This window comes from Armigeres subalbatus, chromosome 2, assembly GCF_024139115.2.
Source record: "Armigeres subalbatus isolate Guangzhou_Male chromosome 2, GZ_Asu_2, whole genome shotgun sequence".
NCBI lineage: Eukaryota > Metazoa > Arthropoda > Insecta > Diptera > Culicidae > Armigeres > Armigeres subalbatus.
In genome coordinates this window covers 336877509-337021687 of record NC_085140.1, presented here as the reverse complement: position 1 = coordinate 337021687, position 144179 = coordinate 336877509, and the positions used below count along the sequence as shown (strand labels likewise).

General features: G+C 41.7%; 5 protein-coding genes and 1 long non-coding RNA gene across 11 annotated transcripts; 2 read left to right on the top strand and 4 right to left on the bottom strand.

Annotated features, from left to right (window-relative positions):
- Positions 1-12784: 12784 nt before the first annotated feature.
- Positions 12785-14414, bottom strand: LOC134216980 (rab3 GTPase-activating protein catalytic subunit-like). Its single transcript, XM_062695735.1, has one exon. The coding sequence runs from the start codon at positions 14261-14263 to the stop codon at positions 12785-12787; it is 1479 nt and encodes a 492-aa protein (XP_062551719.1). The 5' UTR covers positions 14264-14414.
- A 7431-nt stretch (positions 14415-21845) lies between these two features.
- On the top strand, positions 21846-24442 carry LOC134212813 (methylcrotonoyl-CoA carboxylase subunit alpha, mitochondrial). The gene is made up of 3 exons (XM_062691008.1): positions 21846-22057; positions 22120-23890; positions 23951-24442. The coding sequence occupies exons 1-3, from the start codon at positions 22026-22028 to the stop codon at positions 24239-24241; spliced, it is 2094 nt and encodes a 697-aa protein (XP_062546992.1). The 5' UTR covers positions 21846-22025; the 3' UTR covers positions 24242-24442.
- A 337-nt stretch (positions 24443-24779) lies between these two features.
- LOC134212814 (zinc finger protein 3 homolog) lies at positions 24780-26363 on the bottom strand. Of its 2 annotated transcripts, none has more exons than XM_062691009.1 (2): positions 26101-26363; positions 24780-26039 (listed from the first exon to the last, which is right to left on the bottom strand). In XM_062691009.1, exon 2 carries the CDS (start codon positions 26029-26031, stop codon positions 24811-24813), a length of 1221 nt encoding a protein of 406 aa, XP_062546993.1. In that variant the 5' UTR covers positions 26032-26039; positions 26101-26363; the 3' UTR covers positions 24780-24810. The 2 variants fall into 2 exon arrangements, with proteins under 2 accessions (XP_062546993.1, XP_062546994.1); XM_062691010.1 differs by having other exon boundaries at positions 26105-26143.
- Positions 26364-34019: 7656 nt separating this feature from the next.
- Positions 34020-34493, bottom strand: LOC134216979 (uncharacterized). The gene is made up of 3 exons (XR_009980891.1): positions 34373-34493; positions 34223-34294; positions 34020-34157 (listed from the first exon to the last, which is right to left on the bottom strand). It is a non-coding gene; the product is annotated as an uncharacterized LOC134216979 (long non-coding RNA).
- Positions 34494-47802: 13309 nt separating this feature from the next.
- On the top strand, positions 47803-61378 carry LOC134212812 (beta-ureidopropionase). The gene is made up of 4 exons (XM_062691007.1): positions 47803-48198; positions 58719-58981; positions 59043-59455; positions 59508-61378. The coding sequence occupies exons 1-4, from the start codon at positions 48095-48097 to the stop codon at positions 59886-59888; spliced, it is 1161 nt and encodes a 386-aa protein (XP_062546991.1). The 5' UTR covers positions 47803-48094; the 3' UTR covers positions 59889-61378.
- Positions 61379-73567: 12189 nt separating this feature from the next.
- On the bottom strand, positions 73568-140997 carry LOC134212811 (MAGUK p55 subfamily member 7). 5 transcript variants are annotated; one of them, XM_062691003.1, is made up of 12 exons: positions 140412-140997; positions 114429-114768; positions 95126-95307; positions 94960-95055; positions 93291-93422; positions 76818-76850; positions 76264-76431; positions 76018-76200; positions 75596-75731; positions 75067-75345; positions 74661-75004; positions 73568-74599 (listed from the first exon to the last, which is right to left on the bottom strand). In XM_062691003.1, exons 2-12 carry the CDS (start codon positions 114472-114474, stop codon positions 74423-74425), a joined length of 1776 nt encoding a protein of 591 aa, XP_062546987.1. In that variant the 5' UTR covers positions 114475-114768; positions 140412-140997; the 3' UTR covers positions 73568-74422. The 5 variants fall into 5 exon arrangements, with proteins under 5 accessions (XP_062546987.1, XP_062546986.1, XP_062546989.1 ...); XM_062691002.1 differs by having other exon boundaries at positions 140491-140997; XM_062691005.1 differs by having other exon boundaries at positions 75067-75246; positions 140491-140995.
- Between the last annotated feature and the right edge of the window lie 3182 nt (positions 140998-144179).

Genomic DNA, 144179 nt, shown 5'->3' with positions numbered 1-144179 from the left:
CGCAAAGGCAATCTATGTTTATATGGGAATTTATATGGAAAAAACTTTAAATTTGTTTAAAGTGTCCTACAAATGTCAAATCGTTATGAATTCAAATGTACAACCCCAACCTTCATTTTTGGAGTCTATATAAACGAAACCTGGGGATAACGAATTGATTTTGAGATCATTTTCCTATGCTAAGTTGAGGAAAATTACACCATTCTATCCATTTATCTCTGTCCAAAAACCTGTAAATCAACTCAAAACGATCGAGTTAACCGCAGGTCTCGTTTATATAGATTTCAAAAGTAGAGATTGAAGATGTATATTTGAATTCATAACGATTTGACATTTGTAGAATGCTTTAAACAAATTAAAAGCTTTTTCCATATAAATTCCCATATATAACAAAAATTGCCTTTCCCCACCCATAAATCACCTACAAATCACCTGAAATTCTGCCAAGACCAAGACTGAATTTTGTTGCCCAAGCAACGGTCATTGAAATTTACACGAAAGTATTGCACATAAAGGGAATGCCAAAAAGAGGCTAAATTTAAACGATGTTATCGCCTGAATGTATGCAATTTTCATTGCATTATGCCACTTTTTATACACCCCCCTGAAATGAGATGTAGTTCTTGAAGCCGTCTACCGATTGGGAGGCGCTAGTGTTGCCTTTCCAATTTTAAGCTCCGTTCATATTGCCGCGAGAGAATTAGCGATTGGTGCTTTGATGTTGCATGAAGTCTCGCTTAACTTTTCAAAAGGACCTAAGTAACATTTTTTCATGAATTAATTTGAATAGCGCAATCAACAGAACAACATGAAAGCTATTGATTGCGCTATTCAAATTAATTCATGAAAAAATGTTACTTAGGTCCTTTTGAAAAGTTAAGCGAGAAGTAGAAGAAGCAGAAAGATGATAATCAAAAATATTCGCACGGGAAAACTTACGAAGAAATTTTTGAAACTCTTCTTTAAAATTCTAGAAGCAATTTGATTAAAAACGGTAAGCAGTACGGGGTTAGACTTGTTTTCTACTGCACAATAAAAACAATATTTCAATTTCAATTTTTATTCTGTGATATCATACTTAATACATAGTATAAGAAAAGTCCAACCCCGTACTGTTTACCGTTTGTAATTAAATTGCCTCTAGAATTTCAGAGATATCTTCGTATGTTTTCCCGTGCGAAATTTTTTAAATATCATCTTTCTGCTCTTCCTCTTCTTCATGCAACATCAAAGCGCCAATGATTCACGTCGAAAATCACGCAACAATGCAATACATCTCGTTGAATATAATTTAACAATACAACACATGCCGCTTACGCATCCGACTTCGACATTCTGACTTCGTGTGTTTATTGCTTAACCGGCAATGTTTACATCTAGCACCATGTTGCAGCACCATGTTTTTGGCTTCAGGCGAGTTGTTCGTGGATGACAGCCGTTTCATGGGGGTGTTTTTATATGATGTATGCAATAGAAACTGACATAATGCTATAGAAATTGCATACATTTGGGGTGTACTTATTGGAAAAAAAACCATGTACGCCCAAAATAGTGTAATTTTCTGTGTCTTTATTTTTTACGCGCTTAGGCCGATACAAATATTTAATATCTATTTTGTCTCCCCCCCCTCGGATTTTTTTTGCCAAAAAATAATATTTTGGATCGATAGACCAATCGATAGACATCCATATTGCATGGTTTTATATAACTTTTGTTGCCCAAGCGGCGGTATATCAAATTTTTGGTCCGCCATTTTGAAATTCAAAATGGCGTCAAACATCAATTTTCATGTTCTACTCATCGAGCCCAATTGATAAATACCCATATTGCATGGTTAAAGATCAATGTGATTAAATATTTAAAACAGATTTCTCCTTCAACCACCGTCCGCATCCATAGGGTAACGATACCAATAGCGGAGGTATTATAGATCAACAAAAGAAAATATTATTTTTAAATTGATAATTATGGAAAATTTACAGCTTCAATATCGTAGCCAATAAATAAACTAATAAATTTGCTAACAAAAATGAGATAGATGTCATTTAACATCAACAATTACCAAATATTGCTTGCACCACTATGGGTACACTGTTCCTTTAGTGGCGGTAAAAATTAATTTTGGTTCCCATAGTGGTGCTATCCATTGGTTTCTTATGAGACTCGCCACTATTGGTACAGTTGCACCACTATAGGTGCAAGGGAGTCAATTTTGTTAAGGAAAATGATTGTTTTCAATAGTTTTTCAAGCGAAATCTTAAGATAAGTTGCATTTAACAGGATGTTTAAAGCACGCCGCATCAACTAAAACCATCGTAAAATGTTTAAATATGATAAATCTCATTAAAACCCCACTACCTCCACTATTGGTGCTACCTCCACTAAGGGTACGGTTACCCTATATGCTCTCAATTTTTTGAATTTTAATGAATTTGATTTAAAAGACGCGAGTTGAGTTTAGGCGTTCATGCGTGTTGTGCGAATGTGAACGGTATTTATACCAGTTAAAATAGGCTTTGATTTGGCCGAATGTCGTCGCGGCAATTGTCGGTTACTGGAAGTTATTCTCAAGAAAGGTACAGAAGGGCGAACCCCTAGTGAAAAAGTATTTCAAGTGAGAAGTTGTGATAACGGAAGAAGACGGGTTTTTTTTCTCTCGCTCGCTTTTCGTCCTGTGTTTTTTTTTCGCTCTAAGGTCTGTCTCAATTGGATAATTAAACTGAAATTAAACTTAAAAGTGACATTTGAATAATTATCGAATAACCCTGCTCGCAGAGCAAGATTACCTGACAGATATAGAATCATTTTCCATCGATGTCTTATTGGAATTGCTGGGTAGCACCAGCCATTCTTATAACAGGGTGTTTTTAATTTTCGAACTGTCACTTTGAAGTTTAATTCTCCAAATGAGACAGACCCTAAGTGATAAATAAGAATAGTGTTTCGCGTCCGGAAGGAGCTGACATGCTGATTCCACACCGCCGAATAGAGCCCTTATTCCAATAAATGCCAAAAAGGACAAATCATTGAAACGAACTCCTTAGGGTCTGTCTCATTTGGAGAATTAAACTTAAAAGTGACAGTTCGAAAATTAAAAATCACCCCGTTATAAGAAGAATGGCTGGTGCTACCCAGCAATTCCAATAGGACATCGATGGAAAATGATTCGATATCTGTCAGTAATCTTGCTCTGCGAGCAGGGTTATTTGATAATTATTGTGTAATGAGACTCTTGCTTGAACTTTACGACCTCAGGGCAAATCGGGGATCAATGAATAAATTGGCACTTACCTGTATACTTAAAACCTCACAATCGTAGTCACTAGTCTTCCTTTTTTAATAAAAGTTATTCAGCTGATGATGCAAGCTTAGTTTATTAGGAAGATCAAAAAATATGAAACGATAAAAACTTGGTTTGTACTTTTCTATTTAAACTCAAACTAATAATCAACCATGCGCAGAAAAAAATCGTTGGCTAGCATAGATGCGGCCGATCGTTGGGCGCCTTCGCAGGTCCCTCGTCGACTGGTCGGCCGTCAGGAGATTTCAAGGGAATAGAGCGTTGGGCTATATAGCTATCCACGTACCTGTGTGGTGTTCTCGTATGTACAGAACCAGAGAGGCACCGTTCGGCTTTCTGATATGGATGTGGAGAGTCGCTCGTTGTCTGGTAGCACTGGCAGCAGGATAATCCGTTCGGTGGATGAGGGGATAGTAGCGGCGATCCGCGGCCGAGGTAGGTCGAGAGTCTACCACAGCACACACGGTGAGATATGCCACTTTGTTGAGGTACCGGAGGCTGCTCCAGTGTGGGTGAGGCTGGTTTCACTGCACTGTATCGCAGCGGTGGGGTATCGCCCGAGACGAGTGGACAGCGGCGATCCGCGGCCGAGATAGTATGGGAATCACCACGGCACACACGGGGAGAAATTCCGCTTCACGTTCCTTGTGTATTCGGGAGAGCGATGTTGGACGTATCTGAGCAATCCCGAAAACTATCGACGAAGCGAGATGGTAGATACACTTGGTGCCAGATCACGCGGTTTCATCCACCAAAACGGGGTGGGTATCGTTCTTCGAAATAACTATTCGCCGAAGGGTGCTTATCCGGGGGCGACAATTCGACCCTCGGGTGACTAGGCCGTATGGAGACGGACGGCTTGGAATCCGGAAGTCTTTTTCCCGTTTTTTAGGTCACTTTCACCACTTCAAGTGTGCCGTTTGGTATATCGGCTCTTCTATCCAAAATGGATAACTTCACATGCAAAAAAACTTGACTTTTCTCGATCTTGCTCTCATCCTGCGATTACGATGTTGTTGTGCTATCAGAAACTTGGCTCAAATCCGATATTTGTAATTCGGAGCTTTCATCGGACTACTCCATTTTTCGTTGCGACCGTAACGAGTTTACCAGTGGTCTTTCTAGAGGCGGTGGCGTATTGGTTGCAGTCAAACGTGAATTGCAATGTACTGAAGTGTCCCTATCTGACTGCTGTGCGCTTGAACAAGTCGCAGTCACATTGAAACTCCCTCATAACTCTCTGCATATTTTCGGTATCTATCTTCGCCCGAATTCCGATTGCGAGCTTTATGCTACCCACTGTACGGCAGTGCAAAGCTTAATTGATAAATCATCCGTTAATGACGTTTTCCTGCTGCTTGGGGATTATAATCTCCCTCATCTTCAATGGATCTTCGATGACGACATCAACGGCTATCTGACAACAAACGCATCTAGCGAGCAAGAAATTTCCCTTAGCGAAGCCATTTCGACATGTGGTTTGGTGCAAATCAACCCCTTCGTTAACCGTAACAATAGGCTGCTCGACTTGGTTTTCACAAATGCTTCTGACAACATGGACATCTCTCAGCCCGTTCTGCCGCTCATACCAATCGACGAGCACCATCCACCGGTAGTGTTACATATCGACACCTGCTGCCTAATACCACGTTATTCTGACCAGGAACCGGATCCCATGGATTACGACTTTCGGCGGTGCGATTTTACTTCACTTAATACAGAGCTTTCTGCGGTTGATTGGAGTCATCATTTCCATGGGCACTCAGTAGATGCTAACGTACTGCTGTTTTACGACAAGCTGTACGAAATATTGCACCTTATAGCTCCTCGCCGTCGTCGCATTAATCGAGGTGTTAATAACAAGCCTTGGTGGAATGCTCAACTCAGAAACCTGCGAAACAGATTGAGGAAGCTACGCAAACAGTACATCGCTAACAAAACTGACGGGAACAGAGTTTCCCTCCATCAGGTAGAAACTTCTTACAACGACCTCCTCGATGCCAGTTACCGAAGATATATGGACGACCTACAATCAAATCTTAAAAATAATCCGTCCAGGTTTTGGAGCTTTATCAAATCGCAAAAGACGGCTAATCAAGTTCCGAACAATGTTGTTTATGGCGACACTACAGCTACCACATCTGATGAAGCTGCGAACCTCTTCGCCGACTTTTTTCAGAGTGTGTTCAGTGTGAACCCTCCGCAAACTCACCCAGGTAGTTTTTCGAATGTTCTACCGCACGATATTGACCTCGCGCCCTTCCTGTTCTCCGACCTAGAAGTGTTGAAAGCTCTTCGCGATTTAGATGCTTCAAAAAGGTGCCGGAGTGGATGGCCTAACACCTTTCCTGCTGAAAGCCTGTGCTGAATCACTAGCGGCTCCACTAACACTACTTTTCAACAGATCGTTGAGTGAAAAAACGTTTCCTGGACTATGGAAAACAGCAACGATGATTCCAATTCACAAATCTGGAAGTTTGCGCAAAGTTAATAACTACCGTGGAGTTTCCATTCTTTGTTGTGTTGGAAAACTTCTTGAATCATTAGTTCATAAAGTTTTGTTATCTGCTGTTAAACCACTCATTTCAATTCATCAGCACGGTTTTCTTCCTCAACGCTCTAGTACAACGAATCTGCTATGTTATTCTAATGCGCTCTTCCGTGAAGTCGAGAAGCGCAATCAGGTGGACTCCGTATACGTAGATTTTTCGAAAGCTTTCGACACCGTGCCTCACCAACATGCCGTTGCAAAGTTACGGCACTTGGGTTTCCTGAATGGATAGCAGATTGGATAATGTCATACCTGACTGGCAGAAAGGCTTTCGTTCGTGTTGATGCCTCCCGGTCTAGGACTTTCAGCATTACCTCGGGTGTGCCCCAGGGCAGCGTGCTGGGACCTTTACTGTTTATCCTGTATATCAATGACTTGACCAACTGCCTTACCTCTGCAAAGCTTCTGTACGCTGACGACCTCAAAATTTTCAGAGTAATACACTCTTTGCTGGATTGTGTTGCTCTTCAATCTGATATTGACGTACTCCGCCGTTGGTGCGATGAAAACGGAATGAGCGTGAATGTGGCGAAATGTAAAGTCATCACCTTCTGCCGAATCATATCCCCAATAATGTACAGCTATACTTTTGCCGATGCTGCACTAGAGCGTGTTTCGTCGATTCGTGACTTGGGCGTTACAATGGACTCGAAATTGCGGTTCAACGAACATATTTCTGCAATAACGGCGAAGGCATTCGCAGTTTTTGGATTTATTCGTAGGAATGCAGCTCATTTCACCGATGTTTACACCTTGAAAGCTCTGTACTGTGCACTTGTGAGGAGTATTTTAGAATATGCTGCCCCTATTTGGACGCCGTACCATACGACCCAAGTGATTCGCATTGAACGAGTTCAAAAGCAGTTCATCCGTTTTGCACTTCGGCACCTACCGTGGAACGATCCAATGCACTTACCTGACTATAGAGCCCGATGTCAGCTAATTAACCTGGAACTACTCTCAACAAGACGACTCACCTTCAGAAGACTTGTAGTGTATGACATCATCAGTAGTAACATAGACTGTCCGGACTTGCTCGTGGATGTACAGTTGAGCATACCTAGTCATAGCCTGCGTCACGCTGATTTACTCGCTGTCCCAACCCACCGAACAACGTACGGATACAATAATCCCTTTAGCTCCTGCCTTAGAGCTTTTAATAATGTTTGTAATTTGTTTGATTTTAATGTGTCCAAGTATTGTTTCAAATCTAGAATAAGGAACTTAGAATAAGAGTAGTCTGTACGATCCAATCGAAGACGAATAAACAATTAATCTTTGATTACCGGCGAACAATCCCCAATCCACATGTTCCCAAGCCTTTTATACTCCGCTTGCTCCAGATTTTACGGTACTCATTCTCCTTGGACTCTAGCCGTTTGCCCATTTCCGCCGTGAACTCAGATGCCATGTTTCAGCACTCCCAATACCGCAGCCGTTTGTAGATCGCTGATGACTTCGAATTGACGGTTGGAGTTAGAAGCTAACCTATCTAGAGGATTCGTTTTAGAAACTTGAGAGTGGGTCCGCACTTTTGTTAGTAATCCTAACTAGAACATAAATTAATAGAAAATTTACAATGTGGCCTTCATCGCCATCTTTTCTTTGAACAGCTATTAATTTCTGTTTAATATTTATTTTAGATTTCACTGTATTACTTATAAATTCAGTTTTATAATATGGGTGAATGTAATGATAAGAAAACCAAAAGCACTACTCTCACTTCCATGCACGGTAGTCTAACCATATCTTGACTGAGATCCGAACCCTCCACCATCGTACATCCAGTAAGAGACCGGGAACGAATCGCATGAACAAGCCGGCAACATCACATGCCTGTGTTAGAGTAGCGTACATGGGTAGGACTATAAATGAAATTAAAAAAAAAATTCAACATTTCATAGTTATTTTGGGCTTCAGGTATACAGATTGTGACCCATTGGTTACAGGATTGAAATGTCACTTTTAAGTTTAATTTCTGTTTAATTATCAAATTGAGACAGACCCTTAACTTATACTACCATCCATTGAAAATCGCCGGAAAATCGTTTCTGTGATCGTCGTTGTTGAAGTATCCTGCTGAATTGCGCAGCTGGTTGATGGAGAAGAATACAACGGACACTTGAATCTGGCGACAAAGTTCCAATTATTTCCTTTAACCCTCTAAGACCCAAATGCCCGTATTCGCTCAAAACCATTTTTTTACTTCCTTTTTTTGTCAAATTAATTGAATTTTAAGAATTTTGCTGCAATAGTTTTTCATACTTGGACATAATTTCTATCATACCAAAAGTATTACGTATCTTTTTAGCTCTTTATGATATCGGATTAATTGTAGAAGAATACTAACCACAAATATTTCACTAATCAAAGTAATACGAATTTACACTAAAATATAAAAATAAAACCAACTCACGAAATAAAGATTTCATAAAAATTGCTATGATTTTTGCCTTTCTCGTACAACTAAGTTGTACCGAAAGGCTATCATTTCACTCCGATAACGAACTTTTTATAGAAGTCTCTGAGACCCATAGTATTATATACCAATCGACTCAGCTCGACGAGCTGAGCACATGTCTGTCTGTCCGAGTGTATGTGTGTGCACAAAAGCTATAAAAAACAATAGACAACTTTTTGTATAGTAATCCTAAACCGATTTTCTCGCAGGGGACAAAGCCTTGTTGATCACTATTGAATTTTATAACGATCGGTCATTGCGTTTAAAAGTTATGAAGAAAATGGAACATCGAACCATATAAGCTCCATATAAGGTTGGTGTCTCAACTAAATGCGAGAAAGGCACCACCAACGCTAGGTGGATTAATCTAGGTTTTAATTAAGCTTCAAGTTACTTTTAAGTACACATTGATTGACTTCAATGTCAACTAAATGAATTATGGATTAAAGTTATTTGAAAACTAAAACATAAGTCTAAAGGCGATCTTGGGAATTAGAGTGTTAATTGAATTATATGTTTGATACCTCATTTGTATTTCGTTTCTTCATATATTGCAAAGTAAATACGTATAGAGCACCGTTTGCTACTATTGCCGTGGATATTGTGGGAGTCCCAGGTATCCGGTTAACGCTTTAGTTGGCAACGGTGGCTCTTCTCGGCCTTCCACTCCCTGAGTAGTCAGTACGAATAAGAGCGTCCTTGTGATGTTTTTCTGTACCTGTCATGGCTAGCTTGTGCATCCCCATCCCCTACACTCCCTGGAGACAACCTTCTTGCTTCAGCAGTGATTTCTTTTTACAGCACTAGTCTTCATAACGAAAAGGGCACCATTACGGAGCATGAGATATGATCAAATTATTCGTAGTACACTACTTGACCAACATCCCCAGCTGGGTGAGGGATCCGTCCGCATCCGTATATCTCTGTCTGAATTTCCAGCAGCACTGCATTGAATTGGGCTGTTTTTTGCCCAAACCTGAAAACCTGGTTTGTAAAATACCGTGTTCGGTTTGCTAAAACCGAACCGAGCACACGGTTCAAATTGCGTGTACACCCAGGTTTTTTTTTACACGGTTTGGTTTTAGTCGTTTAAAAGCTTCTGTGTCAATGAAACAATGAGTTAACCCCACAAAAGAAAATTCAGGTGGTATTAAAAAAGCTGTGAAAATTCGGTTTGACCGAGAAATTAATTAATTCCAACCGTGTAAAAAAACGTGGGTGTACTCGAAACCAAACTTGAGCACTGGTATGAACTGTGTTGACACTTGACAACCTCGGTTCGGTTTTCAAGAGCAGCACCCGTGTTGTGGTTTTGGTTTCGGGAACCGTGTGCAGGAAACCAAAACCGAACACGGGCTGCACCGCACACGAAGAATTTTGAACCAAACCAGCACATGTACGCACCGGTTGGTTCAGTTGCCCATCTCTGAGGGCCAGTGTGGTGTGTCGAGGGCTATGTCCTTGCAGCGTGGATGACAGGCTATTCGTCGTCGGCAGAGATGGGGGAAGCGACATGGCAAAAACTGTGGCGTGCTCCCGCCCCAGAGCTCTTCCGAAAGCAAGTCCCTTACCGTGGTCAGTTGCAGCTCTCTTTGGTGGCTTGACTTTGAGGCCAGAGGATCATGGTAAGATAAGTGCGTTTGCACCCTATCTTTGTATCCGTGATCTGAGTAACTGGTAGTCTTATGAAAGGCTCAATTTGCACATTTCTATATTGTTGGGTTTGTTGGTAGGGTAGTGATTGAAGGGAATAATAGGGAGGGTCTTGTAGATTAACAGACATCAGAAGTCGAAACTGAGCCTGTAATTGGCTCCTTTCGGTATCGCACAACGTTTCGTCTTTGGGTAGCTTGTTGATCTCCTCGGTAAGTTTGGAAACTTTATAGACGAGATCCCTAGCAACATTTTGGTTTTATGCCGGTTTTATAACACTCTTGGAGAGTAAATAATGGCCTCCAAGAGCGTTATAAAACTTAAAACGTTACTTGGGACTGTTCCATTTTTTGTGGACCGGCTACTTACTCCGGATTGTCGTGGTTGGTTAGCTTGTTGCTTTTCTTCCTGAAGCTTGGCTTGGCGATGATCTTTTTCAGCTTGTCGATTGCTTGATCTTTACCAGCGCTGGTGATCTTGGCGAAAATACTTGCTTGTCCTGCGCCGCAGTGGGCCTCAAAATCCTTGCGTGCTTGCATGTAGGGGATTCCCTGGTCAACAAGGATCCTCTGAATTTCTACCTATTTGAAGTATTCCGGACATTTTCTGCTCGATTGTGGGTGCTCGTTAATCTTGCAGAAGTTGCAAAACTGTGACTCGGAGCATCGTGAGCGATTGGTCGGAGTGTTGCTGCAGATTTGTTCGTTGCTTGGGCATTGCTTACTGGTATGTCCAAAGTTCCAGCACTTGTAACACCTTATCGGATTTGGATAATAGTGTTTGGCATCAAGACCATCCAAAATTAACGAACTCCGGGATGACAGTGCCGAAAATCGTCAATACAATGGTAGGGGTGTTCCCATGTTACCATTGGGAAGCCTTTTCGTGATCCGGTGGATGTCGCGCACACCGTGGTCCTGCAACTGGCTAAGGAGCAGTCACCACAGAGTCGAGGTTTAAAACCACACACTTAACCGAGTTGAGGAATGCATGCTCTACGATGGACACGGGTGTACCGCTACTTAATTTGTCCATTGTTAGCAGGCGTGCGATTTCTTACATTCAGGTAGTAGGTAGCACCACGGTTTTATTTGCTGGCGCTATGGACTGATCCCCAAGAAAGGCTTCAACGGTGCAGCGCAGCAAGAACGGATTGGCTTGGAGAAGTCCGTTTATTCCCTGTAGGACCTGCAGAGGTCCGCACGTGTTGTCTGGATTTATGAAACGCGGGAGTCTGCATTCGGTGAATTGTCCTTCGATTCTGGCCCGCGCGCACCACCAAACGGCACGGGCGGAAATTGACGTTTGCTTTGCGTAACGATGCTTCCGGGATTGGTCCCGAAACTCTAAAGAAATGGTAGTCAAAATTTGTTCCGAGAAAATCTTATGAAAAAAGTTCGTCACACTACTACCACGCAAGCACCCGCAAATCACTGTGTTACCGACGAAAAAAGTTCTTCTCACTCCCTCCACATAAGTCACTGATTGGTCGCACGGGCAACCATGCGTCTCCAACACGCCGATGGGGTGGTTTCCACCCTTCGTTCTTACTATCGAAACAGCCACTATGCGTCACCACCTGACCGAACAGGAAAAAACACAATGCGTCTCCACCACTTTTTTCCAGACCAAACGGTTGAAAAAATAACGTCACTGGGCCTCTTCACTCTTCAATGGCAAAAAAACACAGGTTCGTCGCGTGTGCCTTCCTACAGAGAGTGTACTTTAGCAGCCGACTTAGATTTGGCAAAGTCAAAACTGAGGCTTCCGAGCCTCTTGAAAGGAGGCTTCCGAGCCTCTTGAAAGGAGGCTTCCGAGCCTCTTGAAAGGAGGCTTCCGAGCCTCTTGAAAGGAGGCTTCCGAGCCTCTTGAAAGGAGGCTTCCGAGCCTCTTGAAAGGAGGCTTCCGCGCCTCTTGAAAGGAGGCTACCGAGCCTCTTGAAAGGAGGCTTCCGAGCCTCTTGAAAGGAGGCTTCCGAGCCTCTTGAAAGGAGGCTTCCGAGCCTCTTGAAAGGAGGCTTCCGAGCCTCTTGAAAGAAGACTTCCGAGCCTCTTGAAAGAAGACTTCCGAGCCTCTTGAAAGGAGGCTTCCGAGCCTCTTGAAAGGAGGCCGGAGCGATTGTACTACTGGAGAGTGGAAAAAGTCAAAACACCAGTCACCAAACACCACAAAGTCTGACCACCAATTCCACCTCTTGGCGAGAGGAAAAACCGACCTAAATGACCGAAAAGGAAAACGCCGTATCTCAGAATCCCGTGATCGGATCGGTTCGCGATTCGTAACAGGTCCTGACCGCACTGACCAAATTTTTATGCGCCAAAGTCCAAATAATAGCACGCCTCTTTTCACCGAAAATATCCAAATGTTTCGATTGACTCAATTCGTAGTGGAAAAAAACGTCCGCTTACGAAGCTAGTTCGAACTAAACTGATAATAATTCTACCAAAAAAATACATTTTCAAGTGTATTTCCATGTTATAGAATTGAATTTTGATCCGGTTTTCACGTTGAGGCTTACATGGAACATTCTCTTGAAGATCATACAACTTTGACACGATAGAACTTGTTAAAAAGCTCAAATTGAGGGTGGGTCATATTACCCCGTATGTTTATATTAACCCGACAGCTCCTAAGTGGCAAAGAATGAAACGTCCCATTTATTCCCGCTTAATTTCATCGAGACGAATAAATAGCAAGCGAAATTTTGGCTACAACTTAATTAGAAATTACAAAGTTGTCTCAAAACGCTGAAATATTGGTACTGTGAAATACAATAAAAAGCATCTCGAACTATTGAAGATAAACGTTTGAAGAAGACTCACCCTGGTATCTGAATGCACCTTTCCACTCGGTACCGCATCTCCTGGGAAAATTCGGCCCACAACTGGGCCACCGCTCGTTTTCCCCCGTAATAGGAATTACAAACGGCCAACAGCGTCGCCATGCGATGAACCAATGAATCCAGATGGGCCGATTTTATCTTCAGAGGATCAAACTCCGTTTGTCCGGGCTGCGGTGTCTGGTACTCCTGGGACGCATCCTTCTGCGCATCAGGGAACATGTAGTACAACATGTCTTTCAACAGTTCATCATTCAAGGGCCCTTCCAATTTAACGTTCTCTTTTTTCGATCCACCCGACACCATTCCCGGCAAAACCGAAGCCAACGTTGGAATTTTCGACTCGGTCAAGCGTTCCAATGCTTTCGTGTTGTCCAGGTTCTGTGTGACCCCAAAGGCAAGTTCCGGAAAATACTCAGTGATGGCACGACGCGACTCGGATATTTGCAAGAATTCCTGAATACAATCGGACATGTAGCAAACCGGCGTATCTTCGAAGCGGACCCTTACGCTCCAAACCGGAGCCGTCATCGGATCGAAATCGGAATACGTCTGGGAATCAATGACCACATTGTCGGCAACATGTGGCCACGTACAATATAGAATCAACTCCGATACCGGATCAATAGCCACTCCAAACGGAAGCATGATTCTAGGATCGCAAACGTTTTCGTCATTACCAACCTCGCTAAATGGAACTTTTTTACCGACAGCATACGACGCGCTCAAAAACTTCGACAACGAATAAGTGAACCGAACCGATACCGCAACCGGATCCATGTACGACACTCCGATCTTTCCCTTGAAAACATCCAACAATCCCGAAAGATACTTGCATGTGGGCGGCGTAACATTCAAATGCACGATATCAAACGACAGCCGCGTTGATCCGGACTCACAAACTCCCAGAAACACATTCTGAACTTTGTCCATCACTTGCACAAACACCGGAACATCGCAGCTACTCTCCGACACCGCAATATGGATCGAACTCATCAGAATTCGAATCTGGCTCTCGTTGGTGATGGAGTTCTTCACCGGAACCACCACGACGAATTCCCTCAATCCGTACCACTGGGCCAGTGGGTGCAACTCTCCGTCCACCCTCGTATCGACGAGGCAGTAATCGTTCTCGTTGGCCATCAGATCCACAAACGCTTGACAGTTGCCGGACTCATCGTCCTTCACCACTGTTGAATTCTCCTCTTCGGGGATATTGGCCTTGTACCGAACCACGTCCAACTCAACGTCGGCAAATTTTATCTTCTCCTTCGAAACGGTCCACTCGCAAAGCGACAGTTGGTTGCGCTCCAGCGGGGCTCGGTATCCGGTCGCCCCGTAGGACAGTTTCCACTCGTGGAAAATTTCCTCCAACCGTGCGTTGAAAATTTCCCATTCCGAAGCGGTGGTGAAATCCTGCTGGAAGAACTCGGTGTCGTCCACTTCCTCGTTCAACATTTTGCCACACTAGAAAACTTTTAAAACAAAGAGATACGCGATACAAAATAAAATATTGGAACACGATACGTAATTGGAGTAACAAAACTACCGAAAACCCTCGATTCACGATTGTTTTTGTTTAGAATAGAGGAATGAAAACAGATGACGACGCTGTTATCAGTACGTAAACACGGACACGCAAAGCAAAACAAAACCAACGATTTTCCACATGTGTAGGTGACGGGGTTCCATCTATTACACCGTCAGTTGAACTAAATAAAAATTGTGTAATAGGATTTAATGATAATGGTTCACTAAAGTTACTTTGATGAAAAAGTAAAAAAGTAGAGGGTTGTATCAAACATACGGCCCCAAATTGAACGTACACTCTGGTAAATTAAATATGGAAAGTCATAAATTTTGCCTTATGAAATGCCAAAAGTTCATTTCATGACCGTTTCATAAGGCTCGTATGACAATCATGTTCATTCGTAATGATAACGCACATTTCCCTTATGAATCGCAATATGTTTCCTTATGAATAAAAATCATAGGGCAATCTTATGAAACAACTTGTGTGCATCTAAGCGAAAAACGTGCTTGGTTATTCTTGTTTTTTTTTCATCTTGGTAGACTAGGAATTTATATTTGCAAATAATTATTCAAATATTTTTCAATAAGTACTACAATCGTAAGAGCCATAGCTACAACTAAGTCCCGATCATTTTGGTTAGAATTCGGATGGGAGGTGATATAAATTTGACTGTCTGCTTCCGGTTCCTTGGAATATTTTCACCACTGCAGTATGACGATCTGGTGAAAACCACTCATCCGGACCAAAACACTACTAAAATCCACACATATTTATTGGCAAAAATCCATAGATTCAACTTAAGGTCACTCCTGACGGAATCCAAGTTTCAAAGTGCTCGCGTTTTCGGGAGCACACCACTCGATACGGAGGCGGCGCACAACTGTCATTTTTTGTTGATTTAGCTTTGCTGCGTCGCAGCATGCGTGAAACAATAAAAATGACAGTTGTGCGTTGCTTCCGTATCGAGTGGTGTGCCTCCGAAAACGCGAGCATTTTGAAACTTGGATTCCGTCAGGAGCGACCTTAATATGATGTATATCAACGCACACATAACCATTAGGGTGGGTCAAAAATCGATTTTGCTCCACAGTGCTCACCTGATTCTTTACCATGTTCTAAGTGTCCTTTGAAAATTTGAGCTCATTTGTATTAAAACTGATTTAGCACAAGCCGTTGCAAGTTTGCATGCAAATTAGTATGGGGAAATATATTTTTTCATTATACTGTTAATGACGCTTCCCCATCAAGCGCATTTTAAAAGAAAACCTACATAGCTAAAAGGAATACTCAACAGCTTTCACTCAGTGAAAACCGCGTCTCAATTAATCGTTCCAATAATTAGTAATCGAATTTAATCTATACCGTGGTTTTCTAGAGCTAATTGCATAACTCATCAACAGGCAACATTGCTGCTCGTGGCGCGAAAGATAGCACACACAAATTCAGGCTACTATGTTGCACTGCACATTTCAGTGATGCCCTCAAAGAAGTTTAACGATCATGACTAAAGATTCGCAACCTGTCTTAAAATCGATTACTAATTATTGGGACGATTAATCAACATGCGATTTTCGTTGGGTGAAAGCTGTTGAGTATCCCTATTAGCTATGTAGGTTTTCTTTTAACCTGCGCTTAATGGGGAAGCGTCATTAACAGTACAATGAAAAAATAAATTTCCCCATACTAATTTGCATGCAAACTTGCAACGGCTTGTGCTAAATCAGTTTAAATCCAAATGAGCTCAAATTTTCACAGGACACTCAGAACATGGTAAAGAATCAGATGAGCACTGTGGAGCAAAATCGATTTTTGAACCCCCCTAATAACCATTCTCCACGCGAACTAGTAATAAAATGTATGTCCAAATAAATTTTATGTGTAGTCTCGAATTAGCAATTATTTAATTTATTTGTGGTTCTATATCGATTATATTAGGGTGGAGCTATTGCAAAAAATTATAACGGCGACACATATCAAGCTTTATCTGGTAAAAGGGCGAATGTCGCAAGAGAGAATTCTCTTCGTCGACTTCCCCTCATTTGAATAAAAGTGACAAGCAGAGAATTTCATTGCAGTTTATAACCTCAGAATGCAAGTTCGCATTGTTTTCTATCGTTCTGAGGTGATAAACCACAAAGAAACCAGCTGCTTGTCACTTTTATTTAAAAGAGGGGAAGTCGACGAAGAGAATCCTCTCTTGCGACATTCGCCCTTATTCCAGATAGAGCTTGATATATCTTATATAGATATTTTTGGCAGTAAATGGTAAGTGTTAAATAGGCAAATAATTCTAACAAAAGATAACTGTTTCAGCTTGTTCAAACAAAATCTCAAATTTACATTTTTTAAGCGAAAATGACTAATTATTGGTTGTGTTTTTTCTTTCGTTTTTTTTTTGTTGTTCCAGACGAAAAAGCGCCAGACGGAAGCGCTTCGCCACATCACCGAAAAAACTTGCCAGATTGTTGTGAAACTAAATCCACCGGCCGCAGTGCTAACGTTGGCTCACGCAAAACTTGTTTTTCTGGAAGTTATGTGCAAAAGTCCTGATATCAAGATCCTTCAACCGTCTAAGACGAATTAAGTACTCTCCATTTAATTCCACCAGTTAATTTTCGTTAAAATTCGTCTTAGACGGTTGAATACATTCCACTAAAAGAGCTAATATATTTTTCTGAAGATCCTTCCTTTTCAGATCCGTGTCTTGTCACTTAGGCCGGGTAATTCACCGTTATGGTTCACTGAGGAAAATGGACGTATGATTTTCAATCAAACGCCTTATGAAAATTTGCCACAAGGAATCGGTATGAATTTCAATATGTTGCCTTATGAATGATGATTTTCATTCGAAAAAAAGTGAAGTGCGGCAGACTGGGTTCGAACCATGGACGTCGGGGTCGGGAGGCCGGTATGTAGACCACACGCCCATCGACGCTTGATTACTCGGGAAGGTAACTGCGTATAAGAAGCACTGTTGGTGGGATAATCAGTCGAAGATTCATAAGGCGCCAGTTATGAATTTCGATAGTCTAGTTCGCTGAGTGTTGGATTCCTGGTCATACTCGAGTATATTCAAATAGTTTTTCTTCCGGGTAACCGTCAAATTGAAATAATAATCTATTTTTGACACTTGGCAAAATATGGACCAACAGGTCTGTGCCATAGATAAGGAGAAAAAAAAAGAGAGCAGCCAGAAACCAGTTTTTCTGATGCTTATAGAGCAACTAGAATTGAAAATGAACCCCGTTAATTTGAATGAGGTACCGTTCAAATTATCGGGGGTCCACGGTATTGTCATCGTCGTTGTCATCATTGATCCAACCAGAGTCTATTATATTGAGTTGCGCAAAGAGGATCTTTTTACACTTATTCTGAATGATCTTCTTGTTATTCTGTTTGCAACTTTCATTTTTGTTCAACCCTTAAAGTGACTTCACGGGATTGTTCACTGTTACAGCTATTTTTAATTCGATATCCAAGTCACTCACAGAGTGCAAACACGTGAGTTTCTTGTTGCTACTTTATTGGGGGGGTGTATTGAAGTTTTTTGAAGCTGATTCTAGAACAAATCCAATACATTTCAATTCATGCGTTTTAATTTGCCATAATAATCTTTAGGCGATAACAATACTTCCGACTTACCAACAAGCATTTGTTTACTTTGCTCGATAGGTAGACGGTTTGACAGTTCAATAGGTAGATTTGGCTTCACTCTTTGCGTAACTCTATATATAATAGACTCTGGATCCAACCTTGTCGGAAATTCAAAACGTCGTGTCCATCCAGCTGCTCATATTGCGAGCGCCATCCGGTGATTTCATGTTTTTGAAAAGTGCGGTGAAATTTCCTCATAGATGTACAGCGCCTCTGCAGCGTGATTCCGTGGCGTGCTTCACAACATTCAACGTAATCGGAAATGCAGAAGTTCCTTCTCCATCGATTAGAATTCTACGGTCAACATCAACGTTACTCTCTCGTAGTATAATAATTTGAATACGCTTCCAAGAGACTTCCAATCGGAATGGATTCATTCAATATCGTCTACAATATTACAGCTTCCGCTAAGACAGCCAATGCCGATGTCGTAATGTTTCTAATATTCGTCGATCAATTCGTTCTCGATCATTCCTACCATCGAATTCAAATGCGGCAAAACAGTACATCCCATCAAAATGGTAATCGGCTGAAGGATCTTCAGAAAAATATATTAGCTCTTTTAGTGGAATGTATTCAACCGTCTAAGACGAATTAAGTACTCTCCATTTAATTCCACCAGTTAATTTTCGTTATCTTTGCATCTATGCATATAGGCTTATTTTTGCGTTACATAATCAATGGATCTTTCCTGCGGTTCTTTTCTTTGTTCAAATCGGTTTTTGGAGGACACTCGGAGCATGGGACGGAATCGAGTGAGCGTGGTGGAGCTGGGTCGTTTTTTGAACCACCCTACTAATATTCTTTGTTTTTTTTATAAATACGACACCAATACTACTACAGTATATGACAGTTTTTATTGTACCAATACTTTCAAAGCTTTGTTTTGGTACTCAACCCACCTTCACCTTAAATGCTGATTTGAGGCCTGAAACTATTGCCTGATTTTCTCAAAATTGCACGCGGCGTACCCTTCAGGAAAGGTACCGCCGCGCTTTCTGCACCCCGTTTACTTGATTCTTATGGGTGAATAGCATTGCGGTGTATCGTTTGGCGCGGCCGTACCTTTCGACAGTCATTCGCCGCGTGAAGTTTTTGTTGACTTTGGGCCAGTCTATTATATGTTGTCGATGTTTATAATCCGTGACCAGCCCTGTGAATGTATGTAAATAATAGTAATAAATTGACCACCGCGTAGAGAGTAACCGCTTGTGTTTACTTCCACTGATCGCGTCCGAAATACCCCGCCGGGAGTGTAGATCGGTTCCGCTGTGTACCGTGGGAAGCCTCCGTGACAACTTCCCACAGGTTATCGGCCCAGTTTAGGTGGAAGAAACCGTTAAAATCGTCGTGAAAGTTCCTCGTAAATCGGCCGCGGAGTGTGAAAAAGTTTTCTTTGAAAACCCTCCGTGTGTGCCGTTCGGCAGAAGCAAATTTGTTTTGCTCGTTTTCTGCCTGGGGGTGGACTTTTTCTGAGTGGTGCTGCAGTAGTGATTCGCGACAATCGTTTGGATCTGTGTGAAACCATTCTGGTTGGACTCTGGTGGGCTGTTAGTTCAGTTTTTTTATGTTCTGTGAACTAATTATCAGAGTGCCATTTTGTGTCGCGATTGTTGTAGCTGTAGCCTATTGGTAGTGGTGATCGATAGTGTCTCTGCCGTTCTTGTGCCTGCCGTCGGTGTGTAGGTACGTGCTGTACTTTCGATTGTGTTTTTGATCGAGTACAGGGTGCGCTAAAATTAGCGAAAAGAAATAGAAATGGCAGAGAAAGTTCTGATCGCACGTTTGAACAACAAGAACTATCAAACGTGGAAAATAAAGATCGAGATGATGCTAATTAGTGTCGATCTGTGGCATACAGTGAGTGATCCGAAACCGGAGCCAGTGACGGCAAAGTGGTCGAAAGAGGATCAAAAGGCCAAGGCAACAATAATTTTGTATGTCGAGGACAATCAGTTGCCTTTGGTGAAAGATGCCAAATCGGCGATCGATGTGTGGAGAAAGTTGAAAAACTACCACGAGAAGGCTACAGTTACGTCGCGAGTGTCACTACTGAAGAAATTGTGTAGCCTGAACTATGACGAAGGTGCTGATATGGAACAGCACCTGTTCCGGATCGAAGAGTTATTCGACCGACTTTCGTGCGCGGGACAGAAGATAGAAGCTTCGTTGCAAGTGGCAATGATTTACCGAAGCCTACCAGAGTCGTACAATGGATTGGTGACTGCTCTGGAGAGCCGACCAGACGCAGACCAGACGGTTGAATTCGCGAAGCAGCGGCTGATGGATGAGTACCACCGGAGGACCGAGAAACAAAAGGAAGGGTACAGTGAGCGTGAAGACCGTGCGCTTAAAGCGCAGAAGAGAGGCTGGCGGAGAGTAAAGGACCGCATTTGCTATGGATGCCGAAAACCGGGACACATCCGGATAAATTGCCCGGTACTGCAAAGGGAGAATGTGCTGGAGGCGAAGACGGCAGCAAAGAAGAATTTCCGAATATGTTTTGGCGTAGGAGGAGACCGGCAGCAGGGGAGCTGGTACGTGGACAGTGGCTGCTCCAGCCACATGACCAGCGACCGGAAGTTCTTTAGCGAGATTGACGAGAGCGTAAAGCTGGATGTTACGTTGGCGGATGGTTCCGCCGTGAAATCCGCCGGTGTTGGTGAAGGCTCGCTAAAATGTGTGGATGGTAACGGCAGATTGAACGAAGTGTTAGTGCGAGATGTGCTGTATGTCCCGGAATTGGACAGTGGACTTATTTCTGTCCGGATGTTAGCACAGAATGGACATAAAGTGAACTTTGTGGAGTCTAAGTGCGAAATTATTAATAACAGAGGAAAAGTAGAAGCCGTAGCAGAACTTCGTGGTGACCTGTATGCTGTGCAAATAGCGAAGAGCTTGAAGACAAGTGCCAAGGGAGAAGAAAAGCGAGAGTTTCCAGTAGGACTGGATCGGGTCCGAGCTCCACGCTGGAACTCCGAGCGCTGCTGTGGAAAATGGCAAGAGAGCAAGGAAGTGCATAACCAAGCTGGTGACATGCGTTTCGTTGAGGAGGAGATGAAGGACGTAAGCAAATTGTATGACTGTGTGGAAAACTAAGAAGAAATCCGATGCTGAGTGCCGGATAAATCGCTTGACAAAGCCGAAGCGGTGAATAAGACGACACAGGAGCTGGTAAAGGCTACCTTACACCTCGAGAAAATTTTCCGCCGGATTTTGGTCCCCGTGCATTTTAAATAGGGCAGGGATTTTGATTTTCCGTGTCCAAATCCCGAAAACATCGCATATGTAAAAATGCATGGGGAAAAAATCCATGAACCAAATTCCCGAGGTGTGAGGCTACCTTAATGTAGATAGTACATCGATAAGTGCCCATCTAGAACTATGTGTTGACTTTGTGTTTGTAAAACTTTGTGAGAACTACGTGATGATAAACCTCGAGGAGGAGTGTTGACTTTGGGCCAGTCTATTATATGTTGTCGATGTTTATAATCCGTGACCAGCCCTGTGAATGTATGTAAATAATAGTAATAAATTGACCACCGCGTAGACAGTAACCGCTTGTGTTTACTTCCACTGATCGCGTCCGAAATACCCCGCCGGGAGTGTAGATCGGTTCCGCTGCGTACCGTGGGAAGCCTCCGTGACAACTTCCCACAGTTTTGTGCAAGTACCCATTTGGGAACATTACAAACGCCGCGCAGTGTATCATATCCAGAAAATCTGACAATAATGCTTATGGTTACTTGGGGATGCTCTTAATACTCGATTTCTTAGCGATATTTTTCATGAACCAATCGCGGCGGAGGCCCCTTAGCAACTGTTTTACAAACTGCGTCAAAAAATAATGACAGCTCTGGTTCTGCTTGCGGCGCATAACAACGAAGCAACTTTATTCTTTATTCCGAGCCTTGCGAGCAGGAAGCAGTTTCTATATTATTTGGAACGGGACAGTGTGGTGATTGACAAGTTCTCTGTTTCTAAATTGCCCAACATTCCATCCCGCATTTTGTATTCTAAATAAATTCAAAAATGTTATTTAAAATAAGAAACGCTTTAGCTGGGTAAGTCCCTCAATGATTTCGTTATGTAATTCTGTTGCTTACGTATGTTGGATCTGTTGCAGGTGTAGGTTCCTATCTACCGGTGCTCGGCATGACTCGAAGAATGTGCCCACGCGTCAGATCAACAAGCTACTAATTGCCAATCGTGGCGAGATTGCGTGCCGCGTGATGCGTACTGCAAGTCGGCTTGGCATCCAAACGGTGGCGGTTTTCTCCGATGCTGACGAGAGATCCCTGCATACCAAAATGGCCAATGAGGCATACAATATTGGGCCGCCAGCGTCGCAACAATCCTATCTGCGTGGGGAGAAAATTCTAGAAGTAGCCAAGAAGACCGGTTGCCAGGCCATTCATCCTGGATATGGGTTCCTGTCGGAAAATGTCGAGTTTGCTGAACTGTGCCAGCAGGAGGGAGTGATCTTCATTGGTCCACCAGCTAGTGCCATCCGAGATATGGGCATCAAGAGCACATCGAAGCATATCATGAGCGAGGCGGGTGTTCCAATTATTAATGGATATCACGGAGAGGATCAGTCGGACGAGCGGTTGTTGCAAGAAGCGAAAATAATTGGATTCCCGCTGATGATCAAGGCAGTACGCGGCGGCGGCGGAAAGGGCATGAGAATTGCTGAAACTGAAGAGGACTTTTTCCCAGCGCTGCAATCAGCGAGGACCGAATCAGATAAAGCTTTTGGAGATAGCTCTATGTTGTTGGAAAGGTACGTGCGGTCGCCACGCCATGTGGAAGTGCAGGTTTTTGCCGACCACCACGGAAATGCAGTTTACCTTTATGAGCGAGATTGTTCAGTTCAGAGACGTCATCAGAAAATCATTGAAGAGGCTCCTGCTCCGGGATTATCGGAAGAGCTGCGAGTTCAGCTTGGCGAGGCAGCAGTTCGTGCAGCCAAGGCCGTAAATTATGTCGGTGCTGGGACGGTGGAGTTTATTCTGGACAAGGAAGATCTGTCTTTCCATTTTATGGAGATGAACACCCGCCTGCAGGTCGAGCATCCAATCACCGAAATGATTACCGGAACCGATCTGGTTGAGTGGCAGATCAAAGTTGCCTCCGGAGAGCCAATTCCGTTGACGCAGACGCAAATCCGTAAGACAGGTCATGCATTTGAAGCTAGAATCTACGCAGAAGATCCAGCAGGAGGTTTTTTGCCCGGGGCTGGCCCTTTAAACTATCTGTCGACGCCGGTGCCTTCTAGCACTACCAGAGTGGAAACCGGTGTCCGCCAGGGAGATGAAGTGTCGATTCATTATGATCCGATGATTGCAAAATTGGTCGTGTGGGGAGAGAATCGACCGAGTGCTCTTCAGTTGTTAGTTGAGCAGTTGCGCAACTACCAAATCGCTGGACTGCAGACGAATATCAATTTCCTGATCGATCTTGCCAGGCATGGTCACTTCCAATTGGCCGATGTGCACACTGGGTTCATCGATCAGCACATGTCGACTTTGTTCCCGGTGAAGACCGTCACGAACGAGAAGCTGGCACAAATGGCTTTGGCTTACGTTTTGAACGAGAATGCCAGCACCCGCAAGTCGTTGAATCGGTTGAATCCGTTTGACCTGGAACTGAACTTCCGTCCGAATTATACTCCGACTAGAAAGTTCAGTCTGAAAGTTGGCGAAAAGGAGCACCAGGTTGAAGTAAAATCAAAGGGAGGTGATTTTGAAATTCGCATCGATGGAGGCGCATGGCTGAATGTGAAGGCAACCAGAAAGGCACACGAAAATCGCTTCCTGCTGCAGACCAACATCAATGGACATGTTTCGTGTTTTAATACAGTAATTGAAAACGGGTCAATCGCATTGTACGATGATGTAAGTTCGAAACATTTTTTACGCTTTTTTTTGTAATGAAATGCTTGATTCTTTTCACAGAGTGGCCTTACTTCTGCTGAGTTGGTTCAACCTAAGTTCGTGACTGCCGATAGTGCCATAGAGGGAGCAAATGTCGGTTCCGTCATTGCGCCAATGCCGGGAGTATTGGACAAGGTGTTCGTTAAGCCAGGTGACTCTGTTAAAGCAGGTACGCCACTCGCCGTTCTCATTGCCATGAAAATGGAGCACGTTCTGAAGGCTGCCAAGGAAGGAGTCGTCAAGGCGGTTCCCAATGCCGAGGGTTCAAACGTTCAAAAAGGTGCTGTTTTGATTGCATTCGAAACAAGCTAGATGGTGGACGTCAAGAAATTCGGAAGACCAGTTGTGCATTTACTACAAGCAAATACTGACCAATTGTGCATTTATTAGAAATAAATTGTGACTTTCTTTTGTAGGACAAGAGTTGGGTAGAATTAGGAATCATATTAAACGCCAAGCGTTGTAAAATGTTATGAATTTTAATAAAAAAAATTTATAGTGCCTTGAAAAGAATTTATTTTTCAAAGTCAAGATTTTGCAATGAGTTAACAGTAAATGTGAAACTCTAATAGCCTATACAGATTATGAGGCTTTTACCTGATTTTATATGAAATGAAATGAGATGAGAATAAGATGAGTGAGCTTTGACATCAGGATACTATATCATGACATAGAGCTCGTAATCTGAATAGGCTGATCCCAATTTTCCTTGCTTGGGGCGACTACTAAACTAAATTGGAAAAATCTATAATACATCACGGTTTTTTAACGAACAATACATTCATACGAACAGTAGTCAAAAATAAGGAAATTTCACGACTAAATTAAAATACATGAAGTACACTTACGGTTTGAATTTTTCTAAGATTTATTGATGTCTATCATTCCATTGATTTCAGGTGCCTCTTCTGATGTCTCCTCAGATCGCCTGCCAAATAGAACGCAGCTGGACACTCATCGCATGTTTGCGTCTTCACCCCAATGTGCGTCAACGCATGGGCTTTCAAATGATTTGCCAGCTTGAACCGTTTACCGCAGTCCACACACTCGAACGGTCTTCCCTCGCCATGCCGCAGCAGTACGTGCTCCTTACGTTCGTTTCCATTTCTGAACATTTCCTTACACTGTCGGCAAGGGAATTCTCCCACTACAGAGTCGTCGATGCCCTGCTCTGCGTCAAGATGCTTCCGCTTGTGCCGATAGAACAGCGACGAACTGTAGAACGTTGCGGGGCACTGTGCACAAATAAATGACGGACTTTTCGTGTGTTTAAACTTCTTGTGCTTATTGAGATCCCCCGATCGAGCGAACTCCATGGGGCATTCCGTGCACTTGAAAGGCTTATCACCCGTATGGCCTCGCCGGTGCTCTCCCACATGCTGTAAAGTTTTGAAGACCTTGGGACAAAAATCACACGCAAACGGATTTTGCCCTAAATGTACTCTTTTGTGGAGCATCATGTAAGTCGAATCTTGAAATATCTTGTAGCAAATATCACAAAATTTACCGGCATGGTGCACCTCTAGGTGAGCAACAAATTCCTCCATACTGCCTGTTTTCACATCGCAATGAACGCAAGTTGTCTTCTGCAATAAGAGTGCTTCCTCAAGAAGCTTCTTTCTTCGCTTTGGTTGGTTTTCCTCAGCGCTGGAGCTAGGATTAGCGTGTTCCCGCTCATTGTGTCGCAGCAGTTGACTACGAGCCTGGAATTCCAGCTCACAGAATTTGCACTTGAACAATGATTTCCCCGTTCGCTTGATGAGCGAACCAGGGATTGCGTGATACCCGTCCATATGGCGAAGCATGTGCTTCAGGGTGCTAAACGTTTGACCACAAACTTCGCAAATGCACTCCGTCTCATTATTTGCACTACCCAATTCTGGATCTGGGAGTTTCGAGGAACTGCTGAGAATCTCCACATTTTGTTTTTGCTCTAACGATTCAAGATAGCGGTTTTTAAGAAGTTCGAATGCATTTACCGTTTGAAGCTGCTTCTTAAGGTCACATAGTCGCTGGATGCGGTTCTGCTCTCCAATGTTGATCTCCGACACCGATGGCTCCTCTTCAAATGTTTGAACTTCAACTTTGATAAACTCTATCATTCCGGAGCCTGAAATTCACGAATTTAGATACACGTTTGAGTGGGTAAAAGCTTTTGTGAATCAAATTACTTGCAGCTTTAAAATACAAAATACCCAGCAAAAGTAGTTTCCAATTATTAATGTACAATAGACCAGTGCAAGATGACGTAGGTTGACAGTTCACAGAGCTTGTTTACAGGGACATAGTCTCTGGAGCAGTTTCGGAAAAACTGCTTTGCGATTAATTAAGAATATTGATGGCTTTCATGATTGATTTATGGTAGGAATATAAGCATATCACTAGAATATTCGGATCAAAATGATTTTGAGGGAAATTTACGGATTTTTATTTCCCGCTGATCGATTTTAATTTCAACACCCTGTAAATAAGCTCTGTGAACTGTCAAATAAGTGAGGTTAAGTGAAGATCTTGCATTGGTCTATTCCAATAAAATTTTCACGTCAAAACGAAAGCAGCTCGAATAACAATATCAAAACAAAAGATGAAAAGTGGAATTGGACAGAAAGGTCATCAAACCATTGCACCGTGAAGCTCATTGCACGTTACACCGAATGTCAACAGTGCAGCCAAATGAGTTTTTTGTAAAATCTTTCTAGGAATTTCGAATGCTAATTCAAAAAGAAGATTATAAACTAGAGCCCCGTATAATAGCCTATTCCTGGAAGATTCTTAGGGTCTGTCTCATTTTGAGAATTAAACTTAAAAGTGACAGTTCGAAAATTAAAAAATCACCCCGTTATAAGAATGGCTGGTGCTACCCAGCAATTCCAATAGAACATCGATGGAAAATGATTCGATATCTGTCAAAAGTAATCTTGCTCTGCGAGCAGGGTTATTTGATAATTATTGAAATGTCACTTTTAAGTTTAATTTCAGTTTAATTATCCAATTGAGACAGACCCTCAGCAAGCAAATTTCATGTCGTTTGTCATCATAAATCAAGACAAAATTTTCAAAACGACTTATCTGCTTTAGTAAACAAAGATTGAAACGACGATTTGACGAATCTGATAGCTCTCCCACGCAAACCAACACCATCAATGGGTAGGTGTGTAACGTTGTGTTGCTATGCGTGAATCAATTTCTCTTTATTACTGGTCATGAGCTGTCATGAGAATACAAATGTCAAGATACAAGGTATACAAGGAATATATAAAGGCAGCAGATACATGTTAGGCTATTACGTCACATCTTCCCCTTTTAGTAGTATTCATATTCATTACATCTCTTTGGTTTTACTTTGCGACCAGAACGTGTCATCTGCGGTGCCGCGGTTACGTCTTCTCTGTAGGCCTCGATTGTTGAATGGTGTCTTCTGTTGATACTAGTCTCAGCCACTGATGCACTCAGATTATCTTCAGGCTGTAGATTTTCTTGCAAAGGTTCTTCAACTTGACCACCGCCGCGTAACTTGCGCAAGTGATGGGCATTCCTCCTCACTGTTCTATCGCCATCGGATACCAGATATGAACGATGCTGATCAAGTTGTTTCACTACAGTCCCTGGCGTCCATTTCTGCGACGATTGATCCTGCACGAGAATCTGTTCTTGTTCGGCGAACTGCGATGGTTCCTGAGTTCCTCTATCTGCGTAATTCTTCTGGATCATTCTTTCGCGTTCCATTAATTGCTGAACGTTCACTGCTACTCTAGGCCTTAGTGCTTCCAACGTCATCGGCATGTTCGATCGTACCAAACGACCCATAAGCCTTTCATTGGGTGATGGTATGAGACTACTACGAGGTGTGTTCCGCATGTGAAGTAATGCCAAACGTATATCCGACTGATCATCACTACACTTTTTCAGCATCGATTTGGCTACTTGCACGCTTCGTTCAGCTAATCCGTTTGCTCTTGTAAAGTGAGGACTTGATGTCTGGTCCGAAACGCCATTGACGGCTAAATTGGCGAAACGCTTCAGAAGCATATTGAGGACGATTGTCCGTCTCCAAAATTTGAGTAATTCCGTGAACGCAGAACCATTCTTTCAATTGTTGGATTACTTGGTTAGATGTTGTTTCAGATAGTTGTTTGAAATCGAAGTATCCAGAAAAGCTATCGACGAGAAGAACTTTTGCTCTTAACTACTTTACTCTTTTCCTTTCAAGTGGAACAGGTCGGAAGCGACTCTCTCGAGAGGAAGGCCTGGAATGTCCTTTAGGATAATGGTGCTTTTCGTGTTGTTACGTTGATCACACTGGCATATCGCGCAATTTTCTACCATTTCCCGAATGTCACTAGCCATACCTATCCAAAACAACACTTGCCTTGCCCTGCGAATACAGCTTTGAAAGCCGGAATGTCCACTATGTATCTTCACCAGCATAGCGTTCCTCGTCGAATGTGGAATGAGCACCTGATTCGACTTGAATATTAACCCGTCATAAACAGTCAGCTCATCTCGACAACCCCAGTATTTTCGTAATTCTGGCAATAGGTCGTTTCTTGATTCCGGCCAACCTAGCATAATCACCGCCTTTAGTGACTGCATCTCCAAATCCGCATCCGAGTGCTGCTTTAGGTCCGTGCTAGCGCTTTTGGTCATCTGCAATACAATATGTACCTCTATTTGGTTATCTTCTTCAGTTGTTGAGGTGTTATCGACATCACGACTCAATATGTCTGGGATCGGAATGTTGGATCCTTTGACGTACACGACTGTGGGATTATAAGGGCTACTTCTAGTCTTATTCTGCGTAGACGGGGGAGCTCTATCAAGTGGTTTCTTAAATATGGATTCAAGGGGTTTATGATCGGTTTCGATCGTTAGTTTATTTTCCATATATATATTGGTGAAACTTTGAACAAGCAAAGCGTATGGCAGTGGCTTCTTTCTCTATTTGGGGGTAATTAATCTCAGAAGGCGTCAACGCTTTGGATGCGTACGCTACTGGGCAACCCTGTTGTAGTAAAACAGCTCCGAGAGCGTGCGAGCTTGCATCCACTGACAGGGTTACCGGTAAATTCAGATCGTAGTATCGAAGTATTGGAGGCGATTGCATGAGAGATTTGATTTTCTGAAACGAATCCTCTTGATCACAACCCCATTCCCAATCAACCCCTTTGGACAAAAGACTTCTTAGTGGTGCTGTTACGTCCGATAAATTGGGAACAAACTTTCCCATGTAGGTTATCATTCCCAATGCCCTTTGAAGTTCTGTTCTGTTGGTTGGTGTTCTGAGTTTAACAATAGCATCCAATTTTTCTGGATCTGCTTTCAACCCGCCGTCAGTTACTATGTGACCAAGAAATTTGACGCTTGTCTGATTGAACAAACATTTGTCTCTGTTGAGTTTGAGCCCTGCTGCCTGTAGCCTTTTTACCACCTTTTCAGTTATTTTAGCTAGCTCCTCTGAGTTTTTCGCATGAATCAAGATATCATCCATAGCAAACTGCACCCCTTCAATGCCCTCCAGAGTATCGTACATAACTTTTTGAAACACTTCTGGAGCTGAAGCCAGCCCAAAAGGTAACCGCTTGCAAACATATCTTCCCCATGATGCTACAAAAGCTAGATACTTAGTCGTCTTTTCCGAGACCATGATCTGCCAAAACCCCTTTTTGCAGTCAAGAATTGTAAAGTATTTAGAATTTTTGAGTCGAGTTGCTATTTCTTCTATCGTTGTGAGAGGATAGTACCGTCGTAATAAATTGTTATTTGCCTGTGATGGGTCGATGCATATGCGAAGCTTGTCGTTTCGTTTAACCAGGACCATTGCGTTGACCATCGGGGTTGCTGTGTGAATCTTTTCTATAACATCGAGACGTTCCATGGAATTCAGTTCTTTCTTTACTGCTGCTCGGATGCTATGCGGGGCGTGACCCGCGCGCCGGTCTTGTTTCCCACTTAGTATTCGGGATCAGATCTATATCGTACACGTAATCCTTTAGATACCCAAGTCCGTCGAACACTGTGTCATCCAGCACTTGAACGGTATCCACTCGCGCTATCAGTCGTTGAGCAATACACGTATCCTTACCCAGCACTGGCACTACGGACTCTTCAACCACTTTGAACGTGATGTTGCAGTCTCTGTTCTTAATGCGGCACACCGGGTAGATTTCTCCAAGCACTTTCATTCGATGATTTGAGAACGAAACCAGCCATTTCGTTTTCGATTGATGCAGCTGCTTTACCAACCACAATGATACCACATTACAGTGGGCACCCGAGTCAAGCTTCACCGAGAACTTTTGTTGTGTACTTTCACTACCTCAAACCAGTCACTCTCATTTCTTGTGCTTTCCACTGTACCAATGAACAGTTCTTCTGAGTCATCATCGGACTCCGTTTCATTCTCCTCTGATACTCCAACGGCGTGTACGACATTCTTGGATTTACACATAGCGGCGAAATGGTTTGGCACTCCACATTTTCGACATGTTTTACCAAAGGCAGGACAGGATCGCTTCACGTGTTTCCTTCCGCACTTTTTGCATTGAAACACTTCTCGCTCTTCGTATCGACCACTAACATGTTTCTTCATTGACGAATTCACTGCGTCCACTTTTGCTTCCCCTGCCAACGCTTTGGTTTGAATGGTTGTTAATTCGAAATTACGGCACAACTCTATTGTCTTCTGCAGCGTTAAATCATCGTTCAGTAACTGTGGCACTAGACTAGTATATTTTACCCCGATTATGATTCGATCTTTAACAAGAGAATCATTAAGCACACTAAATGAGCATTTTTTGGCCTGCTCTTTCACTCTAGTGACGAAACTGTCAAACTGTTCATCCTCCCGCTGAACGATTTGATTGAAATTATATCGTTCGAAGGTTATGCAAGATTTGGGAGTGAAATATTCATCAAACTTAGCTTTTATCACGTCAACGTCATTTTCTTCTTCTGGGCGCAAGCCGAACGTGTCGTAAAGTCGTACTCATAAATGTTGCCGCTTGCACCTCGTCCGCATTTTCCGACAGCTGCGTTGCTGTGGCGAACCAAGAATATTGCCGAGCCCAACTCTTCCACTGAGCGGCCATGTTCTCTCCCAACACGATCGGCATAGGTGGCTTCAGACTTGCAGCCGACGCCATTTTATCGGAACCCGGTAGAACTCGATTTTGACTTCCTATCTAAACCGTAATAGACCTCGCCTACACACTTAATTTTTTTTGCCGAGGCCGGCAAAATATATTACCGAGAATCCAACAGCTGAGATGTCGGTAAAAATCTCGGTAAAAGTTCGAATTACCGACTGGTCGTAAAATGTGTGAAAACATCCAGCTGTCAAAATTTGCCGTGCTGTTCGGCAATAGGTTGCCGAAGTGTTCGGCAAAGTGCTTTACCGAAATCTTGTAAATTATTGCATTCTTGTTGGTTTTTAATGAAACATAATAAAAAAACCAAAGCGTAATGCAGCAGGAAATCAAAAAAAATATTTATTCACGAATAATATGGACATAAAACGAATTTATAAAAAAAAATATTTTTTTACACAAAATACGAGCTTCAACGATGGCGAGCTGGAAACCTCTTCCATGTCACGAAAATCGTTGAAAATTCGTTCAATCATTTCGATGGTATGTCCTAAAAAAACAAATATTTAAGCCCGACATAAAGTAAATTTAGATTTTAAGACTTACTTGGAGATATTTTTAGCAGCCGTTGTCGGAAAACCATTCAGGTTGTTTTTTTTTGTTTAACACGTGCTTTTGCGGCGTTTTGACGTTTGACAAATCTATTTCTCCGAAAATCGGTAAAGTGGATGGTTTACCGACGATGATCGCAAAATATTCTGCCGAATTTCAGTAGTACATTTAACTAGCTGATTTTCGGTAATTAACTTTAAAATATTTCGGTAAAACAATATGTTTTGACGATATTCGTTAAATGATTTTACCGAAATAAAATCTGGCTTTTAAGTGTGTAGACGCCAAATAACAGCGTTAGGAACATAAATAGGCACACGATGTGCATTCTCTGCACTTTGCCAGATATTTCCACTAACGATCGCACCGGATTCACGAATATTTAAAGAATATTCAGTAACTTTTTTCTGACACCATTGTAACGTTGTTGTGCGTGAATCAATGTCTCTTTATTACAGGTCATGAGAATACAAATGTCAAGATACAAGGTAATATATATAAAGGTAGCAGATACATGCTAGGCTATTACGTCACAGGTGAAGGATTCCGCTACCTGTTGATGGTGTTGGTTTGCGTGGGAAAGCTATCAGATTCGTCAAATCGTCGTTTGAATCTTTGTTTACAAAAGCACATAAGTCGTTTTGAAAATTTTGTCTTGAAATATCAACAATAACACGCCCAAACAAAATTAAGTCGTTTCAGGTGGCGCCTACGTTGATTTACGCTTTGATGTTGTTGTATGAAAAAGAAGAAGAAGCAGAAAGATGATAATAAAAAAAATCTCCACGAGCAACCATACGACGAAGTTTTTAAAACTCTTCCCAAAAATTCTAGAAGCAATTTAATTAAAAACGGTAAGCAGTACGGGGTTGGACTTTCGTGAGAATCCGAAATGAACCGGAAAGGAACCTCCTATGCAGATGCCACGTGTCTTACCTGTATGCTGGTTCGGAGTCGAAACGAAAGTGACAGGTTGACTTGCTGCTTGGACGAGCCTGCTGTGATGGCACTCGAGATGAGTTCCGAACACGCAGTAGTGAGTAGCAAATATTAATCTCGTTGTACACTAGATTGTAAGAGCTATTTCACACCCACACAGACTTTAAAGAAGTACCATAGATAGATATTCGATCCGCCATTCGTAGCAAGGGTAAACGGAAATCTGCATCCAGACACCTGAGGAGGTTAACTCAGGTAGTGTGGGGATGGGTATATTACCCGACCCACTAAAACCAAAACCCTTTCGCCAGTCCGTACCCCTGGCCCGGAATTAAGCAATACATCAGGGGGGGACTATTGAGATCGCTCACGCTTATATGCTAACGCACTTGACGTTAATACACATCGACTTCAAGGGTGGTCACCTCACCACCCGTCGATCGCAAGCTATGATAGTAACCTAGCGGTCCGTATCATAATCTCATGTAGGAGACGAGCACCCCGACAACAACCACCGCGCATGAACCGCAATGACCTCTATATCTACATACGGAGGTCCCCGCAGCCCAACCGCGAAATGTTGGTTGTCGGGGTGAGCAAAGTGTTCACTGCATCACAGGTGCCCTTAGGGTCTGTTCACAAATTACGTAACGCAAAAATCCGAGTTTTCGACACCCTTCCTCCCCTTCGTAACAAAAAGTAACATTTTTGATACTCCCTCCCCCCCCATGTAACGCGTAACTGTGAAAATTTTAAAGGCAGATTCTTTTACTTTGCTGAAGCATTTGGGTTAGGGACTGTTAGGGACGGCACATGAACAAAAATGCAGAATGCAGCTAGTACAAACGAAAATAGAATTTGCGATCATAACCATTTACATAGTTTACTGGAACTGTGGTGTCGAGAAATACAATATTCGTTTGGTCAGCATGCTTGATTTCGATAATGACTAATATTCGATAACGATAAACAGCAATTACTTCAATCAGTGATTTTAAAAAAGACATTCAAATAAATTTTTATTCGCATTATGCGTAACATTAGGTAGTACCCCTTACCTTTTAGTGTAACAAAGTATAACGCAAGTTGGACCTCCCCCTCCCCCCAAAAGCGTTACGTAATTTGTGGACAGACCCTTACTGCATTCGTTGGTTTTGTTCAAGACGCCACCACCGCTGCAGTTTCGACATAATCTGTTGAGATGCTGTGTTCACCGCATTCTATATAACTTCCTCCCGGCACATCCTCTCGACGAAGTTGTCCGGGGTTGAATCCATACCGCTAACAAGCAGCATGACATTGCGTTCTACCTCGAATCGAGGGCATGCGAACATCACATGCTCTGCCGACTCTACCTCTCCTACACATTCTGGACACTCCGCAGAATCTGCGAAGCCAAACCTGTTGTTCGGATTTGAACCAAATTTCTCGAAGCAGCCCAGATTTTGCGGCAGCTCAAACTAGAATTTATATTTAATTAGCAACTCACAGTTTTATCTTTAGTGTCTACTTACAATAATTGGTCTTATTGTACTCTTGCACACCACACCTTTCTACTCGATCCTGGTTTCTTTTTGTATCGGATACTTTCCCTGCGTACAAATAACAATCTCTAATTCAGTGTCAATTTCTTTTCAGGTCACTTTCTATAACTTACAAGCCGCAATTAATTATGATTTCTTTTCTTTTCAGTTACGATATAAGGCGATCACCGAGATGAACAGTTGGACTATTTGAAGGGAATTTGAAAGCACTTATTAATAAATAATCCATTTTCCTGAATAGTATAATTTGTACAATTACTTACTGCAAATATTCCACAATCCTAAGCACAAGATAGTTTACTGGCACTTATAATTCACAGTATAAGATTTTATAAATTCAACGCATCTAATTCAATCCTAATGGCAGATTTGTTTACATTTCTTCATCTTTTCTTCTATCAATTCATTCTTCATCCTCCTTTCTAAGCAGACGATGTAAATCGGCAACGAAACTCAGGCAGGCTTGTTCCGTTTGTATGTAGCAGTGTTGGTGGACACGGTGGGTACGATAGCGGTGTTAACACCTGTGTAGGATTTTTTTAAAGCAACCATGTTCAGACAACACCTGTGTTAGGTGGAAGTTGACCTGACCATGTTTTCTATCGACCCAGTTGGACACATCCGGAATCAGTCTGTGGGTCCAACGACCTTTGACTGCGGTGTCCCATGCTATTTGCCATTTGAGCAGCGAGGCTGCTCTCTTGACACGTCGCACTTGCACCGAGTCCCTTCCGTTGTAGCACTCCACATCTTCCTCTAGGAGTATGTCTATCGGCATCATCCCAGCTATAACGCACACCGCCTCATATGATATGGTGCGATATGCGCTCGCAACACGTAGGCACATCAGCCGGTGTACTCTGATCAATTTCTTTACATTGTACTCGGCCTTTAGTGCTACGGCCCATGCCGGTACGCCATAGCGGATGATAGACAATGCTACGCCCGCTATCAACCTACGCACTTGACTAAGCACCGCCGATCTGTTGGACATCATTCGTGATAAAGATTGTATCGCCAATGAAGCCCGCTGACATGCATAATCGACGTGGCTCGTTAAATTGAGCTTATCGTCGATCATCACGCCCAGATGCTTGAGAGACCTCACGGAGTTAACTGTGCAGGTCCCTACTCTTATCCTCGCTTGCTGCAACCCATGGCGGTTATGCACTACCACTACTTCCGTCTTGTGGTATGCAAGGGACAACCGTCTCGAGTTGAGCCATTCCTCCACTCTGCCAATCGCGTATGAAACCTTCAGTTCGACTTCGTCGAGAGTGTCTCCTGTTACCTCTAGCATTACGTCATCCGCGAAGCCTTCGAATGTCACACCGGGCGGGTGACTTAAGCGTAATACTCCGTCGTACATAATATTCCACCGAACCGGTCCGAGGATCGATTCCTGTGGAACACCCGCTGACACTTCGATCGACTTTTGCCCAGCATCCGTGTCGTATATCAACACCCTATTCTGAAACTAACTTTTCAGTATCCTGCACAGGTAATCCGGAACTCTCAATCGTTGCAGGGAGTCAGCAATAGCTGCCCAGCTAGCATTGTTAAACGCATTTTTTACATCAAGTGTAATCAATGCGCAGTATCTAATACCTCGCCTGTTAAAATCTCTCGCTATCTTGGCCGTATCCGTTACCGAGCGAATTGCTTCGACGCTGGAACGACCTTTACGGAAGCCATACTGGTTGTTTGACAGCCCACCAATACGCTCGGTATAGGTCGACAATTTGTTCAGTATAACCCTCTCAAGCAGCTTACCAGATCCATCGAGGAGGCAAATCGGTCTGTATGCCGAAGGTTCTCCCGGGGATTTCCCAGGCTTGGGCAATAACACCAATTTCTGTCGTTTCCCACGATCTGGAAAGTTTCCTTTATCCAGACAACGTTGGAGGCAGCTCCTGAACATATCTGGAGCGGCAAGAATCGCGTGTTTGAGGGCCAGGTTCGGAATACCATCCGAACCCGGCGCCTTATTGAGCTTAAAACCTCTTGCGGTTTCGATAAGCTCTTCGATAGTCACTAACGGGACCACGTCAACCGACCCATACGGTGTATCAGGCCAGTCTGGCGAATCATGCTTCGGGAACAGCCCTTCAACGATCCTAGCTTACATCTCCGGAAATCTCTCAGGAGGTGTGCTATTTGTTTTAGCCATCACTATCCTGTAAGCATCTCCCCATGGAGTGTTGTTTGCCATACTGCACAGCCTTTCAAAGCATGCTCTTTTACTACACTTTATATCGTAGTTTAGAGCTCTGCTTGCTGTCTGGAATGTCCGGCGTCTATCAAGTCGATCAACCTCGTTTCTTGCACGTCGTAGTCTTCTTTTGGCTTTAAGGCAAGATCTACGAAGTTCAGCGGTTCCCATATGGCTTACACTTCCTTGGCATAGCCATGTTGCAAGCTCGTGTCAAGACATCGGTCAACTCGTCACCATTAAGGTTCAAGGTCCGATCTTCCCACTGTAGTGATTCAATCAGCAGTTCTCGATCGAACTGTGAGGTGCGCCATCCTTGATCAGCACCTCTGACCTTTCTCGTAGCTCTAGATCCAGTGGGGGTATAGCTAACCATAAAACGAAGTTCCTGATGGTCACTAGCTGTATACCCTTCATGTACTCTCCAATCCGGATTCAACGTCCATCCCGCGCTGCAGAAGGTCACGTCGATGCATGATTCACCGTTTGGTCCTCTGAATGTTGACACTTGGCCTTCATTCAGCAGGACTACATTAAGTCCCGCTAGAGACTCTAGCAGAATATGACCTCTAGCGTTGGTGAACCGGGATCCCCAGTCCACCGCCCACGCGTTGAAGTCCCCTGCTACTACTAACGGTTTTAGACCAGTTAGTTTGACCGCAAGAGTGCACTACGCTAGTATACTGCCCTATACTCCATCTAGGAGGATAGTAACAGCTACAAAAGTAAACTCCGTTTACCTTTGCTATAACGAAACCCTCATCGTTAGGAGATGATATTATCTCCTGAATGGGGAACCGCCCGCAAGTCCAGATTGCCACCGATCCGGACTTGTCAGCAACCCAACTGCCGTTTCCAGCAGGGATGCGATATGGGTCGGACAGCAAGGCAACATCAGCTTTACACTCGGTAACCGACTGTTGTAGCAGCGCTTGCGCTGCCTCGCAGTGGTTTAAGTTTAGCTGTGTTCCTTGCATGTCTGGACCTTTCTAGAGGCCGGACAGGCCTGTACACCGGTGAGGTGTCTGTTGTCTGTATTAGGGGGACAGATCAGACACCTTGGTGCGGCCTGACAGGTGCGAGCGGCCACACCTTTACTACGATCGGGACCCTGACAGTCAAAGGATTTATGACCGTAGCCGAGGCACCTATAGCAGGACTGAGGTGGCTGGATTATACTCAACGAGCATACCGACCAGCCCACCTTCAACTTAGCCTTATATAGTACCTTCTTGGCATCAGCCAGAGGCACTCGGAATGTGGCAATCTGGATCCCAGTATAGCTATTACGTAACCGAATCTCGGATTCCTGGAGTTGGACATTGCACTGATCTCTCAGCGCGTCCACCAGGTCCGCAGCTTCGGTTATTTCATCCAGGCCGCGGCACTGGATGACCGATACTGGGCATAGGGCTCTCACTTGAACCCCATTACCCAGTACCTCCTCTGTCAACTTTTTATACTCAGCACTCTTCTGAGCAGCATCCCGCTTTAGGACGAGAATTATCTTGCCTTTCCGCGTTCGACGGATGCAGTTGACGTCGCCTCCTAGGCCAGTAAGCTTATCGTCGCTCCTCATGGCCTTCAGGACATCGGCATAGCTTTTATTATCAGACTTGACAATGATCGCTTCGCCTCTGTCTTTCCGCTTACCGTTGTCATTGGAAGGCGCACCCTTTGCAACACGGGCTCTACCCTTCTTAGCAGATGTAAGCTGCGTTCCACCTGCCTCCTTGCCTGCGGCTTCTTTCGCTCGTCGCTTCGTCTTCTTGGGATTTACAACCACAGTCCAGGGTTGTTCATCGTTCCGGCGAACTTCAGTTGCCCTCCTAGCTGGAGGCACTGACTTCCTCTGTTCCTTAGGATCGGCAATTTGCACGACCCTCTCTCGGCGTGATACAGTTTCCTTCCTTGGTGGAGGAACTGGTTTCGATTTAGCTTCATTCAGGTCGGCCTGCACGACCTTACTTAGCTTCGGAGTTGCTCCGCTAACGGCCATGCGTTTTCGAAGTTCTGCGGTATGGCTCTCGGCCAACCGCTTCTCATCAGTGAGGCGGCGAATCTTTGATTCAGTCACCTCATTGACCTTCGCCGCCTGGCTTATCGCTAACTCCTTTTCTTCAGTAAGAAGGCGAATCTTTCGTTCTGCCTCCTTACTGGCCTCTAGTAGGGACCTCCACTCCGACTTCGCCTCTACCACCACCGAGCAGAGGGTTTTTTTTCTTTTTTTTTTACAAGGGAGAATGCATTTACACACTAACCCAGTACACGTGCATTGTAGTTGCCAAACTACCACACGGAAGTGTACTGGAGTGTCGGACTCGACCATACCGGTAATACCGACTAAACTCCCTTGGGCTCCAACATCGTTTCCCCCAGGAACTACCTCCCAGTACTACTTCTGGGGGACGGCAGTACTAAGCGTACTCGCTCATTATCGCTCACACAGGCACTCGTCCCACGCGAGACTGACTTGGGTGCTCGCACACCATTCACTCCATTTGAGTCTTACTTGGATGCTCTCCCGGACGCTCCGCTGCCATGCCTCGAGGTGTCAATAGCGGTAACTGCCTGGGCCTACAGATATTGCGCTACGACACTCCTGCCTCAGCACGAGCAGATCAATCACACCACTGCCGAAGCAGACCACACGCTACCCTGCCGAAGCAGGGACACTCCCCATGCACACCGAGCAGAGGGTTAGTACGGCCTGTTTGAAGTCCCTACTATATCTGCAACGGTTGTCCAGAAAAGACTTAACATCAAGACATCAACCGGCACATCCTTAGACCCACCCCTAGCCTCCCCGTCGCCTTCCCCCGGCGATCTTTGGGGTGACCTATTAAGGCCACTTCGTCTGGTGAAAGGATTCTCCTTTTCGCCAGACCCACCATCAACATCCTCAACGGTATTTTTGTAGGAATTTGAAAAAATCATTGCTATTGGGTAAGGGGGTTACGGCTGCTGTAGAATCCTGCTGGAGTAGTCGCCTATTGTGATCCCATGGATATCTATACATGTTTTGCGGCATGCAGGGAGGCCATGCGAGGGTTAACACTTGCGTGTTCAGAGCCAGATCAGCGCAAGTCAGGAATGTGCATCTGAGCCTACTCCCACGCAGTTTGTCAGACTGGTGGCAGAATTGTACCGCGTGCTATAAGTCCCGCCACGGTTTTACGGTACGGATGACAGCCCTAGTAACATTTTGGTTTTAGGCTGGTTTTATAACACTCTTGAAGAGTAAATTATGGTCTTCAAGAGCGTTATAAAACTTAAAATGTTACTTGGGAGCTTGGCCATTAGCCCATTCGCCGTTTCAGGTCAGTGTCACCCGGCCTTACTAAGAGAATAGAATGACCCGACTACCAGCCCTCGCTTCACAGTATTACAATATCCAAAGACAAAGCCAGTAGACATGCAGCCAGTATGCCATAATCAGGATATCACTGGCGTTAATCCTGATGTGCCCATTGGCACTCCCTGGGCTATTGCGTGCTTTGAGCGGCACACGGTCGCTTTGATAGGGCCTGCTTACGGACTCATGCAGCTTTTTATAGAGATTTGGCAGAGCCCACTGCCAAACCCCACCACTACCTGGCAGGCCCCCTGACTCACAGATACCTAGGGGAGGGGTCGTCAGGCCCTTGGACATAGTCCCTGTTGCCCCCTAACACGGGACACTGTACTGTTCGAAAGAATCACTGTCAACGATATGCGTTTCAGATAAAGCCAAATGGCGTCAGACGTTGGTACCAAGATCGACATAGGCGCACGGATCAAGAAAGCAAGGGCTGCCTTTGCGAGTTTAAGAAATATCTGGAAAAACAGGCAGATAAGTGAACGCATTAAAATCCGAATTTTCAACTCTAAAGTGAAATCTGTGCTGTTATAGGGGCGGAAACGAAATCTGTAAACAAGCATTAGACTGGAACCCAGCGGGACATCGCAGCAGAGGCAGACCCAGAGGCTCATGGCGGCGAAGCCTCAATAAAGAAATAAAAGAAGTCGACCGAAATCTAACCTGGCAACAGGTTAAAGCGATAGCCGGGCAACGCTCAGGATGGAGATCTTTCAAGTCGGCCCTTTGCACCACCGGAGGTGTACAGGATCCATAAGTAAGTAAAAAGAAACATCATGCCAGGAAATTGTACGTACTTTGGACTCCGCTAGACGCTCCGATCGAATAGAGTTCGCCGCCGTACCAAACTGACTAGCTACAAAACGCTCATTAGATCGGTAGTTCAATACGGACACGAGACCTGGACGATGCTCGTGGAGGACCAACGCGCACTGAGAGTTTTCGAAAGGAAACTGCTGCGTACCATCTATGGTGGGGTGCAGATGGCGGACGGTACGTGGAGGAATGAACCACGAGTTACATCAGCTGTTGGGACAACCATCCATCGTTCACACCGCGAAATCGGAAGACTGTGGTGGGCCGGGCACGTGGCCAGTATGTCGGACAGTAACCCGGTGAAAAAGGTTCTCGACAACGATTCGAAGGGAACAAGAAAGCGAGGTGCACAGCAATCAAGGTTGATTGAACAGGTGGACTACGATTTGCGGACCCCCACAGATTGCGTGGTTGGCAACGTGCAGCCATGAACCGAGCCAAATGGAGAAGACTTTTATGTACTGCCTTGGCTACTCCGGCCTTATTCTGAAAAAAATCGTGTATCTCCTTCTTCTTCAATGGTCCTACATAGAGGTGTGCGCCGGTCCAATATTCGTCGGCGGCGGCGTTTGTCAGAATTTTGGTCGGCGGCGGCGGCGTTTTCGGCGTCACGCCGAAACCCATTTTACCCGGCGGCGGCGGCGGCGTGAATCGGCGTGGCGACTTTTCATTACGTTTTTCTAAGATTTTTTTTGCATTTTTTCAGGATATTTTCAAGACATTAAAAGAAGATTTCTTTTTATTTTCGCATGAACAATCTAATGAACTTCTCCAGAAAAATCTGGAGGAAAACCAAAATTTGGAAAATATTTTAGGATTGTTTGAAGTTTCGAGAAATCTTTGAAATTAGACCAAGAGAGGCTCTTTTGAATTCCCAAATAAACTTGTTTGGAATTTCAGCAGAAAATTTGCATGATTTACATGAGAAACTTCAGAATTTTCACACAAAAAATGTTATTAACTTCTACAGGAAAAACTTCGGAAATTTATGAAAAGTTCTTCAGTTCAATCAAAGTTAATTGCCTATTTCCGGGGATAAAACCACCCGACTTGGACATTAATTTACAATGTTGTGAAAACTCATATGTGAATATGTACGTTATGTAAAAGATATTGATTTGGAAAGTGTATTGGAAGTAACCACTTTCCCTTCGATGGGACTCGAACCCATGACTCTACGGTACGCTAGACTGGTGATTTAACCAACTAAACTACGAAGGAACTCCGTCGGCCTTCGCAACCTAGCGGCTTCTGAACGAGTTCGAGATTCCCAAGTTGGACGCATAGTCAAATCACTCGCAATCCATTTCTCAAGCCAACACTTCCACATGTGTGTAGTACACAGAGAAGCGTGAGTATTTAGCATGTCTGGCGGCTATACACATTCTTCATCAGCAACTGTACTGATCAAGTGAGGTTGTGTAAGCTATTTGCCAGTCGGTCGTCAAGCTCAGACCCGACCGCATTGCGTAGGCAAAAGCACGCAACTCAGGTTCAGTTGCGTGCTCTTGATGTGTGATGTTTGAAATGTGAATATTATCAATATGATTGAGATTTTTTACAATTTTTGAATGGCATCAACTAGCTATCTTGATATCTGAAAAAGTCGTTTCCCCTAACAGGTCGTTTGGCCGAATAGGTCATCAGCCCAAAAATGCCGTTTAGGCCAACAGGTCATACGGCCAAATGTCAATAACTGAATGGGTAATTTAGTCTAAAATATCCATCCGTTTGGCCTAATGACAATCCTTTTTGTCAAACGACTGTTGAACGGAATTTTGTAACCTCTCTACTTTGAAGTCGATACTGGCATTTAAGCCAAAAACCAGCTAACCAAATCCCATCGATCGAATCGATCGTTTATCCGAAACTGCTATCAGGTCAAAAATGGTTTGACCAAAAATGTATTTTTATCGAAAACGACATACAATGGTAATTTGGCCCGAAAATGTCCGAACGGCCGAACGGCATTATCTGTCAAATGAACTATTCGAATAAACGTCTTTTTGGCTTTCTCGCACAACAAAGTTGTACCGAAAGGCTATAGGACTACTCCAAAAAACAACTTTTGATAGAAAGCCCGGAGACCCATAGTGTTGTATACCGATCGACTCAGTTCGACGAATCAAGGTGATGTCTGTATGTGTGTATGTGTGTATGTGTACAAATTTTGTAGACACACTTTTTGGAACTTAGCATTACCCAATTTACTCGCAACAAGTTGCATCCGACGGGGAATGCAGTCCCATTGTTTGCTATTGAAAATTGGCCCGATCGGACATTTTTTTTTATTTATTATCAGACTAAGGCCGGAGTGGCCTGTGATGCACATAAAAGTCTTCTCCATTCAGCTCGGTCCATGGCTGCACTTCGCCAACCACGCAGTCTGCGGAGGGTCCGCAAATCGTCCTCCACCTGATCGATCCACCTTGCCCGCTGTGCACCTCGCCTTCTTGTTCCCGTCGGATCATTGTCGAGAACCATTTTCATCGGATTACTGTCCGACATTCTGGCTACGTGCCCGGCCCACCGCAGTCTTCCGATTTTCGCGGTGTGAACGATGGATGGTTCTCCCAACAGCTGATGCAACTCGTGGTTCATTCGCCTCCTCCACGTACCGTCCGCCATCTGCACTCCACCATAGATAATACGCAACACTTTCCTTTCAAAAACTCCCAGTGCGCGTTGGTCCTCCACGAGCATCGTCCAGGTCTCGTGTCCGTAGAGAACTACCGGTCTTATAAGCGTTTTGTAGATAGTCAGTTTGGTACGCGGGCGAACTCTATGAGATCGAAGCGTCTTGCGGAGTCCAAAGTACGTACGATTTCCAGCCACTATGGGCCTCCGAATTTCTCTGCTGGTATCGTTATCGGCGGTCGCCAGTGAGCCCAAGTACACCAATTCTTCTACCACCTCGATTTCGTCACCACCGATAGAAGTTCGTGGTGGGTGGCTTACAATGACCTCTCTTGAGCCTCTTCCTATCATGTACTTCGTCTTCGACGTGTTTATGACTAGTCTAATCCGTTTAGCTTCGCTTTTCAGTCTGATGTAGGCTTCCTCCATCCTCTCAAAGTTACGTGCCATGATATCAATGTCGTCGGCGAAACCAAATAACTGGACGGACTTCGTGAAAATCGTACCACTCGTGTCAATCCCTGCCCTTCGTATTACCCCCTCCAAAGCGATGTTGAATAGCAGACACGAGAGACCATCACCTTGCCGTAACCTTCTATGCGTTTCGAAGGGACTCGAGAATGCCCCTGAAACTCGAACTACGCACATCACCCGATCCATCGTCGCCCGGAATTTGTCCGGAAATCCGTTTTCGTGCATTAGCTGCCATAGCTGGTCCCGATCGATTGTATCATATGCGGCTTTGAAGTCGATAAATAGATGATGTGTGGGCACGTTGTATTCGCGGCATTTCTGCAATACCTGACATATGGCGAACACCTGGTCTGTGGTAGAGCGTTCACCCATAAATCCCGCCTGGTACTGCCCCACGAACTCTCTTGGAATTGGTGTTAGTCGGCGGCATAAAATTTGGGAGTGTACCTTGTAGGCGGCGTTCAGCAATGTGATTGCGCGGTACTTGCTACAACCCAGCTTATCGCCCTTTTTGTAGATGGGACACACGACACCTTCCATCCACTCCTGCGGCAGAACCTCATCCTCCCAAACCTTGGTAATCACCCAGTGCAGCGCTCTAGCCAGTGCTTCACCACCGTGTTTAAACAGCTCTCCTGGTAGTTGGTCAACTCCAGGGGCTTTGTTGTTTTTCAGCCGGCCGATCTCCTCCTGGAATTCCTGGAGATTCGGAGCCGGAAGTCGCATGTCCTGCGCGCGTGCTCCTAGGTTCATTACCATACCGCCACCGTTGTCTGACATATCACCATTCAGGTGCTCTTCGTAGTGCTGCCTTTGGATCACCTCACGCTCGTTTGTAAGAAGGTTCCCGTTTATGTCCTTGCACATATCGGGCTGTGGCACGTGGCCCTTACGTGAACGGTTCAACTTCTCATAGAACTTTCGTGCGTTATTAGCGCGGTACAGTTCCTCCGTCTCTTCACGGTCTCGATCTTCCTGCTGACGCTTTTTCCTCCGGAAAATCGAGTTTTCCGCGCCCGTTTGTATCGTGCCTCGTTCGCCCTCGTGCGGTGTTGTAGCAATCTCGCACATGCTGCATTCTCCGATCGGACATTGCATTTCGGAATTATTGAAAAATCGATTTTTTTTTCAAGAATGCATAGTAACTAATGCAAAAACATGCAAAATGATAGAAAATATGCGATCTATTCCCCTGAAGTGCTTTTTTGACTTTTCTTATGTGATTTTGTCAATTGACAAAAATACCATTTCGCCAAGCAAGTGGCCATTTCTTACCATATTACCCGTTCAGTAAGAGGTTCAGTCATTGAAATTTTGCCGATGACCCGTTGAACCAAATGACATTTTTGGCCAAATGGCCCATTCTGTCAAAAAACTATTTCTGCTAAATTGGCATTTTTAGGCGATGATCTCGGCCAGACGACCTGTTAGGGCAAACGGCTTTTTCGGCTGAATTACCAGCTTGATCGTCTGTCACTTTCGGTCCTATTGGAATGGAATAGAACTTGCCAAGAATTTTTAATCGAAAATAGAAAGAATTTTCTGAAGAAATCCAAAACAATCCTCAAAAATTCCGAGCATTTTTCCGATGTTTTAAAGTTGGCTATGCCAAACTAGCCGTTTAATGATGAACTTCGCCCTGCGAAAAAAATCGCTCTAATAAAGGATAAAAAACTAACCGTCTTGATTAATTTAGATTGGAGAAGTACTCTTTCAGTACTCACATTTTTGTGTGTCAATTTTAAAGAATACTCAAAAGAGACTCAATAGGAACTTTCCTTGAATATTCCGAATATTTTCTTGTAGAAATTTGGAACAACTTCCCGTAAAAACTCGGAAAAGATTCTCATGTAAATCCCAAACAATTTTCCTTGGTAATTCCAAAGAGTCCTTGAAACTTGAAAGTAGTTCCCGTGGAAAATCTGAAAATAATTTTTAAATGAATATTCTGGAAAAACTTGAAGAATTTCTGGGAAAGTTCATCCATTTTTTGAGGCGAAATTCAAAAGATTCTCCCGTTATTGTCGTGAAAATATCTAGTATGACCAATTTACCCGAACGACACTTTCGACCGAATGTCCTTTTGACCAAATTGCCCCTTCGCCCAAACGACTATTTCGGCCGAAGGACAAGTTCACGATTTTTTCAACCAAAGGAACTGTTCGACCAAATGACATTCTCGGCCAAATATCTGTAGGCTAGATATCCTACCTCCTGGGCCCTCCTTAGCCGTGTGGTAAGATGCGCGGCTACAAAGCAAGACCATGCTGAGGGTGGCTGGGTTCGATTCCCGGTGCCGGTCTAGGCAATTTTCGGATTGGAAATTGTCTCGACTTCCCTGGGCATAAAAGTATCATCGTGTTAGCCTCATGATATACGAATGCAAAAATGGTAACCTGGCTTAGAAACCTCGCAGTTAATAACTGTGGAAGTGCTTAATGAACACTAAGCTGCGAGGCGGCTCTGTCCCAGTGTGTGGACGTAATGCCAATAAGAAGAAGAAGAAGAAGAAGATATCCTACCAAAGTCTGAAAACATAATGAGAGCATATAGAATATTTTGATTTTGACTTCAAATTGATTCATTATTGTTTTTTTAAATATGTATAAATCATCATGATTGATTACATATTTTGATATCATGTTGCTGTAAATTATATAATTGAATGATATGACATCAAACTGTGTACATATTTTGCTATCGGAAACCAATATCAAATTTAGTTTTCGATTTGCTCTCATCGACAACAGAAATAGTTTTTGATTTGATGTCAATGTCACAGTAAGATAGTAAGATGAACCGTCAAAACGACCAAAAAGATATCAAATTAAGTAAACATAATCGATGATTGCACAACATTAAAACAAGTGATCGATTTGCTCTTAAGCTTTGTCGGGTAGGCTTCTACCAAATAGTCTTTTCGGTTAAACGATTCGGCCTAACAACTTTCAGACTTGTGATTTTCTGCCGTTGCCGTCAATTTCAAACAAATTTTTTTTTTTATTTCAACGGGAACTCCTTTGCAATTTTCACGCTTAGTTTTTATGGAGAACTCTTCAAAATTTTAACAAGATGTTGTATGGAATTTTCATGGAAATAATTGGTATCTTCACGAAAAATTCTCTGGAGTTTCAACGTAATGTTGTAGAGATCAATCAGGAAATTATACAGAAATTGCGCTGAATCTTTGGAGTTTACAGAAAATTTTAATCGGCGTGAAAAATTATAGATCAGCGGCGTGACAAATTTTAAACGGCGGCGCGCCGATACAAAAATGTCGGCGGCGGCGGCGTGCCAAAAACTGTCGGCGGCGGCGGCGTGGCGCGGCGGCGCACACCTCTAGTCCTACATTCTAATTGAAATTTGGCACAAAGACCGCAAGTTGAAAATTTTCAACTTAGTATTCTATCTTCCCATGCACGTAGACTGCATTGGAAAAAGTTCGATATATTATATTAAAAAATGGGATGACATAATTTTAGAAAAATAGGTAATGTAAAAACAGTATTTGTTCACTTGTCATAAGACGAGTTAATACAATCCCATTGAATTCCACCACTTAATTGTATCTTGACAGATACGTATTTCGACCTCAACAGTAAGTCGGAAGTCGAGTCAAGTACGAGACACTGAAGACGGCCTTACTGTTGAGGTCGAAATACGTATCTGTCAAGATACAATTAAGTGGTGGAATTCAATGGGATTGTATTAACTCGTCTTATGACAAGTGAAGACATTCCACTAAAAAGCTCAAAATAATTTTCTTTTCAGTATTTGTTGTCAACATATGTATTTTGATATGTTATCATATTCTAGTAAATATTTATAAAAGACAATTTGAATATATGTTTTAAATATTTTCGAGATCTTCTGAAAGTTTGAAAAAAAAATTGGGCCATCCATATATAGCTCGCTGTACTGTTAGTCGTAAATCATTCTTACTTATCAGACACAATTCAACTGCATTATTATCGTTTGAGCCAAACCACCTTTTACTAATCAACATTACTTTACCACACTGCCTCTATCTTGATGTGTATTCGACGCCGCCGATAGATTCATTCACAGACGCTCTGCGCTCTACCAAGACTAGAAAGCTGCGGTTCAAGTTTATCAGCTCAAACCTCACGCCTGTGATCAAACATTTACTGCGATTAAATTTCGACGACCACGACGAAGACTGTACGTCGACTACATACAGATAGTAAAGTCCGGTGCGGAGGTTCACTCGTTTACTGACTGTTGACCAATCCGGCTCGCGTTGTGCATCGTCCGGTGTCGCTACATATCCTACCTACTCAGAACATCGTTGGAGGCACATATTTCGCGGTCGTCAGAAGCGTCTATTTAGCACACGCAAGCTAAGTAGAGCCGTAGACGTAATCGATTCCATTTACTGCAACGATTCGAAGGCGCGTCAATAAGTCAGCTGTGTAGCCGCTCGAAATATTATAAAGTTGTTTAGCTGGTTGACGAAACACAGTCGGCATGTCGGACAGCAAGTTTGTGAGTTTAGAAGATTCGCTTCAAAGGCATATTCCACCGGAAGAGTTGAAGGAAGTGAGAAGGATTCTGTATGGACGAGAGGATGAGTAAGTATAGAAATATAGGTCATGGATAATGAAGGTTTTCTATGAATAAAAGCGAAGATTGACGGTTGTCGACAGATCAGAACAGACATTTGTATATTGAATCATATTTCAAACTATACTTTAAATTTTTCGAAGCGTCACCACCCATCCGCTAGTTATTTTGCCATCCAAATAAAACTGTTTTAGGTTGGATGACCATCACAGTGATTAGCACCCCCAAGCGCCAAAAAAACATTTCCATCAAAATACACACTGCTTGCATATTTTTAGTCGCGCGTGTGGCGTCACATGATGGTATATTTTTTCAGAAAAGCAAATAAAAGCTTTGAAACAAAAAATCCCATTGCCCCATAAAAAGTGAAATTAACTGTGTGATCGTTGCGTTCGTAGACTCATTTCAAATATTTTGGTAGTAAACTTGCGCCCGGCGAATATAATAATAACAAAAGTATAGGGTTACTGCTCCTTGAGTTAATAACAGGCATACCTATATTTAAAAAATCGAAAACAAAGAATTGGTACGCTAATTGTCACACGTACATATGATAAAAAGGCAATAAAAAAGTACCCAAATTAGGCCAAAATCGTCCCTTTGGCGAATAGTTTCAATATAGGAGTATGTTATGAATAATGGAACAAATGCCCTATTTTTAATCACAATCACACGCGTTCCGTTACCCACAGGCGTGACCGGCACCGACTGCTGGTAAATAATCTTATTGCTGACTTAATCACCTTCTTCGGATAACGAGTTGAAGATAACGAACCACCACCACCAGGTGGAACGATGAATCTGGATTGAAGGAAAAGATTATAATACATAATCAAATTGTAAATCATATTACTTTGTTGAACAATCGTTGCGGGTTCTTTTTTTCAAACTTTATTATGCAACATTGTAGGAAAGCTATTTCAGTTGTCTTTATCGTCGAAGTCGTGAGATAATAATTAGAATTAATTCGCTACAGTATCTACATCGTAAATATTTGAGTTTCATTTCAGTCTAGACAATTTGTGTGAATCTGTGATCGTATTTTGAGTTGGGTTAGTTGATGAACATAATGCAACTGGAAACGCGAAAGGATCGAAATTTTTATCTTGTCAAATTTAATGTTCAACGTCTCCGTTAAACAGAAGTTTGCTCTAAAGAACAAGCTCGCTGAGGCTCGTACGTCATCATAGCAGGGATTTTGGACGTTCAGAGAGTCGTATTTGGCTGCTCTGGTGCTTGCCCACTCCATATCGTAGCTTATGCTTCTCTACTCTGCTGCGGAATACCGCTGCCAGAGTTCTAAATACTTCAATAAATAGTTTCTTGGCTGCAGGATCTTCTAGTTGACGTGTGTTCGTTGAATCGCTGCCCGAGCCTCTCCATCCGTCGCTGAATCCGAGTAATGTGCAGCCGGATCGTGGCGTCTTTTCAACTTTAGGGCGGATGCCAACGTAGCGTTTTTTCAAGCTGCTGACTTCTGATAAACATTCGACCTTTTTTTTAGATTGCTAATTTTATTTTAATTTGTTTTACAATTTTACATGGGACTAGGTTTTTAGTAACTTTATTCCAAAGGGAAGATCCAAAAAGTACGTCACGCAAAAATCGATGATTTTCTACCAAACCCCCTCCCCTCCCCAAATTTTTGTATGAGTCGTCACGCTGATCGGAACCCCCCACCCCCCTAGGAGCGTGACGTACTTTGTGGATGGCCCCAAAGGTTTTATGATTTTTTTTAAATTCAATTGTAGCTCTATTGAATGTATACAAGTTTTGGATCTAAAGTTAACATGGTTTTCATATTCTTCAATTCATGTACACCATCCAGTGAGCAAATAGCTCTTTGCAGGAGGTGTTTAGACCCTATGCTTATATATTCCAAGGACAACACAAACATTAAGTATTCTTACTCAAAGTATTTGTAACACTATGCCTTCACTATAATATAATCCAATAAAAAAAATCATAATTTGATTCGTTAATCAATTTAAGTATACAGTCAAACCTCCACGAGACGATGTTCTATGATTCGATATCGACTCATGGAAGCAAAATTTGCCATATGAAAAAATACTTTTTGGCTACTGTGATGGTCCCTTCAAACAGCTTTCCAATGATTTTATATTCCACATCTCGATATTTCCATGAGTCGTTGGTCCTTTCAATATCGACTCATGGAGGTTTGACTGTAATATAAATGGAGGATGTTATTCGTCGAGCTCGATGATCTCTATGATGCTATGCGAGGCATCGCCGCCGATTGATGTTGATAGATTCCACGTATTATTGTGTGATGAAAGAAAAAATAGGGTAAACAGATTAATTGAGTATTTTACCTATATGAGAAAGTGATTAATTTTATCTTTAAAGTATTCGTTTAATTTATGTTTGAACAAATTGCAGGCTCGAAATCTTTTTATCGTTAAAGGAAAGGTTGTATGTTATTCTTTTTCGACCAAGTTCTGATCGAGGTCGTGAAAGAATGAAGTTTCCCCGCTGCGGAGACGCTCTAATTGTCTGCAGTATTGGTAGGGCTGATTAGTTGCAATTTTATGCATCTGCATCATTATTTGAAACATATACAAAGCCTTAATTGGTAAAACAGAATGTGATTTGTCACTGTACAATATATTTGTGGGATACGAAATAGTAGTTTGTGCAACAAGTTGCAAAAAGATGATTTTTTCAGCACGAGTTGTACGTTTATCCAACGAGGCTTGCCGAGTTGGATAAATACTACGAGTGCAGAAAAAATCGAGTTTTGCAACGAGTTGCACACGCTATTTTTTGCAATGACGAAAAATGAACTTTAATTTGATAAATCTGTACCAAAATTGTACAGTCTAATTTACTCCACATGATCATTCTTGCCAATAAATTATGTTGCTGTGGAGAACAATCAGATTCCATGTTACCGTGCCACATTACTTAGCTCGATAAGCCGTTAAGCGATAGATGTACTTGCCTTAGGAAATTGTTGGTGTCATGTCCTCCAGACTATTTAATTTATTACGGGGCGCATAGAATACATTATTTGAGCACTTACCCAAGCTAATTCAGCAAAATGTAGTCATGTAACTACTGTTCTGATGGGCTCATTCACAAATTACATAACGCAAAAAAACACAGATTTGAACCCCCACCCACCCCTCCGTGACTTGTTTGTAACATTTCCGTCATACCCACCCACCCCGACCTGTGACGCATCACGTCTTATTACAATTTCACAAAAATGATAAATTGGTATTTTTAGTGAACTCTTCCTTAACTTCCTTCATAGTACATAATAATACTGTCAAATTGGAATTTAATTAAAAATTTCTTTTTATATTATTTTATTATCATAAATGTTACCTGTAACAGAACTAAACAAACCCACCCACCCCCTAGACAAACCGTAACATTTTGTAACACAATATTGTGTACCCACCCACCCCTTAATGCGTTATGTAATTTGTGAATGAGCCCTGATGTTGGTTTTTCATTATAGCACCCAAACGAGTGTTATAATGAATATTATGCAACCCATTTGAGTTGCATAATGTTCATTAAAGCACCCATTTCATTGGTATGGAAAAGTAGGCCGTTTTATCACTCAAAGACGAACTGTAAACCAGATATTATGATCAGGAATTGCAAAAAAGGTTTTTTAAGAACTAATTTGAGATATCTGTTTTGAATAACCTGTAATTCTCTCAGTTGTGATTTATTTGAATTTCCCCAGTTTGAGACGGGATACGAGAGTCAGTGAACCAATGAAAAATAGATATTTTTTAGGCAAACAGGTGACAAGAAAACGGAAATTTTCTTCATAATCCCACATGGAGAGCCGGTTTTATTTTTGAGCATCTCAACATGAGGTTTCCAACTCATTGTGGAGTCAATTATAATGCAACGTACACACCAGTCAAGCAGTTTGACGACCATTGACTCTGCCCCCAAGAAAACGCTTCGGTTGCTGCTTTGTTTAAACGTGTGTGAAGTTGTTCGAACAACCATTTGACAGTTGGCGACTCGGTTGGAAAAAAGTAAAACGGTTTGATTTTGGTTTGAGTTGTCGGGGTGGAGTCAAGGTTCGCCGAACATGTTTGAACAATTGTTGTGAAGTTGCATAAACCCCATATATTTATTGATGGTTGGTGCTCGAGTTGGTGCTTCGGGCGTTCGTGTGTGATATTGTTGGTCGAATAAATTGATTATTCGTGTCGCTGTTGGTAAAACTTAATGGATGTTTGAATAAACGAGAGGTGGAGTCAATGTTAGTCAAACTGCTTGACCGTGTGTACGTTCCATAAGACCTAGGAAAGTGTACTCTGATACTTCATCTAATACTTGCCCTTGTGTTATTACAGGATCGTGAGCTGGAATTTGGTTCCTCGAAGAATGAATCAACATGTACTTAGTTTTCTTCAAATTCATTGGTAGAACGTTCGGATTGAAGTAATCAAGAAGTATCGAGGCAAATATCTTGCAATATTGCGCCTTACTTCGATCCTTTGTAGAAAATGCTGGTATCATCGGCAAACAGTCGTAGTTTTCCGGACAAGGGTAGCTTTGCCAAATCGTTAATAACTTAAATGTCAGCACGACATTATTATGTTAGAGAAATGGATGTAGAAAACATGTGGTGAATTTCATATTCACCACGGGATTCATTGTATTCGCTTTGACGCAGCCGCGCTGTTGCCATCTAGCGGCGACGGACGTGTGCGTGAAATCACTGTTTTTCAACATGGTGAAATATAGGAAGTATATTTTAAAATGCTTTTAAAATGTTGTTAACAGGGATATGTTGAAAACTTTTAAATACGTAGGGTTAGAATTTTGAAAAACTACATGTTAGGCTCCTCATCTACACATGTTTTTTTAATCAAAATAATTCAACTTTCGTGTTACCTATATGAAAGTAAATTAAATTTCTAACCCAAAAAAATGAACAATTTTAGGCTAAAATGTGTTTTAACGCTTTAATAAGCATTTTAAAATTGTCGTCTTATATCCCTTGCTGGGTGAAATAAAAAAGCATCAGCCGGCCCCCATTTTGTTTTCTCGCTTTCGTCAGGGCCAATATCCACCTCAAAAGTTCAATAAGAGCTAGATTACCGGTGGTGAATATAAGCCGTTTGGCACCGCAGTATCATCACTTGACAGTTTACCGGTCGCTACTAAACGCGCTGTTAAACCAGTAGCGCGACTGACAGGTTATCAAATTTGGTAGCGCGGTAAGAGCGCTGCTATTTGATAAACTGTCAACTGTCAAACGTCACCGGTACGGAATACAGCAACCAGATTGAGAGCCGAAAATAGTGGCCGATACGGAAACGAGTGACGAAACTAAAATGACAGCGCTGCACGGGTGATTAAAATGCTTGCGACCGATAATGATGCTCTAAGAGAGGACAAGAACCTCATTAGGATTGTATTCATAATCATAATAATTCATACGTGAAGCTTTAATTCATCTTTTATTGTGGATTCATAGTTAGCCTAGGCTACAAATGCCCCTTAAACATGCAGTTCGTTGGACTTCAGACTCATAGTTATTAACTAATCTTCACATCGAAGTTGTCCATGTCGATCCTGATGACTCCCTTCGAAACTATATCCACGACGTCATTGAGATTATTGTGAAAATTCTCCTTGTCCTGTAACTCGGCAATATCGGTCGGTGCATAACATTGGATTCTCCTAAAATGTTTGAAAACCAATTGATCATAGGCAGGCGTAGTAGATATGACTTATGAAGCTCCGTTTATCTTTGAGCATCAAGCCGCAAACCCTAACTGATGCCTTCTGCGCTGACTTCCAGTTGTTGACGAATACCATCTCCATTTTATAAAGCGCCAACTGTAGCTTCCTTGACGAGACTGATCGAACAGGCAGCAGACAATTGGGCCTCCTGGATGGACTCTCCGTACACGGTCATCGATACGCCATCGGCGAATCCCACTAGCTTGACTCATGGCGGGAGCAATCCTTGCGCCTCCTCCATATACGGCAATAGTATGTGATCCAGCAGCTTCCCTATACAGTATCTATTAGACAGATTCGCCTGTACGCTGAGGGGTCTCCTGGTGACATGCCAGGTTTTGTTGACAGAACAAAAGGCTATTTCTTCCATATATCGGGGAATATCCGCTTGTCCAGGCTTCTCTGTTTGACTGACTGTCCTGATGATGTTAAAATTTGTCATCATGGCTGCCTTTAACGTTTTGTTCGAGATCCCGTCCGCACAAGGCGCTTCGCCATCATCTGTAGCTCCTTTAACGTCATCCTTGTCATCTCTGCGTCGGCTGCTCCTACGCTCGCTATTGCTACTGGTGGACAATGGGTTGGGTCGTGATGTGGGACTGGTACTTAAATTATCGTCTTCAGCCTCGTTGGACATCGCAACGCTCTTCTTGCTTTCGCCATCAACATCTGATAGGTATTTCCCCATGAGTTTGAGTTAGCGCTCAGGCAAGTCTGTCGAAGCAGACTTTCTGGCTCTCTCTCAAGGTCTTGTTTACTGCCAGCATCGCCGCTTTCAATAACTCGATGCGTTTCTTCATCACTTTCGCCGAGCGAGCCCTTCGCAATCTTCTTCTCAGACTTCCCATGTTTTCCTCCAGACCTATAGGCAATATCACCATATGCACCACTGTTGTAACGGGCGACCATTTACGCTCGGGTTGTAGCACCTCGGCTCTCTCTCCTTGCCTCGCTGCTTATCCTGTATTGGATAGCTAAATTGTCACTTTTGGTGTAACCGTTCTCAACCTTCCCACGCAGGTCACCGGCCAAGCAACTATAAATTGCGGTGAAATGGCCATTTTCTCAAACGGATTTTTTGGCCAATTAATTTTTCCGGAAAAACTACTTCTGATACAATGACCTTCTGCCAAATAGTTTCAACCGTATAACTTTTGAAAAGAAAAACTCTTCCCCGGATATCCAACAAGATGATTTTTTGAAATGTCGATGGGTGTGTGTGAAAACCATGTGCGGACATTATCTGCCACAGCTCATTTCTCTTCACTTAATCGTACGCTGGCTGCTTTGAAATCAATGAACAGATGGTGAGTCTGCAAGTTGTACTCCCGGAATTTATCAAGGATCATCCGCAGGCTAAACATCTGATCCGTCGTTGATCAGCCCTCACGACAACCTGCCTGGTATTCGCTGACGAAGGACTCATCAAGCGGTCTCAGTCTGTTGGACAGGATACGCGACAGGATTTTGTACGACGAGTTCAGAAGGGTGATCCCTCTGTAATTGGCACACTATAGTCTGTGCCCAGCCGGCAGACAGTTCTTCATCATCCCATATTTTCTGGATAATGTGGTGGATTGATTGATGCAACTGCTCACTTCCGTGTTTGAGAAGCTCAACCGGGATCACTCTCTTCGTGTTGCCTTTTTTAATTCTGCGGTGGATTCGTTTCTCTTCTGCCCTTGCTACACTGTACCGCTCTCTGTTGGAAAGGGTACGAGCCACTAGCATTCAACTCCTAGCAACATTTTTCTCGTCCGTCACTCGCTGGTACTCCTCATCAAACCAACCATTTCGTTGGCGTCGCTGTGCAGTGCCCAACACTTCCTGCGTTGTTGTAGTCACAGCCTCGTGGATATGTTCCCACAATCTGTTGACGTCGTCAGATCCGGTGGCATATCCTATCCGCTCGTCCAGCTTCTGGTGGTACTGTTCAGCAACTCCTTCAACTGACAAGCGTTGGATATTGAAATGCATCGTTCTGTTGTTTCGTGAATTCGTGACGCTGGAGAGTCGCGCCCGAATTTTTGCAACTACAAGGTAGTGATCCGAGTCGATGTTCGGACCTCTGAAGGACCTTACATCTATAACATCCGAGAAATATCGTCCGTCGACCAGCACGTGGTCTATCTGTGAGCAAGTGTCTCCACTCGGATGTTGCCAGGTGTGTTTGCGGATATTCTTACGTGCGAAGTAGGTACTGCTTATTGCCATCCCTCTAGCAGCAGCAAAGGTTACAAGTCGCAGACCATTATCGTTGGTAGCGGAATGAAGGCTTTCCGTACCAATGACAGGGCGAAAGAAACTTTCTCTTCCGATCTGCACATTTGCATCCCCGATGACAATCTTTACATCGTGTGTTGGGCACTCTCCGTAGGCCTTATCAAGGCTCTCATAGAACTCATCCTTCACGTCATCAGGCTTATCGTTCGTTGGGGCATAGATGCTGATCAGGCTATAGTTGAAGAATTTGCCCTTCATTCTCAACACGCAAATGCGGTCGCTTATCGGCTTCCACCGGATAACACGCTTCATCTGCTTCCCGATCACCATGAAGTCAACTCCTCGTTCTGCTCTGTCACCGCCGCTATAGTAGATGTGGTACTTGAATGAAGTGTTCGCGATGGGATCCACCGCCCGGAATTCACGTTCTCCAGTTCTGGGCCACCGTATTTCCTGGATTGCTGCCACACTCACGCCGACCTTCTGCAGCTCATGAGCCAGGAGCCCAACACGTGCGGGCTTATTCAAAGTTCTCACGCTCCCAAGATCGACAATCGTTGTTCTTTATTTGTTGCCGGGTCTGTTGCCGTTGAATCAATCCGTTTGCTCTACTTTTGACTTTCTTGGTAATTGTAGAATCTTCGGTAGGCTACCTTACCAGGGTTGCGCTACCTACATCGCGTTAAAGGGGCTGCCTTCTCGATGCTGACACGATGCAACATGGTGTGCACAGTTTAGTTTAGAATCCCTCGCTGGTACTCGGACGATGATCAGCCGCCCCTAACATGGAGAGCAGACGCTGTTGTGAGCCGATCCTGACATGGAGAACAGACGCTCAGTAAGATTTGCACCTCCGGAGAGGAGCAAACCCCCCTTCCCTGTCAGCATACGACCATAGTTCCCACCGGGGTTGGTTACTCCATTTTTCCTATGGTTGCTCGTATCCCGGCCAGCACCACGAGGATGTAGCGATAGGAGTTGTTGGGTAAGAGGCTAAGGACCGCGAGATGGGGTCTATTTTATTCCTTCAGGTACGTGAAGTACCAATGGTACGCTTGACCCAGCATTTGCCGTGAAGTAATGAAATGCAATTAAAATGTCATAATATTTGAAACTGTCTGATTTTTTTTTATTGATTTATTGCTTGACTGTGACATGATCACGATTTATGTTGGTGGTTGATAGAGGCTGACTGGACATACTGACCAGCCAACTTTCAGCTCAACCATCTTGATCATCTTGTTGGCGTCGGTGACCGGTAACTTCATCGTAACAATCTGTGTCCCTTACTGGCCGAGGCAATCTCTTCCGCTGTCGTGACCCCGCCGTGTTGAGCACTCACTTCTACAACCCCATCCAGAACTTCGAGCCATTCCTCTAAACGAGGATCATCTGCCGTATGCCAAAAACATCTTCACCAAGGTCGGTCAGCTTCTCAGCGCTGTGCATCGCCTTGAGAACGTCGGCGTAGTGCTATTTCTCCGTTTTTATAAGTAGCGCTTCTCGCTTCTCCCTGGCTCTCGCCAGGTGTATAGATGCCGCATTCTCTTTTTCAGATTTCCTAGCTACCGTTCACCCGCTGGTTCTCTTCGTCCTGTTGACTTCCCGCCTCCGATGGCCGTCTGGATTGTATCGCCCTTATCTTACGCCATTCGCCCTTGTTTTCGATCTTCATTTGGCCTGCTCTCCTGGTCTGCACGCTTCCGCCGCCTTTAGCGTTCTGTGGGTAGCGCTTATTGCAAAGCGAATCCCCGGCGCGCTTGTCTGCCTTCTTTTCAACCGCTCTATCGCTGAGTGTGGAATCTAACGCATCCTGCGTCATATTTGTGATACTATCAAAAGAGAAGGAAGTAGTTTGTTTGCTCTTCTTCGCCTTGCCACATCCATCCAGCCTAGCCGCTAGCACTGCCTGCTCCTGCTCTGCAACAAAAACCAACTTGCGAAGCTTAAGCAAAGAAGGCAGCTGTGACTTTAGTAATAGAGGTAATAAACTATAGAGGAAGATTGTCGATTGTCGAAACATCTTTTGCTGGCGAGGATAGGGCACTAAATGTCAACCAAGGAAAAATCAGTACGTTTTGACAGATAGGTACCCAACATGTTTGAGGACGATAACAAAGGGAACTGCAGCGACAATCGTCCTCTATAGTTTATTACCTCTATTACATTAGTCTACCCGCCATTTCAAGACGGCGTCTCCAGGCTTTACTCAAGAAGTGGAATGATACAACTGATCAGCCCTTGATCCATTTTATCCATCTCGATTTCCGCTCGTATCCGTTGACGTTGCCGAAGCTTTTGGGTTGGGATAGTGTGCTTTGAGCGGCACGTGGTCGCTTTGATAGGACCTGGCTATGGATACATGCAGCTTTTTGTAGAGGTCTAAAAGAACACAATGTCAAACCTCACCACATCCTAGGCCGGCCCCCATACTCGTGGTGGCCATGGGAAGGTTCATTAAGCCCGTGATCATAGTCACTGCTTTTTATTAAATAGGAAGTTTTTTCTCTAATATACATTGACATAACGATCTCCATCTTTACGCCTTTTTCAGGAACCCACTAACATTCTCAGATGAGGCCACTTCGCTGGCCAAGGAAGTTGGCGTCGAACTCAAGGGCTACGTATTCACTGCCCGCAAGGAAGACCTCCGCCGCCCGCGAGTCGTCCGCGTGGGTCTCATCCAGAACTCGGTCGACATTCCAACCACCGCTCCCATCCACGTTCAGCGAGACGCCCTGCACGAGAAGGTTTCCAACATTCTACGGGTGGCGTCCACCGCCGGGGTAAATGTCATCTGCTTCCAGGAAGCTTGGAGTAAGTTTTTCTAATGCAGTTTGAAATAAAGTTCGGTATTAAACATATGAATAATCTCCAGCGATGCCATTTGCCTTCTGCACCCGGGAGAAGTTCCCTTGGTGCGAGTTTGCCGAGGATGCTGAGAGTGGTCCCACCACCAAACTGATGAAGGAATTGGCGAAGCAGTACAATATGGTTATCATTTCGCCGATTTTGGAACGAGATCCCAATCACAACGATACTCTGTGGAACACAGCGGTGGTGATTTCCAACAATGGTAACTACATGGGAAAGCACCGTAAGAATCACATTCCTCGGGTGGGGGATTTCAATGAATCGACCTACTACTATGAGGGCGACACCGGTCATCCGGTGTTCGAGACACAATTTGGACGCATTGCCATCAACATCTGCTATGGTCGTCACCATCCGCAGAACTGGATGATGTTCGGATTGAATGGGGCAGAAATTGTGTTCAATCCCTCGGCTACGGTGAGTTTTTGGTAGGAAGCAGTGAACAAGACTTATCATTTCTAAATTTCAGATTGGTGCACTAAGTGAACCACTGTGGGGTATCGAAGCCCGTAACGCCGCCATCGCCAACGGATACTTTACGGTGGCCATCAACCGCGTGGGAACGGAAGTGTTCCCGAACGAGTTCACTTCGGCCAACGGTAAACCGGCACACAAGGACTTTGGACCATTCTACGGATCGTCGTATGTAGCCGCTCCGGATGGTTCGCGGACTCCGTCCCTGTCCCGGGACAAGGATGGTCTGCTGGTGGCCGAAATGGACCTGAACCTTTGCCGGCAGGTCAAGGACTTCTGGGGATTCCCGATGACTCAGCGGCTGCCGATGTATGCCGAAAGTTTAGCCAAAGTCGTCCGATCGGATTACAAGCCGCAGCTTGTTAGGGAAAATTAAAAACATTGTGGCATTTTTTTTTGTATTTCAAAGAATGTTTATTTCAATGAACTGGTTTCAATGTATAATAATGTTTAGCTTTTTATTTCTCTTCGGTTGGTGTAAAATTTACAGTTGCTTCTCCTGTTTTCATGGTTGGTATTAGTCGCAAAAAAGTGGATCAAATTTGTCACGTCGCTGGATCACGTCGTTTCTTCTCTATTAGGGTTTTCTAAAACTAATTAACAAACAACATCTTTTTATACTTTTTTGTTTTGTTTTAAAGGTTAAGCTTTGTCACAGTGATCGTCTTGTAAGTAAATTTTTAAACGTTTGGGTTGATTTCACTAAATTCTGGCATTCGTTTTGGTTGGTTTTGTTTCGTGGCTTCAGGTTCCTCTGGCATTCGGGCATTCGACGTTTTCGGAGTACAATTTAAGAAGCGTACACATGGAATAGGATAGGGTTGAAAATTGTTTTACGATTCAATTCACAAAGCTGGAAACACCGACATAAGCTGATGAAGCCGATTCGTGATTTCTAAGCATAAACAGTCGTTCGCGTTCATTGCTCCACTTTTACCGTACGTTTTGTTTTGTGTGTACAAGAGTTTGATAATATTGTCTTTTACATACGTGCCTCGCTACTTTTGCCTACTCTTTATAATTCCTTTCATGTGTGTCCATGTTTCAATAAGTGCGATTGTAGTTTTCTCTATTCAACTTCTTCCGTGCTCTGTCCGTTTTTTAAAAAGAAAAGCAGATTTTTATGATCTGGTATGTACGGGTTCTGATCATTATCCTGTATGTGGAGCTATCTCCGAATATTTTGAGCCAATTATTGAGAATTCGAATCATGACAGAAGACTATTCAAATATTTTTTTCTTACTGGATCAGAACAAGTTTAGCTATTTAGTAATGCGATTTCTAGTAGCAAGTAAATACTGATCGTTGAAGCAATGTACAATTTGAAGTTTTTCTAAGACGTTTGAGATGTTTTAAATCTGTCGGAAAATATACAGCTCTGTTTCCGTGAGCAGGTTTTTGTTCTATTTTTGTTTGTAGTTCTATAGTTAGTATGCTTTGTTTGCTACAGAGTTTAGATTTGCTTAGTTGTAGTTACAAGTGAATTTACAGTGATTATCTGTTAATGTTTGTCAACGATAGGTTTGCAAGTCTACATCTAGTTCAGAGGCAAGCAGTTTTTGTCTGTTTTTAGTTGAGAAAGATGTTTGTTCGAATTTGGTCTAGAAATTTACAACTTGTTCAGAAAGTTTTCTTGAAAAAGTGATAACCTGGATGAAGATTATCTATAAATCCTCCTGGAATTTTGGGCATCTTATGAAAACACCAAACAATAAATATTACTTCTCTACAGCCCCACAATACACTTCTTATCAGAAACAACCGTGGCTTACTCAATTGCGCAATAAAACAATTCCAACTGGGGGCAAAGTGGCCCAACCCAACTAATAAAATGACTCATATAATCGTTTGTAGTCCATTTCTAAGAGAGTATTAATATCACAATGAAATATGAGATATTTATTTTCCAGGTGTAGATTGTAGATTGTAAAAAAATTCTTTGATTTTCACTTATTTTAACTCATGCGTAAGATTTTCGTTCAACTAAATAAGGTTTACAAATAACCATGCGTTCACCTTTTATTTCTCATGCAAGTGTGCTTTGCTCCACCTATAATGCGTTTTGCCACAGGTGCGGATTTTAAACTAAAGCCTGTCAACGTTAAATTTCGGACACCCATCATCCAATGCTATTTTTTTTAAATTTTTACAGACCACTGAGAAGATTAATTTACATGACAGCTGAATCTCTCCAATTTATGTGATATTTCAGCGTGGTTTCATTCTTGTCAAAGTGATAACATGGCTACAAATCAATTGTATATTGTCTCAGTGTCCGAAATTTAACGTGGACAGGCTTTAATTTTAATGAAAACCTGATTATTTTGAGTAAGAGATTACCTATTATGATATGATACTAGTTTTGCAAATTTTGTGATTCGATAGTTCGGTTAATATTGTCAGCGTAGCACCAAATTAGAATTAGGAAGTAGTGACATCCGAACCGAACTTTCTTCCATCAAATTAAAGGATGCTTTGTTTAACGCATCTTTATGTGAATTCAGCCAACTACTTCTTATGTTGGGAGTTTTGCCCGTATCTAGAGAAAAAATCCATCCTCGGTAGGAAATGTCATCTCACTTTGTATACTTTGTCTCACATCGAATATGTTTAAGGGGGCATTTTGGACCATTCTGCCTTACATATTTTTACGTTCCCGTTCGCATAGTGTTGTGATAATTTTAAAAGCAGAGTTTCCATTTCCTGGCCTTTTTCGTTGTCCCGGGATTCGGGATGAACTTGTTCGTATATCCCGGGAAATCCCGGGATTTTTCGATGATTCCTTAGAAAACTAATTTTTTGATTTAAAAACGATTTTATTCAATGTTCAGGGGTGAAGTTCATATTTTAAAAATGATAATGATGATGATGATGTAGCAAGGCACCTGCCGATAGCACTGGCCATATCTGACAAACTATTTGATCATGATTATACTACTGTTTGTATTTTATCAGACTCCTGTATGAAGGGCCAAAAATGGGTGGGGTGGTTTCATAAGCAGAGACACTTATGCGAATCCACGGGATGAATAGAGAATCTCCTTCCAGAAGGAAGTTCGTACATACAATATTATAATCTAGCCCTCGTTTCCCAGATTGACCCAATAGATGGGGAGAAGAGCCCGCCCTTTATCCACGAGATGTTAACAGTAGGAAGTTGGCGATTCCACTCTTCCTACCCAAATCGCTTCAATCGGGTGCCCTGAAGGTTTTTTTTTATGGTATATGATCATATAGTTTCAACATAATTTGGTAAATATATAATGGAATTCTCTCACCAAATTTCAATTCCATGTCATGGACGACGAGAAAGGAGCTCTCTTCAACGCCAGCTAGTTTTAGATTTATACCTTCAGAGATAGAAAACCAATAGCTCTTCAAGAGATGTTCTGGTATAGATCGGGGAATATGCTTCAGTCTGGGACAAAGTTCGAGAAATAGACTTCTTGAAGTTCATATTTTAAAAAGGCCAGATAATACAGATTTCAAATTTGAACTCAATTCAATTCTAATTTGATTCTTTCGAAAAAAACTACTTCACGAAGCAAATAATATTCACGTTTTTCTCGGAAGGTAGAGTACCCTTTAGGAATATATGATCGCCGAGTCCGAGAAGAAGGGTTCGCTGTTTTATTGTATTGTGTATTGTTTTGAATATGCATTGGGTTTAGACAGTTGCTGGGATTGCATCCAATACCCTAGTGACGAAAGATGGAAGATGCGCAGTAGAATCGTACTGGGCCCATAACCTGTTGGATATATGGGAAACGCCTCACAAAGAAAACACAATACTAGAGTATCCTCCAACCCATGGCAGGCTACTAATTGATACTTGGACCAAGAGCACCAGCTCTTCCTAATCTTGAACAGATCGCTTCCTAATCTTGATGTTAATCGTTAATTTATCGTTATGGCCGATAAAGTTAATTGTGTTCAACGTAATCGCTTGCTGCGATAAAGATGAATCAACTCAAGCTCTGATAATAAGAGTTTGATAATTTAACGTAAGTTAACTTGATAATTTAACGATAATGGGGTTAACAGGTTACACGATTAAAGTTGGTCTACAATTTTGACGGGTCACTTGTACTTGCGCATGTGCTGGAAAGTTTGTTGTACGAACGTCGATTGGAAGGACATGAATTGTTTTGGAGTCAAGAAGCTCAGGAAGACTGACTCAATGTTGGGCGGCGCGAGGAGATGAGTGAGGCGAATATCAGCTAGTGTACACAAACTCGCTGTAGACGGGAGATGGGTAGGAAGCATACTTGTCGTTTAATTAATAGAGAGCTGTAGCTGCTGGAAAAAGTATCAGTCAGTAGCTCTCCATTGAGTGGTAAAGGGGAATCTAATATTTTTTGTGAAGGTGTTCTATTAACTATTTCCGATATTTTCATGTCTGTTCCTCTCTTACTAATTTAATAATAAGATGATATCGATTGTGCATCACAAAGAACCTTGGCTCCGTATACATGCCTGAGGCTACCAAATAAACGAAGTTGAAAAAAAAACATGTCTGATGGGAGGTATAAAAATATGATATGAGTTTATCACCAAGTTATCAAGTTGGGTTTCGCGTTCAAAACAAATAACTTTTGTAAGAAGAAAAATTACACTGTTTGCGTTCCGGAAATGAGTGTCCCGGGGATTTTCGGGATTTCAAAAATAATATCCCGGGAATCGGGAAATCCCGATTTTTTCTAAATCCCGGGATTTTTAACTCTATTTAAAAGGCAACCATATCAATATCAATAAGCCACCCTCCAAAACAGGAGTGATGCTCAAAAGTATTTTAAAAGGGTTGGTGCTGAGTTTCCGTTTGAAATTTATCCAGAATTTTAAAATTATTTCTGCCGCAGCTCCTTTGCACAAGAATAGAGATTTAAGCCTATGATTTCCTTTTCTGTGTGGCATCTAACATACCAAAACATTCCTAAAATAGGTCAACCATATCATACCACCGTTTGTCGAAGATGCAGAAGGCTCGACTGCGTTACGGTGCTCCGAGGTGGGAGAAATGGCATGGATGGACGTAGATGACCACGAAGAAAAATTTAAATCCTTAATGTTGTTCGGTGGTCCGGATGTCAAAAATTCAAATCAATGAAGACCATGTTTTGGGAATCCGATATCAAGTGCGACGCAAATGCTCGACGAATATTTCGTCCCACGAATGTCGAAAGCGTATGAAAGGCAGAAGTTTCGTCAAATGTTACCGGGTTCAAACGAGAACACTTTCATTATTCGACTAAAAACACAAGCGATCTACTGCGATTTTGGCGACCAAACAGATAATATGCTAGTGTACCAGGTGATTGCTACAACAAAAAATGTTCAAGTGCGACGAAAATTCCTGGACAAATATACGCTCGGTCAAGTGTTGACCTTAGGGTGCACACACGAGTCTGTTGATCTGCAAGTGGCTGCCTGGGATACCTTAACAAAACCGAAAATAGATCATACTGAACTGAACTCAAAACTTATCTAATTAATGAATCGATTCTAAAAGTCAACACCGGAAGGAAGTTCCATGATCGTACAAGATGCACCCGTTGTGACAACCAACACTTATCAAGCGATCCGAACTGTGCGGCAAAGATGGAGAAATGTCAAAGTTGTGGAGTAGTAGGACAATTTGCATTAAACTGTTCCAGAAAATAAAGAAGATGAAGTTTTCGACCTATTCCATCTTGGCGGAAAACGAACAGCTAAAATCGATGTTGGAGGAGTATCGTTGGCGTTTGTAATCGACACTGGTGCCGATGAAGATATACTAAGTGAAGACGATTGGCGCATCCTGAAACACATGAGAATCGGAGCATATACGATCAAAAAGGGTAGCAGCAAAACCTTCAACAGTTGTGGCTCAGACAAACCACTTACAGTGCTAGGATAAGCTGAAAGCGATGTAAAGTAGTTTACGGACGTCTCCGTCAATATAACATTTTGTTAAATTCGGATAAAGTTGAGTCCTGCGTGGGAGAAACTGATTCTTAGGGTACCACATAACTGGTCAAGATATTTCAGTTTCACGTTCAAAATTAAAAGCAGTTGAGAAAATGGAAAGACCAAAAACAGCTGAAGAATTGCGAAGTTTTTTGGGATTGATTAATTTTGTTCAGCGCTATATTCCGAACTTAGCCACCATAACACACTCTCTCAATTTATTGACACGAAAAGGCACACCATTGCATTGGCTTGGGAAACAATAGACCAAGAATTCAATCTGATAAAGAATATCTTACTCAAGGAAGACATATTCGGTTTCTATGACCCAAAGAACGATAGGTACATTAATGCAGATGTTAGTCCAGTAAGACTCGGTGTCGTATTAGTACAAAAAAGATCATCTGGGGAAAATTGTATTATTTGCTTTGCATCCAAAACTTTAACAACCACTGAAGAAAAGTATGCGCTAACCGAACGTGCAGGTCTTGCTCTTGTATGGGCATGAAAATAGATTCATTATTATCTATACGGACAATATTGTTGGTTGGTGTCCGACAATAAGCAATTGGTCATGTATCGTCCTGATAAAAACTATAAAGTTGATCCATTCTCTCGGATGTGTCAGAGCTGCACTGCCGTTCTACGCATAATTGTCCCATGTTACCTTTGATGAAAAATCTCAAACTCGAGTCAATTTGTCCCACTGAAAAAATTAAGTTGTTGTTTGATGATAATAGAGACTAAAAACCGGTTAAATAAATAGAGATTCGGTTTATGTCCTGGAAAAGTGTTGCCTACGCTTATAATATCCCAAAAATATTTGTTAAATTTTAAGATCCAATCGATTCAGAAATCAGTGGGACAATTTGACTTGAGTTTGGTTTTTTTCATCAAAGGTAACATGGGACAATTATGCGTAGAACGGCAGTGCAGGAACTATAATCAAATGGTTACCTTTTCCACAGCGACGATGGCCTAAAATATTACATTGATACAGCTGTATCTTCCTAAGAAGATAAGTGAGGGTCTGACTAGCGACGGTAGCTTACATCTGAAGGACCAAAGAATCGTGCTAGTAAGGATTTTGCAGAACCGTATTCTACAACATGCACATTGCACATAACCCTCAGATGCATCATCTATGTAACGAATATTAAGAACAAAAGTATGGTGAACTCGCAAGGATTCAATGGTAGATAGCTTTGTTCAAGACTGTGCGGAATGTATGTTAGTGTCTGAGCCAAAATACTGAGCCAATATCAAGGATAGAAGTACCTAACAGGCCATGGCAAAAGGTGGCAATCGATTTCACTGAAGTTACGAACGGACTGCATCTTCTCGTAATTACGGATTATTTTTTATGATATCTTGAAACTGTAATCGTAACATTAATGACAGCAAAGAATACAGTGACCGATCTGTGAAAATTTTTTGCCAGATCAGATACCGCTCAACTTCTGAGACGAGCAGACGTGTTTTCGATTGCGCTCTCCGAAAGTCAAGCGATTAATAACGGTGGTTTACTTTTCATCTGTCCGAGCCGCGTCGCGCGCTTTTAGTGTATCGCGATGAGGCGAGAAAACACTTTTCGAATCGATTACTCGCGCTTCCCAGTGAAGCCGTCATTCGAGAAGGTGCATGGCTTTTGCCGCACAGTGCTAGGACTGAAGAAAGAAGACGTAGAGAGACTCCAGTGCCATCGCGGTGAACAATGTGCGTTCGTCAAGGTCAAAGACCTGACGTTTGTACAGAAAATCGTGGACGATCACTATGAAAAACATGAAGTGGACATTTCAGGGAAGAAGCACAAGAATAACTGCGAATAACCATCGAAGATGGAAATGTGGAAGTGAAAGTGCACGATTTGCCGGAAAACATTTCCGAAGAGAAGATAGTTGAGTTCCTCAGTGCGTTCGGAGAAGTGATTTCGCTGCGCGAATTTACATGGGGTGATGGTTTCAAGTTCCCGCTCGGCATATGGTCGGCTCGTATGCTTATACAACGAAACAACGATTCGTGGGTCACGATCGATGGCCAGCAGGCGTACATCGTCTACAAGGGGCAGATTTCCTCTTGCAAACACTACAAAAAGCAGGCCCACACCGGTATTTCTTGTGTGCAAAACAAGAAACTACTGGTCCAAAAGAGCTACGCCAACGTGACGAAGCAAGCTGGACCACGACAAGCACCGAAAAAGGCAGACGGTGCGAAAACCCCGATCGCTAAACCGGTCGGTCAGCGCTCTGTCGCTCCTCCACCAGCATCGCTGGAAGCCTTTCCCGAGCTACCGAAGCCGGCGAGTCAGACCGAACTATCTGGCTTCAAAAATCTACCAGCAAGTCAGCCAGCTTCAGGCACCGCTCGAACGGTACCCCCCACCCACTGTTGCAAACACAACAGGCACGCAGCTCTTCATCGTCGTCGATGCGAACAACCACATAACCACAATGCGCCGAAGTGGTATTAGAGTATATTTTCAGGAAGCCTGTAAGCGTGATCCGGTCGCAAAGCCGAATAGCCGGCAACGAAACGGATGATTCGTCAACATCGACAAGAAGTAGCCGGAGCCGAAGTTGTCTTCCCGGCAAGAAACAACGATGTGACGACGGAGACGACGAGCGGGACGAGAAATAAAAATCATAAATGGCTCTCACGTCCTACAACTTTGCGTCGATAAACATCGGAACCATCACGAATCAAACGAAAATGGACGCACTCCGAACATTCATCAGAAGCCAAAGTCTCGATATCGTGTGTCTGCAGGAAGTCGAGAACGAACAGCTTTCCTTGCCTGGCTTTGCCGTTTTCGCGAATGTAGCCCACACGAGGAGAGGCACAGCTGTTGCGGTGAAGGAGCACATCCAGGTCACTCACATGGAGAAGAGTCTGGATAGCCGATTGATCGCACTGCGAGTGCACGACACGACCATCTGCAACGTTTATGCTGCCTCTGGCACTGCGCAGCGAGCGGCCAGAGAAGATTTTTTCAACGGCACGCTGGCATACTACCTCCGTCACCATACCGCAAACGTCTTCCTCGCTGGCGATTTCAACTGCGTACTGCGTGTTTGCGACTCGTCCAGCTCAAACACAAGTCCGTCTCTCAAAACAGCCATCCAGCTGCATGACGCGTGGGAAAAGCTGTGTCCGCGAGGTCCCGGGTTCACGTACGTCAGTTGCAACGCACAATTCCAACTGGACCGCATGTACATAAGTACAGGTCTACGAAATAATCTGCAGTCTGCCTACACCCTCGTCTGTTGCTTCACAGACCACAAAGCGCTAACGGTAAGACTATGTCTCTCCCCACTGGGAAATGAGCCCGGATGCGGGTTTTGGGCCCTGCGGCCGTATCTTCTGACGGAATAAAACGTTGCCGAATTCCATTATAATTGGCAATATTGCACTCGCCAGCGCAGAAACTACGGGTAGTGGATTGAATGGTGGCTGTCGTACGCTAAGACCAAAATCAAAACGTTTTTCAAGTGGAAATCTTGAGCCGTCGTTGAGGATTTCCGCGATGCGCACCAGCGTCTCTGGCGCTTCAATGAAACTTTTCCCATGCGTTCATGCGTATAAACGAATCGCATCTCGAGGGAGAGCCAAAATTTTTTAGCTGTGGGAAAGACGACGCAAAAAAAATCAAACATCACGCAGCTGCAAACGGCTGAAAACCAAATGTTAAATGAACCTCAAGCAATCGAAGCAAATCTGTTTGATTTTTTCTCCAGCCTCTATACGGAAGAAATAGCAGATACCAACGAGGACGGGTTTGTTCGCGAACGGGTTATTCCACCAGACGACCCACTGAACAAAGCTATCAAAACAAGCGCAGCAAAACGATCGCTCGGAACCGATGGGATCCCACGAGAGTTCTACCTTCACATGTTCAACGTAATCCATCGTGAGTTGAACCTGTTTCTCAATGCAGCACTCGCCGGTAATCTGCTCCATGCCTTCATGGAGGGTATCATCGTGCTGGTGAAGAAGAAAGGTGGAGACGCAACGGCCCATATCGCTTCTCAACAGCGACTATAAACTTCTTTCCCGAATTTTGAAAAACCGGCTAAAGCGCGTCATGCAAGCCAAACGTGTTTTGAGCGGACAGAAATGAATCAGAGCACAACATCTTCCAAGCCACTCTCGCTTTGAAAGATCGGATCGCCAGTCTCCGTCACCACCGACGCGCCGGTATGCTCATCACGCGCCTGTAAGCTCATCAAGAACGCCTTCGATCGGGTACGCCATTCATTCCTTTTCGACACCATGCGGTTGCTCGGGGTCAACGAGGAACTCATCGCTCTTCGCGCGCAGATTGCCAGTCGGCCCATCTCCCGGCTGCTCGTCAATGGGCGCCTCTCTCGTTCGTTCGAGATTACTCGCACGCTTAAAATGACTTACATATTTTTGTGTTCCGTTCACACAAAACGGGCCTCTCCTGGAACAACTCATATTATGAGTAACTACGATGTTACTCATTTTTGTGTAACCGATGGCCGATGATTTTCGGTGAGTTCATTTTACACAGCGAGAGAGCAGTCGGAAATCGAACCTAACCTCAATTGTATGTTTTCAAATTAATGTTTAAGTAAGCCAACTTTTCCATACTTATTCGGAGGCTTCTCCAATCGTTTCGATCAACAAAACAAAGTGCGATGATTGTATTCGCACTTTTTTTTTGTTTCGCCATCAAAACAAAATGAAAAACCTCCGAAAAAGTACGATTACTTGCAGCACATTCTGCACACGTTCGCCATCATAGCGACCCGAAGGGACTTTGACAGTTCGAGGCAAACTCACTTACACATATCATGCACATGTGAGACAGTACACAGCGACTGCTTATGTTTCACACAAAATTTTCACTCATAGTGAGAGTTGGCCAAGGCGTCGCCGTGATGTGTGAAAGCTATTCATGCGATGTGTACTTGACTTTAAGCGTGCGTTCGGTGCGGCAAGGGGACCCACTGTCCATGCATCTCTTCGTTTTAGATATCCACCCTCTCGTATGCCGGCTTGAGCAAGTGTGCGGTGTGTGTGTTTTCGCTTCCAGATAGTATGGTTTTGGCCTCTTGAACAAAGTTGTAGAAGACGGCAGCTTTCTAAATCTTTCGGATTCCGAAATATATGAACCAACTAGCTTTCTCATATACACTAGCGCCGCCAAGCGGAGGAGTTCCGAAATAATATGATCTGCGACAGTATGGTTTTGTCCTCCTGGACAAAATTGTAGAAGACGGCAACTTACTAAATCTCACGAATTTCAAAATATCTTGCTAATATTAGCATGAACATCAAGCTGGTGAGCACCAACCACGCAATTTGTATGAAAATCACGACTTGCTCCGACGATTGGAGGTCCACAGAGGTCATTTTAGTCCGATCGGAGGTTCCAACGTTTAGACAAATCTTGATGGACGGGAAAATTTGTGAGTCTCAAAATTGTTCAAATCGGTTCACTAACGGCTGAGATATAGCGATTTGAAAATAGTATCTTTCGAGGCATGGTGGTTCGTGTAAGTAAAACCTATCGCGGTCGGAGGAGTGTTAATGGACTTCGACGTTAAACTTCTACCTTAAACTTCGACGTAAATTTCGATTAGTGGAACTTCGTTCAGCTACTTGGTTTCGCTGACGACACTTATATTTATGACATGCAGCTTTGAGAAGATGGAGTAAGCCTACATCAGACTGAAAAGGGTAGCGAGTCGGACCAAGATTTTTCTGTGCACAGATTATTCGATTTCGTTAGTAGATGGGCGCGTAAACAAACGTAAAACGGAAACAAACGAGCATAAATTCCATACAAAAATCCAAGATGGCTGAGTTGGGGATATTGACAAGTCAGAACACCCCCCAATAAATGCATCCTGGGTCGGACCAGTCACCAACACGTTGAAGTACATGATAGAAAGAGGGGTCAAGCTTGACAGAAGACAACGTTAGCGATACATCACCAGTTTGTATCGGTGGTGACGTCATCGGGTTGAGTTCGTATACTGTTCACCGTTTGTCCCCGAAAACGATACCAGCAAAGAAATTTGGAGACACATCGTTAATGAAAATCGTACGTACTTTGGATACGCAATACATTTCGATCGAATGAAGTTCCACATTCTACCAAACTGACAGTCTACAAAACGCTCCTCTGACACAAGACCTGGACGACGCTCGTAGAGAATCAACGCGCACTTTCAGTCTTAAATAGAAGTGCTGCGTAACATCTTTGGCAGGTCACAGATGCAGGGCGGTACATGGAGGAGGTGAATAAATTACAATTGCATCAGCTGTTGAGAGAACAATTCATCAATCACTCCGCGGAATACGACAGTGATGGGCTGGGCAGGTAGCCAGAATGTCGGACAACAACCCAGGGAAATTGTTCTCGATATTCTCAATAGCGATCCGACGGGTCCAAGAAGGCAAGGTGTGCAGCGAGCAAGATGAATCGATCAGGTGAAGTAAGATTTGCGGTTCCTTAGTAGATTTCGTGGTTGGCAACGTGCAGTCAGGGCCCGAGTGGAATGGAAAAATCTACCATTTTGGCCTCAGTTTGAAAATAAATAAATTAAATTTTGGGGTGATAGATTGTCTCGGTCCATACAAATTTATGCAATCTTTCGTGAAAAAAACTTTACGAGGAGATTGCACTCTCAATTTTGGGGAAGGGTCGTTTGGCCGAAACCCATTTGGCCGAATGTCACTAGGCCGAAACCCATCTGGCCAAAACCCATTTGGCCGAAAGGGTCATCTGGCCAAATACGTCATTTGGCCAAAAGGGTCATTTGGCCGAATACAACATTTGGCCAAATAAGACATTTGGTTGCTTAGGACATTCGGCTGAATAGGACATTTGGTCGAATAGGACATTGAACTACATAGGGCATTTGACTGAATAGGACATTTGGCAGAATAGATCATTTGAAAAGTGGAAAATGAGGAGTGAGAAGTGAGACGTCTCACTACCTACTCCTCATGTCTCACTTCTCACTGTAAAAAGTGAGAAGCGAGAAGTGAGTAGTGAGACATCTTACTATTAACTTTGCGCTTCTCACTTTTTTCAGTGTGAAGTGAGAAATGAGGTGTGAGTAGTGAGACGTCTCACTTCTTATTTCTCACTGTGATAAGTGAGTAGGAAGACGTCTCACTACTTACTTCTTACATCTTATTTTTTACTTTTTACCAAATCAGCTACTCACTTTTCACAGTGAGAAGTGGGAAATAAGTTGTGAAAAGGGTGACGTTTCACTTTTCACACCCTATTTTTCACAGTAAGAAGTGAAAAATGAAGAGTAAGAAGTGAGACGTCTCATTACTTACTTTGTGCTTCTCACTTTTTTCAGTGTGAAGTGAGAAATGAGAAGTGAGTAGTGAGACGTCTCACTTCTCATTTCTCACTGTGACAAGTGAGTAGGAAGACGTCTCACTACTTACTTCTTACTTCTCATTTTTTACAGTGAGAAGTGAGACGTCTCACTTCTCACTGCTTATTTCTCACTTCCTACTGTAAAAAGTGAGAAGTGAGACGTCTCACTTCTTACTTCGCACTACTCACTTTTCACAGTGAGAAGTGGGAAATAAGTTGTGAGAAGAGTGACGTTTCACTTTTCACACCCTATTTCTCACTTTTCAAATAACCTATTCGGCCAAATGACCCTTTTGGCCAAATGACCCTTTCGGCCAAATCAGCCTTTCGGCCAAATTACCCTTTCGGCCAAATGACTTTCGGCCTACTGGTCTGTTCGGACAAATGGTATATTCGGCCAAACAACTTTCGGCCTAGTTGCCTTCGGCCAAACGGCCCTTCCCCCTCAATTTTAGCCCTAAAAACACTGTGAAAATAAATTCCAAGCTTTTTCAAATAGTATCGTCATTCTTATGGTTCATTGTATCATTGAAATGATTAAATTGGAAGATTATTAGCGATGAACTGTTTTTCTGCCTCTGATTCACTATCGTTAGTAAGGCCTGTGAAGCTACGATGCATGAAATAAGGCAACCGTGCAAAGATATAATATATAATATATAATAAGTAAATAAGAAACCAGATTATTGCTACTTCAAGAAAACTTTCTCTTCCTAGTTTTAAAACAAAACAAAAGTGGTTCACAAATAACACAGGAGCTTTATTCTCTAGAACTCGATCAACGACTTTTCGAACGTTTTACTCGGATAACCTCCCTATACCAAACTTACTCTGAATTAAAGGGCAGTGTAACGTATTTTTTACTTTACTGTTCATGTTTCGTTTAATCTAAAACCTAAACGCAATCTACCAGATAATGTCCAATTCAGTTTCATCTTTATATTTACTTTGCTTCCCAGTAGAACATATAGTTATTGAAATTAGGCACTAATCTTTTTCGGAAAATATTAAACCGTTTAGAAGCACTTTCAACAATTCTCTTATTGCCAGCTGCACATTATTGTTTTTTTTTTGTTTTTCTTCTAGTAATGAGAACATATCAAACCAAAAACTTCAAACTTAAATTCAGTTTAAGTAATTAATAAAAAAGTTTGAAAAACCTATACTAAAACTGGACGTTTGGTTCTCTGAGGGTTTTTGAGAAATTGAATTCTCATCGCGGAAAACTTTTAAACTATAAACCTATGATACACAAACGAAACAATATTTTAACTAAAACCATTTTATCGCCTTTTCGCTAACTCTGACCCGCCCGCTAATGGCCTTGCTCAGCTCATTTCGGCTCATGACGCATATATCCCATAGCCATAAATCGACGGTATTTGAAGTACATAGAAGCCCTGTCCATGTCAACTTTCACGGTAACAAGAAAAATATCTATTCAATTGGTTTAAATTTACGAACACCTTATGATCGGTCCTCATGTAAGCTCAACAAACTCCGGCTCGGCAGCAGCGGTATCATTCACAGTGGTGGTAGTAGCAGCAGCAGCAGCAGCAGCGACAGCACTAGCGGCGGCAGAGCAGATGTGCCTTCATTGCACCCAACTGGCCGGAGCCCACAGCGGTTCCGTCTCGGACTTGTTGGCCAGGTTCACAAGCTTCTCGAAAGCCTCCGTCAGATCACCGTTGACGATTTCGTCATCGCAGAAGTGACCGTACAGGAAGTTGATCCGTTCGTCTGATTTGATCATCTCGTGGAACTCTTCCTCCTGGTGGGATGGTAAATGGTTGTCAAGGGTTGAAAGCTCGTCAAATGAACAATCTACTCACCGTGAATCCCCTCGAGTTACTCTCGTCGAACGTCGATCGAGCACGAGCCTTGGTTCGAGTTTGCTTGAGCTGATCAAAAGGCGGTGGTCGAATATGCACAATGTACGGCTTCAATTGAGCCGTCCTCAACGATTTCAGTGCCTGATAGTGTGGACTGAGAACACAAACGCTACTTGCATTAACGATACTCTTTACGCTTTCACCCGAAGTACCGTACAGGTGACCTTTGTATTCGCCATACTCGATGAACTTTCCGTTGGCAATATCGCTCTCCATTTTTTCCCGGGATACGAAGAGATACTCCCGTCCGGCCACTTCCCCCGGACGCATGGGTCGAGTTGTGTCTGTTAGAGAAGAATGTCATGAGAAAAAACGTTCAATTTTATCCGCCCATCATCATACTAACATGGCACACAGCTCTTGTACTTCTCGGGGTCCCGGGCAACCAAACGCCGCTTCAGCTCATTCCTTCCGACACCGGGTGCCCCGATCAAGACGATCGGTCGGTAGACGCTTGGTCGGGGGTACAGCTTGGCCACCTCCTCATACGTGGCAATCATTTCCCGATCGAAGTCATCGTTCTCCGCTGTATCGTACATAATCTTTTTAGTTTTCGGTCCACGGCAGGGAATATTAGGATTGGGAGAACCGGGAGGTGTCGAACAGATGGAGGCACATGAACCTTCTAATGCGCACGACATTCAAAACACAATGGTTATGAGTTGAGATGGAATACACAGTGGTACAATCAATCCGATCAGTTTTGGGAATGGTAATGCACAGATGAACGAGTGTGGGAAAGCGGAAAAGACATTCGGGTTAGTGAAAAATTTTGCCATTAGATCGATCGTCAATCAGTGGAATGAAATAGTTAGATAATGTTAGAGATTATGTACAGAAGAACAACATTCTGACAAGGAAAGAGGACTACGTACTTTTAGCTTCCCCATTGGTTTCTTTTTGGGTGCGATCGTGTAGAATTCGCCTTTCCTGCAGTGCACGGCTCGGAATAAGTCCGGCTCTCGTCGTTTTTTCGCCTTCTTTTCGAGCTTGCCACCAATACGAATCGTCCTGGAAATATTTTAGAATGGTTTTGTTTTCGTTATAAAGATTATTGCTCAGATATCTAAAAGTATAAATGTAGAGATATTAAAAGGTTAAGGGCGTATGGTTTCGAATTCCATTGTTGTACAGGCATTTTCAGAATTTCGAGGAGAAATTTGCTTAAAAAGCTCTTCGGAATTTCTACGGGAAATTCTTTGGAAGTCCGGTTGTTGGACATGAAAAAAAAACATTCGATGTTCCAAAGAATGGTCCCGAGATCCAATCTACCCCCGCTATCCTACTCTACACTAACCTGTGAAACAATGTGCAGGATATCGCCCCGAATAAAACCCAACCCGGCCTCTTTGCATGGGATGTAAGGGTCGTTCTCCGGTTCGTAGTCGAAATACGCCCTCACGCGTACTTTGCTCTCTCGCTGGTCCAGTTTACCATCCGAAGGTACCAGCTTGAACGTGATCGTTCCTTCCGAGTTTTGCTGCATATTTATTATAGACCATCAATTTTTTGGTTACTATACAACTAACTCATGATATCTTACCAGTATCGATAGCACATCACTCGGCGTCTTGCCCTCCACGTTGATGTTGTTAACTTCGATTACCTCGTCGCCCACGTGGATCAGCCCGGATCGGTCGGCCGCTCCACCGTGCATAATTCGTGCGATAATGATTTTGCCCGTTTCCTCGTCGGTTTTGATTGTGGCGCCCTGCAAGTTTGAAAAATTAGAATCCAGCATTATCGGGCGATGATGACGAACTATGGGACAGAACCTGGAACGAACGACTTGTGAGTGCGAGAGAGGTGATTCAATTGAATGAAGCGTGAGTGTGATTGGAAAACTATCGAAATGGGGGAAAGTTTGTCACTACAACACAAGTTTCAAACGAAAGGACAACAAACCTTCGAATGAAAGTCGGCGGCATCACGATTAAAAATCTGCCATACCCAGCCGAAAACAGAATGAAATTGGAATGAACATATTCGAAAACCTAGGCAATCGTCAATACAGAGTGAACGTAAGAAAAGAAATGAAATGAACATCGAGGAAATCATACACGACATTTTCTAAACGGAGAGAACCGAAATACTTACGACGATTGGTTCCGCACTCTGTGCTCCAGCACACTGGCGCAGCAAAACAAATTTTTGGTAATATAGAATACAGTTTTCCGAAAAAGTAACATAATCACTAGCATCGTTTTTTTAAATGTAACATGGCGTTTAAATGAAAATTAGGAATTATGAAGAATGGAAAGCAAGATAGAGAAAGACCACGAAGAAGGCTGTGAAAAATGCAGAACATAGATGAATGTACACAGCTAATGGATGAAACTGAATAAAACATTTTGAAGATGAAGCAATTTTGACATTCATGAGCATTTTTTCTACCAGTTGGGATGGTTCAAATAACAGACGAATTTAACATCAATCAATATAATGAAATTCTCACAATCTATGACCAATGGACGCAATTATTGAAGAAAAAGTCTAAAATTAAGATTCTTTGTGCAATGCTCAGTGTACATAATGGGATGCGGACTCAGTAATCTCACTCCTGGGTCGCTGTCTCCCTTGATGATGGATTTATCATTCTGAACAGAAAATCGCAAACTTCTACTAATGACAGAGATTCATTTCACTAATAATTCATGCTACGCTTTATCCGTGATTATTATTCTAAATTCGAAGCTTCAAGCAGCTCTAACTGTATCTACACAAGCATAATGCTAAATAAATTGAAACATAGTGCACTAGAAAGTGCAAATATATTTCACTCTAGCAGTCACGCAAGATAAAAAACAAAATAAACTGAATGGAAGGCGAGTTGCCATTGTTCGGTGCAACTTGACTGCTCGGTAAGCACTTCAGTAGATCTCGGCCAACAACAGTAGCGTGCAACCCATCCTTTAGTTGAGATTTTCCAGGCTAATGAGCTCTCCTCACATCGAGGTATAGGACGGCTTGTTTTGTTTCTCAAGTCTCCCGCACGATTGGGATATAAGAAGAACAGAAGCATGTGGGACACCGGCGGAAACACGTAAAACTACTCATCTGAATGAGTCCCCAGAAGCGCTCCGGAGGTTGAGTGCCTCGAGGGTCGTCGAAAAAGGTTGTTCACGGTGCCTCAGTATGGGGGAACTGTTCGTGAAACTATGAATGCAAATTGTGCAGTGAGAGGATGGTTTTCAACACTCGGCGAAGCCAAATTGCCCTCGGTTTGTTTGGGAGTGGAATGTGGAAAAATGTTGTAGAGGATTAAACTACACATGAATAAGCGAAAACTAGAATGATGGTGCACGTGGTGTGAGTTGGTGCGTCGTAGAGTGCCTTCTAACGAATTAAAATTCTGTAATGGTAATAAAATTCTGCCGCTTACAATGGGTAGAAAAGCAAAATTTATGCAAAAAGAACAAAAGTTGAATACGGTTAAGAAGGGTAGTCTGTCAAATGTGTAAGTAACTATTTTTTTGAATATCTATCATCAAACCATTTATTCTATGCCTGTCATTTATTAATTTGAGCGTCAAGGATGTTGATCTATTCCGAAAAAATCTTACTCCAAAAAGACATCCACTACCAGGCATACATTTAACGCATAGGTTGGCATCATGCACTGACGAAAATTCAGACATACTTTATGACAATTGACTTTTCTCGTCAACAATCTTTATTCACTCAATCGATCCTTCAATTTATTTAAAGTCAAGTTTCGAAAATAACCCCTATTTTTTGACACCTCTAACTATTTTTAAAATTTTAAACAAAATATAGAAAGTACGGTTTTTCAAGTTTGGTTCAACATTCGCCCGGTTTTGAACAGGTTTACATGTACAGCACTTTTTCGGTTTTTATTTTTGGCTAGCTTTACGTGGCGCGTTTTGCTACGCCAGAAGGGACTCAAACCCCCACGGACAGAAACATTTATTGCTTTCAAAAGCTTCCACATGCCACATTTTGTTCAATTTACTTGATTAGTTTATGAATAATGTCGAAATTTGCGTTTCATTTGGCCAAAACGCACCGAGCGCCATCATAAAAAAACTTATTTTTCAGCCCAAGTTTTTGTTTAGCAGATTAAATTGATCACAAATCGTATCGGATATCCTTCAACTCCATAACTGAGGATTTCTTACAACAAATGTACGTATGAATTGAAATGAAATGATTTCCGTATTTGTGGGGTTTGAGTAAAATGCCTTCAGCGTGTGTTAATAGATTCACACATCAGCGTGTCAATCGGCGAGCAGCAAGCCATGACTTTGCCTCTTCTAGTCAGACCTCCGCGGCATGCACATGCATCCACGGAGAGTCGCTGTCACAACTTCGTTCCGGCCATTTAGGGTCACTCATTTTGGCGATCCTGCCAGTCTATTTTTTGGATCCTGTCGCTGATGAGGTGAGTTTAATTCAAGTGGTTAAATTGTGACGAGTGATATATTCCAGTTTGCAAAATCACAAGACTCGTCTCGAAGACCGTCGGAAAATGGTTTGTGGTTTACTAAATCACAAGACGTGTCTCAAAGACCGTCAGAAAATGGTTTGTATTTTGCTAAATTACAAGACGCGTCTAGAAGACCGAAACCGGATTGCAGGATACTGGTTTACGGAAACCGTGGTGTATAAACGGCCAAATAGACTCTGGAAACAGTGCTGGTCCGCTCCCCTACAGTTTGCTAAATCACAAGACGCGTCTCGAAGACCGTCGGAAAATGGTTTGTGGTTTGTAAAATCACAAGGCGCGTCTCGAAGACCGTCCTAAGATGGTTTGTGGTTTGCTAAATCACAAGATGCGTCTCGAAGACCGTCGGAAAATGGTTTGTGGTTTGTTAAATCACAAGACGTGTTTCGAAGACCGTCGGAAAATGGTTTGTGGTTTGCTAAATCACAAACCGCGTCTCGAAGACCGTCGGAAAATGGGTTGCTAAATCACAAGACGCGTCTCGAAGACCGTCGGTAAATGGTTTGTGGATTGCTAAATCACAAGACGCGTCTCGAAGACCGTCGGAAAATGGTTTGTGGTTTGCTAAATCACAAGACGCGTCTCGAAGACCATTGGAAAATGGTTTGTGGTTTGCTAAATCACAAGACGCGTCTCGAAGACCGTCGGAAACCACTGGAAAAATAATTTGTGGTTTGAAGAACATCAAAGCCTCGCCTGGAAGACCGTAAAAATTGGTTTGTGGTTTGCAAAATTACAATGCGCGTCTGGAAGATCGGCGGAAATGATTTGTGGCTTAGAAAACTATAAGAAAAAACGAATTGAAGTTTGTGAAATTACAAGGTACGTATGGAAGACCAACGGAAAATGGTTTACGATCTAGAAAATTTCAAAGTCCTGCGAGTGTTGATTTTGATTAAAACAAGTGCATTGTTGACAGATATGCAAATATCATTCGTATAACGGTTCGGTTGCCAACATTGACTAGTGAATAGCAGGCCATGATTTTGCCTCTTCCCTCGTCGGGCAACGAACGGAGTTACACGCTCGGTAAGACAGCACACTAGCGATCACACAAACGGATAGCTCGTTCGGCGGAATTGGGGGTTGGTGGGTTTTGGGGCTCTTTGACTAATGTCGAAGACGCTCTGGAAGAGCGTCGGATTAAATGATTTGGTCATCGGTTTCGACTTGTGATGTCGAAGACGCTCTGGAAGAGCGTCGGATTAAATGATTTGGTCATCGGTTTCGACTTGTGATGTCGAAGACGCTCTGGAAGAGCGTCGGATTGAATGATTTTTCCATCGGTTCCGATTTGTGATGTCGAAGACGCTCTGAAGGGCGTCGGATTGAATGATTTGCTCATCGGTTTCGACTTGGGATGTCGAAGACGCTCTGGAAGAGCGTCGGATTGAATGATTTGCTCATCGGTTTCGCCTGGGGATGACGAAGACGCTCTGGAAAAGCGTCGGATTGTATGATTCGCTCATCGGTTTTGGTTTGTGATGTCGAAGTGGTGGATTGAAAGATGTGTTGTTTCTCAACTGTTTTGACTTAAAAAGTCAAGCGACAGCATAAATGATTTATTTTCTCATCGGTTTCGATATGTGATGTCAAAGCTGCTGTGGTAGAGCGAGGGATTGAATTACTTGCCCATCAGTTTTGGCTTGTGACGTGATAAGTGATTTATTTTCCCATCGGCTTGACTTAATCGAGCTAAGATGTCGAAAGAACTCCGAAGCAAATGATTCGTATTCTCATCGGTTTTCACTTGTAATGTCGAAGGTTCCAGATTGAATGATTTGTTGTTCTTATCGGTTTCGAGCGTGTCAATCGGCGAGCAGCAAGACATGACTTTGCCTCTTCTAGTCAGTTTACGAACAAAATATCACGAGTCAGTCAAAAAGCCGTTTGGTGCGTTTTGGCAGAACCCCGACCATTTGTCATAAGAATTTTCCCAGGCTCCTAAAAACCTTGCATATAAATATTCATGCCAATCGGTTCACTCGATTCCGAGATGTCTGGTCACTGTAAAATAGGGCCAACTTTGTGGAAAGTTATTGACACCATTGAACATCACAAGAACGATAAAGCAGTTGGTAAGGGTGATATTGGAGATAAAATCATCAATAATCGGAATTTGGGAAGCAGCTACCGGAGGAGTGAAGGGAAGGAGACGTATACCACATCTATGTATCTTCTTCTTCTATATAAAAAAATGAGTTTGCATTCCCTTTGAGGCAATATAACTCACAAACGGATGGACCAATTTGCAAAATTTCCTCATTAATCGATTCGTCTTGGGATCGGCTGTGTTTATATATTTGAAAAGATAGTGCATTTTGTTGGGAAAGTTGAACACATGTAAAAAAGTAATGGGTAATGTTTTAAACACAGACAAACAGACATAACACATTGAACATTTACTCATCAAATTCATCGTCGTTCAAACACTAACGACATCTGTCGATTTCAGTTAGTTGGGCAAATCACGAATCAGATGGCGTTAGTGAGCAAATGTCAAACTCGAGCAAAAACGATGCGCGCGCCACGAGTGATCGATTGGCCAACTAATGATTATTTGAATTGACCAGTAAATCAGTGAACGATGGAAATTTGATGAGTGTTATGTCTGTTTGTCTGTGTTTTAAACATAACCGCGAATAGACGTAGGACTTGAACAATCGTAAAGTATTTACATTTAACTTTTGAATTTATGGGATTTGATTGGTAAAGGTATTGGTATTGGAAACGACAACGTTCATACTATGTAGAATTATTAGCTATTTGTTTTTTTTTTTAATTTCTGGAAATGAAACTAATAATTAAATACATAATTAGAATCGCATTGTTTTTAACTATAGAACCCTTATTTACTCAAGCAAATGTAGGGAATTTATAGATTTTAGAAATTATTTTTGTAATTTCTGATCATAATACCTGGTTTACAGTTCGCCTTTGAGTGATAAAAGATTTAATTTTAACAGCCTCGTTTGATAAACGTACAACTCGTGCTGAAAAAATCATTTTTTTGCAACTAGTTGCACAAAATACTATTAATGTTTTGGTTCCAAACTATGAGTTCAGTTTAATAATATAATTTCTCTGTTTAATAAAAATATTCTTCTGGAAATTATTTTTTGCGGACATTTAAAACATTTGCATGTAATACGGCAAAATTTCCTAATTTAAAATGGATATCAATACCATTGCTGAATGTGTATCATTAAATTGCCAATGCCTGCTGCGAATGAATGAGAATAAAAAAATTCTATATTTAATAGTGTAATTGATTTTTTTTTTGCTAAGGAATCAGAACTGTTATAGTTGTGGATTATTAAACCAATCACTTTCCCTGGATGAACAAACTAATTTTATTATTCTTCATGGCTCGCAGCCTCTAGTCGTGAACTCCGAGCGAGGCGATTGCATCGATCGCAACCGACACCACTGCATCTGACCATCATCAAGCATAGAACGGCAGAAAATGCGCCCTCTTCTTTCATGCACACTCGCAGACCCACCAGGAGCTCTTCCGCTGGCGACTGTCTGCTGTGTAGGTAAAAAAATGCGAGAAAAAATGCGGGAGCGAAAAGCACGTCAGTACGCGCTGCTGTCAAAAACTGTAATGACTAGCACACGGAAGGTATTGCTTCTTTTATGCACAAAGTAAATCTTGCGGTGGATCCGAAGACACGTGGCTATGCATTCTGATGTCAGTGTTAGGAATGCACGAGATTGATTATAATGAAATTTTTATTGACCCTGACAAGATTTAAAATTTTCAATCATTTTCCAGTTCGAGACAGCAACACGTACGGACGTGTTTTTTGCTCGCGCATTTTTCCAAGTGTTTTTCTCCTTCGTTCGCTGTTTACGTTTCCGCTTCGTCGCGTTGGCGTTATTTTCTCCGGAACCCGTTATGGGAGACTCGGTGGCCGATTCGGTCGCGGGAAAAGTGCCTAAGCGCACTGCTCTTGGAGGCGCGGGTAACCCTCCAAGCAGCTTTTGCAGAGCAACGTGTTCTCGCCGTTGCCGCTTGATGACGCCGGCAATCCGCCGAAAAGAGGAAGAAGCAGCAATCGCAGCTGCCGCAGGTGCAACCTGAGCGGAAGGAGAAGTGCCCGCCGGTGATTGTGAAGGGCGATTCGCCGGATTTACGCCCAAAATTCGCCAGCTGGTCGCTAAGGGGCTGAAATGTACTTTTCGGCTCTGCAGCGAGGGCGTGAAAGTGATGCCGGCCAACAGGGACCATCATCAATCCGTCGTGGAGTTCCTCGAGGTCCACAAGTATGAGTACTACACTCATGACCACCCCGGCACGAAGCCGCTCAAGGCTTTGCTGCGAGGACTTCACGACATGAAGGAGGAAGAGCTCCAAGCAGAGCTTGAAAGTTGCGGACTGAAGCCAGTAGCCGTCCACAAGATCGCTCGTCACGACAAGGCGAGGAGATATCGCGACCAGCTTTACCTGATCCATCTGGAGCACGGCTCCACTACCTGGAAGGACCTGAAGCTGGTTGGCGTTATAAATTACACCGTCGTTGACTGGGGAGCGATATCGGCCAGTGCACCGCGATGTCACGCAATGCACTAACTGCTTCAATTTCGGGCACGGCACCAGGAACTGCCGCATGAAACCGCGCTGCAACAAGTGTGGCGAACCCCATCCGACGGACGAGTGCGACAAAATGGAGGTGGCCGATCCCAAGTGCGCCAACTGTGGCGACAAACATCGCGCCACCACAAAGGGCTGCCCAAAGCGAGCCGAGTTCCTGGAAATCCGGAAGAAGGCTTCCACCAGGACTATTCCGAAGAAGAACCGTGTTCCCGTAATCAACGAGGTGAACTTTCCAGCCATCCCGGCTCCCCGTCGTGTGATTCCGTTACTCCCACCGCTACAGCCGCACAAGCGACTGACAGCGGCAGCGGCATCGGTCCAAGCTCCAACATCGTCGGCACCATCCACCAGCGAATGGCCCCCGCTCCCTCCTCCTGGGTTCCGTCGGCAGTCGGAGAACGAAGCCGTCCCATCGGAAGAATCTGCTCCGCTGTACACTCCGGAACAACTGATGCCGATCTTCGCGCAGCTCGCCACTCGACTGCGCGGCTGCAAAACCCGCTTCGACCAGGTCTTCACTCACTCAAGAGCAAAATAATTGAGCTGAAGGATTTCCTTGAGGAGAAGGAAATAGACGTGGCGTTCATCACCGAAACGCACCTAAAACCGGAGGTGAACATCAACATCCCGGACTTCCGCATCGTGCGACTCGACCGGCCGACCAGAGGAGGTGGTGTGGCCATCGCTCTTCGCTACAACATCAACTGTCGTCTGCTTCCAAGCTTCCAGCTCAGTGTCATCGAGGCCATCGGTGTCGAAATCACCACTTCGGTCGGCACAATCGCGCTCATCGCGGCGTACTGTCCAACGCAAGCCAAAGCCGGCGATGGATCATCGGCTGCCCTTCGGAGGACATCGTCAAGCTGACACGGAGGCAAGGCCAGTATATCATTGCCGGCGACTTGAATGCCAAACATCAAGCCTGGGGCAACAGTCGCGGCAATCGAAACGGCACCATCTGGAACAACGACATGGAGGAAGGCCACTACACGATCCTGAGCCCGGATTCCCCACTCGGCTGAGTCGGTCCGGTGCCCACGCAACGCTCGACCTCTACATAACAAACCTGAGTGACCACGTCTCGCAGCCGGTTGTATACCAGGAGCTCAGTTCGGATCACTATCCGGTGGTGGCGGAACTGGGCTCCTCGGTCAATCGGCACCATCAGTTACGGCGGAACTACCACCGAGTGAACTGGCAGCGGTTCCAGCAGTGCGTCGATAACACCGTCGACTACGAGATGCGTCCGGAGACGCCGGAAAGTATCGACCGCCAGCTGTGCGCTATCGAGGAGGCGATCACGGCGGCCCGAGAGCAACACGTACCGACGGCTCGGCAGGTAAGCAACTCCTTAAACATCGATACACTCACCAAAGATTTGATTCGATTGCGGAATGTCACTCGCAGGCAGTTTCAGCGTACTGGACTGCCTGAGCTTAAGGCACGCTGCAATCGAATCACAAAAATTATCAAGGCCAGAATGGTGGACCTCAAAAATAACGACTTCTCGAATAAGATCCGCACTCTCCCAGATTATGCTAAGCCGTTCTGGAAAATGACCAAAATTCTAAAATCCAAGCCTCGGCCCATTCCACCTTTGATCCCACTGGACAATAATGGCTCTAAGGATCGCTTGATAACTCCTGCAGAGAAGGTCGCTGAAATAGGTCGTCACTTCGTCAGCTCACACAATCTCGGGCAGCACATCGTCAGCCCACACAAAGCAGCCGTCAACGAGCATGCTAAAAACATCCATCTGATTCCCAACGCCATCCCGGAGCAGTTCGCGACCTCAGCCGGCGAATTCACGGCCTATAGCAAACCGTCGAAGAACATGAAGGCCCCAGGCTTCGACAGCATCCTGAATCTCGAGCTCAAACACATGAGTGCTCCGTTCTTTGAGCACCTCTCACTGATCTTTAATCAGTGTCTCCGGCTCAGCTACTTCCCAACGTCCTGGAAGACAGCGAAAGTCATCCCCATCCGGAAGGCTGGGAAGGATCCTTCCTCTCCAAAAGTTATCGAACCATCAGCCTTCTCTCAGGGATATCCAAGCTATTCGAAAAAGCTATTCATCACCGGTTACTTGAGTCTGCTGAAAATCTCAACATCTTGCTCGAGGAACAGTTTGGTTTCGACGCGGTCGGTCAACTGTTCACCAACTGACCTGAGTTACCAACGTCCTCAGACGGAACAAGTTTGTCTCGAAAACATCCGCCATGGCCTTTACTTCGATGTCGAGAAGGCATTTGACAATGTATGGCATGATGGCCTGGTGTACAAACTACAACGCTACAATCTTCCCAGCTACCTGGTGAAAATCATCAACAATTACCTGTCGGCAAGGACATTCCGGGTCTCAATCAGCGGAGCGAGTTCCAATGCGCACAACATCGTCGCAGGCGTTCCCCAGGGCAGTATCCTCGGCCCCTGCTTTTCAATCTGTTCACCTCCGACATGCCAGAACCTCCAGAAGGCGGCATTCTGTCTCTGTTCGCAGATGACACATCCATCGTCTACAACGGTAGAGTGATCAGAGCGCTAGTGGCAAAACTCCAACGAGGCCTGGATGCCCTGACAGAGTACCTCACCAGCTGGAAGATCTGTATCAACGCGGCGAAGACCCAGGTCATCATTTTCCCCCACTCCAAATCCCCTAAACTTGTTCCGCCTGGGGACTGTAAAATCATCCTCAATGGCACGACTGTGGAATGGGCCAATGAGGCCGACTACCTTGGCTTGACCCTCGACAGCAAGCTTATTTTCAGGCAACAGGTTGACAAAACGGTGACAAAGTGTAACGTCTTGTTGAAACTATTGTACCCTTTGATCAACCGCCGGTCGTCATTGTCCCTGAAAAATAAGCTTGCTGTCTACAAGCAAATCATCCTCCCTGTGATCGAATATGGCATGCCGGTCTGGGAGAGCTGCGCTAAAACCCACCACCTCAAACTTCAACGGGTCCAAAACAAATTCCTGAGGATGATCCTCAACACCCTCCCAGGAAAAGAACATCCGAGGTCCACCGTCTGGCCGGGATAAAACCTTACATGAACGCTTTGGTGAGTGTAAAGAAAGTTTAGGGTCCGTTGCTTGCACTCGGACCAAGAAGCGCTTAAGGCGCTAGTTCCAATCTAGGTTATCAAATTTTCATTGTAAATATTTGTGTACATAGTAGTTAGGTTATCAAATTACACACTAGCGCCTCCTAAAGGCCGTCATGATATATTATATTTTAAAAGTTAAGTAGAAACATAGAATAATAATAATAATAATAATTAAAATTGAAGTTGGAGGCCAAGCCGGCCGATCACTGTACATGTCAAAATAATTGTAGAACAAAAATGTGTAAATAAAGAAGAATTTTACTACTACTACTAAAATTTTCAATAGTTTATCGTTGAAAATCTTAAGTTTCATGAAGTTGGAAAATTGCTGGAGAGTGTCCGAGTCGATTGATATATGAATCTTAAAAATCCATCGAAAAATAAAGGCGCTAGTAACGTTTGAAATCTTCCCTTTCAGCGTAACGCTCTCGATCTCCAAAAATCTAAATGACACCCAGTATAGTAAAGAAAGACGTAAGTCCTACGTCAATACTAGGGTAAATTATGTATTTTGGATAAGCGCAGGACATTCATTAGAAAATATATCGAGATTGAATAGTATAAAACAATTGAAAACCACTAGTTTCATCCAAATACATAACCTATGATTAGTCATGTATCTCCATTGCCCAATTTTTGAGTAAATTACGTTTACTAGGTGTAAACTGTGATATACTGCGAACTGAAATATTTTCTTTTGGACATCAAATATATAATTTCGACATGGAAAATGCATATATTTTGGAGTCATTTTCTCCTAATTTAAAAATGGCCACCTACAGATCTCAATGGTATGACTTACCTACACGTATCCACATTCATTTAAATGCATTTATTTACTTAACTGACATAGATTAAACCAGAAATTAACATTGTTTCGTAATCTTATCGATATCATTGAAAACAGCCTGAAAGTTGGCAATTAATGGTTCATTCATGTACTGTACATGGGGTGACCAATAAATGTCTGATGCATAAAAACATAACTTCATTTTGGTCACTCCTTTTTCATCCGTCTCAAGTTCATGTTAAGCGATTGGAATTTGTTAGTAATCAATTAAAATCAAACTTTGGCCGCAAGACCTCAAGATTGCCGTTTGAACCAATTTAAACATGTTTCAGGTGCATGTTACGAAGTGTTCTATAATGCATGTTCTCCTGCATACTGGTGTCCAGCAGGCACTTCGGTAGAAAGCTTTACATTTTAGGTAATTTTAAAGATAAATAATAGTTGATTTGTGAATTCTCATTAGGAGCCACTAGAGTTGAGGTAAAAGTATGCAATGATCATACTTTCGATCAAAAATTTCCTATACATTATCTAAAATTGATCGAAGAAGCTCAGGCTTGTCCAAAATATATCATTTACCCTACGGTTTTTATGAGTTTCGAAGAAAACCATCAAGCTTGAACTGAAATCGATCTAGAGGGCGACGCTGCAATCAGCTAAACGATTGACTGTCTTAAGGACACTCCTCGCGGGATCCAAGTTTCAAAGTGCTCGCGTTTTCGGGGGCACACCACTCGGTACGGAGGCGGCGCACAACTGTCATTTTATTGATTTAGCTCTGCTGCGTTGCAGCATGCGTGAAATAATGCGTTGCTTTGAAACTTGAATTCCGTGAGGAGTGACCTTAAGGTTGAAAAACAAAACAACTCGAGCAAGGTTGAGCCTAGGATAGGATGTGCCAAGTAGTCAGTAAAAATCATACCGATTTGCTGTCACAATCGTACCAGTTGCTGATTGGTTGAAAATGACAATCGATTGCTTCGATTGGTGGCGGCGCATTTTTCGTAGGGCAGGATGTTGTTAGTTTGGCCGTGTTGCAGGTTTGTAAAGTTGATATTAAGCAAAATACGTATATGTTTGAGTTTCAGTTTTTTGTTGAAAAATAAATTTATATTGAGCTGCAAACGCCATATAAATTATTCTACAGGGTTGTAAAACTTTAAAATTGTTGATTTAAAGCATTACGATTCACCTTTCTGTCATTTTCGATCTCCAAGTCATATCAACATTGGCGGAAACTTCTCTCTGTTAGTCTTTTGCTTCTCTTACATAAATAATGGATGGAGCGGAAAGAAAAAACATCAAGTTTTGATACATGATATTTGGAAGATTTTGTACCAAATTTTTTTGGCAGCACTGGCGACCACCTCGTCAGAGCAACCGACTACAAAACAACAAGGCAGTCTCAATTGAGTTGTCTCATCCTATCCTAGGATCGGGCAGGTTCGACTAGTTTTATATAAAACTTACAGAAATCCATAATTAATTCTGGAAGTTCGTAAAGATCACTTGTCATAACTCGTATAATGACAAGTGAAGACATTTCACTAGAAGCTCAAAATATTTGTTTGAAATGTTTGAAGATCAAGTTTCTTGTAAATGTTTTATAAACTCTGGGAATGTGATGCTGCCTGAATAGTCATAGAAAGTTTCATATCTGCGGATGTCCGAAAAAATCTCTTGAAATCCAAGAGGATCTCCGGAAAGTCCACGAAATTCCCTAAAACTATTCTATAGATTTGATAATTATCACACCGGGTAAACGCCTCTTCTTCTTATTGCCATTACATACCCACACTGGGATAGAGCCGCCTCGCAGCTTAGTGTTCATTAAGCACTTCCACAGTTTTTAGCTGCGAGGTTTCTAAGCCAGGTTACCAAATGGTAACATTCGTATATCATGAGGCTATCACGATGATACTTTTATGCCCAGGGAAGCTGAGACAATTTCCAAATTCCGAAAATTGCCTAGACAGGCACCGGGAATCGAACCCAGCCATCCTCAGCATGGTCTTGCTTTGTAGCCGCGCGTCTTACCGCACGGCCAAGGAGGGTCCCTATAGTTTTGAGATATTTTGAGTAATCCAAAATGTCCTTGAGTTCGAGACATGAGATCTACATCTGCAAGAATAACTTTTTTTCAGTACTCAAAGATTCAATATGCATTCAATTATGGATACATCTTTTGAGAGATCAATAGGTATAGTCATATAGTTTTGTGATATTTTGCATTATCCAAATTGTCCTTAAGTTCAGGACTTGAGATTCACAGCTGCATGAAATTGTTTTTGCAGTACTCAACACTTCAATATGCATTCATGTACCTCCTGGGAGGTAAACAGATATCATATAATAGTTTTGAGATATTCTGAGTATTCCAAAATCTCATAGAGTTTGGGATCTACATATGCAAGAAAATCCTTTTTTCAATATTCAAATATTCAATATGTATTCATTTATATCCAATACACCTCCTGGGAGGTCAACCGTTATCGCAAGATAGCTTTGAGATATTCTGGTTAATCCAAAATGTCCTTGAGGTCGAGACTTGGGATCTATCGACTGCAAGGGAATCTTGTTTCAGTACTCAAAGCTTCAATATGCATTCAATTATATCCATTACATCTCTTAGGTCGTCAGCAGATATCGTAAGGTAGTTTTGGGATATTCTTTGGGTTCTTGCATCCAAACTATCCTTGATTAATAGACATGAAATCTACAGCTGCGAAAGTAGCTCTTTTGTCACTCGGAACTTCTAAATGTATTTAAGGTGAGTTACGGCGGCGTCCAAAAATGGCAGGCACAATGGCCGTGCTATCCCTCACCTCGCGTTTTTGCTCGCACAAATGTGAATATTTAGGCGGTTAGCACATCTGTAAACCATTTTTCGTGTATGCTGCAAGTGAGCAAAGGTGAAAAACTACTTTCCGCTTTTGCCTGTCGTTTACTTTTCGAGTTATGTGCCCTTTAAAGCGCTATGTAGATTTTTAATTGACTCCAATGCGATTCACCTTAATCATGTGAATTACAGCTTCTGGGAGGTCAATATACACCTTAAGATAGTTTTGATATTTTCTGCATTATCTAAACATTTAAGGACTACAATTGATTTGAAGGCATCTTGCGTTGCTTAAAATTTTGATGTGTGTCCAACAATGTGCATAACATCACCTGTAAGACCAAAAGATTATCCAAACTTGTTTTGAGTTCGGGACTTGCGATCAACAGTTGTGATTGTAGCGTTTTCCGCTACTCAAAGTTTTGATACGTGTTGAACCATTTCCATCACATCTCCTGTAAGTTATTTTTCTTGTATGTATCGCTTGATTGTTTGGATAGATTGTAGGTCACCAAAACTGTACTTGAGTTAGGGACTGCAGGTCTACTGCTACCAAAAGGCGTTTCTTGTCACTAGAAATATGTTCAAACCTGTTTATCACATCTATTGGAAGATAAAAAAATCTGCTACATTGTTCTGAGATAGTCTGAGTAATCCAAACTATTCTTGAGATTGTAACTTGCGATCAACAGTTGGATGTAGTTTTTTCCTTACACAAAGTTTGGTACGTGTTCAAATAAAATATGGCATAACTTGCTTTCATGAATCGATTTCAAGTCATAGAACATCGACTGGAGGTTGGAATGTATATCTATTGTGTCTATTAAAAAAAAACTTAGTATCGTTAATGTAGATCGCATATTCTAAACTCAAGGATGTCCCAGGATATATCAAAACCATCTTATTACGTATGTCTTTCGATCTTCTGGAATATATTATGGACATGGTTGAATACATATCCAATTTTCTAGAGACGAAAAAAGCTAAAGTCGTGGCTGTAGATCGCAAGTTCTGAACTCAAGGACAGTTTGGATGACCTAGGATATACCAAAACCATCTGACCATGTCTCTTGATCTTCTGGAATATGTTATGGGCATTGTTTAATACATGCTTTTAGTGACGAAAAAAGCTTGTGTCGTGGCTGTAGATCACAACTTCTGAACTCAAGGAAAATTTGGATGATCTCAAATCTATATATTGCCTTCTTGAATATGCTTTTGTTGTATGGGCACCATACCACGTCGTAGAAAATAATGGAATAGAAGCTATCCAACGGAATTTCATTAGATTAGCTCTACGTGTGCTGCCCTGGAATGACTTCACACCAGCTTGCCGCCCTATGAAGAAAGGAAGCGGCTTATTTCCCTTTAATCGTTGGCAGCTAGGAGAAAACTACTACAACGGCTCTTTGTGTTTGGACTGCTGAACGGGGATATTGAATGCAGGGCTCTTCTAAGCCAATTGAACTTCCACGCTCCCCAATGACGTCTACGACAATACTCGCTTTTTTGGCACTCCACCTGTCGCACCAACTACAGCTTCAACGAACCATGGACTATGTGCTGCCATGCATTCAACAAAACCAGTGTCGTTCATGTTTTTCGCATAAGTAAGTCCACTTACAGGCAGATGATTGTTTATTCAGTATAAGTTTTTATGTGTACAACTTAAGTTGAAGATTCAACAAATAATTTTAAAAAAATAATAAAACAAACACAGGTGATCTCACGACAAATGGATTACTGAAAAAAATGGAAATCGGTCCATCCATTCGTGAGATATATTACCTCAAAGGTAATGAAAACTATTTTTTATATACAGAAGAAAATAAATGATAAATTAACTTCATGCATGCTATTGAATGGTGACTATTATTGAAAATAATTAAAGCAAATATTTACAATAAAATAATAATAACTGTTTGTAAAAAGTTATTTGTTTGTTACTCAATTTTGTAATTTGTATTGTAAAAGTAGGACTTTTCAATACATTGTTTAATTATTGTCCGGTATTATCGAACTTAATATGCACATTTGGTTGCTCAAAGAAGTTTGGAATTCAATCTTATATACATAAATATACTTAATTCCTCTCATAGAAAACAATAGTTGATTTAGTGTTAGCTACTTAAAAATCAGTACCATCAACTGGGGGGATGATGATCATTTTTAAGACAAAACATGTAATAACAATGTGTGTTTACATTTTAAATCGAAACAAATATTTTCAAAACATGTACTGCTACACGTTGCAATAATCAACAACTTTAGTTTTCTGGAATGCATTCGCATTTATTAAAATAAATTAAAATATCACACATTTTTTGAGTAATCTGGTTTGGGGTGAAGTTGATCAAGAAAGCTCTACTAAAATCATTATGACCTAGTAGTCAAAATACACTAGGTTATTTGTATGAATGTTGAATTTACTACGTAAAGAAGTCGACTAAGTCAATATTTGAAACGAAAATAGCGTCGTTTATGACTATCTCTCTCTTTCTTCCACAAAATACATTTTCATGCTTATAAACGAAAAACTCGGATTTCTACCTAGCGGTAACATAACTTGAACGGAGAATATTGTTGACTACCGTTTCATAAAACAATTTTGCACTTTTGACTGACACATCAAATGATCATCTTCCCCCCAGTTGACGGTACTTAAGGAAGCAATGGAAAAATCTAAGCGGAAATATATTTCACGTTATAAAGAAGTGAGCAAAAATTACATTCCAATGAATGAAAGGAACAACCAAAGTACCTACTTACCAGTGGTTCGTTACTTTTAACCAGCTGCACGATTTTGATGGTTTCCTCATCTTCATCCACTTCGACTGGAATTTCCGGCAGGTGAGGGTAGAAGTCTTTTTGAGCGATGGCATCGTGTGCGAACAGGAGACTCTATCCGATCGCAATACGGGATCCGGTGCGTACGAAATGGAACGAAAGAAAAAACGTGATTCAGCATATTTTCCAAATGGGATATTCGACATGGTTCGATTTCCTGACCGGGCAAACAACCGGGCAGTATAGTTGTACACTCGGAACACGTGCCGCGGGAGATTTTCAATTAAAATTCGAGGAATGATTGCGCTGTGCAATTAAAAAACAAGACCCATCGGTATGGTCCTGCCATGGATGCGATTGATGCATGATCCGACAGTTCAATTATGTGGAAGGAATGCTGTCGGAACGGATTCGAATTTGCATGCTCGGAGGAAGGTATTTGACAGAAAAAAAATACATGCACTTTTATCCCACGGGAAGGAATGTACTCCTGTCGAACATGCAACCACGTATGTACAGTGGCAGTTGAGCTTGCCATCATGTCTGGGGCTTGTTGATCAATGTGAAAGAAATTTTAAAATATAGCTTTACAATAAAATACATTTGGTACCTATATATGAACTAAAATTGCACGAATTGGAATTGACTTAAAAGGTTCACTAAACTTGGTTATATACCTATTTGATGAGCTCTGTTAAGCCGAATGATTGATAAATATATGGCAACCTTCGTGATGTTATGTGTCCAAATATATTATCAAATAAAAGCACATGTCCCCAGTAAACATTCCTCAGTCGTACCAGTGAAATAACTCGCACGAGTAGGCAAGCATTCATCGGTCGAATAAATAAATGGCACGTAAAGGACACGCTGTAAAATAGTTCATGTCCGCATTGGGAGATCCTGTTGCTCTTTGGTCCTTCTAGGGCCGAGCATAATGGAACGATAACAAAGCGTCCGATATTGTTTTTCCAGTTTTAGGTAAGCAAGCTGCAGTTTTCACAATGGGAAGAATGCATCATGACGTTCGTTTCACCAGCATTCGAGTAGTAAATCTAGTGCGCAGCATACATGTTGAGACGAGATGCTCACACTTCACATACCATACATTGGAAGCGGAGGTTAAAAGGCATTTTTAACTTTTCTCTTATAAAAATGCTCTTCTAATTTATGATGGCTTAAAAATCGCTTCTTATAAAACTCAAGCATATCGCTATATATGTCATGCATGCATATTGCATATGTCAATTAGATTTTTATGACATTCGATGTATTCTATGGGTGTTATAAAAAGGGTAAACAAATGTTCAATAATACGTCATGATGCTTTTTTATCTCAGAGATACACTCACAAGTACCCACAAAACATCCATTTTATTTTTAAAATATCTCATATTGGTGCAATTTATCCCATTCCCCTCTACATAGTGAAAGGCACGGGAATCGAGCCAGGTCGGTGCGAGTACACAACGGTTATTTGTTTTCAGAGAAAATGTTTGGCACAGTCCTGCTTCGCATTTGCTCGTTAGAATTTACCGCCCGTGGAATATAAATATATGGAATTCACGGACATTAAGCATGTTTCTTGTTGCTTGATTTTGGTCAAATCCTAATGTACGGAAATTTTGGGGTGGCTTTTCTATGTCCGTACCTGCAAATGTGGCGTCTGCAGCAGATGGAATATTTCCTTGCACAGCGGCGAGATGTGACATCGTGGCGCTAGTAATTCCAGCACTTCCAGCAGTACCTGCAGTAGACAGATGGATATCAGAGTTTTGGTAAAATTAGAATTCCACAATCTCTGAAACGGATCGGACCTGCATGGATGCCGACAGGAGCGGTGCTATCCGGTCATCCTTGTTGATTTTGGCTACTTTGCTGTGTACGTTGACGAGTGCGTTGAGTTCCTTGGATTGGAGCAAGTTCTGCAGGAAGCCGAGATCCTGTTCGTCCGATAAACTGTCCGCTTCCTTGAGGGATGTGATAAGCTTTGATATTACTGCAAGAGAACGAGACAGATGGAAAATAAATGTGAACAATAGAGGACATTTACATTTCGTAAAATTGCATTTAATTTATCTACACGATTCGGGCTGAGAATATCCTTAGCTGTTATGTTTCAGGATTTACTGTAGTTATTGTATTTTTTAAAGTATGGATTATGCCAATTTTCGAATAGTTTTGCGTTATAAACGTTCTTTCATTCCAAGTGGTTTTCCATGATGGCTTTTCAGTTTCAAAAGTACCAACACTGAGGTCGTTTTTCACACAGTCAATTTCTCAAAATCAAAAAACGAAACGAAACTTAAATTTAAACAAACAACATATATATTGCGTTCAGTGGAGAATTGTTAAGAGCTATCAAGATTTTTATGTTTAATTTTACTTATAAAAAGCTAGATGTAAGTAGAAATCAATTGAATTGGAAACAGATTATCTAAACAATGAATTTTAGATCTTACCGAGGCACGCAGGCACCCGCCTTGAGTTGAACTGGGAAGTGAATTCCAGAACTGTATTATGTAAGTTTAGTTTATTAAGTTAAGATTAATGTCTAATAAAAACTATTTAGTTTCAAGTTGTTACAATAAAAACACTGCTGGGAAATTAAGTTTGGAACCAGTTTCAACAATGATGATGATGATGGTCTCGCCACATACCACTACAATGATTTGAGCTAGACGATTTATCTTTAAGGTAATTAATTGAATTTTATGTAATAACAATTCAATCAGATTTGCAAAAAAACAAAAACAATCACAGATATGAATTACATAACTTTCATTACTATACAGCAAAAAAAGTAAATTAGGAAAAAACTGTTGTTTACATCTACAGATTCTTATAAGAATCGGTAATGATACTTCGAGTTTATATAAAAATACAAAACATGTGATACCTTTCGCACAGATTTCCACCAAGAATCGCGTTTCATGTTTTCTCAAGACCTCTCAATATATACAAAATCCATCATCATCGCCTCGGTGACAACAAAATAGTTTTTATGTGCCTCAATAAAAAAATACAATTGTGCGAACAAAATATCCGTAGAACATGCTTCGTCAAAATACATTAATTAATGAGTTTAAAAAAGTCAACTCAGAAGCTGTTTAAAAGACAGCTTTTACTAGGCTGACCAGATCATTTCGGTGAAAAAACGGGACAAACGCACTTGCAAAACGGGACATGTGAAAAATAATTTTGATAAAATTCAAGCGCTATGGAAATTATAAAATTAATGAGCCTAATTTTAACTAACCTTCTAAGTTAGTTGTGGAAAATATTATATAAACTACAATCATTTCAAAGTCCTTTTTGATCGAAATTAATTTATTGACGCTAAAAGTAGCCTCACACCTTGGGAATCTTGTCAATTGATTTTTTCCCATGTGCTACCAAAAAAGCAGGACTCATGCAATTTCGTCGCGGAAATGTAAAACATCCAGACCAATTTATAGCCTGGTTTATAACTCGGACTCTCGGAGATTTCTGCCGGATGGTATTTTAAATCGAGCCGAATTTTAATTTTTTTTTATAACGGAATCCTATAAGTCTCGTTCACCACCATGGGAGCAAAATTTGCAGACAAGTTCCTGATGTGTGAACTAGCCTTAAAGTAACGTGGGGACCTTAAATCTAGCCTTTTTCTAATTCCGGAATAAGCAGAAAAAATCATTGATTGTATGAAAAATCTCTCTGAGAAGTACCTGTTGTCAGTAACTATTAAAAACCTTAAGAAAAGTCGATCAATATTATATACAAAACGGCAAAGGTAGCATTATTTTAAGAGCAACACTAATAACATAACATCTCACATTTTTTTAATGGTTTTCGCCGAGAACTGTAAATCTTTCCAATAAAGACGCAAAACACCCTATGTATGATCAATGTAGAATCATTGAAAAAACGGGACAAATTGAGGATTTTTCAGATTACGACAGGACAGCACGAAAAGGTCTAAAAACGGACTGTCCGTTAAATACGGTACGTATGGTCAGCCTAGCTTTTACGTGTGAAACACAAAGTGTCCTGAACTGTGATAATGTAGTTGCACGTTTGATATGTGTAGGCAACAATATTTTAGTTACATGATAAACATTGTCGCTTCGGTTTCCTTTGTTCTGCTGTCCGAAACATTTTGGGTATCGAACTGTTAAATCGTATGTATTTTTCTTCATTGATGTTTAGTACCCTATCCTCGCCAGCAAAATATGTTTCGGACAGCGACGACAGCGACAATCTTTATCTTGTAACTAAAATATCTTTTGTAGGCATCGAATTGAAATAATAATTACCCTTAAAAACAAAGAATTTTGTGAAGCTTCATACAAAAAGAAAGGTGTTCTTATATCTTCCGCGTTCCTAGTATTATATCTATGAATATCACTTCCTCTTTCAATTCGATCACACAAATCTAGGGTACATATTCAAAAAGACGTATGTGAATTTGTAAACAAAGATTCAAACGTCGATTTGTCCAGTCTGATGGTACTGGCAAACCAACACCATGAACAGGTAGCTGGAGTCTCCCTTTACATGTCTGTGGTGATGGTTTGCGTGGGAGTCATATCAGATTGAAGAAATCAACGTTTGAATCTTTGTTTACAAAATCACATACGTTCTTTTGAATAAGTATCCGAGAAATATCGAGGCAGTAATCTGTTATTTACTTTGAAAATAAACACCATTGTTAAAAATACAATTCTTAGCTTCACTGTGAGCCACTGCAAAGCACCCAACAAAAAACTCGAGGAAGGGAATCTGTTACATCTCAAAATCAAATGCATAATCTTATTCTGCAAACGCTGCAATCTCGATATTTGTTTTTTTTAGTTCTTTATTAAAGTGATTTTTTATGTGTACAGTAAAGTTCATCATTTTCTCGATATTTGTGTCTGATTTGCTAAAATCTAAAATCCAAGTGAGGAGAGATTATTGATTAGTATACAACTGTATATTTTGGCTATTTTCTTGGTGACATTGTCAATATGTTGGTTAAATTTAAATTTATTATCATCTCACTCATAAAATCACTCGTATAATATTTTGTAGGACAATTATGAACGAATACTACCATTGCAATTCAATATTAGTTATGAGCAAAATTCCTTAATTTTCATTTCAATTTAACGATTTGCTATTTTTTCACCTCACCCGTATGATTGTCATTCAATCCGGTAAGACAACCATGCGCTCACCATTATTTTACATGCAATTGAGTAATTTTACACCACCATTCGGCCTTTTTGTCATACCCCAAGTTTTGCAGAAATCGCTCTCAATAGATAACGAACTCCCGATAGACTCTCATATTGCATAGTTTCAGGTCAAATAATTGGTCCATATTGCCGCCATCTTGAATTTCGCTATCTTGGATTTCAAAATGGCGTCAAAAATCGATTTTCAAGTTCTACTCTTCAAACCCGATCGATATTCACCCATATTGCATGGTTTTAAGTCAAATACACTGGATTCTGTTTTACGCGATTTACATTTTCTCTATTTTCCGCTTATCCTAAATTTTTAACGCATGATAATCATCATGTGATTTTTCTTTGATTTATTCTGGATTTTTTGAAACATGTTGCGAAGATTTTGGAGGTAAATTGAAGTCAAACGATCAAAAATACGAGCGAAAAAAAATCGTGTAAAAACAAAATCCTGTGTAATTGATCCATATGGCTGCCATCTTGAATTTCGGTCTACCATCTTGGATTTCAAGATCACGGCAAACATTGACTTTCGAGTTCTACTCATCAAACCCGATTGATAGACTATATTGCATGATTTCAGATCAAATAATTGGTTCATATGGCCACTGTCTTGAATTTCGGTCCGCCATCTTGGATTTCAAAAAGGCGTTGAACATTGATTTCCGAGATCTACCCATCAAGCCATCGATATACACCCATTTGCATGGTTTCAGGTCAAATAATTGGTCCATATGGCCACCATCTAGAATTTCGGTAAGCCATCTTGGATTTCAAAATGGCGTCGGACATTGATTTTCGAGATCTACTCATCAAGCCCAATCGATAGACACCCATATTGCATGGTTTCAGATCAAATAATTGGTCCATATGGCCGCCATCTTGAATGTCGGTCCGCCATCTTGGATTTCAAAATGGTCTCGGACATTGATTTTCGAGTTTCTGGTCAAATAATTGGTCCATATGACCGCCAACTTGAATATCTGTCCGCCATCTTGGATTTCAAAATGGCGTCAAACATTGATTTTCGAGTTGTACTCATCAAGCCCGATCGATAGACACCCATTTGCATGGTTTCAGGTTAAATAATTGGTTCATATGACCGCCAACTTGAATATCTGTCCGCAATCTTGGATTTCAAAATGGCGTCAAAAATCGATTTTCAAGTTCTACTCTTCAAACCCGATCGATATTCACCCATATTGCATGGTTTTAAGTTAAATAATTGGTCCATATGGCCGCCATCTTGAACTTTGGTCCGCCATCTTGGATTTCAAAATGGCGTCGGACATCTTTTTTTTACGGTCTATATATGATATAACTAGCTGTATGTACCCAGTTTGATTCGCAGTTTTTTTCACAATCGGAAAATGAATAAACCAATTGGTCAACAGGATAATTGTGTTTTCTTATTGATACTTCATCATTTGATTAAAAGAAGGGAGATTTGATTTGAAAACATAGACTCATTTTAGCATTAGCATTAGCATTGTTACGGTGTTATTAGTAGATTGGACACTAGTGATACTCATGTTTTACTTTTGAGATCGTTATCTAGAATGCTATCAGAAATCAAGAAGGGGAGTGATCCTTGATTCCAGTCTTAAACAAAAATAACAAAAGCATGAGGATTACTACTCCCGGCCACGCCCATCTTCACCGTAACTAGGGAGAGGAAGGAAGTGTTGATGTGGTACTTACTTAACGAGCGGCCACCGACTTAGCGACACCCTCATAAATACCACGGAGTTGGATAACGAGAAAGGTATTCGTTGGGTCAGGATTTGCCTGTAGCTGGCAATGTAACCTTGGTAGATCTTACCCCGTAACACACCACGTAAAGGTGTCTACCCAGCGTTACGGGTCAATTTAATTTGAAAACAATGACTCATAGGGAACATCCCTAAAGTACGTCACGGAAAAATGGCGATTTTTGACCCCCTCCCCTTTGTCACACTTCTTTTGTATTAAACCTTCAAAATTTTTGTATGAGTCGTCACACTGTTCGAACCCCCTCCCCTAGGAGCGTGACGTACTTTGTGGATGGCCCCATATTGAAAAAAGGATCAAACCCAAAATCGCCTTATTCCGGGCAAACGTCTATTTCTAAAGAAGGAAAAACATCCACCGATGCGTTATTCCAGGCAAACACCTATTTTTAAAGAAGGGATCACATTCACCATCCAGAAGGAAACACATTTATCATTGCTTTTCACTGGGCAAACCATGATTTCGATGAAGGGTTGAGTATCAACTAATCAATGTCACTTCCTCACACCTTCCCTTTTCCATTCTTAACCCACAATCTTCGTCTCCTTAATATGAAGAATGTGTGTTCCAAATTTGGCTAAAATCGGCTAAGGGGAGATCAGAAATTACACTGAGGTGATTGAGAGCTGAGCAATTCCAGTCCCTCCACAACCTTCCCGCTTTACAAATATCATCCCTAACCACTATCTTCGTCTTCTTTAGAAAAAGAATGTGTGTTTTGAATTTGGTTGAAATCGGGCAAGGGGTACAGAAGTTACACTAAGTTGATCGATAACTGAACAATACTCCTCCCCACACATCCTTCCTTTTTTCCATTCCTAACACTTCTATCCTCGTATCCTTAAGATAAAGAGTTATATATATATATATATATATATATATATATATATATATATATATATATATATATATATATCAAAGCATTAGTGGTTATCCATCCATCCATCATGATAATGGTTTATTTAATCATTATTCATTAGAATTTTACATTTATTCGTTAATCACTAATCATATTCAAAATTGTTTTGGGTTTATTCATTATTCATCAATTTTGATCATTGCATACTTCGCATTTATTCATTAATCTTTAATCATAATCATATAATTTTTATACGTTTTAATAACCCAATTTGGAATAAAGGTTACTTGATTATTGATCACTATGCAAATTATTCAATTTGATCATTCATAATAATTAATCATTAATCATATCGTTCGTTAATCATTAATCATACACATATTGTGTCAACATTTAATCACGATCGGTAATCGTTAATCATACTCATACGGTTTTTTTCATTATTCATAATCGTTAATCATTGTCAAAAATGAGTTTAATCGTTAATCATTATCAGTCATCATTGTCAAAAATGAATAAAGCATTAATCATAATCTTTAATCATAGAGTTGAATTATTTTATCATAACAAATTTAATCATTCGTTATCCCTTATGCGGCCAACAAAAAAAACACACGTGGATGGCCGACAGGGTACCCGTGTTCCCATAAATTGATATTCTCATAACTTCAACAATTTTCAACCGATTTGGATAATTTTGACAGTTTTGGAAACAGAAACTCATATACTTTTTGCCCATTGTCAAGGTTTACAGCTTATGCTTATGGTTATTCAAGAAATCTTTGAAGTAAGGCTTGAGAGTCTACATGCGTAACCAAAGGCCATTCAGCCAGTTTCAAATATGCTACAAGCTCTTTGCGCTTCTTAGAATTGAAGGTGTTCACAGTATATGCTTCGGATAATGCAAAAATTCCTGAAATAAGGTCTTAGTCATCCGAGAAATCTCTGGAGTAAAGCCTAAAGATCTACTCGTGTAACCGAAGGCCTATTATGCAAATTCAAATACGGTACATGCTCTTTGTGGTACTTAGCGTAGAATGCGTTCACAGTATATGTTCCGAGTCATCCAAGAAATCTCTGGAGTAAGGCCTTAAGGTCTACACTCGTAACCATGGGTCTATGGACTTGTCTCAAAAGTGGTACATGCTCTTTGCGCATCTTGAAATCAAATGTGATCACTACATATGTTCTGCGCTATCGAAGAAATCTCTCGGATAAGTCCTCTGGCGCCTTCATTGCATATGTTCATGGTCATCCAAGAAAACCCTGGAAAAGGCCTTCAGGTCTACACGCGTAACCAGAGATCTTTTAGATTGTTTCAAAAGTGGTGCATGCCCTTTGTGGTACATAGAAAAGAGCGCTTTCATTGCATATGTTGATGGTCATCCAAGAAAATCCTGGAAAAGGCCTTAAGATCTACCGCGTAACCAGAGATCTTTTAGATCGTTTCAAAACTGGTACATGCCCTGTGTGGTACATAGAATAGAACGCCTTCATTGCATATGTTCATGGTCATCCAAGAAAACCCTGGAAAAGGCCTTAAGATCTACACGCGTAAACAAAGATCTTTCAGATTTTTTCAAAAGTGTTACATGCCCTTTGTGGCACATAGAATAGATTGCGACCATTGCATAGGTTCATGGTCATCCAAGAAAACCCTGGAATAGGCCTTTAAATTTGAATGGGTACCCAGAGATCTTTTGGTTTGTTTCAAAAGTGGTAAACGCCCTTTGTGGAACATAGAATAGAATACGTCCATTGCATATGTTTATGGTCTTCCAAGAAAATGCTAGAATAGGCCTCAGGTTCTTCACATTTAATCAGATAACTTTCGGATTGTTTCAAGTTATAGTGGCATATGCCCTTTGTGGTACATAGAATATAACGCTTTCATTGCATATGTTCATGGGTCCAAGAGAACACTTGAACAATCCTCAAGAACTTCACGCGTAACCAGAGTTTTTTCGGCCTATTTGAATAGTTATACATGCCTTTTATGGTACGTAGAATAGAATGCACCCATTTCAAATGTTCATGGTCATCCAAGCAAACCCTGAAGTAAGGCATTACGATCTACACCAGAGATATATCAGCCTGTTTTAAATTTGGTACATGCTTTTGGGGTTCATGAATAACATGCGTTCATGGCATATGCTAATGGTCATCCTAGAAATTTATGGAGTAAGACTTCTAGGCTTAAACGAATATCTAGAGGGTCTTTAAGGTCATTTCATGGAATTGTTTCAAAGTGCTCGCATTTTCAGGGCACACCACTCGATACGGAAGCAACGCACAACTGTCATTTTTATTATTTCACGCATGCTGCGACGCAGCAAAGCTAAATCAACAAAAATGACAGTTGTGCGCCGCCTCCGTATCGATTGGTGTGTCCCCGAAAACGCTAGCACTTTGAAACTTGGATTCCGTGAGGAGTGTCATTAATCTAATTTCAATATGGTACATGATCTTTGCGATATTAGCCCGTTTTTTCCCTCACGTTCTCGGCGTGAAGTTGTACCGTTCCAATTTATTTACATTTTGCATTTCCAAAGAATAGACAACTTCATATTAGTGATATGAATGAAGTTTGTATACTACCTGGAACCAACAACAAAAAGACAACAATAACTACTTGGAATGCTAATATATCAAGATGAGGTTTCACCTCTTGTTTATTCTTCAGTAACTGCCCAGAGCTAATGACAACAACTTGAACTACTTGAAATGCAAACATATACCAATAGCCTTCCGTTCGTGGGTTGATCTGCAGATCATTCCTATATGGAGTTCATAGACTACTTAGTACCATGGCAAAAACAAAAACTACAGCAGACGTTCGATAACTGCAAGTCATTTAATAACTTCGATAACTTCGATAACTACGAAGGACCTCCGTCGTCCTCCGTAGCTTAGCGGGTACTGATGAAACCAAATTCACAGCACCGGGCATGCAACCGAACTCTCGCAATACATTCTCAGAACTAACTCTCTCATATATGTTTTTGTACAATGCCAACCAAGTAAGATGAGTATTTAGTATTATCTGGCTCCTACACACTTGCTTCATCACCAACGGCGCTCGATGAAGTAGGCTTGTGTGAGATTGTGCCAGTTGGTCGTCAGATTCCAACCCGACCACATAAGCGAAGTTCAGTACACTCAAAGTTAATTGCCTATGTTCCGGGTATTGACCCAGACAACCAGAATGCATGCATAATAGAATTGTTTTTTTGTTAAGCGATGCCTATGCACACAAGGTGGTGATATATGTATTTTTCACGCGACGTTGCACGGCAGTATAAGCGATGTGTACGATTTTTATGCGAGTTCGTTCGTTATACATTGCGATGTAGTTTGTATAACAAACTCTGTTTGACAGATCATCCGATTTCATTTGAGTTTGTTTGCAGGAATATGCGATGACAACAAATGAAACTGGAATTAAGTCGTAAAATAGCCTACTATGCGGGAAAATTCATGAATAAACTGATGAGCTTCGCACCTCAATGCGATTTTGATGAAATATGGATCGGTAAACGTTTTTATTCGTACATTCTTATGCAATGTGTGGTTGTCTGGGGAAATTGGATTACTGTGTCTGAAACTCGATTATGCATATGCACAACATGTGATAGATTAAGTTCGGAAAATGTATTGGAGGAAAACCGCTACCTTCAGGGACGAAGGTTCTTCAATAAATGCATCCGTTACGGAGGTTGATCCATAGACCTTGACCCTATGGAGTTCATAGACTACCTGGAGCCCACGACAACAACAAGAACTACTTGGAATACAAACATATACCAAGAAGGGGTCACACAACTTGTTTATTTTTCAATAACTGCCTCCGTTACTGAGGTTGATCCACAGATCTTGACTCTATGGAGTTCGTAGACTACCTGGATCCCACGACAACAACAAGAACTACTTAGAATACAAACATATACCAAAAAGGGGTCACGCAACTTGTTCATTCTTCGTTAACTGCCTCCATTACGGAGATTGATCCGAAGACCTTGACTGTATGGAGTTCGTAGACTACCTGGAATCAATGACAGCAACAAGAACTACATGGAATGCAAACATGTTTTAAGAAAAGGTCATTGGATGACCCGGAATATATACTGTGATGTATGCATGTACCGTTTTTGAATTTACACGATAGACCTTTGGTTACGTTAGCAGACCATAAGATCTTATTCCAGGGATTTTTTGGATGACTTAGGCCTTACTCCAGGGGTTTTTGGAGACCCAGAATATATACTGTGAACACCGACTATTCTAAGAAGCGCAATGAGCATGTAATATATTTGAAACTGGTTGATAGTCCTTCGGTTACGTGTGTAGACTCTTAAGCCTTACTTCAAAGATTACTTGTATAACCATGACAAGAGCTGTAAACCTTGTCAATGGGCAAACAGTATATGAGTTTCTGTTTCCAAAACTGTAAAAATTATCTAAATCGGTTGAAAATTGTTCAAGTTATGAAAATATCAATTTAGTGGAACACGGGTACCCTGTCGGCCATCCACGTGGTAAAAAAAATCAGATGCCCCTCCCCACGTCCCTCCTCACTGTATCAACGTGATTTTCTCACAGATGCTACATTTTATGGAGTTCTTAGATGTCACCGAGTTTCAGCTTTCAGCTATAAAAATTCATTGAAATATCACCACTTGAATTTGAAAAAGGAACACGGGTACCCCGTCGGCCGCATAAGGGTTATTATTATTATTATTATTATTATTATTGGCATTACATCCCCACACTGGGACAGAGCCGCCTCGCAGCTTAGTGTTCATTAAGCACTTCCACAGTTATTAACTGCGAGGTTTCTAAGCCAGGTTACCATTTTTGCATTCGTATATCACGAGGCTAGCACGATGATACTTTTATGCCCAGGGAAGTCGAGACAATTTCCAATCCGAAAATTGTCTAGACCGGCACCGGGAATCGAACCCAGCCACCCTCAGCATGGTCTTGCTTTGTAGCTGCGCGTCTTACCGCACGGCTATCACGGGCCCCAATCGTTAAGCTTTATTTATTAACGCTCTGATATATAGATTTCTATGGCCCTTCTACCTTTTCAATAAACATCTTTCAAAAATAGAGAATATGTGAACCAAATCTGGATGGAATTGGTCGTGGGGGTTGGGATTTACACTGAATTGCTCGTTTTCTAAGGACAACTCCTTATCCTCCCTTTTCCCAATGACCATTCCAGCCATTTTGTTATCTTCTCCTTAGGATAGAGAATGTGTATACCAAATTTGGTTGAAATCGTTCCAGGGATTAAGAAGTTACACTGAACTGAACAATACTCCTCCCCCTTTCCCAAATTACCCTTCCATATGATCGGCTCCTCTTAGTGAATATGTGTACAAAATTTGGTTGAAATCGGTACTGGGGGTTGGGAGTTACACTGAATTGCTCGTTTTCCAAAAACAACCCTTCCCCTTTTTCGCAATGACCATTTCACCCCTTAGTTATCTTTTCTAGGGGGTCCCGTAGCGTAGTTGGCTACACGTTCGCCTTATAAGCGGACGGTAATGGGTTCGATTCCCAGCCTCTCCACCAAGCCCTTGTTAGTCACCTGAAGTGCAGCCCAAACGGTGGCGTTTTAGGGTGCGTGTCTTACCGACACGGCTGCCCGATGACGACTGACAAATTGTTCTTCTCGGAGGTATTCCTCAAGCGTACTCGGATAAACGGCAACCGAACAATGCAATGAGCAATTGGATACACGATACGGACAAGGACACAATGGACTCACGATGAGATGGACCCGGCAATGATAACAACAACGAATGTCTAAAAATAGATTCTGTGTGGATTCTGTACAGCAGAATACCACAGTAGATCACGGCACAGTAGCGGTTAAGAAACACAGAGTGCCTACCAAATAAAGAAATGAAAAATAAAGTTATCTTTTCTATAGGGTAGAGAATGTGTGTACCAAATGTGGTTCAAATCGGTCCAGAGGTTCATATTTTACTCTGAATTGCCTTTTTCCTGAACAATATCCCTCCCTCCAGAACCCTCTCCCTTTCCCAAATTATCCTCCCATATAATCGTTTCCTCATAGTGAATATGTGTACAAAATTTGGTTCAAATCGGTCCTGGGAGTTGAAAGTTATACAGAATTGTTCGTTTTCTAAACAAAATCTTCTAAACGATGACGATTTGATGATTGTTCGTGCTTCTCTAATAACTGTGGAAATGCTAAGCTGTTAGGCGGCATTGGAAGATGTAATGCCAATAAGAAGAAGCACCTACTGTTAAGAGTAACGAACTGCATATGTAACTCAATACTAAATCAGTAGTAGTTTGCTTTGAACAAAATTCGTAATTGTAATTCTTATAACCTGATTCTTAAAATTAGAACACTGGACATATCGCAAGCATCATACTTTTCAGTTATACTAATTTTCTAATATCCCAAGAAACATAATGCAGAAGAGGTTAAAAACTCATTTGCTCCATCAAAAAATCAAATGATGGAAAATCAACTTGTTTTAATGGAAAAGTGACACTCGCATGATAGCATGCAGGTTTCGCACAGCTATCTGGATATCATTTCCGAGGATATCGCCACCATCATCGTACATATAGAACCTCAGCCAGGAGGGACGTAGCCCGTACCGAGTCGAGTAGGTACTGCGTGCGGGGTGTGATAGCCTGTGGGAGTTGCAAATATTGGATGTGTGTCATTAACTCTCGTCTGTTACCCAATGTTTGACGAGATAGCTAATGGTGTGATGATGTTTGGAGAGATGTGGGTAATTAAATGTTGGACGTACATCTAATTTCCTGAATATGCGGTACTGAGGGTTTTAGAATAAATGAACAGGGACACCCGAGTGAAACATAAGCGTAATAAATATTGAAATCCTTATATGTAATAACATATTCAAAGCAGTATATTATTGTAGTGTATCTATTGTAATATCAAAACACTAATACATATTAGTAAAAACAATTTTGAAATACAATTTCATTAGATCAGAAATGGTAACTTGATATTTTGAATAATTTTCTTGAGCTATCATAACGACACCCGACTCTTTTTGGATTTTAGTCGATTATGACGAAAAAAACGAAAAAATTCAAAAAAATCAAAGAAAGTGGTATTTCAAATGCTGCAAAAGTTTAGGTTAACCGAGAAATTAATAAATACCAACCGGGAAAAAAATATTGGGTCTAATATTAACTACTCTTTATCCATCGTAAAACTGTGGTGCCCAGCGATCAAAGTATAGTCGATCTTCTGATCCTCCAAAGACATTATGACCCCAAAAATCTGGATACAAAAACCATCTATCTAGCGGTGATGCATTGATGCAAGATGGTAGTTTGGCCATAACTTCGGAACGCTTTGACTGATTTGGTAAATTTCCAATAGGAAACAATAGCTATCGAAATGTTGCGATCTAATCGGTTAACGATAAATCCCTTAAAATATTTGTCAAAATCAATTAGCATTGGTGTTCTGCTTTTTAATTTAAGGAATTAAAAACTTAATACCTTTACGGAAAATTGTGAGCTTGATTAAATTAAAATATTTTGATAGGATTATGGAATAAATCGCCGTTCCGAAAGTCAAGGTCAAGGTCGGTTATAATAAAGGCTTTGAAAGACTCTACTCTGCTCTATGTGTGGGAACATTATTCAATTCAAAGCTCCATTCTGAGCCGGAAGCTGTGATATAAGAACTGATAACATGATGGTACTTCTTCTACATAAATGAAGGGACGCATCACTTCAGATGGACGCACATCGTTGTCGACGTTACACTTTTCCGTCATAAAATTGAAACCATCCATCCGACGGATCTCACGTGGTACTATTTCCGTCGTTGCCGGTTTAACTGCCTTGGTGCAGTACTCGCAAGAAGCAACCAGCAGTGCTGGTAATAATCAAAGTCTGCTCCACTTGTACATAGGGAATATAAATTTCACACACGTCCGTCGCATAAGCGAGAGCAGTCGCGCCGCCTCGCCAATTCTCTTTTGGTCGGGTTGCTCTGGGGTTCGGACCACACCGACCGCACCAAGGAAGGCTATAGGCACTTGACCCGCCCTAAACAAACAACCCGTCAATTAACCGTTCCGGATGGAATACTAACCGGAGCAAAAGTGACCGGAACGTTTTGATTGCTCGGTACGAGTAATTGGTATTACTCGTGTGGCGAATGGCGGCAGCTTGCCTGCGAATGACCATTCTGACTGCTGGAGGGTCCTTCCAGCAGAATGATATTTTGGTCACGCTCAGGATTTGTGTTGGACAACGTTGTTCATTAGATGATAATGGGCTGCCTATGCTTTCGAGAAGCTTTGAAATACTGCAAAATTTAGTGCACAACATAAAAATCAGATTTGCTCTAAATGAATTCATTTGAGCTTTCACTTGAATTAGAGACCGATGTGTTGGTAATGTCAATTGAGAAATGGAAACAATTTGGAAGTAATCATGTCTTCATTACTCAGCCGCATGCCAACCAGATTACTTAAAACATCGCTTAAAATCTACAAATGTTAATGATGTACTTAAAATTGGGTAATCCGGTTGGAATGCGACTGACCAACAAAAGTTAAATACAGACGTGAGGCTACTGTCTCCCTCTGGCTTCATGAAATATATGAGCAGCTCGTTCAATTACATATATCAAGCGAAGGTACATGACATTGAAAAACGGAATGAAATTGAAATGGTATTAATTTGTTCATATTGCTAATAACATTGCAAATATCTTTTTGGGGTTTGGAAAATCTTCTTAAGTCTATGGAAATTATAATATATTGAAGGAAATCTCAAATTAAATAATTGCTACTACCACCATGGCGAGTTCGTCTCTCGGTTCGGGTTGGAAACATTCCCGACTCCCTGGAATAGTGTATCCATTGTACTTGCCACACAAGATACATACTCATGCAACGGAGGGCATAGAAAAGCTTCCAATTGATAACTGCAGAAATGCTAATAGAATACTAAGTTGAAAAGCCAGGCCATGTTCCAGTTGGAATGTAGAGCCATAGAAGAAGAAGAAGAAGAAGAAGAACCAATTAATCTACCAGGTAACTAAGCTTTGTACATAATCGATAGCAACCCATCATGTCCATACAAATCGTTCGGGACTATGCATGTGGTTTACAAAATGTTTCTTCAGTGCAGACCAACTGAAATATCAGATCAACTTGACCCGACGGTGCGCGTCCCAAAACAGCGGCTGAACAAGAAATACTGTGCCACGTCAGCTTTTCCTAAGACTAAATCGCACGGAAAAGGCACTCTCAAACGAATGGCAAAACGAGCAAGTCTTGCCAAAGATTATTAAGACTCCTCGGGAGTTGTACAAATGGGCAGTTACACAAACAGACAAAAATATTAGGGGAAGTGGTTCGGTTGTGGGCACCCCCACGTATCTTTTGACAGAAAGCAGATACTGTTATCTGTCATTCATTTGATATCGAAACACGATGTTTTGTGCAGAATACCAAACTAGACATCTTTACTTTGAACTATTAACAAATCAATTTTTTTCTACATAAAAATCAACACGAAAATTTTGTTTTAGCTTTTTCAAAGTGTCATAAAATGGTTTGATTGAATTGAAAAAGTGAGTTCTAATGTGTATTCATACATGAGCATGAGCATGAGCATGAGATGATCGTACAATTCGTAGTTGCTACTCCGTGATTGACCAGAACTAGCGGAATTGCACAGGGAACCAACAGATGGGACTTGGGATTAGCTCTCCATCCTCAATGTGCAAGTTCCGAAAGCTCAACTTTGAATGGGTCAATAACGGCGCCGGCCACGTCCTTACGATCATCGAGGGAAGGGAAGGAATGTTGTTGTAACAACCGTTGTTTTAGAGACCGACGAATCGTCTGCATCTCTACGGTTGTTACGGGAAGGAGTATTGTAAATAGGGAGAGGAAGTGTCATTACTTAGATCAGGATTCACCTTGGTAAGTGATGTAATCCAAGTAACTAGCATGTTAATGTTGACGCGGGAGCAAAGTAAAGATCAGTTACGACGTATTTTGTTGTGTCATTGTTCACCCAACGTAAGGGCGAACTCTATTCGATCGAAGCGTCAAGTGGAGTCCAAAGTACGTACGATTTCCAGCCACTATGCGTCTCCGAATTTCTCTGCAGGTATCATTTTCGGCAGTCACCAGTGAGCCCAAGTACACAAATTCGTCTACTACCTCGATTTCGTCACCACCGATGCAAACTCGCGGTGGGTGGCTCACATTGTCTTCTCTTGAACCTCTTCCTACCATGTACTTCGTCTTCGACGTGTTGATGACTAGACCGATCTGCTTGGCTTCCCTCTTCAGTCTGATGTAGGTTTCCTCCATCTTCTCAAAGTTACGTGCCATAATATCTATGTCGTCAGCGAAGACAAATAGCTGGACGGACTTATTGAAAATTGTACCACTCGTGTTAATCCCTGCTCTTCGTATTACCCCTTCCAAAGCGATGTTGAATAGCAGACACGAAAGACCATCACCTTGCCGTAACCCTCTGCGGGTTTCGAAGGGACTCGAGAATGCCCCTGAAACTCGAACTACGCACATCACCCGATTCATCGTCGCCTTGATCAACCGTGTCAGTTTATCCGGAAATCCGTGTTCGTGCATTAGCTGCCATAGCTGGTCCCGATCGATTGTATCATATACGGCTTTGAAGTCGATGAATAGATGATGTGTGGGCACGTTGTATTCGCGGCATTTCTGCAGTACTTGGCGAATGGCGAACACCTGGTCCGTGGTGGAGCGTTCGCCCATAAAACCCGCCTGGTTCTGCCCCACGAACTCCCTTGCAATTGGTGCTAGTCGACGGCATTAAATTTGGGAGAGTACCTTGTTGGCGGCGTTCAGCAATGTGATTGCGCGGTAGTTGCTACAATCCAGCTTATCGCCCTTTTTGTAGATGGGACACACGACACCTTCCATCCACTCCTGCGGCAAAACTTCCTCCTCCCAAATCTTGGTAATGACCCAGTGCAGCGCTCTAGCCAGTGCCTCACCACCGTGTTTAAACAGCTCTCCTGGTAGTTGGTCGACCCCAGGGGCTTTTTTGTTCTTCAGCCGGCCAATCTCCTCCTGGATTTCCTGGAGATCCGGAGCCGGTAAAATTATGTCCTGCGCGCATTGTCCCTGGTCCATCACTATACCGCCATCTTCGTCTGCCACATCGCCATTCAAGTGTTCTTCGTAGTGCTGCCGTCACCTTTGGATCACCTCACGCTAGTTCGTAAGAAGGTTCTCGTTTATGTCCTTACACATATCAGGCTGTGGCACGTGGCCTTATGTGAACGGTTCAACTTCTCATAGAACTTTCGTGTGTTATTAGCGCGGTACAGTTGCTCCGTCGCTTCACGGTCTCGATCTTCCTGCTGGCGTTTTTTCCCCCGGAAAATCGAGTTTTGTCTGTTCCGCGCCTGTTTGTATCGTGCCTCGTTCGCCCTCGTACGGTGTTGCAGCAATCGCGCCCATGCTGCATTCTTCTCTTCTACTAACTGCTCATATTCGCCGTCATACCAGTCGTTTCTCTGATCCGGGGGCACCGTGCCAAGTGTAGCGGTTGCAGTACTACCAATGGCGGATCGAATATCTCTCCAGCCATCTTCAAGAGACGCTGCGCCTAGCTGCTCTTCCGTTGGGAGTGCCACTTCCAGCTGCTGCGCGTATCATTGGGCTAGTCTACCGTCTTGTAGCCGCCCAATGTTAAGCCGCGGCGTCCGACTTCGACGCGTGTTGTACACCGTCGAGAGTTTTGAGCGCAGGCATACTGCAACGAGGTAGTGGTCGGATTCAATATTCGCACTGCGGTAAGTGCGGACATTCGTGATGTCCGAGAAGAATTTACCGTCGATTAGAACGTGGTCGATTTGATTTTTCATTTCTTTTTTAGGTGATCTCCATGTGGCCTTGTGGATATTTTTGCGGGGAAAGAAGGTGCTTCGGACTACCATTCCGCGGGAGGCTGCGAAATTTATGCATCGTTGGCCGTTGTCATTCGATACGGTGTGCAGACTCTCCGGTCCGATGACCGGTCTATACATTTCCTCCCTTCCTACCTGTGCGTTCATGTCACCGATGACGATTTTAACGTCCCGCAGTGGGCATCCATCGTATGTCTGCTCCAGCTGTGCGTAGAACGCTTCTTTCTCGTCGTCGGATCTCCCTTCGTGTCGTCGGATCTCCCTTCGTGTGGGCAGTGCACGTTGATGATGCTATAGTGGAAGAAACGGCCTTTAATCCTCAGCTTGCACATCCTTGCGTTGATTGGCTGCCACCCAATCACGCGTTGGCGCATCTTACCCAGCACTATGAAACCGGTTCCCAGCTCGTTGGTGGTGCCACAGCTTTGGTAGAAGGTAGCCGCTCGATGCCCGCTTTTCCACACTTTCTGTCCTGTCCAGCAAATCTCCTGCAGCGCCACGACGTCGAAGTTGCGGGGATGTAATTCATCGTAGTCGCAACCTGCGAAACCTAGCGACTTGCAGTTCCATGTTTCAAGCTTCCAATCGTGTTCCTTTAATCGTCGCCTTGGTCTTTGCCGATTATATCGAGTCGCATTATCTCTTATATTGTTCGTAATTATTGGTTTTCTAGGCGGCTTATTGGGCCTGCGCAAACCACCTGTCTCGTCGAAGGGCCGTCGTGTCAGGGCTGTTTAGCGTCCTACCTAACACCAGGACTTGGGCTTGTGCGCTTTGAGCGGCACACGGTCGCTTTGGTAGGGCCCACTTGCGGATTCATGCAGCTTTTTATAGGAATTTAACAGGGAGCACTGTCAAACCCCACCACATCCTAGGCAAGCCCCACAACTCGCAGATGGCCTGGGGATCGCTGATAGCCGCAGATGGCCTTAGATGTCTTAGATGTAACGATTTTCATGGGTGTTTTTACCTCATATAAGAATAAACAATATAGCTAGCTGATGTCATATAAAAATTGTAGAAAATCTCAATCATATTGATAATATTCACATTTCAAAAAAGTGCAGATATTTCGTTGCCGGAAAACTTATGAGGCAAAACGCTTTCTAGCTTGTAGCTCTTTGGGAACAACGCACCACGCGTCGGCGAATCAGCATTCTGGTATGTACAGTGCGTGGAGACGCGTTGTACATTATAGGTTAGTCCCCCTAGGGTGTTTTGCCTCGTCGAAATGTTAGATGTTTCATCAAAATGTGGAAAATTTCGGTTTTTCCAACCTTCATATCTTTCATTTCGATACTTTTTTTGGCTAAGGATATATTTACCTGGATCATAACTGCCGTCGGATGCCGCCATTACTGCAGCGGTCATTCTCTACTGTTTACTACAGGATAACGCTGTGATTTCTTATACTCAAGACGGCTTTGCTGTTTTTTCCCGTGAATTTTAATATGCCACTTTCACACTTTCAAGATAAATTTCACTACCGATTAATTTCATATACTCATTTTTTGAGCACCATGGACATCACACATATTATTTTTCTTCACAGATTTGCAATTTTTTTCTCACGATTGATGTTATACGCGAAAACAGCTGAACAGCTTAATTTTCATCACTCAGCTCCATTTCGCCATCACATGATGTTTTTCTCAGTTTGCGAACCTAAATGTAGAACATATAATAGAAGGGAAAATCATTAATTTAATTTTAAAATTCCACGACATATTTCATGGTGAGTTGAGAATCTATTGGCAGCTTATGATTTGTTTCTATATTTATCCGGTTGTTTATTATGACAACAGCATGGCAGTTGATATTTGTCGATGTACAATATTAACCTGTATTTCTTCTATGAACAAATATTTAATGCATTTCTGCTGATGGGCCCGGATGTTTATCCCCATTATGCGACAAATGATTTGTTCGATATTGTGTTTCCTGTCCTCACACATATATATAGCTTCCAATTGACCCACGATATGGTAAATTAACGATCCGGATCTCGAATTACCAAGCATAGGAAATCTCTTTCCGACTGTTTTTATTTATTCAATCGGTTGAGTTAAATACATGCCATCTGCCACGAATTTCCTATCATGCCGGCCGAAGGAAACACACGAGTCCAAACGTTGAACGTTATAAAAATAGTCATGCCCAAAGTCATTATATGTCACTGTTAATGTGGATATGTGGTGAAGCATGGGAGAAAAACATTTTTCTTCATTAACATCGGGTGATTTTTCACCTTTTCCATTTAGCTTCAACGATGAGTATCGAACGACAAACATGGTATAAAAAGGAAGCTGAAATGTTGACCAGAGCTGGTTAGGATATTTTTAAACTCTTTCCAATTAGGATCAAATGTCACTGCAATCACTATGCCCAGCTGATGGAAATGCGCCTGGGAAGGCACACACTAAATGGCGGAAAAGTGGAGCGCCAGCGAACATAGCATAGCTTTCTAACGACTATGTCGGCAGTATTACGCCAGGGATGCAAAAATTCCGTCTAGATCCTACGTCATCAGTCAGACAAACACATCTTTAGCAAGACATTCGAATTGATGTTGGATCCTATAGGACATATATGGGTCTAGACTTAGGAGGTTATTAAATTTGCTGAGCTTGTAAAAAATGGATCATCCAATAGTTTTATTGGAACAGAACGCTTCTTTGGTATTTCACAATGCTCTCAAATACATAACGTACGTCACACATTGCGAGAGCAGTGAGTTCCAAGGGAAGGTGACGGTCCATACAACCAGTAAGATGCGCGGCTACAAAGCAAGACCATGCTGCAGGTGGCTGGGTTCGATTCCCGGTCCGGTTCAGGACATTTTCGGGTTGGAATTTTTTTTTGATCCCCCTGAGCATAAACGTATCATCGTGTTAGCCTCATGTTACGTATCCAAAAATGGTAACTCGGCTTAGGAACCTCGCAGTTAACAACTGTGGCAATGTCCCAGTGGGGGATGGAATGCCAATAAGGAGAAGAAGAAGAAAATAAGAAGTAGAAATGATCCGTTTATTGATGTTAGTTCATATTTTTATTATTTATCATTATCTGCCTATTAAAAGTGGATGTCCACTGTCCAGCATTTTGACAAAAAATATGTTTCAATGTTTTCCACAGTGCTTTGTGAGAATAATCTTGTAGCACTTTATTATTCCTTAGTGTGTTATGTAAATAATGGGCCTTTGTCCTAAAGTTTATGCATTGTTACATCATCGTTAATGAACAAGGCAGACTATCCTACGGTTACATCGATTTGTTCATATCTCACAAACATGAATATTAAACCAGTGCTATACTAACTGTCCTTCGTGCTTCATGTAAACGCCGAAGGAATCGAAATAGGACAAATCGACGTTCCAATCTGCAACAAAGTTGATACGTCAGCGAAATATAATCGACTGTGTAGTTATAACTTGCTCGATAGTCCACGCCATGCAAACTTCATGGAAGCAATTTCGCCGCTCGAAACATTCAATAAAGGTAATAAAAATTTCAAATGTTCGGATCGACACACGGCAACGTCAGTTGACGTACGGAAAATGCCATTGATTTCGCGGTTGAATCGATTTCATTCTCCATTAAGTGTACCTAGCTAGTCCTATAGCATCGCAAATTGGCTGGGTAATTAAATTTTTAAACAGAATCAATATTTAGTTCAGCGCACTGGTTCAATTCAGATTGACTTGTCCAATTCCCCCATTAGGCTTGGTTGAAATATTAGTCCAAATCAGTGTTTGACTTCGTGCAAACAATGCCTTCTGGCTGGGTGGCCATAGTATTTATAATGATACTGGTCCATCACACCGCACTGGCTCGCATCCACCCCGCAGTTCCCTCCCAAGGTGTTTGGCAAACCATTCACAAAAGCCGCAAAAGGGGCCGCAAAGGGATGGCTTCCAAATAAAAATAAAAGACCGACAAATACTAAACGCCGTCGCCGTCTGGTGGAAAGCAGAAAGTGGAATATTTTATTTTTGCTTCCCATAGCCAAAAAAGTACGGTGAGCTAAAAATAATTTCCACCGTATTTCCATCCTTTCTCCTTGCAGTCAGTCAGTTCAAGTTGTGGTGGCTACGGCGCGGCGGTTGCATCAACTGAATGGGAATGATCAGAGAGCATAGAACCACAACCACAGCGTTCACCCGAGCATTGCGGTTTTGCATCGTAAATTTGCGAATTTTATAATATTTCTATAAAACCACGTTCCAGAGAACAGAGAAAACGAATGGTAACCATGTGCTTAAAAGAATGATAATTCATGAAGTATGCATAAACTTTTCTTTGAGAATAAGTGGAATTTCTCTTCTTATGACCAATGGAATGGTGACAACATTTTATGGACGTATTGTGGATGATAGTTTTGTTCCACAATATTTAGATAAGTACCTTTTCCGAGAATAACTACATTTTAGTGTAAATCCACAAGACGAATCGCTTCTAACCAGCACCTCGAGATGAGAGCAACTCTAGACGATAGGGGTACTGCAAATTACTTTCTCTCACACTCTCAATTAGGCGTCCGACCACATTGTACATCACATGTCACGCGGTTTTTCTCCGATTATCCTCGCCATCCGAAATTGTTCCGATGAAAAACCTCACAACAACGTCCAACGGTTTGGGTACCGCTTGCGGTAACGCGAGAGGAGGCAATAATGGGAGCAGGTTGTTAGGTTGTTTGCTATTTGGATGAGTGCAGAGGATGTGACACTGTGGCAGCCGCTTTGTGTGGTTTCCGTATCATCTGAATTGCAAGCTGTGGCGCTAAACATTTGAGGATTTGTGCTTTCTATCGTAACGGATCATAGTTAGTTGTAATGAAAAGATATTCTAGGACCCTTGTTTTTTTTCGGATATAGAACCTGTTCTCTTCTCTTCAACTGATTTTCATAGAGTTGGTCATTTTTACTGAATATGTGATGTTTTAATGTAATGTCTAATTCTTAGAGTTTATAAACACCACAACTCCTCTTTAGCTCAGGTTAGCTTAGGCTGATTATAAATGTCAATGGTCGCTACTCCGTGATTGATCAGAACTGGTGTAAAAGTAAATCGAGGATCGGGTTTACCACCTATTCTCGAAGTACACATTTCAGCAGCTCGCAACTCTAGATCAGCAACGCTGCCGGCCAAGTCCTTACAATCAGTTGGGAAAGGAGAATCCAAGAATGCCTCATCATCTCCACGATCACCACGGGAAGGGAGTTGTGTCAATTGGGCAGGGTAGTTAAAAAGAAACATAGATCGAGAATTCACCAAGGAAAGTGATATAGTCCATGTCACTTTTTTTTAAATAGAAACGAGCTGGGATTGAACCCACGAACGCTTGCTTGTCCAACCATTCAACAAACAACTGTACAAAGCACAAATCTGGATATCGCAACTATTTTGCGTCCTAATATGAACGCGTCCATTCTTTAACTCCGGAATAACTTTGCGTCCTATATGAAACACAACTGATCTTGCACTAATCAGTTTGCATTCCGACCGCACAAAACAAAAGTAAACACTCAAAAACTCGGGAAACGCTTCGAAATTATCTTGTGAAATCAGGAATTTTCTCGGAAAACTCTTCGGAATTTTCTCGAAAAATGCTCAACAATTTCCTCGGGAAGCTTTTCGATATTTTCTTGGTTAACGGTTCGGAATTTCCTTTGGATTTTTTTTTGAATTTCCTCGAAAATATATTTTGCAATTTCTTTGGGAACCTTTTCGGAGTTTCTGCGGGGAAGGCCGAGATTCCTCGGGAAACTTTTTGGAACTTCCTCGGGAAAGTCTCAAATATTTCCTCGGGAAACGTTTCGAAATTTCATCAGGAAGCGTCTCGCAAATACCTAGTCAAACTCTTCGGAATTTTCCCGATAAGCGCTTAAAAACTTCCTTAGAAAACTTTTCGGGATTTCCTCGGGAAACGCTCCGGAATTTCCTCGGGAAAGTCTTGAATATTTCCTCGGTAAACGATTTGGAAATTCCTCGGTAAACGCTTTGCAAATTCTTTGGAATTTCCTCGGAAAATGTTTCGCAATTTCCTGGGGACACTTTTCGGGATTTCCTCGGGAAACACTTTGGAATTTCCTTGGCAAACTCTAATTGAAGCTACGAAATTTTCTCGGGAAACGCGTTTCAAATTCCTATTGAAACTTTTCGTTATTTCATCGGAAAACGCTCCACAAGTACCTCGGGAAGATTTCAGTATTTTCTTGGGAAACGCTTCGGAATTTCCTTGGATTTTTTTTTATTTTCCTTGGAAAACGCGTCGAAATTCCCTCTAGATTTTTTTGAAACTTCCTCGAAAAATGCGTTGCAATTTCCTTGGGAAATATTTCGAAATTTCCTCGAGAAACTCTTCGGAATTTCCTCGGGAAACTTTTCGGAACTTCCTCGGGAAACTCTTAAATATTTCCTCGGGAAACGTTTCGAAATTTCACCGGGAAGCGTTTTGCAAATACCTAGTCAAACTCTTCGGGATTTCCTCGGAAAGCGCTCAACAACTTCCTTGAGAAACTTTTAGCAATTTCTTCTGGAAAGTTTTAAATATTTCCTCGGAAAACACTTCAAAAATAAACTTCCGGTAAACGATTTGCATATTCCCATTTAAACTCTTCAGAATTTCCTCGAAAACTGTTTCGTAATTTCCTTGGGAAACTCTTAGGAACGCATAGAAATTTTCTCGGGAAACGCTTTTCAAATTCCTATTGAAACTCTTCGTAATTTCTTCGGGAAGCTTTTCGGGATTTCCTTGGTAAACGTTTCGTAATTTTCTTGGGAAATTTTTAGGAATTTCTTCGGATAACGCTTCGCCATTTCCTTAAGAAACTTTTAGGGATTTCATAGGGAAACTCTTGGAATTTCCTCGAGAAACTGTTAGGATTTTCCTCGGGAATCTTTTCGCAATATCTTAGGGAAAGTCTTCAATATTTCCTCGGCTTTGAAAAATCCTATTGAAAATCTTCCTTGGGAAATTTTTGGGAATTTATCCGGAAAACGCTTCGCAATTTCCTTGGGAAACTTTTCGGGATTTCCTTGGGAAACGCTTCGGTCCTCGGGAAACTTTTCGCAATATTTTCTGGAAATCTTAAATATTTCATCGGAAAACGCTACGAAAATTTCTCGGAAAATGCTTTGCAAATTCCTATTGAAACTCTTTAAAATTTCCTCAGAAAACGCTTCGCAATTTCCTGGGGAATCTTTTTGGGATTTCCTCGGGAAACGCTTCGGAATTTCCTTGGTTAACTCTTTCACATTTCCTCGGAAAACGCTTTGCAAATTCCTTGTGAATCTCTGCAGAATTTCCCCGGAAAACCATTTTTCCAATCGAATTTTTCTTGGAAAGTTTTTCGGCATTATGGGAAACGCTTCGGAATTTTCTTGGCATTTTTTTTTAAATTTTCTTGGAAAACGCTTAGCAATTTCGTTGGGAAACGATTCGGGATTTCCACGGGAAACGCTTTGGAATGCCTTCGGGAAACGTTTCGCAAATTCCTAGTAAAACTTTTTTGAATTTCTCCGGAAAGCGATTGGCAATTTCCTTGGGAAATGGTTCTGAATTTCCGCGGAAAAGTCTTAAACATTTCCTCGGAAAACGCTTCGAAAATTTCTTTGTAAGCGATTTTTAAATTCCTGTTAAAACTTTCGGAATTTCCTTGAAAAATGCTTCGCAATTTCTTAGGGACCTTCTCAGGATTTTCTTGGGAAACGCTTTGGAATTTCTTAAGGATTTCTTAAGGAACGCTTCGCAATTTCCTAAGGGAAACTTTTCGGGATTTCCTAGGGTAACTCTTAGGAATTGGTTCGGGAAACACTTTGGAGTCAGAAAACTTTTCGGAATTTCCTCGGAAACGACTTAAATATTTTCTCAAAAAGCTTCGGAAATTCCTCGGTAAACACTTTGTAAATTCCTTTAAAAACTCTTCGGAATTTTCTAGGAAAACACATCGCAATTTCCTCGGGAAACGCTTCGAAATTTATTTGGTTAACTATTAGGAATTTCTTCGGAAAACGCTACGAAAATTCCTCCGGAAATCTCTTCGAAATTGCCTCGGAAAACACTTCGCAATTTCCTTGGGAAACACTTCGAAATTTCCTCGGGAATCGCTTCCAATTTTCCTCCGGAAACTTTTTAGGATTTCCTTGGGAAACACTTTGGAATTTGCTCGGAAAACGCTTTGAAAATTCCTCGGTAAACGCTTTGTAAATCCCTATGGAAACTCTTTGGAATTTCATCGGAAAACGCTTCGCAATTTCGTCGGGAAGCTGCTCGGGATTTCCTTGAGAAATGCTTCGGAATTTCCTTACTGAAACTTTTCGTGATTTTATAGGGAAACATTCTGGAATTTCCTCGGGAAACGCTTCGGAATTTCCTGAGGAACTTATCGGGCCGATATTTTCTTGAAATCGCTGAGAAAGTCTCAATATTTCAGGTACTCATTCAAAAGGATGTATGTGATTTTATTGAAAAAGATTGAAACACCGATTTGTTCAATCCAATGGCACGCCCACACGAGCCGCGTAAATAGTGACCCCAATGTACTAAATATATAACTACCGTGGCACACTGTGGCAGAACGCTGTATTCGTTGGACAAAACGTCTAGCACTCTCTGAATACGTTCTAGAGTTTTGATGTTCTCAGCACACTATCGCGGGTGATTCTAAGCTTCATTTTAAAGAATTTTATTTTTATCTAGATAAGTTTAAACTCACCTTGATAAGTTAAAACTTACCTAGATAAGTGTTATCTTTTGATAGAAAAGAGATAAAGAAAAACTTCTACAAAGTGGTTTGTTTTTACATTTTAGAATTATGCTTCATAGACACCTATGCTCTATAACCTTTGTAGATGGCGCTGTACGTTATTTCCTTGAAAACAGCGATAAAATGGTTTTCTTCTCATTTTTTCGCGTTAAACCTCTGGTAAAAGTTTTTTGAAGTATGCTTTCAAAGGAGAATGATAATAAAGCTGATCGTGAGGTGTTACCAAGGATTTTAAAAGCTTTATTAGTGGATTTCTTGAAATTAAGTCAAAAACACTGTTTAGAAAAATATGAATAACTTACGAATGGGCAGATGGCGGCAGCTGAAATTTTGTCTGAACATAGTTCAAACTTATATCTTTGATATCAGAAAGAAAAAAAAAGTGAAGACATGTGGAGCTTTTTGTCTACCATTATTCCAAATTTGGTATTAATATGCATTGAAAACCAACATATTACAGAAATTTAGAATGAAACGAATTTACGATATCTCCGAATTCTGCAATATTTGGTAGAATCGTCCCCTTCCAAAAATAATTAGACTTGTATTTTTTGTTCCGTCACTAGAAGGGTGATCTAAAATATCGATGAATTTGAAAAATCATTTCTTTTAGCATTTTTCGAAATCGAATCAAGTCAAGAAATTTATTCTTTCAATTTTACACATTGTTTTGAAAAAAAAAAAAAAGAAATGTTGGGCAATCCGTTTTGAAAATACAATTTTTGAGAGATATATTTTTTGAGTCATTGGTAACAGACACCGGTACATAATTCATCACACGAATATGGAGACGCATGGTTGCCCACCATGTTGTTTGTATGGCGAATCAATTACTTTATTTTGTGAAAATACTATCTCCAGAATGGCTCGCCCGATATCTCTATTTCTATATAATATGCAAAGTTGCCACTCTGACCACTATCTGGTGATGGTTAAACTGCGTCCAAAACTATCCGTCATCAACAATGTTCGGTACCGACGACCGCCGCGGTACGACCTAGAGCGACTGAAGCAACCTGATGTCGCCACTGCATACGCGCAGCATCTCGAGGCAGCGTTGCCGGAAGAGGGTGAGCTCGATGGGGCCCCTCTTGAGGACTGCTGGAATACAGTCAAAGCAGCCATTAACGACGCAGCGGAGAACAACGTCGGGTATGTGGGTCGAAGTCGACGGAACGATTGGTTCGACGAAGAGTGCAGACAGATTCTGGAGGAGAAGGATGCAGCGCGGGCGGTCGCGCTGCAGCAAGGTACCCGGCAGAACGTGGAACGTTATAGACGGAAGCGGAGACAGCAGACCCGCCTTTTTCAGGAGAAGAAACGCCGCCTGGAAGAAGCGGAGTGCCAGGAGATGGAACAGCTGTGCCGTTCTCAAGATACACGCAAGTTCTATCAGAAGCTCAACGCATCCCGCAAAGGCTTCGTGCCGCGAGCCGAAATGTGCCGGGATAAGGATGGGAGCATCTTGACGGACGAACGTGTGGTGATCGAAAGGTGGAAGCAGCACTACGAGGAACATCTGAATGGCGCTGAGAGTACAGGCAGTGAAAGTCAAGGCAGCGGAGGAGATGACTACGTCAGTTCAGCGGACGATGGAAGCCAAGCAGCCCCCACCTTGAGGGAAGTTAAGTATGCCATTCAACAGCTAAAGACCAATAAAGCAGCTGGTAAGGATGGTATCGGAGCTGAGCTCATCAAGATGGGCCCGGAAAAGCTGGCCACTTGCCTGCACAAACTGATAGTCAGAATCTGGGAAACCGAACAGCTACCGGAGGAGTGGAAGGAAGGGGTTATATGCCCCATCTACAAGAAAGGCGACAAACTGGAGTGTGAGAACTTTCGAGCGATCACCATCCTTAATGCCGCCTACAAAGTGATATCCCAGATCATCTTCCGTCGTCTGTCACCATTAGTGAACGAGTTCGTGGGAAGTTATCAAGCCGGCTTCGTTGACGGCCGCTCGACAACGGACCAGATCTTTACTGTACGGCAAATCCTTCAAAATGCCGTGAATACCAGGTCCCAACGCATCATCTGTTCATTGATTTCAAGGCGGTATACGACAGTATAGACCGCGTATAGCTATGGAAAATTATGGACGAGAACAGAAGAAGCTTACCAGACTGATCAAAGCAACGGTGGATGGTGTGCAAAACTGTGAGAAGATTTCGGGCGAACACTCCAGTTCGTGCGAATCGCGCCGGGGACTAAGTCAAGGTGATGGACTTTCGTGCCTGTTGTTCAACATTGCGCTAGAAGGTGTCATGCGGAGAGCCGGGTGTAACAGCCGGGGTACGATTTTCAATAGATCCAGTCAATTTATTTGCTTCGCGGATGACATGGACATTGTCGGCCGAACATTTGCAAAGGTGGCAGAACTGTACACCCGCCTGAAACGTGAAGCAACAAAAGTTGGACTGGTGGTGAATGCGTCAAAGACAAAGTACATGCTTGTGGGCGGAACCGAGCGCGACAGGGCCCGCCTGGGAAGCAGTGTTACGATAGACGGGGATACCTTCGAGGTGGTCGAGGAATTCGTCCTTGCTAACGGCTGACAATAACGTTAGCCGTGAAATACGAAGGCGCATCATCTGTGGAAGTCGGGCATACTACGGGCTCCAGAAGAAACTGCGGTCGAAAAAGATTCGCCACCGCACCAAATGTGTCATGTACAAGACGCTTATAAGACCGGTTGTCCTCTACGGACATGAAACATGGACAATGCTCGAGGAGGACTTGCAAGCACTCGGAGTATTCGAGAGACGGGTGCTTAGGACCATCTTTGGCGGTGTGCAAGAAGACGGTGTGTGGCGGCGAAGAATGAACCATGAGCTCGCCCAACTCTACGGCGAACCCAGTATCCAGAAGGTAGCTAAAGCCGGAAGGGTACGATGGGCAGGACATGTTGCAAGAATGCCGGACAGCAACCCTGCAAAGATGGTATTCGCTTCCGATCCGGCAGGTACGAGACGGCGTGGAGCGCAGCGAGCGAGATGGGCAGACCAGGTGCAGAACGACTTGGCGAGCGTGGGGCGTATCCGAGGATGGAGAGATGCGGCCTCGAACCGTGTATTGTGGAGTCAAATTGTTGATTCAGTGTTATCTGTTTAGATGTTAACTAAATAAATAATAATAATGTAAAGTTGCGAGATTAAATTTCATGGCTATTGACCAGTCGGACCAGTATTTCAAAAGTAGGGCTAAATAACTGTTTTTTGGAAAAACGTTGATTTTTTTAAATCACCCTATCCGAAATTAGTCACCCTAGTGCCGGAACAAAAAAGACAAGTCTAATAATTTTCGAAAAGAGACGATTCTACCAAATATTGCAGAATTCGGAGATATCGTACATCCGTTTCATTCGGAATTTCTGTAATATCTAGACCAACATTTGAAAAGGGCGAAACAGTTAAAATTTATTCCCTCTGATTCTTCGTCCACATATACAGTTATATATGTAGACAAAGAATCAGAAAGAATAAAATTTGACTGTTACGCTTTTTCAAATGTTGGTCTAGATATGTTGATTTTCAATGCATATTAATACCAAATTTGGAAAAATCACCGGCTAAAAGCTCCACTTTCTTCCCGATATCAAAGATATAAGTTTGAATTATGATCAGACAAAATTTCAGCTGCCCATTCGTAAGTTATTCATATTTTTCTAAACAGTGTTTTTTTTTACTTAATTTCAATAAATCAACTAATAAAACTTTTAAAAACGTTGGTAACACCTCACGATCAGCTTTATTATCAATTTCCTTTGAAAGCATACCTCAAAAACTTTTACCACAGGTTTAACGCGAAAGAAAATGAGAAAAAAACCCATTTTATCGCTGTTTTCAAGGAAATAACGTACAGCGCCATCTACTAAGGTTTTAGAGCATAGGTGTCTTTGGAATTGGAATTCTTCAAAATGAAGCTTAGCACCACCCGCGATAGTGTGCGATAGTGTACACCACAACTCTAGAACGTATACACAGAGTGCTCGAGGTTTTGTGCAACGAATACAGCGTGCGTGGGGCATAGAAATCCGTACACCTAAGCACTTTAGCATATGTTAATGCCTCTAGAAAATACTAATCGAATACAAACAAAACCTTCGTCGTCATCACTGGTTTACGAAGGCCTCTATTTTTGAAGTGATCCTCTTCTACGCAATAAAAACTACGAAAAACTTGAGCAAAACTAACACCTCCTGAATTCCGTCCTCGTGGACGGATTTCGAATCAAAGGATCAAAATCCGTACAGCTTTTTTCTGTCTAAATAATGAAACTATAGCAGACCCATTGACTAAACTGCCACTGTAAACAGTTCAATACGCACCAAGCGATCCCTTCGATTTACATTTCGCTTATTCAAATGTTTGTTTTTATTGCAATTTACATTTAAACTCAGTCACTTTTGGTACGTGTTGACCATAACACGCGAAAAAATGGCGCCTGTAAAGCTGCGTTTGATGGGAAGCAATGTGCTTTTGATTTTTGTAGTTTTAATCCCAAAGCCTATTTCCATTTCATTGGTCGAAAAGCTTAATGTTAAGTATATGGACAGAATGAGATGATTCAATTATAAATTAATTACCTTAATTCCTCTTAAATTTATTGATATCTTATAAGGTGGACGGATTTCGATAATTCGGACGGTAAAATTGTATAATTCTGAGTCTTCCAAAATAATTTAAGGGCATCTTGACGTTTCGGAAAAAAAAATCTAGTATTCTGATGACTTTCATGAACTTTGGAAATTTGGATTTTTCAAAGATAAAGTGAAGACGTCCTGGGTTTCTGAATGGCCTGAATGGCAAGTATGACAAGTAGCTAAACGGTTAATATGGGGCACCTGAGCAGTAAACGCGGTACGCAGAGCTCTTAATCTCCATGACGTGGGATTCAAAATGTGCTAAAAAATCCATAAAAAAACGAAAAAGGAACCCTTCGCTAGGGAGGAGCCACACTGGCAAAGATCATAAACATAGCAAAGACCAACCATGATAAGGAGAAAGTGCGTGCAAAGATGGATGTGATCATGGACATCGCGGGTGTGATTCTGTCCTTCTCGGTAAATCGCTCAAACAACTACCGTGACTTCAAACTGGCATTGCTTACTCTCTTCGACCTTGTCGTTATGGCAAAGCCGGAGAAGAAGTTTCTACTGGAGTAAAGGAGACAACGGAAGCTTTACTTGCTCACTGAAGAAAAGGAGTCCGATCTGCAGCGGCATATGGCTATCACGGGCGTGTTTTTTAAACTGAGTAGGGGGAGATCCCCCAAGGCCGAACACCTCCCAATACCGGACACTTCTAAAAACGGCACTTGCAGAGATCCCTCTATCATCTTCTGTAGTACAAAATAAAGCTATCAAAAGGTCCTCTAACTGCATGGAATATCAGATCGTCATGTCGTCAACTTTGTACAAAATTAGAATTTGAAGAAAAATGTCGAAAAATTTCATGTTTCGCATTATTTTAGAAGGTTTGAATCAACAATTTAAAATCCGGAAAATTATATTAAGCTTTTAGTGGAATGTATTAAACCGTCTAAGACGAATTAAGTACTGTCCATTTAATTCCAGTTAACTGGTGGAATTAAATGGACAGTACTTAATTTGTCTTAGACGGTTTAATTTAAAATCAATCTAATACATTCTGATTATGTCGAGATGGTCAATATAAGTCATCTTTCAAATAGCTATCATGATTTGTTAGATATATAATATATCCATGGTGTAAAATCAATTTCTGTATCCGGTAGATATCCCCCGGGTCCGGACAGTGAGTTTTTTCATGTGATCAAATAGCCATTCTTTGCACTGTTTTGCTAAACTTACTTCAATGTTTTTTGCCAAAGAAGAAAGCCAAAGAAATATGCAGAAACAAAAATTGAAGATATCATTGAATATGGAGGGAATTATTAGTAGGATGTTAGAAATTTAGCTGTAGAGTCAAATAAGCTCTACTAGCACGTGCTAATATCTTCAACTTGCAGCAAGTGAAAAATTTTACTATTCTAAATGATGTCTATACTCATGTAATAGGAGCTTGGTCATATTTGAACATGATAGTGTCCGGTACTCGGGGACACTTTTCTGAACCGTGAAAATTTTCACCAAAATTCATCATCAAAATACATCGTCCAAAAACGTGTTCAAATGATCAAATATAGTTTGTATCAATCATCAATGATCATATTTTGTGTATATGGTATACAAGTAAACATAATCCGGATAATTAGAGTTTTTCATTAAATGACTTATGTGTCCGGCACTGGGGGATCTCCCCCTATCGTCGGGCAGGTTGCTAATCTGAAAAGGTCAAGCGTTCCCTGTTACGTTGGGATATGGATACTCGGAACGGAAGTAGTGCGTAACGGTTTTAATTCGGCCATATCGCCAGGCTCAGTACAACACTGAAGCTGGCAATATGGCGTCCCTAACCCCAAATCCCAAGGTTTTAGGCGACCCAGGCCGAGGGAATGAATGACCTGCAGAAAAAAATAATGAAAAGTAATCAACGCGTAAATAATAAAGCCGTGGAAAATTACACTATTCTGTGTGGGGGTGAAACAATTAGCCAGGTCGTTAACGGAGCCTGTGGTGGTTCCACAGAGTGAGGGCTGCTCAGACGGCAAGCAGGTGGCAGTGGGTGGTACCCACACACCTCAATTGGTGCACATGTGGTGCACAGATAGAAAAAGTTTTTGAAATTTACACGAAAGTGATGCACATAAAGGGAATGCCAGAAAGAGCGTAAATTTAAACGATATTATCACCTGAATGTACACAATTTATATTGCATTATGTCACTTTTTATACGAATAAGTGTCATAACGCTTTGTAAATTGCTTACATTTAGGGGGAAAAGATTCATGTACGCCCAGAATAGTGTAATTTTCCACGTCTTTATTATTTACGCGTTGATTACTTTTCATTATTTTTTTCTGTGTGGAAGCGAATTACTCGTAATACCCCCACAGAGTGAGGGACCGAATGTATGGGTGAGCACACAAGTAGGGAAAAGCAGGTAAAATGAACAGGGGTGGTAAAATGAACAGTTGGCTATATTAAGATTAAAACACTAATTAGGCGTATGTTAATCATGCACAAGTTTTCTTCTAAATAACATAAGGTACCTGAGCTAATATTTTGGTTTTGAGACCGAGCGAATAGCTATTAATATCCAAAATATTAAAAGAAGCCGTGAAAATTGGGTCTGATGTTATTTTCAACCATTTTTCCGTAAGCTTTAATTCTTAATAAATTCATCATAAAATTGGTTTAAACTACGGGGGCAAATAAGACAACCTTCACAAAGATGTTGCAGGGGTAAATAGTAATTTTTTGGTTTGCATCGTTATAGGAAGAGCTATTTATCACATGGCATGTAAGCAGGTAAAATGAACTATTGTATCATACTTATACAAATTTTTGATAAAAGTTATGCAATTGTGAAGCGGTAGTTCAAGAAACAAACCATATCAAATAACCAAGATAAAACTTTGAATTTAGATTGAAGATTGAAGATTTAATTTCAAAATAGATGATATTCCAAAACTTTTTTTTCTTCTTTTTATTACTTTGATAATTAAGAGCTTTTCAAAAGATATACCAGATTTTCCAAAACGCTCTCGTAATCTTAATTGGTTATATTTACGGTGCTGGAGTTGAAAAAATGAAAATTTAATGATATAAAAGGGTTTTAGAATCGATGTTCATTTTACCACCAGGAAGTGTTCATTTTACCCGCACTATTTTTGTACACACGAAATTTCGATGTTTTTTATTTCGAAGAAAAACTATATAAAACGATGTTTATTAGCTAAAACAATGTTCAGTGCAATAAGAATATGAGTTAAATTGTTGGTCTAAGTGGTAAAACTAGCAAGTTATTCTCGTTTTATGATTGAATTCAATGCAGGTCCTTAACGTGTTCATTTTACCACCTTTTCCCTAAGCTTCGCATGGTCGGTAGTGTTAGTATGACTGAAGTCTGGTGCGACCTGGCAGGAGTGCCGGGGGCAGATACCTCTACGGCACCTCAGAATTAGGGGACACAAAGGTCTCACTATGCCTGGCAGAAATGTCGGGGGTTGATACTTCTTCGGCACCTCAGAATTTGGAGACATGAAAGGGTCTGCATCGTAGCTTTTTTTTAAACTTTATTAATAAAAAAAAAATGTAGGAGGTAGGAGCGGCATAGGAGCCACCAACCTAGGGTCGCCTCCGGTGTGGTAGATTGGTAGACAAGTGGTGCCATCCTGTTGCAGGACGGGGTGACACCATACTGAATGAAAACTGTCTATGTTGTGAGATGGCAGAATGGGGTACCTCCTGCAGGGTCCCTTCTAGATTCTTGCAATCATTCGAGCGGCATAGGCAGGTGAGTGTTGGGGCACATGTGGAGCCAGTGTGTCTTGTGCACATGTGGTGCATGGGGAGTGTTAGGAGAGTCGATGCGCATACGTGCACTTGTGTACGTCATGTAGGGGGCGCAATGCCCAATGGTCATCCCAGAAGTATTGATTAATTGCGGAACTGGAATGTTTTTCTCAAAAGGTAAATGATAAGATTTTAAATGTTTTCTATAACAGTTGTCCTATGAAACAGTCTCTAACAGGGACGTACCGTGGTGGAACTCAAAAATGGAAAACCTGCGGAAAACTTCTCGTAAACTTTTTAATAAGTACATTCAAAGTTTATTGCCTAAATGCCGGGTATTAAGCCACCCGGAGTGGAAATTAATTACTATGTCTGAAATTTGATTATGCATATGTACAACATGTGATAGATTTAGTTCGGAAAAGGTATTGGAGGGTAACCGCCCCTTCGCTGGGGTTTGATCCCACGACCCCAGTTTGCATGACAGGTGCTTTCCCTACTAAGCTACGAAGGACCTCCGTCGTCCACTGCAGCTTAGCGGGTACTGATGAAACCAAATTCCCAGCACCAGGTACCAGCCGATCTCTCGCAATACATTTTCAGAACTAACTCTCTCATATGTATTTTTGTACACATGCCAACCAAGTAGGATGAGTATTTAGTATTGTCCGGCTCCTACAGACTTGCTTCATCAGCAACGGCGCTCAATGAAGTAGGGTTGTGTGAGGTTGTGCCAGTTTGGTCGTCAGATCCCAACACGACCACACAAGCGAAGAGAGGACGACGGAGGTCCTTCGTAGCTTAGTAGGGAAAGCACCTGTCATGCGAACTGGGGTCGTGGGATCAAACCCCACCGAAGGGGCGGTTACCCTCCAATACCTTTTCCGAACTAAATCTATCACATGTTGTACATATGCATAATCAAGTTTCAGATATAGTAATTAATTTCCACTCCGGGTGGCTTAATACCCGGCATATAGGCAATTAACTTTGAATGTACTGATCTCGAGTGGCGATCTCTCTTCGCTTGTGTGGTCGTGTTGGGATCTGACGACCAAACTGGCACAACCTCACACAACCCTTCTTCATTGAGCGCCGTTGCTGATGAAGCAAGTGTGTAGTAGACCTGTGCGCCGATCCACTTTGAACCGGCGGCGGCGTGAACGCAATTTTCTAACGGCGGCGGCGGCTTAGCCGGCGCCACGCCGCGGTTGCTCTCGGCGGCGGCGGCGGCTCGGATCGGCGCGATTCAAAATTATCATTTCTTCGGTGTTGACGAACAATATTTTTTTGGAATATTATTTGCATGTCTCGTGCATTAATGGTTATAAGCATAATTTATATTGCACGTTGTTATAAAAGACAGGATCACCGTCTTCGACCAGAGGTCGTGCAGACTGAACACTTAACATTTAGCATGAGACAATGGACAGGACATTTACACAAATAGTGAATCTACTTAGAAACCTCGCATTTAGAAACTGTAGAAGTGCTTGATGAACGTTGCGATACAGCAATTTTCAAATGGAGGATGTAATGTCAACAAAAAAGATCAGATGAGAAAATTGCTGAAGGTCAGAAAACCCTACACTAATGTACAGGAACTGATGATGGAATTTTTTCATGAGTTTCCCATACTGAAATTCTGGGACACGTATTATTCATTCCTCAGAACTTCTGGACTCATATAGACATGGAATTCTTGGAGTGAATTAAAAACTGGGAGTAAAAACCACCCTCCCCTACAATTTCACAGAAATTTTTGTAGAAGAAACTTTTCTGTAGAAGGAATTCTTGTAAAAGAAATATTTATTTATTTATTTTAATTTATATCTTTTTTCTTATTTTTATTTCTGATGTTTCAATGACTAAAGGATAAAAATGTCCCCCAAATCTAATTATTATATGTACAAACATGGATTAAATACGCCATAATACAGCACTCATAATACCTAAGAAACAGATCAATATAACTAAACCGTTAATTTGTGCCTCGAAAATATGTTGCGAGAGGTCGTTGTAGAATAGCTGGCGATGAATTTAAATCAAAGAGATGGAACACTGCGAATTGGAATATCTCAGAGCTTCTGAAAGAGAAATTCTTAAAAAATACTATTCTTAGAGTATTCCACAATTCTTGTACCTAGAATTTCTGAAGGAAAATTTCTCCAAAATATCTGGGGGAGATTTCCAGTAAGAAAAAGGAATACCTGCGTTGCTGGGAGGGAGGCGATGGTGCTGTAGTTATTTAGATTTTAGGTGGAACTATTCCCCATAATTCCTGAATGGGCAAGTTTTCAGAATATCTGAGGAAGAAAATCCCCAGAATTCCTTGAGATGGAAGAACCAAGAATAATTGGAAAATCAGTTTCTAGAGTCCTCGAGAAATTGTTAGAAATTAAAGAAAAACAGCAGTCTGTAGGGGGTCAAAGTCCTGAAATCCTTTGAAGAATTCCCCATGACTTCTGAAACAATAAATGATCAGAACTCCTGAGTAGGAATTCTTAAGAACTTCTACAGAAGGTATAATCCTGTATTCTTGAAATACGAGTTGCTCAAAAAGGAATTTTGCAAAATTTCTGGGGAAAGATTTTTTTCTGAATTAAAGAATCCAAAATTCTTAGCCGAGCAATTCTTCAATATTCTTAGTGTGGGAATTCTCCCAAATTCTTGGAAGAGTCGTGAATCCGCAGAACTTCTGCAGAATGAATCGTAGAGTTTCCGAAATTTCAGAATCTCAGAAATGATTTTTCTAGAGGGAGAAGAAATTCTCTAGGAAAGGTTAGCTAAAAATGTACCTGTAGGATTATCAGTTATGTTAAAAGCATGAGCATTGAGCATGATGACCGTGCATATCGTAGTCGTGGTTGACCAGAAATTGCACAGGGAAAAAAATCCCTGTCAGAGTTGGATGGAAGCATAGGATTTGCTCTTCAACCTCAATGTGCACAGTCCGAGAGCTCTAAAATTCTGAATGGTTGATAACGCCACGTCCTCACGGTCTATCGGGGATGGAAAGGAATTGATGATGCAATCACTCGCCCACTGCAAGCCGAGAATACCTCTGCACTCGCCATGAGATCCTGTGAAATTTTATTTGAATCGGGGGGTTAGGTTCTATGGCAGATAAGGTTAGTCTTGGTAAACGGGTTGCCAATGTAATAGGAATGAAAGAATGGTAGGAGAACTGTACCGGTTTTGGCCATGTTCCTATTTTGGCCAATTTTGCGAATAACTCCAAAAATAAAGCAATTCGCAAGGGTTTTATTAGTTCCAACAAGAGATATATCCCTCACGCTTCAACGCTGGTTTCAACTGATCGATTATTTTGGAAAAATATGTATTTTTCAGGGTTGGCCAAATTAGGCACTAAGTTGGCCAAAACCGGTGCACTTCCCCTATGTTTTAATTGGATGCCGAAACGAGCTTTTTTCACTCATTTCGAATTCAAACAGATACCTGCTAGAACTACTCAAGTTGTAGGTATAAGGATAGCAGATATAAATGGTATGAAAGCCCATTTCCAGTTCTAGCGATTGCTAGAACATGAGAAACATATGAAAAGATAAAAGGAGGAGGAACCACCAGGCCCGTTATATTACCAGTTATGTAAAAAGAGAAGAGATTATGTGTGAAACGGCTCAATGATGATTTTATCATTATCAGAAATCATTTAATGGCACATTACATCATGATGACAGACAGTTACAAAATCAGATTTTTCTGGCAAATCAGTGGCGTAGTGAGAATATTTCGTTGTTAGAGAGGAAAGGGACTTCTGTATTGAGTTTGGTTAAGCAACTAAAAATTATGTTTCTGCCCGACTTTGTGTCCCACATCGTTCAAATACAATGATCCAGAATCTTTTCATTTTCTAAGCTTCTCTTTAGCAAGTAAAATTTTTAGCGCAACGGATCGTTTTCCATTTTTTATAATAATTAGAAAAGACTCATCCCTACCGATATAGAAAAAACTATGCATCCTAGTCCATACAAGAATTGCCTTAAGTATGTCCTTGAGCTCTCCGAGAGCTGATAGCTTTACTTTTATTCGTTTATGCTGACTGTGGTCCATACAATTGAATAGGATGAGAGTTTTCCAAGAATTCCAATTGGAGAATCCAAGAATTCCCTGGAGTTTAGGCATGAAGGTCTGCTCGCGTACCCAAACGACTGTTATCTTTTTTTCAAAATGGATGCGCTTTGTATTCCACAGATAGTATGTGATCCATATAACCAAATTGGATAACCCTTAAAAAAGAAGTCAAATCTCGAGTCAAATGCTATTTGGCCGGGGGTTCTGCCAAATCGCACCAAGCGCTAACAAAAAAAATGCCCTTTTTTCTGACCAAGCTTTCGCTTTGCAGATATAATTGATTAAAATTGTAATGGATTTCCCAGTACCCCATAACTAAGGTTTTCCTACAACAAATGGGTGGATGAATTGATTTGAAAAGATCTCCGTTTTACTTTTAAGATCAAAATGTCACAAGTCAGTCAAAAAGCCGTTTTGGCAGAACCCCAAACAATTGATCCAAAGCATCATTAACAGTATGTTCATTTCTAGAAGAGCATTTTCTATTTCAGAAAGGAGCTAATCGATTTTTTGTTTCCCGTATAGACCTTAAGGTTGCGGAATTCTCAGGTTACCTGTAATGGAACACATGTTGAATATATGTTCAATTTGATTCATAAATCGCTAGGAATATTGATATATAGACCGTAAGATATTAGTTTACGCATAGAGATCTGAAAGCCTAAACTCCAGGAAATTATTAGAAGAACTGAAACGAATCTGGCGATAACATATTTAATTTATTAATTTAATTTGAGTCCTCGGATTGCTATGTATCATATTTAAAAGAATTCGAAGACCAATTAAATGAAAAACAAATAATCTTAACAATTTTACTTTTGCATCCAAATAACAAAGTGACATAAAACGAAATTTGAGTGTACAAGTTCTTTTCAGCGGCGCAGCCGAAATTTTTCAAATGTATAAGGGTTTAATCAGAATTTTCCTTCTAACAGATTGGGGGACGAGGATAAATTCCCAAAACTGCCCCAGACTACAGCACTTAAATTATTTCAACGGCTCGTTAAAAATTCACCGGCGGCGCGGTCAAAAAATTGCAGCGGCGCGCCGGTCCAAAACGGTGGCGGCGGCGGCGCATAAAAATCGTCGGCGGCCGCGGCGCGGCGCGGCGGCGCACAGCTCTAGTGTGTAGGAGCCGGACAATACTAAATACTCATCCTACTTGGTTGACATGTGTACAAAAATACATTTGAGAGAGTTATTTCTGAAAATGTATTGCGAGAGATCGGCTGGTACCTGGTGCTGGGAATTTGGTTTCATCAGTACCCGCTAAGCTGCGGTGGACGATGGAGGTCCTTCGTAGCTTAGTAGGGAAAGCACCTGTCATGCGAACTGGGGTCGTGGGATCCAATACCTTTTCCGAACTAAATCTATCACATGTTGTACATATGCATAATCAAGTTTCAGATATACTTTTAATAAAGCAAAAAGAACCTCTAATACAACTCCGTATAGGAGTGCACTTACTGAGTACAGTAACGAAATAAGAATATATCCAAAAGAAGATCTTGGGTTCAAACGTGTGAAAATATTAGCAATACTCCAGAAGTCGCGAAACTTCAGAGGGCATTTGCAAAAAAACATACTAATGAACTAGGGCATCTGAAAAAAGTGGATGGATTTTCCACACAAACTTCTAGTGAAACATTAAAGTTGATTATGGAAATCCATTTCCCATCGTTCAGACCCATTAATCTTTCATCCGTTATGTTGAAAACTATGGAAAGGTGTTGAGTGATTATATCAACTCAAATTACATGATTAAACATCCACTGTCTAAGTTCCAGTTTGCTTACCAGTCCGGTAAGTCAACAATTACGGCACTTCATACAGTGGTATCTAAAGTGGAAAAAGCGCTATCGGCAAAAGAAATAGCACTTTGTTCTTTCTTGGATATTGAAGGAGCTTTCGATAACGCTTCTTATTCGTCAATGGATCGTGCCATGAAGAAAAGAAACTTCGACACGAACATTATCAAATGGATTCACACCATGCTTGCAAAAAGAGAAATCTCTTCAGAGCTGGGAAGTTCGTCTCTTACAGTATGGGCAACAAAAGGTTGCCCTCAAGGAGGGGTCCTCTCACCACTAATGTGGTCCTTAGTTGTAGACGATCTTCTAGGAAGCTTAGAAGAAAAAGGTTTCGAGGTTGTAGGCTTTGCTGATGATATGGTCAGCATAGTTAGGGGGAAATTCGAATTTATTATTTCTGAAAGAATGCAGGACTTGAAATTCAGCTTAGTGAACAGGTCAAATACCTGGGAGTTATTCTGGACTTTAAACTGAACTGGAATGCTTATATTGAGTGTGCGATCGGAAAGGCAGGCAACTAGTGCCTCATGGATATGCTCTAAAAAATTTGGAAGAAATTGGGGCTTAAGACCAAAAATGATAAAGTGGATCTATACTTCCATTATTCGTCCAAAACTGACATATGCTGCTCTTGTACGGTGGCCTAAAACTAAAAGGGTTACTGCACAGAAGAAGCTGACAAAACTTCAAAGGTTAGTGTCCATTGCTATAACGGGAGCGATGCGTAGCACCCCTTCAAAATCGTTAGATGCAATTCTAAATCTAACAATACAAAAGCAATACAGCAGCTATGTGCAAAGATTATTTCTTCAAATTTAATTGTAATTTTTCTGGTTTTTTTTTGCCAGACTTTCACGGGAAAATAAATTTCACTGAAGTAAAAGTTTCAATGTTGGCGTGATAAAATTTCCCTAAGAAATTTCTCTGTGTTCAGCAGCAAAATCAAATCAAATTTTATAAACAAATCTCTTTCTCCATTTCCACCAATCTGAAGGAATTTCACAATAACTACTTTGGAAATTTACCATTTTTTTAACGTGGTAACGTGAGGAATTATCGAAAATTTCTTTGGAATTTCCAAGAAAAAATCTTTGAGATTTTCATTGGAAAATTTTTAGAATATCTACGGGATATTCGTCGAAATTACGACGGAAAATTTTTCAAATGTGCAATGGATTCCACGGGAGTTGCCATAAAAAATCTTCGCAATTTTCACGAAAAGCATTTGTAGTTTTTATCGAAAATAATTCGAAATTTTCATGAGGAATTCTTCAGAATTTCTACATTATATTATCCCTGGTCAACAGGAAGTTTAAGAAATATAAACTTCTACAAATTGTGAAATCGATGCTAAGAATTATAGTTTGGCGCTATTTGGTGGCTTGCCAAATTTAAAACAGCGGTGGGTCGATGCATTCAAAAACAATATCCAATAGGTTTGAAAACATCTAAGTAGGCTTTATATGAACCACAACGGAGAGCCACCAAAATATGATTTAAAGAAATCGTTTGCAATTTACCTTACAGTGAAATAATGCTTGTGTTGAGCTATCGCAGTCTGGAGTGATAATTTTCCAGTTTCCCGCTTGCATATTTTCACGATAAGCTCCACATTTACCTCTAGAAGAAATAATCCACCGGAAAGTCCATTAGCTGACTTCGAGATCTGGTTTCAGCAGCTGTAGACAGGGAAATTATTTAATTTTGTTTAAAATTGATTTTGTTTTGTTTAGATTTTGATTTAATCAAAATTTAATGTTTGTTATTTTCATACTAAAATGGATTGAAATAACTAAATTACTTAACACGTGATTAATCACCATATTATTTCGTAATGCGTCACCATTGTGCACATACACAACACATATTATCAAAAGTCTACGTAGACGTCAAGGAGGGATTGGAAAAGTCTACAAAAGTCTACTAGGGAAGTGGGGGGTTTGAAATTGTGAAAATTAAGTCTACGTGTTATCTCAACAAAGGTCGCCTTTTTATCCATCACATAGCTTACTCCTTTTATGAGAGAATCAAAACAGTAACAACTGTTATTTTTCCATGCATTGGAGCCCTAGTCATATCTGTGTCCTGCTTCTAGAGTAAAGTAAAAAAAAGTAAAGCATCAAACTCGGGATTTAGCTCTATCTTCTTCTTCTTCTTCTTATTGGCATTACATCCCCACACTGGGACAGAGCCGCCTCGCAGCTTAGTGTTCATTAAGCACTTCCACAGTTATTAACTGCGAGGTTTCTAAGCCAGGTTACCATTTTTTTGCATTCGTATATCATGAGGCTAACACGATGATACTTTTATGCCCAGGGAAGTCGAGACAATTTCCAATCCGAAAATTGCCTAGACCGGCACCGGGAATCGAACCCAGCCACCCTCAGCATGGTCTTGCTTTGTAGCCGCGCGTCTTACCGCACGGCTAAGGAGGGCCCTATCTATCAATCTCTAAACTATTTCAATCTAGAGAATTTGATGAGTAACGAGAAATACCGTGTGTTCCACGAACTACCAGTTTATACTAACAGCTTACCAGTTCATGAAAAGTTAGTACATACTTATTTAAACCTCTTACTCGATTTGTTTTCCAGTTGATGAAAAACTAATTAAACTAGGCCTAGGTTTGTTAGATCTTACAACGTAAAACACTACGAAAAACTGATCTACCAGCTTTACGAGAATATACTTCTAAACTTCTTCTGCCTTAGTCTGAATATTTAATAAACATAGTTGTGAAAGATGTTTTTTTTTCTGCAACGTACATCTCCGTTTATCCAACAAACTTTGCCAATCATAGCCTTTCTGATTACGTAGAGATGATGAATTTTTATCATATTAAAAAAACATATTAAGAAATTGTTAGATTACTTGTGTGTAGCTGTAGTTTGAACCGAATATCCAAGTTCGCAAATAGTAGTTTTCAAACATGTGTGGTAAAATTTAGTCATTTAATTGTTTCATGAGGTAAAATTCAATAACTGAGATTTTGGATTTTTTAAATTAAATTTTCCTCTACCGAAGCTTCGACAATTTTTCACCAAGCCGAGATCTCAGTTGTTGGTTGCTCATGTATTCTCATTTGTTATGACATCATAAAAATTTTAAAATTAAATCTGCATATTAACTCCAAGGCACTTCTCCCTGAATTATCTCATCCACCTGTTTTTGTTTTGTTATTGATGAGAAATACATATTCCAAAACAAAAGATTTATGACGGGATCCGCGCGCATGGTTGTTTATCCGCATCAAAATGTCACACAGAATAGTGTCTCCGAATGATTTTGTTTCGTTTCACATGCATCGATCTTCTATTTTTAAAACGCGATGCGACCCATTTTGCATCACTCACTTATCTGGATGTCCTTGTCTTCGAACAGCTGGGAGGAAAAAAAGGATTTCCATCCTCGTTCGGCGAGTTGGAGCAATTTCACCCATTTACGGTTGTACACTAGCAAACTTCGTCCTGCTAACACACCTTATCGGAAGAAAGAAAGAAAACCTTCCGCAAGAAAAAATATGGAAAGCAAAGTGGTAGACACATGTCGACGAATTACAAAGGAAAAGCGAAAACTCGAGGGTACGACGAAGCAGATCAATAAACCTGTCCCCTCTTATCAGCACGTAGTTTCCACCGCCACAATGTAGCATGAGAACCAAATTTGTGGCTTAAATTATTCAACATTTGTCATTTTTTGAAGATCTGTTTTTGTTCGCATACAGTAATGGGATGCAATGTAGAGAAAAGATGTTACAATATGGTAAAAAATCATTATCTAGATTTTTTTACGAATATAGATAATTTTCAGCCGAATATAATCTTTTCAAGTGACAATAGAACATACTCAAACAATTATTTTTGATAATAGAGGAATTAGACTTCAACGATTGATTTAACTTATTGTAACCACTATATATGTAATAATTTTGATATTATCAGCATTCGTTCTAGAAATTCTTGAAAAAGGTTTTCAAACCGGCGCACACCTTATCGCATAGCAAATGGTACAAACAAAACTCCAATAATACTTGTGGTGTAGCCCTCCAGGCGTTGTTATTCCCAAGCGAAGATATTTGTAATCGCTTCGTACTCTAGAAATTAACTTTCACGAATATACATATTTTTTGTTCATAGAAGTAGGCTTCGCGGAACACTGTGCTTCTGTGGGGACATTACACGTAGAAATAGAGAGGCTCGTCCTTCACCTATCGCGGTTTTCTTCAGCTGCCAGTAGATTCTTTATTCAACTCACAGTATTATAAAGGCTACACCACTTCCGTTTAGCTATTCGATAGCCATTTTTGCATGACTTTCACACAAAATCAATTCACCTTGCTTTTCACCGTGCACAGGAACGGGGTAGTCCCAAGAGATTCATACGTCGGATTTCAGCACTAATTTTCACAGACACATCATTTTCGCGTGCGTATGTTGGACATAGGAATAGGACACTCTCCCGACAGACACCCGACGACCGGGATGAAAATATCCAACACTGAGCGTGATGGGGATTTGACTCGGTTCGTACGGCAGACCGAGAAAGAAAAGTGACTTTTTTCGCTGTCGCCGTCGATCGTCGACCGCCACATATGTCTCAGATTTCTATTTTATTTTCTTCGCTAAGCACATTTTTAACCAGAATTGCTCAATGGTTCTTATTGTCGCGCGCTCTGCCTTCTACTTTCGTTCGTTCGGTGGATTAACCTTCTCTTCCCCCTGCGGCAATGTCGCCACCCCACTGCACATTCCACTTTTGGTAAGGACCACCACCGGGCACGACGGGAAGCAACACACGGCACGAGATTCCCGATCCGCAGTCAGTCAGTGACTGAGTGGAAAGCGAATAGAGGAAAAACCGTGATGTCTTGTGTCGTCGAGAAAAAATTCTATGTGGTGGAAATTGTGTTGGAGTGTGTCACTTTTATACGTGTGTGAGCGGTGAGAAAAGTGCTGACGGAAAACATAAAAACAGCTCACTCATCACAAACCGTGCCGTCGCTCGCTGTCGTGAATGTCAGAAAACGTGGGCATGCGGGCGAGGGCAAAGTGAATCGGACGAACCGTGTGAGACGGGTTGGTGTTGTTTATGTTGAGCCGTTGGGTGGTTGCAGTGCTGCGAGATAACGAGATATCTATACACCATAAGGGGTCGAGCCATATGAGGGAAATGATGATAAATGCACGCGTGGGACGGTATGGAATAAAGCATAAAATCTCTCGCAGAGTTATTTATCGGTATTGGTATTGCATCACCATAATGCTGTCTCCTCGTACTTTAGATTCATAAGGTTGGGTTGCATTGAAACAATGAGTTCAATCGAAAAACATCAAAATTAAATATGTGCTCATCAATAACAATAGGCGAATTTGAGTAAAGCTCATCGATCATTTCGACATCTGGTGGTCGTCACAAGAACCACGAAAAACGTGTCGTTGGCCAAAAAAGTGCATTGGCAGCATACGGAAGGAGTACGATTTTCGCGTTTTCTGCTTAATCCAACAATTTTTGAAAGCTGAAATAGTCGTAAATTGGAAGAAAATTTTGTTTTCTTTGGGATGAGCTTTCATCCGGTGGGTGCTTACATATGATTTTTCCGATTAAATAGCACATCTCTTGCAGTGCCTCCACCGCACTATCTTGGTTATGAATTCCCGGATTTTTAATTCGCGGCTTATTTGGGTGGGATTCGTCTTCAACAGCTGCTTAAAGACTGTAAGAAGCCATTGCCAGTGGAAAACATGTGACAATATACCAAAAAGTGAAGTAAATTTTATGGAGAAAATTTGATTTTGAATGTAAATAATCGCTTCTGACGACTTTTCTCCCAAACTCTCGCAGCGCACTCTACCACTGGATCCTTCTCGAATTCGCCTATAGGCGAATTTGAGTAAAGCTCATCGATCATTTCGACATCTGGTGGTCGTCACAAGAACCACGAAAAAAGTGTCGTTGGCCAAAAAAGTGCATTGGCAGCATACGGAGGGAGTACGGTTTTCGCGTTTTCTGATTAATCCAATCATTTATGAAAGCTGAAATAGTCGCAAATTGGAAGAAAATTTTGTTTTCTTTGGGATGAGCTTCCATCCGGTGTGTGCTTGCATATGATTTTTCCGATTAAACAGCACATCTCTTGCAGTGCCTCCACCGCACAATCTTGGTTATGAATTCCCGGATTTTTAATTCGCGGCTTACTTGGGTGGGATTTGTTTTCAACAGCTGCTTAAAGACTTTAAGAATCCATTGCCAGTGGAAAACATGAGACTATATACCAAAAAGTGAAGTAAATTTGATGGAGAAAATTTAATTTTGAATGTAAATAATCGCTTCTGACGACTTTTCTCCCAAACTCTCGCAGCGCACTCTACCACTGGATCCTTCTCGAATCCGCCTATAGCAGGACCCGATGACACACTTTATTTTTATTTTTTAGAAAATTTTATCTTTTTTGCTTGTATCACTTCACCAACTGGAACACTGCTACCTTGAATTTCCAAAGTTATTAACTGCCTCAGAGCAGATGGGAAAATTTTCCAACCAAACATTTCCTGCGTTCTACACATTCAACAGTTCTGCATTTTTGAATTCGTAGCATGTAGCTATAGCTATTATGAATTTGGTATCCCTTTGTCAAAATTATGCATTTTATACCCAAGGAAGTTGCATAAATGTCCAACCCAAAAATTGTGTTGACCAGGTTGAAATATGCACGTAACACCACATGGTCTTGCATTGTTGCTGATCATTGTTTGTTGAGTACTGCTAAGCCTTAGATAATATCAATATTTTAAAATTGTATATTTTTACGATTATGCTGTATTTATTTCGATTTTTTAACTTTTCCAGGTTCAAATAATGCCCATGAAGGCCGTTTTGTTACACGCCCTCCAATATATTTGAATGATATGTGGGGAATTGTGGCTACAGCATAGCATGGTGAATAGTGTGACGGTAGCATAGTGAATGCGCTTGCGTGAAAGTGTGCTTACTGGAATGAACGAAAGGTGGCATGAGTTGTTCAGATGATCAGCGCTTCGAATAGATGTGGCAGGATTTAACATTTACCATCTACAGTGAGTGCTGTCTATAATGATTCCATAGAGGAAATGGAGACTGGTTGGCTGGTTGCGACCTCTATTCATTGAGGGATTTCAAAGCTTAAACATCCTGAAATTTGATCCCAAAGATATCTTATTAGGGCTAAATCTGAACGAAGTAAATTCCTGTTAAAATTATGTCAAAACCTGCCGAAGCCGTTATTTACCCTATATCTGCGCACAATCCAGGATACAGTTTTATGCATAAAGATCAATTTTACGCCAATATATAAAAATGTATTTAAAAAAATGTTGTTTTGAAAAGTTGTACGGAATAGTAGGGCCATCATCATGATGCTATCAACGAATAGGGTGGCCCATTTTTTATTTTACGGAATACTGACATGTAATGCTTTACAAAGTTGTAGCGCAGCTTATTTCTATAAATTTGGCTAAAAAAAACTTTTTCTGTAGCTCTTGAGTAGCTTATTTTGCTGATTTAGAGTAATTTAACCTACTTTGATAAGGGTGTCCCTAAAAACGATATTTTGATTTTGATTTTGTTTTAAATTTTTCGGGAAAGTCGTCTTCGGGTGACTTTTAAATCTAAAAAAATTAACTTTTGAAATAAAAATATGCTCAATATTATATTATAGCCTTAGAAATATTTTTCCATTTTTTTTGTGCTAAATCTATGCAAGATGCATTTTTGGAAGATCCATTTTCAAGCTAGTAACGCAATCCAGATAGGCGTCCCGCGTTTCGCAGGACGATTGCTGGTCACATTACCGATGGGTAAAGCAAAAAATATGTTTACACGGCATTTAAAAGAGCAACGCATATTCTTTATTATTTCAAAAATTTGGAGATTTTTTTTTTTATCTCGAGATTAACCAATTTGGCTAATGTCATATTTTTTCAAATAAATTGATATAACACGACAGCAGAAAAAGATACAGACGGTACAGACTGATAGCAAAACACG

Coding starts and splice junctions, on each gene's coding strand:
- LOC134212812 (XM_062691007.1), top strand. CDS start 48,095: ATGTCGGACAGCAAGTTTGTGAGTTTAGAAGATTCGCTTCAAAGGCAT. Junction 48,199..58,718: donor CTGTATGGACGAGAGGATGA/GTAAGTATAGAA, acceptor CGCCTTTTTCAG/GAACCCACTAACATTCTCAG. Junction 59,456..59,507: donor TGTTCAATCCCTCGGCTACG/GTGAGTTTTTGG, acceptor TCTAAATTTCAG/ATTGGTGCACTAAGTGAACC.
- LOC134216980 (XM_062695735.1), bottom strand. CDS start 14,263: ATGTTGAACGAGGAAGTGGACGACACCGAGTTCTTCCAGCAGGATTTC.
- LOC134212813 (XM_062691008.1), top strand. CDS start 22,026: ATGTTATTTAAAATAAGAAACGCTTTAGCTGG. Junction 22,058..22,119: donor ATAAGAAACGCTTTAGCTGG/GTAAGTCCCTCA, acceptor GATCTGTTGCAG/GTGTAGGTTCCTATCTACCG. Junction 23,891..23,950: donor CAATCGCATTGTACGATGAT/GTAAGTTCGAAA, acceptor TTCTTTTCACAG/AGTGGCCTTACTTCTGCTGA.
- LOC134212811 (XM_062691003.1), bottom strand. CDS start 114,474: ATGACCGCTGCAGTAATGGCGGCATCCGACGGCAGTTATGATCCAG. Junction 76,201..76,263: donor GTGATGTGCTATCGATACTG/GTAAGATATCAT, acceptor ATAAATATGCAG/CAAAACTCGGAAGGAACGAT. Junction 75,346..75,595: donor AACCAATGGGGAAGCTAAAA/GTACGTAGTCCT, acceptor CGTGCGCATTAG/AAGGTTCATGTGCCTCCATC.
- LOC134212814 (XM_062691009.1), bottom strand. CDS start 26,031: ATGATAGAGTTTATCAAAGTTGAAGTTCAAACATTTGAAGAGGAGCCA.